Source organism: Podarcis gaigeae, assembly GCF_964106915.1.
Source record: "Podarcis gaigeae genome assembly, chromosome: 3".
Lineage (NCBI taxonomy): Eukaryota > Metazoa > Chordata > Lepidosauria > Squamata > Lacertidae > Podarcis > Podarcis gaigeae.
The window spans coordinates 60,829,872-60,974,050 of record NC_139680.1 but is presented as its reverse complement, the minus strand read 5'-3'; the positions used below and the strand labels follow the sequence as shown (position 1 = coordinate 60,974,050).

The window sequence follows — 144,179 nt, the reverse complement described above, 5'->3', positions numbered from 1 at the left end:
GGATGGAGGCAAATTGCGGTGCTGGGTGGGTGGAGGGTTCAGCACACGATGAGAACCTAGATACATTTTCAGGACACCAGCGTTAAATCACTCCCCCGCTTTGTGTGAGCTCTCTCTCCCCTTGACAGGAAGGTAACAAAATGCACAGAGGCAGCCCATGTTTCTTCACCCAGTTATGAAATGAGAACAACTATATGTGAAATCAACAAAGCGTGGATTTGACTGTCAGATCTCTATATTCAAATTTTGCTCAGTCAGGGATGGGTTGGGGGAGTGAGAAAGCCAGCTCTCCCCTCTAATTACAAGTGTGTGCATCAATTTATCAGCTTTAAATCATCACATAATGCATGTTTCTAGTCTATATTGAGTAATTTGGCTTGTGAGCACACTACCTGTGTCCCAGAGCCAGAGGTTAAGCTCTGTGAGCTAACATGCCTGTTGCATAGTCATGGTGTGGCTTTTAATTAGGCCTAAGCCAAAACTAGGCACAGTTTCCAGGAATACTCACCATTTTTGAGCAGGGCCATTTGAGTTAAGCTCAGAAACTGTATGACTCCTTTCCTTCCCCAAGTCAGGGCACCATAATTTATATATCTGGGTATCTTTCAGGTTGCAGACACAGACTCACTTTTATAGTTCCCAGTCTCTATCAAATGCTATTCATGAAAGAACACATTCACAGTAGCATCATAAAATGCTAGACACAATTTTAGCATAAAAGCCCTTCCACAGGCACACTTAAACATGAAAATAAATACTGGGCTGTATTCAACCAAGTCGTTACTCAGAGTTGACCCACTGAAATTTATGAACCTAAGTTGTCTCTATTAACTTCAATGGGTTTACTCTGAGCAGGACTAGCATTGAATACCACCCATTGGTTATCCTACACAGAATCACTGAATTGTAGAGTTGGACGGGACACCAAAGGCCATCTAGTCCAGCCCCGAGCAATGCAGGAATCCTGCCCACAGCAGTCCCTGGATGGGCTCGAACCACCTCTGAATTTGCAGACTGAGTTATTAGTCCTTTAAATTGCACACTACTTTTAAGCATTACACAACATGGAGCTAATATACCTAGCATGTCTCCAACTCTGTGTTAAATCAATACAACACCAATGCAATTATCACACAGACAAATTGTTCATTCACACTTCATATAAATATTCCATTTCATACATCACTCTGTGCTTTGGGGGGGCATTCATCTCCCTCTTGGCCATTTGGCTGGTGCAAGGAGTATGTGATAACTTTACAATCAATTTGCCTTTCAAAACAAGAAAGAATCGTTCCCAGTGAACATCTTTCTGCTTTTAATTTTGTTTCAGATTAGAATCTTTACCCTTTTCTGAGTCTTTTTCCCTAGTCAGGTGCAATCTAATCCACTACAAATTGATGTGATGCGTAGTAGTAGTAGTAGTAGTAGTAATAATAATAATAATAATAATTGCTAGAAATATTAGTCTACCTGATGCCTATTGCATTTTCTAATTAAGCCGCTTTAAAAACAGGAGAATTAAACATGCATGTCTGCATGTGCCATGCCTGGAAGAGGAGTGACCCTCAGTGGCAAGACAGCAGTAGTGTACTCATTTCATAACTTATCTCTCATCTTAATAGGGAAGACGGTCTGCTTTTCTACTTTGTCATAGAAGGGCAGACTGCAGGTGGATTGTCCTAACTGGATGCTGGGAGGATGGCGATTAACACCTGGTACAGTTATGGTGATGCAAATGAACTCAGACAGTAAAGTTTGTTGGGTGAAACAGATCCAGAGCATGAATCACACTGAGTCTGGCACTCAGGACTGCACACTTATATGTGCAGCACTGAAATGACAGGCTGCGTCCTTGAGTATGGCTAATTACCAGTCTGGGATGGAGTGGAGATTTAATCTACCCTGACCAGGGAGGGGACAGCCTGGGTTCAGGCTACCTGTTTTTCCAGGAAGGTATAGAATCAAACCAGATGACTACTTCTTCTCCTTTGTGGCAGACACACCCGAGCTAAAAGTAGTGAGATTACGTGAGCAATTTACTAGCAATTTTTTCACTATATTGCTCTGAATAAGGGCATCTGACAAAGAACATACAATCTGCCATTTTACTTCTGGTCATTTTACACAGTAGCCAATGCACTAAAAGGAATCCGTACTCTGTGCTGATGTGTTTGCTAATGTTTACATCAGGCATGATGGAAGCTGCAGTGCAACACCATCTGGAGGGCTACACCCTCCCCCCCATCTCTAGTCTAGACGGCCAGATAAAATAGATACATCAGATATTTGAAAGACATCAAAAGACCATCAGAATGTAATGGTTCTTTACAAATGGCAGGAAGAATGGGAAAATGCAGTGCATGCCTACAGCCATCCAGTATCTTTGACTTGATTTGGTTCTAGTATATCTCAGTGAGACTAATGAGTAAAGAATTGACTAAAGTCCTTTCCAACTCCGTGAGAAAACTGAGCATTCAAAAACCTATCAAAGAATGAAGAGTGGCATTAGAATAACAGAATCATGGAATTTTAGAGTCTGAAGGGACCCTGAGTATCATCTAATCCAGGCTTCCTCAACCTTGGCCCTCCAGATGTTTTGAGACTACAATTCCCATCATCCTTTACCACTGGTCCTGCTAGCTAGGGATCATGGGAGTTGTAGGCCAAAAACATCTGGAGGGCCGAGGTTGAGGAAGCCTGATCTAGTCCAACCCCCTAAAATGCAGGATATGCAACTGTCCCATATGGGGATCAAACCTGCAACCTTGGTATTATCAGCACCATGGTCTAACCGACTAAACTATCCAGTTGTGGATGCATTTCATGGAGTTTTATTTTACAGAAACATGTTAGGATTGTGCTGCCCAGGCATGGTCATATGCCCAGCAACTACAGAGTGAAGTCCCTTAAAAATAATGGGACTTAGATCTGAACAAACGTATTTAGGATTGCTTTGTTAGGCTCCTAAATGTATGCGATGTTGGTCAAATGACTTTTGCACTTTGAAAATGTTGTCCCTCTCTAGCCAATACTATGGACAACATGCTGTAAGAAGCAACTCTCACCCACGATCTGTAGATAAGATTGATCCAAAAGTCTGGTTTTTTCCTACACTGCAAACGTACGTCAACAGCTAATCCAGTTTAAATAAGAAAACAATGTCACTACCGTATAGATTCTATTACCACTTTATCTTGAAGATTACCTTCAGATATCCTTTCCACAATCACAGCCGAGTTGCATAATGACCCAATTAAAAGCATGGCAATAGGCATCAAAGCCAAATGTCTGCAAAGTATCCCAAATTAATCTCCTGTGCATGTCTATCACACTGATTTCAATCAGCCTACTTTGTTGGGGCAGGTGCTGAGTATCTGATTCCTAGGCCAGTGTGATGTTGTTGAAGAACATGAGGAGAAGAATCACACCATGTTGGTTTTCCACCAATATGTTGGTTTCATATTAACTACATCAGGTTAATAACTACAAGTGGTACATCAGGTTACAGACGCTTCAGGAGACTCTGCTAACCCAGGAGACTGACCCTGAAACTCCAGCAGCTGCAGAATCCTTATGGGGTCCTCACCATGGGATCACATTCACCCGGTGCTATACAGCTGCACTGGCACTGTGGAGTACAGGATCAGGTTTAAGGTGCTTGTTTTAACCTTTAAAGCCCTATACAGCCTAGGACCCTCATACCTACGGGACCACGTCTCCTGGTATGTCCCTTACGGTCTTCAAATAAAAACATCTTGGAGATCCCAGGCCACAGGAAGGTTAGGCTGGCCTCAACCAGAGCCAGGGCTTTTTTGGCTGTGGCCCCGATCTGGTGGAATGCTCTGTCACAAGAGACTAGGGCCCTGTGGGACTTGACATCCTTCCACAGGGCCTGCAAGACAGAGCTGTTCCACCAGAACTTTGGCCAAGGCACAGTCTGACCCCCTCCTTCGTTAATCCTCACAGAACTCTAACCCAATGGTTGCCATTAATTTGATTTTGAATTGATTTTAGAATGAATTGATTTTAGAATGCATTTCAATTAATTGATTGTGATTTTATGTAAACTGTCAAAACAAAAAAAAATTCCTTCCAGTAGCACCTTAAAGACCAATGACTTTTGGTCTTTAAGGTGCTACTAGAAGGAATTTTTTTTTGTTTTGACTATGGCAGACCAACACGGCTACCTATCTGTAACTGGAACTATGTAAACTGTGTTACTTTTATTGTTGTTAGCCACTCTGAGCCCGGCTTCGGCTGGGGAGGGCAGGATATAAATAAATTATTATTATTATTATTATTATTATTATTATTACAGACGCTTCAGGTTAGACTCTGCTAACCCAGAAATAGTACCTCAGGTTAAGAACTTTACCTCAGGATGAGAACAGAACCGCGGTGGCGGTGTGGCAGCAGCGGGGGGCCCCATTAGCTAAAGTGGTACCTCAGGTTAAGAACAGTTGCAGGTTAAGAATGGACCTCCAGAACAAATTAAGTTCTTAACCCGAGGTACCACTGTATGTTGCTCCAAATGTATACTTTATATTTGACTTTCTTCAGTAATGTTTTATTCTGGAGTGCTCTGTTTGGTGTTTTGATGTGTTGTAAACTGCTTTGAGATTTTTCTTCAAAAATATAAAGTGGTATAGAAATGAAATTAACAACATTCCTTAAGGGAGGGAGGCCTCTATTCCCACAAACATGGTGCAGCGGGAAAACCCTTCCATCCATAATCCTATGTTTCAATGGCAGCTTCCTATGAAGGCGTGAGTTGGAACCACCATTTTCCAATTCATATCACTAGTTACAAGCAGTGCTTTTTTTCCTGGGGTACTCAGAGGTATGTAGTACCAGCACATATTTTTTTCCTAGAAGAAAAGCACTGGTTCAAAGTGTGGCACTTACTATAGCAACTTCATGGTGAGTACCGGCACCTATTTTTTTCTAGAAGAAAAGCACAAGGTTACAAGGGATGGTGCTTCATACAGCTGGCAACTATACAGTCATCAGTGGTGCATATTTTGCTAGAACGGTCATGCATAATCCTATAATTATCTGGAAGATTATGGTTAGGAAATACTTTGACTTTCACTGATGTTCAGTGACAAAGCTCGTATTGCTGCCATGCACTGTGCAATTGTTATTCTGTGGTAGAGCACAAGGAAGCAACACGTAAGCCAGTTCTGAGTAATATATTGTTTCAGCTTCCTCTTTTGTAAAAAAGAACCCAGCCCTCAACCAAGCAGAAAAGATTGCAGGTATTCTCATATTTCTTTGTACAACTTGGGCTTCTGACAATTAAAGTCAATGGGACTGCAATTTCTGCAGATAAGCAGATGGTAAGGCAATGCACTAAGAATTATAATAATCAGGAAAGAATGTTGCTGAGGTATGAATTTATGTTTCCAAGTCATAAAGACTTGGATTTTTATGGAGATTAACTACGTTATGGGCTTGTGTTCATCAAAATAACTAGAACCAGGTTAGTTGAGCTGTGTCATTGGGCTTCCAATGACACATCTAGCTTTCTAGACCAAATCATTTTTAATTACTGATGCTTTGCTTTGTGGAAGAACCTCCCACCCCCAGGGTAGGTTATGCCATTCTAAAACATCTTCAAAAATCCATGTTTGGTGTTTGTACTATAAACGAACGGTATTTTTAAAAATTAACTGCAGTGAAGATGACCATGGAATTAAAGAAATGATCTGAGCCTCTCATCATGCTAAACTATAATCTCCTCTGTGGGAGTCATAAAGCCAAGGCAGAGGCTTGTAAATACTGCAGGGTGCCCCCTGACATTCCTCTGGGCAATGATTACCTTATATGGTAAAGGGGCAATAAAAGCTCGACCGGATGAGGTAACATGAGATAGGCAAACGGCCATGTGGCTGGTGAGAACAAAGGAGAATAAATCGGAGAAGGGCAGACAGAGGGGCTGCTCTCTCTTACTATGGAAATATAGCTAGCTTTCTGCGTCTTTATTTTACCCTAAAGAAGTGCCACTTGTGACGGCTGGCTCCAACACTCCTCAATAAACCAATGTTCTCCCCATACCCCCAAACTGCCATAAAGTTACAGTTCAACAATGCAATCCTTTTCATTGTCTACAGAGTAGTAAGTATAACTGAGTTAAATTGGATTACTTCCAGGTAAATTATGTATGGAATTGCAGCCTAAGTCTATCCCAAGTCAGGGAGGGGAACCCGCGAACCTCCAGATGCTGCTGGACTACATCCCCATCATCCCTTGATCATTGGCCATGCTGGCTGGGGCTAACATGAGTTGGAAGTCCAACAACATCTGGAAAGCCACAGGTTCCCTACCCATTCTCTAAAGCACCACATTATTACTCGGACCTCAATGTTGGTTTGTTACTTAGGCTGGCAATACTCCTGCCTCCATGAAACACTGATTTACTTCAGCATACACTCTTATACTGAAGGATTTAGGAGCTGAAACAGAGGTTACTTTTCAATTGAACAATAGATAATGAATAGATATTTTGACTACTATCTCTGGTTCACACATGTCCATCAAACAACCTCTGGAACATTAGGAAATTATTGCAGTTGTGAATAAACCATCATGGACAGAATTTCACTGTCACCATTAATAATTTATAAAATGCCTATATTTTACTTCATGTATTTATTTATTAAAAAAAAAATAAAGTTCATGAGTTCAGACTTGCATTCTAAAAAGTCTGACACCAACACACAACACCAAAGGAAAAGATAGGAAGGGGAAAAGAAAACAAGAAAACTCAGGCACTAGTTCTTAAGTGAACTAAGCTTTTATAATGACAGGTTTGAATGAAAACAGCACATATAACCTAATGCCAATTATTGATAATCTTTTCAATTTCAATTTTATATTTTTGTAGCATAATTTTATAGACATAAAACACACTTCAAGGCCAAAAAAACCCCATATCCTATTACTACAAGTGTAATAGTAATCACTTTTCAAATGGTTATATACAAAGTACATGCATAAAGCTAAAGGTAAAGGTACCCCTGCCCATACGGGCCAGTCTTGCCAGACTCTGGGGTTGTGCGCCCATCTCACTCAAGAGACCAGGGGCCAGCGCTGTCCAAAGACACTTTCGGGTCACGTGGCCAGCGTGACATCGCTGCTCTGGCGCGCCACGGAAACGCCGTTTACCTTCCCGCTAGTAAGCGGTCCCTATTTATCTACTTGCACCCGGGGGTGCTTTCGAACTGCTAGGTTGGCAGGCGCTGGGACCGAGCAACAGGAGCGCACCCCGCCGCGGGGATTCGAACCGCCGACCTTTCGATCGGCAAGCCCTAGGCGCTGAGGCTTTTACCCACAGCGCCACCCGGCCTAGGTTTCACCATCACCAAAAAAACCCCATATCCTATTACTATAAGTGTAATAGTAATCACTTTTCAAATGGTTATATACAAAGTACATGCATAAGATCGCATAAAGACAGACTTTTATAAAGGAAGACAAGTTTGAATGAAATGTATCTGTTGAAATCATTTCTGCCTCAGGAATATTAAATCAGGTGAGGAATTATCTACCTTATTCAAAAGATAACATTCAATCCATTTTATCAAATTCTGATTTCAAGTACATTAACGATTTCCAGAAGATTAATAGAAAATTGGGGGGTGGGGTGTAGGATAAGACCCTTTTTTAATGGATGTTTATGAAAGTCATGGCATGGCCAAACCATTCCTCTCATTCTTGTTTTGACTGCAAGATAAATTGAGTGGCAGCTGGGATCATTCTCTGGAGCTTCTGCTTGTTTAGTTGCCTGATTAATGGCGAGTGCTCTGCTTAGTTTAATTTATTCCATCCAAGCCTTTATGTTCCCTTCAGCGTCCAAAGTAAAGTTTATGTCCAGGTGCACCTGCAAAATAAAATGGCTCCATATTGAAAACGACTGCTGTTTAACTTCAGACTGAGTCCCCATGGAGTTTGTTGCACAGAGACATGGACGCTCAAACTGATAATGGTTTAAAAGCTCAGATTAAAGGTTGCTTGATAATGGCTGCCAACCTTGGCTCTGCCTTAGCAGACAGCCCTGTGGAATGTGTTCTACATGCTTTTTAATGATAAAACACCCCTTTTCCTTTGAACAAGAATTCTACAGGTTGCATGGAGATTTCTAGATAGAGGGTTCCTTCCTGCAGCTGTCCTGAAGACTTCTGCTAGTGCTATAGCTTCACTATGTATTTCCTATGTATTTATTTACAATCTACCTTTCCTTCAAGAAACTCAAGGCAACACACAACAACACTGTGAGCTTGGTTAGATAAAAAAAAAAGCAACTGGGTCATCCAATGACCTTGATGGCAGAGTGTGATTTGAACCAGGGTCTCCCCAGTTCTGCCCTGGCAAATCAGACCACATCACACAGGTTTTCAGTGCGTACTAGCCATCTGAAGAGATGCTTGTATCATCACCACAAAAGGAAATGGGGTTGTGATGCTAGCATTTCTGCTGCAAAAAAAATGTCGATTTTAATAAGTTCTTTAATAAGTTCAAATGGTGAAAGAACAACTTTTTAGAAAAACAACACAAAGCTTTCAAAATGCTGCTGATAGTTGCACTTTTTGCTATACCTTCCCACACATCCCTGATATTGTTTATCAGTGAACCAGAATGTTCTTTATAGTCAGCATATGGGGGCAACAGAGTCTGCTGACAGTGCTTATCAATAAGTCATTCTTATTCTCCCTCATACAGTGGTTTCCAAACTCATTGCTTGCTGTCTCACCTTAAGATGAGAAGACACTGTTACACATACTTGGATCTGTGTAGCTATATTATCAGATAGAATTCAAGAATACAATCCAACTTCAGGATATGAAGTTTGGGCCAGTGAGGGTTTTGGCCTGGGGAGATTTCAGAGGACCAGATACAGAGCCCTGGAGGGCTGCATTTAGCCCCCAGACCTGAGGTTCCCCACTGCTGATCTAATACATCTGGTCTAATACATCCTTTTGGTACAGAGCAGACCTGGAATCAGATGGGGAGTTCAAGTATCCCCCTTCAAAAAATCAACGTGTCTCATCACAAAGTATGCATTGACTTCATTTCTTTAACCCAGGGGACACCATCTTAGCATGCCTTGCTGTTTTGTCTCCACTACCCACAGCTGGAGAGGACAGCAAAATCAGACTCTGGCCTCATGACCGCTGGACAAATGTACTTCCACCATCCACTTGTGTATTTGAGTTAGTTCTGGTCTCTGGCAATTTAGCAATCTTCAACAGAAAATGGCACCAGCACCCTTGGGCAGCTGTCAGGGTCCCAGGAGCTTAGCAACACCATCCTGGAAATGAATGAGGAGCCAACATGATTAACTCAGGCTGCAATCATGCCCCCCACAGGGAAAAGAAAACAAGTTGAGGTCCCTCACAAATCAGGACTCTGTACATATGTGTGTGTGTGTGTGAGAGAGAGAGAGAGAGAGAGAGAGAGAGAGAGAGAGAGAGAGAGTTTGCACCTTCCTCCCATTGTTGATTGTGCTGGAAAATGGCTCCCATTATTGCTTTTCTATTTGGGATCTTTTCAGGCTGTGTCTGTCCTATTTCACTGCCAAACACTTTTTCCGTGTTTATAATAGATGACACAAGTGCCTTGTGGAGCTGCATGACAATGAAAGCATTCTTTTGGCAGCTTTGCTTTTTGAAATAAGATTGAATCACAAATGTTAAATAGTATCTAATAGTGTTTGATACCGAGCCTATAAATTCATGTCTAACAGAATCTGAGTCATCAATCAAATCTTTTGCCAAGTTGAAAAACAATTTTGTTTTGGCCCATTCAGCTTTTTCTGTCCCTGAAATCCCTTGGAAAATTCAGGTGGGTTGGTAAAACTGAATGATAAAGAATTTAAAGTCCTAGAGAAGATTTCCTCAATGTGAAAATCCATCATTAGGACAAGACCCATCAGCAGACATAATATGAAAGGATGGTTCCTAAGTGTATCTTTTACTGTTAATTAGTATCTCATTTTCTTCCTTTTTTCCCTTCTTATTTACTACTTATTTTCCCCTCTTCACATCTATTATCAAACATATCACAAATTTGCAATAAAGAAAACCATTTGTAATTAACAATATCCTCTTTTAATAAATATGCTGAATATTATGACTATATATCCAACAATAAACAACTCCTCAACCTTAATCTCATAATCCATTTCATGCCACTAGTTACAATTTAGATCAATTAAATCATTTGAGAACTCCTCTACTTATCTGTATCCATATTGTGTCTTTCTTGCATGAATGCTCTAAAAAGTGCCATAATGAGGTGTACTTTTAAAGGTAAAGGTAAAGGTACCCCTGCCCGTACGGGCCAGTCTTGACAGACTCTGGGGTTGTGCGCCCATCTCACTCAAGAGGCCAGGGGCCAGCGCTGTCCGGAGACACTTCCGGGTCACGTGGCCAGCGTGACATCGCTGCTCTGGCGAGCCAGAGCCGCACATGGAAACGCCATTTACCTTCCCGCTGGTAAGCGGTCCCTATTTATCTACTTGCACCCGGAGGTGCTTTCGAACTGCTAGGTTGGCAGGCGCTGGGACCGAGCAGCGGGAGCGCACCCCGTCGCAGGGATTCGAACCGCCGACCTTTCGATCGGCAAGTCCTAGGCGCTGAGGCTTTAACCCACAGCGCCACCTGCGTTTACTTTCCGTCAAATAGGCATGTTCTGTCCATTTAAGACACTTCTGTCATCTTTCAAACTCTCCCAATCCAGTACTACTACTCTGTTTACTTCTTTGATTCAGCATCATGTTAGGAACAAGCGCACAGCTGGACTTGCAACCGCAGTTGTGCAGGGCATGGCTTCTTCCAAGGCCCTGACTCCAGCAGAGTGAGCAGAAAGGAGGATGGTCAGCTACAGGTAGCAACAAGTGCATGTATACATGTGGAAAAGCACCAGGTGCAGAACCACACTAAAAGGGAAGCTTTTAATGTTTGATGTATTACAGTATTTTAATATTTTTTTTGGAAGCCACCCAGAGTGGCCCAGAGCCGCCCAGAGATGGGCGGGGTATAAATAATAATAATAATAATAATAATAATAATAATAATAATAATAATAATAATAATAAAAAATAATTATTATTATTATACCCCACCCATATTCCTAAACTTTCTCTGCTGGTCATGTGCAATCTCCTGCTGCAGCAATGCTGGTGGTGCTGCTTCAGCATCCCAGCTGGGAGGAGGAAATAGGGCTGTGATTCCTGCATGCATGGGATTGGACTAGATGACCCTTGGGTCCTTTCCAACTCTTCAATTCTATGATTCTATTTGTGCATGAAACCTACATTCCCAGTGCAACATTATGGTCGCATAGCCACAATTTACACAAAGATGTGAGTCAATGTTTCAGTATGGACCTACATTTGCTCTCCAATTCTGCCATCTCCTCAGCCCTGTCCTCTACCTCTGCTGTCCCCTCCGAGCTTGATGAAATGACAATAGAGAGCTCAACAGGTCTCATAGACTGATGTCCCCCAATCGTCCAGCTCCACCTCCTCTTCGGATGTTCCAAAGAGGGAACATCTCCAGCTGCTTCTGGAGATGGAGAGGGTCGAGATCCACCCTCAGGCAATGGGTACCATTCTGGTGGCACCGTGTGATATGAAAGTACAGTAATCACAACAATAATGTGGGTGCTTGCCTCTGAAGTTCCTTCTCTCCCTCACTCTGCATAGACAGTTGCCGTGCAATGCACTGATCAGTTGGGCAAGCAAGCCAAAGTGCCCTTCTCTGCACAGAATTGAAATGTTCCCAATTCTGCAGAAAAGTATAACTGGGAAGATATATTTCCTGTTCCACCACCTCTACACAGGTCAACCAGGGTGCTGACGAGGACCCAGAGGAAAATTCCCACGAGAGACAACAGGAATCCATCTGATTTCACACCCTCCTGGGGCCAACCATTTTACTAAATTCTGCTCCCCTGCAGAGAGCAGAGGCCATCACTAGCTTAATCCTATCTAGATAGTGATCTGTCCATGACATGGGCACTATCCTGGGAAGCTTCACCTGTGCATCACCTGTCCAGGAAAGAAAGCAAATTGAGATCATGAACTGCCACAAATGTTTCCCACCTAGCCCCAAGCATAGACCCTGATCACAACAGCACATTCCCATTCCTCAAACACACACACAATTCTGGATCTCCAGCTAATCTTATCCAAGCAGAGACAAAGGGCTGCTTAACCCAATCTTCCTCAGTATGAACAGCAGCAGAAGTTCTGCAAGAGTTCTGTATGCCACAAAAGTCCCCCTGCTCCTATACAACCCCATTGTTCATTCCTGTGCCAGCCAGCAACCTAGCAAGTGGGAATGAGCAACTGACACACCCAAGACGTATTTAAATTTATGCCAAATTAGTCAGTGAGAGAGATGCTGCTGGCCCTCCAGCAATTGGTAGAATATGCCTAACGGCACAATCCCATGCACATCTCTACTCAGAAGCAAGTTCTCCTGAGTTCACTGGAGCATGTTTCCCATAAGAAGGTGTACGTGACTGCGCTGATTACTCTGTGGGAACACAGGATCTGAGGGGGAGGAGTTACAGCTGAGAGGGAGCCCAGCTGAGGGAGGATTTGGCAACCAGCAGCAGTCAAACTTAGCTCAGTACAGATCCTGGGAGCTTGCAAACAGGGGCCTACAGCTATTGGTAGAATATGGCTAACGGCACAATCCCATGCACATGTCTACTCAGAAGCAAGTTCTCCTGAGTTCACTGGAGCTTGTTTCCAGTAAGAAGGTGTGTGTGGCTGATTACTCTGTGGGAACACAGGATCTGAGGGGGAGGAGTTACATCTGAGTGGTGAGTAAGCAACCAGCAGCAGTCAAACTTAGCTCAGTGCAGATCCTGGGAGCTTGCAAACAGGGGGGGGGGGGTTAGGCCTCCCCCTTAATCTCCCCTGCTAGAGTTCTGTCTCTTGGTGAGCATAGGACCAGAGGCATGGAAGGTGAGGGAGCTGCTACAGTGACCTGTAACAGCTGTGCCATATTTGTCATTCTGCCAGAGAACAAGCAACAGTACACTTTGTAGCAAGTGCAAGCTGGCTGTCTTGCTGCAAGAGAAGGTGCAGTAACTTGAGGCCCACCTAGCCACACCTCAAGCAGCAGGACAGCATGCAGAGTTACTTGATAGAGCTGAGTTGACTGAGACTGAGCACCAAGATAGAAGGGGTGGCCCCAGCATGGAGAAAGATTGCCCATTGAAAGAGTCTAACCCCTGGAGGAATGTAGGGTGGTTACTAATACATTTAGACCAGAGCAGACAATACATATATATTGCCCAGTCCTATTTTCTGGTTTAAAAATGCCTGAGTTGGGTACAGAGTTGAGTCTGGCCCACTGCTTTCCCTTTGCCAACTATAGCAACCCCACTCACAATTTCACATGTTAAAGGGAATGTCTGATTAGTTTGTCCTAAGCCTATATGGTCTAACTTGTCCATTTTCAAAGTTACCCTTCACAATGCGCTTGAGTCATTGGAGGCCACTAGCAGAGACTTCCCCCAAACAGCTCAGTGATCGGGCAGGAATCTAATGAATAAGCTATCCTGGACCCTTGCAAATCAATACAAAACCCTGTATACATGCACATATTGCGCAGACACAAACTGTTCAGCTGCAACCCATCGCAGGTTACCAGTAGTCATTCACACAGAAAGTTAGACATACCTGGGGAGGGTGTAACATGTGTTGCTATCTTACTATGCGACTCACCTACTTGGAAGCAACTTCTTTGCAGGAATTTCACCATCTGTAAATCAGGTGTTGACAAGTGGTGCGGGGATGGGGAGGGCAAGGAAAGAAAGGGGGCTGGGTTTTGTCTGTCTTCTCTCGTTTTGTTTGTTTGCCAGGGATTCCTAGAACCTGGGCCCTGAAAACCATCAGGTCACACAGGAAAGAGTACATCTAAGAAAACGCGGGCAGCAGGTACCCTGCCAGCTCCTAACAGCCGCCTCAGGCATCGGCCCACAGACAGACGCCTATTAAGGGTTAGGGCAGAGGAAAGTGACTCCCTCGTGAAAGGAGGCGCTCGACTCTTCCTCCAAAGCGTCCCGTCTGCTCCACCTTCTCCGTGGAGGAGGGAACCACCCCGTCGTCGTGTGAGAGAAAACCGCTCAGCTGCTGCGACCTGCTGCGGTCCCTCAGGCCGGCCTGCGGCTCTACTCGCGCCTGTTTCTGCCCGGTTTGGCGCGGCACGCGGCCCCCTTCGCCCGGCGGCCATGTGACCACGCACACAGGCGCACACGCCGCCCGCTCTCGATGTGCGGCGCCGAAGCCCTTCCATGGTTCTCGGCTCTGGGGCTGCTGCTGCTGCGCCTGGCCGTCGTTGCCGCCCCTGCTGAGTCGGTGGCGTCAGGTGAGTCCCGGCATCGCGCTTTGAGCTTCCTCGCCTGTATCTGCCATTCTGTTCGCGCTCTTTCAAGGCTTCGTCTGCAATCTCGGCGAAGGTTGCGAGGTCAGCTGGCAGAATAATAACCATGGCGAGGAAAGTGTAGCTTTCTTCTTCAGAATCCTGTCCTGTGGGCTCTTTGTGGTCCGATGTTAAGGACTGAGCTATGTGCTGTTGCCTGGGGGGAGGTTTGATTCTGGGGGGTAGTTTGATTCGGTTCTGGAAGCTGCTTAAATGCCGCTGTTCCAGTTTGGAGCGGATAAACAAGAGTGCTTCTGAGCACATGCGGAGTATCTTCGTCACCGCACGGGTTACAAGTGCTGTGCAAGCCTTCAAAGCACAGGAGAGTCCTGGCGGGACAAAGAGCTCTGAGAGGAGTATCTTCTCTTCCGCTCCCTGCCCCCTTCTATTCCTCAAGGTTTCCTACATTCATGGAAGCCAACTCTTAGAGGCGGAGATCCCTTCTGCCCACAGTAAAATATTTGAGGGAGCCCCCCCAGTTGATGGGCATTGCCATTCAAATGGTATGTGTGCACTGCATCTTGTAGTTGATTATGTGGGGTGGGGCTTACCTGTCTCTCCCAGCCCCCAGAATTTTATTCAAGTTGGCACCCTTGCCCAGATTGCTTGATATATAAAAATAAGTACTGCCTGTTCTTTTAAAGTTAACAAGTTATTTTTATGCATGCCTACATAGAAGTAAGTCCCACTCGCTGTGGGTTAAAGCCTCAGCGCCTAGGACTTGCCGATTGAAAGGTCGCGGTTCGAATCCCTGCGGCGGGGTGCACTCCCGCTGCTCGGTCCCAGCGCCTGCCAACCTAGCAGTTCAAAAGCACCTCCGGGTGCAAGTAGATAAATAGGGACCGCTTACCAGCGGGAAGGTAAACGGCGTTTCCGTGTGCAGCTCTGGCTCGCCAGATGCAGCTTTGTCACGCTGGCCACGTGACCCAGAAGTGTCTCCGGACAGCGCTGGCTCCTGGCCTCTTAAGTGAGATGGGCGCACAACCCCAGAGTCTGTCAAGACTGGCCCATACGGGCAGGGGTACCTTTACCTTTACCTAAGTGTCAGGGGTCCCTTTACCCTTTTAAGTGTAAGTCTATTGGTTTGCAACTGGAATAGGTTTAAGTCCCAAGTATGCATGCCAAAGGCACAAATGCAGTAAAGTTTCTGTAGTTATTTGGAGTTGTAAAAACTATTGTTTTTAGTGTGTGTGTGTGTGTTTTGAATCCTCTCTCCTTACTGAATACTCTTTGGCACTCCCGCTGTCCTCTCTTGAAACCTCTCTTAAAATCTGTAAGAAATGCATCTGGCACCTTAATAGAAAATGCTGGGAAATATGGTTCCTGCGTTACTACACAGCACAGTGTGTCTCAGTGAAATGAAAATTATACATCATCTTTGCTGCTTTGGCTGCTAAGAGTCTAAATATTCATATTTTGCTATTCATATTGCAGTACAATGCATGCCTATTTTGTTGAAAGTCAGATTTTGAGGAAGCAGGGTCCATGGTCTGGCCTGTGTTTTACACAGAAAAGTAGGAGAGTGAGAGTGAGAGCTTTTCCATCCCTGAGCAAGAGATAGCATCACTTTTGCAGCACGAAATCATATGTAGAGGTGGTGATGTCCTTTTAAGTTGAGTACAAATAGTAGCAACTGGTGTGTTGAGGCAGCTCATGTGAATGAATTTACTTTATTACGGTCACAGACCAACATAAGCGGCAGCTCATATAATTCACACTTTTTTTGTTCAGTAGATGCGAAGGATACTGAGGACACAAATGCCATCTATACCAAAGGAGGGGAAAGTCTGAGCTCCACTAAAGGAGCAGCTTACCTGGCCTTTGTTAAATGGACGCGGGTGGTGCTTTGGTCTAAACCACTGAGCTTCTTGGGCTTGCTGATCGGAAGGTTGGTGGCTGAATCTGTGCGACGGAGTGAGCTCCCATTGCTCTGTCCCAGTTTGAAAGCATGCCAGTGCAAGTAGATAAATAAGTACCACTGCAGCCGGAAGGTAAATGGCGTTTCCGTGCATTCTGGTTTCCATCATGGTGTCCCATTGTGCCAGAAGTGGTTTAGTCATGCTGGCCACATGACACGGAAAGCTGTCTGTGGACAAACGCCGGCTCCCTTAGCCTGAAAGTGAGATTAACACTGCAACCCCATAGTTGCCTTTGACTGGACTTAACTGTCTAGGGCAGTGTTTCCCAACCTTTTTTGGGCAAAGGCACACTTGTTTCATGAAAAAAATCTCGAGGCACAGCACCATTAGAAAATGTTTAAAAAATTAACTCTGTGCCTATATTGACTATATATAAAGTAACTCTCTTTAATAGGCATCAAATAAACACAAAGAAAGTATTTTATAATTACTTTATTATGAAATAGTAAGTACCGTATTTTTAGGACGCTCCGTCCCATAGGACGCACCTACTTTTTTTGGGGGGGAAATAAAGGAATTTTTTTTTCCTTTATTTCCCCCCCCCCCAAAAAAAAACCAGGTCGGGGAACAGTGGGATGGCGGTGCTGCGCCTCCCCGCTGTCCCCCGAGCTTGTGGGGCTGGCCCATGTCTGCCTGGCGCGAGGGGCGCTCTGCTTCAGGGCGCCCCGCGTGTCGGGCGGCAGGCTACAGTCCGCAGCATGGGGAACCCTCTGTTTCAGGGCGCCCCACGCGCCCCCCGGGTGCGCAAGGCTTGCCAACACGAGCGCGGAGCACGGGGCGTCCTCCGAAGGGCGCCCCGTGCTCCGCGCTGCCAGCTGCCGCCCGCAAGCCTTGCGCTCTCGGGGGGGGGGGAGATCCCCGGGGCGCGTAAGGCTTGCCAACACGAGCGCGGAGCACGGGGCGTCCTCCGAAGGGCGCCCCGTGCTCCGCGCTGCCAGCTGCCGCCCGCAAGCCTTGCGCTCTTGGGGGCAGATCCCCAGGGTGCGCAAGGCTGGCCAACACCAGCACCGAGCACGGGGCGTCCTCCAAAGGGCGCGCAAGGCTTGCCGACACCAGCGCGGAGCACAGGGCGGCCGGCCTAAGCGAGCGGCGATGGGATGTGGGAGGGAGCTCGCTTGCCGCCCCGCGTGTGCTCGCCGCCGCCGCCCCGCCTCTCGCCGCCCGACTCGCCCGCCTCCCTCCCACGGCACACCAGGCAACGTCTCGCGGCACACTAGTGTGCCGCGGAACACCGGTTGGGAAACACTGGTCTAGGGGTCCTTCACCTTTTACCTTACGTTTGTGAAGAGAGACCATCATTGCATATGAAGTGTGGGTGCTATGCTTCTTTCCTGAGCAAAGTGATAGCAAGAGTCATTACATCACAATGCCAGGGACACATAGATTAGTTTACATGCTACAACTAACACCAGTCTAACATGGTCATAAAACTGAGGCAGTTTTGGTTGCAATCAGAATCCTGAATTGCCATCAGCCAGAATCCTTGGCAGCTGGACTTCCGGAGGCGGCGCGAACGGTAATGGCTGCCCTTTCCTAACCGGGAGAGGGAAGCTACGCTGGAAAAGGGTCGTCCGCTACGGCGAAGCGGAGACCCATTCTGGAAAACCGCAGGCAGCGGAAGCCTGCGGTCTCGGGACCCGGCGGGCGCCAGGAGCTACCCCCGAAACGCTGAGGGAACCCCGTAAGGGGCTCCGGATCGCAGAGGGGGTAGCGGCGCTGTGGGTCTATGCGCATTCAGCGGAGCGAAGCCGCGCTGCCGTTGCCGGTGAGCGCCGACCTTTCTTCCTTCAACACAAGATTCTAAAACGCAACAACCCGTGAGTAATTGAGGACTTTATTAAATTTCGGGACTAAAAATATTGAAAATAAGCTGAAAGCGGAGAGACGAGGAAAAGGAAGTCCGTCCTCCGCAGCCATTGACTTTTAAAGCAAAGAGCAGGAGGAGTGGAGGCATAGAGAGAACTTTTGACAGCTCAGATTGAGCACCCGCAGAAATTATTTTTCCCTTTAAAGACTGTAAGCAATTGATTTTTGGACTTTTATTAGGACTTATATACTCTCTTCTTTGTGGATTACAATTCTGTTTAAGAAGCCCAGGTGTCAGAACTGCCTGAGCAGTAGAACTGTCAGACTGCAAATTTGGATACATTCTATTTAAACTTTGAGACAGTCTGAGGGAGTTCAGAATGGTTACGTTCTTGCATTTTGGAACTCCAGTAAGCACAACTTGAAATATTGTGGCAAACCTAAAACCAACTCTGCTAAAACTACTTTTGTGAAGATCCCTAAGTATTGGTTCAGATTTCGTATGTGGAATGGACTCTTCTTCCTAGGACATTTTATGCTCCCCCTAGAGGATTGAGGATTTACAACAAAAACATTGTTTTACTTTCTATTTCCCGGCCCTCTGTTTGATTGCTACCACCTGGGCCATAGCTTTCCCATGGGAACAACTCAGCTTGACCTTGACTGCTAGATAACTTTGGAATGAGTGGCGCAAAAAGAAAGGGATTAAGAACCAGACAAACAACTCTGACAACCGTAACTGCAGCCTCACAAGCACGCAGATCATCTGTGCCCACTTTGCCCTCGGAGGAAAAAGCTACCTCCCTGTCACAGGCAGGGGAGGAAGAAACTGAGGATTTACAACTAGAAGAGATGGCCTCAGGAGGATCTGGTTCTGTATTAGAGAGAATTCTTGAGAAATTGGAGTCTTTGGACAGGAAAGTTGACCAACAAACTGCGAAAATTGACCTTAATACAGAAACTTTAAACAAATTATCTGGGCAAGTTGCACAGAATGCACAAGCAATCGGACAACTGAAGGAGGCTGCAGGTGAAAATCAGAAACTGGCCGAAGAGACCAGCCAAAGAGTGGGAGAGTTGGAAAAAGAAGTAAGGCCGCTCAGTAAGCAGGTTGGGGAACACCAGACCTACCTCTCTATGTTGGAACTTCGGAACAGGGAGATTAATTTAAGGATAAGATCGATACCAGAAGTGGAAGAAGGTAATCTAGCTGAGTTTCTGACCAAAGAATTCTCCAAGTTCTGGGGTCTAGAGGAGGAAGACTTTAAAATTGTGTCAGCCTTCAGACTTGGAAGACTCACAAAGAGAGAAAAGCCCAGAGACTGTTTGATTACGTTGAGATCAAAGGAGGAAAGGGACAAGATTTTGGGCCTGCACTACGGAAGCTCCCTGAACATTTCGGACAAAAGAATTGAGATTTTTAAGGACATTCCTAAACAGCTGTTGGATCTTAGATCTGAATATTTGGACTTAGTAAAACTGTTGAGAAGCAACTCAATCATCTTTAGGTGGGACTTTCCCCAAGGATTATCTTTTACCTTTAGAGGGAAGAAGATTAAAATTAGAACTTTGGAAGATAGGGATAAGTTTTTGACTGCCTACGGAGAGGACCTTCATAAAGGACTTGAACTACCCTCAGGGCCTGAACCACCACAGGTGCCTGTACCTCAGAACCCTGAAGACTTACAGAACAAAATACCATCCCAAGGAAACTAAACAGATCTATCCAGGATGTCTCTGCAACTTTTAAGTTGGAATATAAATGGCTGCAACAGTCCGGAAAAAAGGAAGAAAATCTTTCACATATTAAAAAAGGAGCAACTAGACATTACTTGTTTACAAGAAACACATGTGACTAGGCTCCACAGAAAAATATTGGTAAATAAAAGGTTAGGCCAAGAATTTATATCTTCGGACTCAGTTAAGAAGAGAGGAGTGGTGATATATGCAAAGGAGAGCCTCTCACCAAAATTTCTATTTAAAGATGAACATGGAAGAATTTTGGCAATTGAAATACAGCACCAAGGAGAGAAAATTTTGATATTAGGAATTTACGCTCCAAATGAAGGGAAATCAGAATTTTACAAGAAGTTGCATGAGATTATGCTGGATTATCTGGACTATGATAACATCATCATGATGGGAGATATGAATGGGATCGTTTCAACGAACATGGATAGGTCACAAAGCCAAAAGGTTACTAAAGAAGGCAGACTACCAAAGACCTTTTTTGAAATGACAGACAACATGGACTGGATTGATATATGGAGGACAAAGAACCCCTTAGGGAAAGAAGGAACATTTTTCTCTGAAGCCCAACTGACTTGGACAAGAATTGACCAAATATGGATTTCTAGAGGTCTGGCTCCTAAGGTGAAGAAAGTGGAAATCTGCCCAAAGACCTGCTCCGATCATAACGCGTTGAAAATGGACATGACATTATTACCAACCGGCTCCTTTAGATGGAAGATGAATGACAACTTGTTTAGAGATCAGGAGATTATCAAGAAGGCCAAAAAAACAATAAAGGACTATTTTGAGATAAATTTGAACACTGCTGTGGAAAAAAGAACAATCTGGGACGCAAGCAAAGCTGTGATGAGAGGGTTCTTGATACAACAGAACGCCATAAAGAAAAGACTACAAAATGAGAAAAAGGACAAGATTTTGGGGAAAATTAAAGAGTTAGAGAAGAAACTAAGAGTAAACCCGAAGTCACAGCCGATTTTGAGAGAAATTAAACTTCATCAGGCACAATATTCTAAACTGATAAATCAGGAAATAGAATGGAAGATTAAATCAATGAAACAAAAAACATTTGAATCGGCTAATAAATGTGGGAAACTGCTGGCTTGGCAGTTGAAGAAGAGACAAAAGCTGAACATAGTAACAAATTTGGAAATAGAAGGAAGGAATATTCAGAACCCGGTGGAAATTAGAAAATGTTTCCAGAAATATTTTAAGAAATTATACACTCAAGGGCCACAAAATGAGGAAGAGATTGCAAAATTTTTGGAGAAAAATGGACTTAAAAAACTATCACAAGAAAATAGATCACTCCTGAATAGTAAAATAACACGATTAGAGATAGAACAGGCCATTCAGAATATGAAGTTGGGCAAGTCTCCAGGGCCAGATGGCTTGACCTCCAAGTACTATAAGACATTAAGTGACTATTTGATTCAACCACTGATGGAGGTCAGCAATGAAATTATGGAGGGAAAGAAGGCGCCTGAATCGTGGAAGGAAGCTTTCATCACATTGATACCAAAATCAGAAACTGAAAAGACACAACTTAAGAACTACCGTCCCATTTCCCTTTTAAATGTGGATTACAAAATATTCGCTGACGTTTTGGCAGGAAGACTCAAAAGAGTTTTAAATGAGATAATTCATAAAGACCAGGCAGGCTTTCTCCCAGGAAGACATTTATTTGCTAATACAAGGAACATTATTGACATTTTGGAACTTTTGCAAACAAATATTAACACTAAAGCAGTTCTAATTTTTATAGACGCGGAGAAGGCCTTCGATAACATTTCTTGGAAATTTATGAAGGGGAATTTAAAAGAAATGGGAGTGGGGCGGGGTTTTGAAAATGGGATTGACGCGATTTATTCAGAACAAAAGGCAAAACTGATAGTTAACAATGTGGTTACAGAAGAGTTTAAGATTGAAAAAGGGACACGACAAGGCTGCCCGATTTCCCCCTTGCTGTTTATTTCTGTCCTGGAGGTGCTCTTGAACTTGATTAGAGGGGACCGGTTGGTGCAAGGGATTCAGATCGGAGCGAAACAATATAAACTTAAAGCTTTTGCAGATGACCTTGTTTTGACATTGCAAGAGCCAGAATCTAGTACAAAAAGAGTGTTACAATTGATTCAGGACTTTGGTCGGGTAGCGGGCTTTAAACTAAACAAACAGAAAACTAAGGTGTTGGGAAAAAACTTGACAGATGCAGAGTCAGAACGGTTTCAGAGAGAAACAGAACTAACTGTGGTTAAAAAAGTAAAGTACCTAGGGGTAAACATAACAGCAAAAAATCTGAGTCTATTTAAGGATAATTATGAAAAATGTTGGTCTGAAATTAAGAGAGACTTGGACAGTTGGTCAAAACTGAAGCTTTCTTTGTTAGGCCGAATTGCTGCTATTAAGATGAATGTATTGCCTAAGATGTTGTTTTTGTTTCAAACATTGCAAATTGTGGATAAGACGGAGTGCTTCAGGAAGTGGCAGAGAGATATTTCTAAATTTGTCTGGCAGGGCAAAAAGCCCAGAATTAAGTTTAAGATATTAACTGATGCGAAAGAAAGAGGGGGCTTTGCCCTGCCAGACTTAAGGTTGTACTACGAAGCCGCAGCTTTCTGCTGGCTAAAAGACTGGCTACTTCTAGAGGACACTGATGTGTTAGATTTAGAAGGTTTTAACAATGCATTTGGCTGGCATGCATACTTATGGTATGACAAAGTTAAGATCAATAAGGCCTTTAAGAACCATATTGTCAGGAAAGCAGTGTTTAATGTCTGGACAAAATACAAAGACCTATTGGAAAATAAAACTCCAAGATGGCTATCACCTCTGGAGGCTAAGGCCCGAAAAAGACCCAATATGGAGGCCAAATGGCCGAAATATTGGGAAATAATAGAGAAAGAGGGCAACAATTGGAAATTGCAGAGTTTGGAAAAAATGAAAGACAAAGTGCGAGACTGGTTACATTACGCTCAGATTCAAGAAATTTTTAAAAAGGATAAAAAGTTAGGATTCCAGGTGGAGAAATCGAAGTTGGAAACAGAATTGTTAGAACCTAAGACTAAAGTACTCTCAAGAATGTATAACTTGCTGTTGAAATGGAATACACAAGATGAAATGGTTAAGTCGGCCATGATAAAGTGGGCACAGGATATTGGGCATAATATTATGTTTGAGGATTGGGAAAGGTTGTGGACCACGGGGATGAACTTCACGGCATGTAATGCTCTGAAGGAAAATGTAATGAAAATGATATATAGGTGGTACATGACCCCAGTTAAACTAGCCAAAATATGCCATGTGCCAGACAATAAATGTTGGAAATGCAAGGAAAATGAAGGAACATTCTTTCACCTCTGGTGGACTTGTCCCAGGGTGAAGGTCTTCTGGGAAATGATATATAATGAGCTGAAAAAGGTATTTAAGTATACCTTCCTTAAGAAACCAGAGGCCTTCCTCCTGGGCATTGTCGGCCAGATGGTGCCAAGGAAGGACCGAACATTCTTTTTGTACGCAACAGCAGCAGCAAGGATACTTATCGCCAAGAAGTGGAAAACTCAAGATCTACCCACTCTGGAAGAATGGCAGATGCAGCTGATGGACTATATGCAACTGGCTGAGATGACTGGCAGAATTCGAGACCTGGGAGAAGAGAGGGTTGAAGAAGATTGGAGGAAATTTAAGACTTATTTACAAAAATATTGTGATTTGGTGGAAAGTTAAGTAGGATGTTTGATCATAAATAATTGGCCACCACAAAATCGGATCGAAATGGGATGTAAAGTGAGATTAAGAGAAATTAATTTACAGAGGATTATATTTAAATAAGTGGTTATAAAATTTGCAAATTAGATGATAAATTGCTGGGAAAAATTTATGATGATGAAAATGGCAGCGGGAGATGTGAGGAAGTCCAAAGAAGTCATGAAACTCTGTTGAGATAAAAGAAAGGTTGTTTATCTTTGTACTTTATTTTGTAAAAACCCCTAATAAAAATTTATTAAAAAAAAAAACAGAATCCTTGGCAGCTGCCTTTGCAGACAGGGAAAACTGGCCAACGTTTAAAACTTGTTGGCCTGTCCATCCAGATGATCAGCTTTTCAAAATGCACATTGACAAATGGTGGCATCCTTATTGTCCACACATGTTAACTTGTTTGTTTTTCCCAACAGCATTGCGTTGTACTTTGCCCAGCCCTAGGAATGTTCATTTTGTCTCCAGAAACCTGAAGAATGTCTTACACTGGTTGCCTCCAGAAGGGATTCCTGAGGACAAATTAATTTATAGTGTGAAGTATTTAGTGTATGTTTTGCTGTTGATTTTTCTGTACTACCAATACTAGTTTGTGGGTTTGTTTTTTTAATGGTGCTTTAAATGTGCAACATGCTTCATCGTGCTTTCTTTTGCAGCAGTAACCTCAAGGTTGAAGTTGAAGCTGGCGTAGCTTCACTCAGTAGACCGGCTCCTTTAAAATATAAACAGATCTTGGATTCTGGCAAGACAGTGATCAACAGGAGTCCCTAGCATCTCTGTCTGTCTCCCCCACATGCCCTCTCCTTGCTAGCACCTAAAAGGGAAAAAATCACGAGTGGTTCTTGATATTACATGAATTATTGAACGTAAGCATAGCAGTAAGAGGCATGGGATACATTGCACATCTTCAGTATGATAATCCAAAATTAATCACTGGACATTGTAGGGAAACACCCAAGCAACTTTGGTCTGATATGTATGAGCAATTGAATCATAGATTCATAGAGTTGGAAGGGACAACAAGGGTCATCCAGTCCAACCCCCGGCAATGCAGGAATCTTTCACTCAACATGGTGCTCAAACACACGACCCTGAGATTAAGAGCCTCGTGCTCTACCGGCTGAGCTGCCTTACTTTGATTGTTAAACATTTTAACTTGCATTGATTAAATTATATATATATTGTTTCAATTCTTGCAAGCCACTGCAAGGGCACTGCTTGAAAGTGCCTTATAAATTGAATGAATAGTTCATACTGTCATAATCACTTCAGCACATAGTTAAACTACAGAATTCACTCCCACAAGAAGTAGCGATGGCCACGAACTCAGGTGGATGTTTTTAAAGATTAGACAAATTGCTATAGGATAAGGCTACCAATTGTTAGTAGCCATGATCATAGAATGAGTACTGACCTTTTCTCTTTCTATTGACTATTTAAAATTCAGATATGGCACAGCTAGATGGATTAAGGATGCAGAATGCAGAAATATCAGTCAGACCTGGTGTGATCTCTCACGTGGAACAAGTGACCATAAGGGGCTATATCATGCCAGAGTAAAAGCTTTTCTGAATGGAAGTTGTTCCAGCTGGACAGAATCTCCTCGGTTTAATCCATTAACAGACAGTAAGGAAACACCTAAGGAATGCTATGTGTTCATAATAGTATTGAAAGTTTCCAGAGGGCAGATTACCAGTCAGAACTCATGTTGTGCAACAGACTCCACTAAAATGCTTGCGATAAAATTTGATGTGATGGTTGCTTAAGCAGGCACTAGTTTAAACATGGCTTGAAAACTGCATTTATTATTCTTTCTATATAGCAAAGTGATTAGGGCTTTGATCACAGAGATCCTGTGTCAACACTGGATTTGAATCACATGATTCATTGAATCACATGTCATTTGCATGAACAGCCTGCTTGCCCAACTTCTTTGAGGTTCACACTGGACTTATTATTAATTGCATAAAAGCAGGGGCAAACTAGGCTTTATTTAATCCAGCTCAAAGACCCAATTTGGCACCCTCCTCACACGCATTTGCGTACACACACACACAGAGGCTGGGAGCCTAAGTGGTGCCCCTCTGGAGACTTCACCTGGGGCAACCTGTCCCCAGCTATGGCACTGCATGAAAGCAACTAGCACACACATTTTTGCTGTGTGAGTGGTGTAAAGTCTGGGGGGTGGGAGTTTAACTCTTTCTCTTCCATTACACTCCCAACAAAAATCACTTCGCCAAAGCTGTTATTTGCATTTCAGGGGAGCTGTCTTGCTCATGCTTTTTAGCTTATATTGAAGTTGGACTGATTGGCTGCTTTTAATATTATTGGGTGGAATGTGTTCCTAAAGCATAATTTGTATTGTGACTGTATTTTGGATTTTTCATGTTTGTAAACTAGCTTAAGGCTTTTGCCTTTAAAGGCAGCCTAAAAGTATTTTGTTTTTATTTATTTATTTTAAAAAGTTCAAGGGAGTTAATAAGAGTTTGTAATTCACCACAGCTCACCCTGCTATTATGAAAAGTGTGATACCCTGTTGGGCTGTTGATTCTGGGTGCCATGAAAGGGCAATAAATTAAACAATTTATCGTAAGGTTGAAGGGGAAAGAGGCGCTTATGGAGTTTTGTGCCTCGGTTGCTAAAATAACTTCACCAGCTTTTGAGTGTTACAAATCAAGGCTTGGGCAGGGATGGTGGAGCAGGGAGGGGCCCCATTCGCTGCTCTGCAACCACAATCAAAACAAAACAAAAGACTGATGAGGGAATATTATCACAGTTGGCTATAGTTGTTTTCTTGTCACTATGCACACTCTAATATATACTTGCTTTTCTTTTCCAGCTAAAATCGATCCACCCGCATTTGCCTTGTCTTCTGCTGAAAAATCTATTTCAGTGATTGTGGCTGCACCTAAGACATGGAGCAGAAACTCCAGAAATGAGCCTAATTATCTGCATGAAATATATCCCATCCTACAATATAACGTATCTGTATTCAACACTAAAAAAAAGACACAGGTAAAACTTGATTAGAAAGGGGTATTAAGCAATTTAAATTGGTCTGGATTAATTGGAGATGGTCATGTTATTAGGATGTTGAGAAGGGGCAGTTGTCTGCTTTGCAGATATGTATGTGGATGGAAGATGAAGGACAGTTCTTGGGAGCACAGCATAATGGGGAGTGTGAGCAATGAGGGTGAAAATAACATGGTGCTTAGTCATGTAAATGACTTCCCCCTGATAATGATGACAGAAAACCACTACACGCGCAAGACAGTTGTGGGAGGTTGCAAATCTGGAGCAGAAGATTATATGTGGGGAAGGGATATTTAATGCCCTCCACCTTTAAAACCTTCCCCTCACCCAAACTGCTTTTTGTCCCAACAAGAGGAAGAGCCAGGAACTAGCTGTGGCAAAGAAAGAAATGCCAACCTGGGAACCCAGGGCTTGGTGCCATGTCCAAACAAGTGTCTGTGATCTCATCTCAGTTACCTGAACTATGTGATGACTGTGGTGGCTGGGAAGAAAGTGAAGATGTGGGGTCAAAGAAAGCCAGCAGTAGAGACCAAAATTGAAAGCTAAGAAAGGAGAGAGATCCTGTTCTTTGGCTGTCATCTCTATCCTGATGGCACTGTGTTTTTTAGCTAGCTCACTTAATCTCAAAATATAGGCCTGCTTTCTCCTTATATGTAGGATTAAGGCAGGGGTTGGCAACCTAAGGCCCATGGGCCACAAACAGCCCATGGACCCCCATCGCCTGCTTGGGGACCCCTGCCGCCCGCTCAGTTGGCTCCCATGCACCGTGCTAAACCGGCATGGAGCAGAGCGGGGACTGCCTTCCGTGATGCTGGCTGGCTTCCCATTGTCTGCAGGAAGCTCCTGCAGCCAATGGGAAGCTGCGCACACCTCCTCTGCGCCAGAAGGAGCTCTGGAAATAGCGTTTGCACATGTGTATGCGCATGTGCAGTCCAGCCCACCACGGCGTCTGTGGAACCGTGAACTGGCCCAAGCCACAAAACTTTGCCGACCCCTGGATTAAGGTATAACACATGTGTATGTGCATGTGCAGTCCAGCCCACCACGGCGTCTATGGGACCATGAACTGGCCCAAGCCACAAAACTTTGCTGACCTCTGGATTAAGGTATAACAATTTGAACGGAGATGCACATTTTTCTCCACTCTCTGGTGGTTGGTTCATAGATGAAACCATAGGTAGAATGTTCCTGTGTTTCTGTGATTCTCCAATATATTGTTGTATAGTTAAGATCTGAAGTGTGACCATGCCTCCTTTTCCCCTAGTGGATGTTCTGTATTAAAAGCAACAGACTTGATGTGTTCCATTTAGAGTCGAATACAGTGTACTGTGTCACAGTGCAGGTATATATTACTCCACTCCTGTTCAGTGGACTCTCCAAAGATTGCATTGCTACGTTGAAAGGTAAGCAAAGAACTATAAAACACATCTCCAATACAGGATGCAAATTTGTTGCTTTAATATCAAATAGTTCTAAAAATAGATAAAAGTGGTTGAGAAATCCTTTTTTGTACAAGTCATGACAAGATCCTCTTGGCTTTACAAAGGTATATAACCTTGTTTCTTAGTGAAGCTTCTTTCTAAATCAGTGTTTCCCAACCTTGTGCCTCCAGATGTTTTTGGCCTACAACTCCCATCATCCCTGACCACTGGTCTTGCTAGCTAGGGATGATGGGAGTTGTAGGCCAAAAACATCTGGAGGCACAAGGTTGGGAAACACTGTTCTAAATAACAGTCAGCTGAGGACAAACCATATCTCCAGGCAACCTTAATTGCTGGATCTGTGCCTTAACAATAGGCTAAGAGCTATTACCTTCTCCCTTGAAATTCTAATAGATCATTAAAGAGTCCATGGATCTATAGAGACACCCAGCCACTCAAATGAGGCAAAGGATCATCCAAACCTGTCCAACTGGTGAACCACAGTGAACGATCACCTAGATTAGTGCAAAGCAAGTGTTGGAACTGCAGGAGTGGGCCTGATGTGGGGGAAGGGGGGGGAATCACTGCTCTGAAGCATAGATCATGCCCAGGTAGCAACTGCTGCCACCCCCATTGCAAGAATTTCCAAAGGAACAATACTGTATCATTCTCACTGAGCATTCTTTTACAAGAACGCTATAGGACTACCACAGGCCATCAAACCACTTCAGGTAGTGGCAATGTGTGTGGGATTCCTTTTTAAGAAAAACCATCCATAGCCATTTCTATAATGTAAGACACAAAAAAGTCATGGAATATCCCTCTCCCCCACATGCACAGTGGATAAATGAGCCTGCAAAAGTATGAAAGGGAGGATATTTGACCAGTTTTTTCCCCAAACCCCAGAAAGCCACTGCTAGTAAGCCTTGACAATACTGAGCTGGATGAGCCACTTGTCTGATTTGGTATAAGGCAGCTTCCTTGGTTCATATATGTTCCACGTTCATAGAGTTTTCCTTGGTTTATAAAAGTACTCTTTTCAATGTCAGAAGACCTGGAAGCACCTCTGCCATCTTTCTCTTTCTTATATGATGATAAGGGGGAAACCTGCAGGCAGTATCCTCATCCAGCCCCAACCCACCCCCAAAAAACTGCTAAGGCAGAGATCTTGCAGTGTTCTGTCCAATTACTGCAAAGGCGCCAGGAGGTCACATAATGGCTTGCTTTGAATTGTGTCACCCTGACTAGCTTGTCCTTTAGGTTTTGCTTTTCCCACCCTGATTTACAATGACTCTCCAATGTTCTGTCACCATCACCACAACATTTCTGGCTATTGGCCTGCTTAGGGGAAGCATCTTTGAGCCGTGTTCATTTCCCCATCCATTCCCTCTCAACCTGTAAATTACCCGCAATAGCCTAGTGCTCCATCCTCCAAAAAATTACTGGTCTCCACTTTCCACTCTTCAGTGAAGGAAAATCAAAAGTTATATATTGCCTGCTGCACCCATTTCAGGTTAGAGTTGCAGAAATAGGCCCTCTTTTTACTGCTTGCCATTTTCAGCACTGCCGTATTAAGTGGCTGCCTTTGGTTCCATTCGATTCTGAAGAGCATAATTTTGAATCTTTTATTAGAAACCAGCAAGTCAGCCCTTTTTAGTCCCTGTTAGCAATCTGTGTATCCCTAATAATTGGGGGAAATTAGGCAAAGAAGAATCTGCTGGCAAGGACCTCAATAACTTGCTAGGGAAGAACAGCCTAAATATAGAGTTTAAAAGAACCCAGCCCAGCTGCTCTACGAGTAAAAAGTTACAGAGTACATGTATTTTACCGCATACATACGACTTTTGAAAGGGATAATATTTCCAAATGCTGTATTATAAGTGAACAAATTGGGAGAAAGAATGGTGTCAAAGTGCTTTTATTGAAGTTACTGGAAACATTTCTTCCTTTCTGGCTGGCTTTCATAATTTTCACTGTTCAAAAATTTTACAATAATTTATAATACTAAAATTGTTGAAATCTCAACCACTTGTAAAATACTGTTGAGTTGTGGCATGTATTTTTTAATGTTTTGTATTAATAATTGATAACGTTTTTATTATTGTCTTCTTTTTTAATGGAGCCTATTTAGACTTCCATTTCCAATTACCAGTAATAAATGCTGATGACTGCTGTATATTTGGAAAAATGAACAGCATCTAATGCACATATTTCTCCACAGATTCGGCTTTCAAGGAGACTGCGACAATCTTACTCGGATATATTTTGCCTGTCCTTCTAACAGTCCTTATTATTTTGGCGTCATGCTGTTGTGTATATAGGTACATTCATATCACAAAGCAAAAGTACCCTACAAACTTGGTAAGGGTTCTTTATTATCCCTGTAGTATGTAATGTATCACATGGTTAAGGCCCAGTCCATACACTTGAAAACTCCCTGTGTGAAAATATTTATTAATCAATATTAATCAACCAAAGGCCTGGTTGAAGAGGAACATTTTAGCCTGGGGCTCGGTTACTTGGATTGGGGTCGAGAAACTGGGGCAAAGAGTTGGAACCCACCTCCCCCCATCATCTTGCCCCCAGTCCATATTGAGGGCGGGGGCTGCAACTGCTTTTTCCCAAAGCCCAAGACGTTCCCCATGTTATTGCTACATCATATTTAGTATGAAGCCATATTAATTAGTCTGGGTTCTTTTCCAAGACATAAAAGAAAAGGCAAATGCTGGCTACCCCCGATTGGTTGTGGCTCTCAGACATAGGGCTGCTGAGAGCCTTTTTAAGTGGAGATGTCAGAGCCTAAACTAGTACTTTGTATAAGCAAGGTAAGTGCTATGCTACTGAGCTGTGGCCCTTCCCCTATGACACTCTTGATCTCAGGGTCGTGGGTTCGAGCCCCACATTGGACAAAACGATTCCTGCATCGTAGAGGGTAGGACTAGATGACCTTTGGTGTACCTTCCAACTCTACAATTCTATTATATTATTATTCACCCACCCACCCAATGTGTGTGTGTGCTGCATTTTCTTATTTCACCTAATAGGCCAATGTTTAGTAGTCTTCCACAAACTTGCTGATAAGCATCAAACAGAAAATTATTCTGAAGAATCTTTGCCTTAAGCAAGGACTAAAGTATTCTCGGGCAAAAAGTACTGAGAAGCCAGCAGCAAGGCTATATGTGCACATAAAGATGCATTAAAAAAAGAAATCAATGACCACAAATTATGAATGGATGAATTAATTGCTGAGAAAAATAAGAAATTAAGAAATGTAGAAGCACTGAACTGGATCTCCGCTGTCCCCAGCTATTCCAGCCCTTGGAATTTGCAACACATTCATCCAGCAAACTACCTGGCTTTAGTGTCCGCCATTTAAAATGCACTACAATCTTCTTTACTTAAACATTTTTCCAACTTGCAGCCAAGCATAGGAACCAATCCGTTCAATTAAAAATCTACAAATGTAATTCCTTGCTTTTTGTCTACAAAAGAGGATAAAAGTAATGGGCCCTGACAATTGTTTTCCTTTTAATTGTTTTCCTTGTTGAACATAATTGGAAGACTACTGCCACTATTTATACATTATATTAGAAGGATGGCCCTGTGGGGAAGGGCTGCAACTTGGTGGCAGAGTATGTGCAAAGGGTCTCAGATTTGATCCCTGTTATCTCCAGGTAGCGATGGGAAAGGCTACCATCTGAAAACCTGGAGAGCAACTACTTGTCAGTATAAACAATACTGAGCTGATGGCATCAGTGGTCTGTCTCAGCAAAAGGCAGCTTCCTAACATTCCTAGCTATTGTTTGTGCAGCAAAATAATAATAATGATATAGATCAGTTCTTTTTTGGGGGGACACAGGGGTATGCATACCCCTAAACATTTTGTGAATCTAAGTTTGGCCTCATTGAGGGGCAGTATTTCAATAGGAGTAGGAAAATGAGAGTACCCCTAAACATTTTTTTAGAAAGAAAGCACTGATATAGTCTTGACTTGTTCCAGAAGTTGGTTGAAAGGAAAGGAAAGGCAGTATATGCAATACTCCCCAATCTGCAGAATAGTTGCAGTGCGAAAGTGCATAAATTTTATACATAGACCTAATCCAGCTAACATTCAGAACTAAATTCAAGTAAAAGCAGTGAGACATTGAGAGCAATCCAATGCACACACCCTTATGCCATGCTGAAGGGAGAACATAATATTAGCTGGAAGTGCCCTTCCACCCAGCTCTCCTGGCAGAGCCATTCACCACTGTTCTCCCCTTGCCACCTACCAAACAGTTGCCAGCAACAGGCCCAGAAATAGAGTGTTCCAGGTGTGGAGAGGCAGTGGGGCTGAACTAGGCCAGAATTCATTGATTCTGAGCTTGTCTGGATGGGAAGTATTCAGACGAGTTCAACTTGAAATGCTAATGTATAGACAAATGTAGAAGACTGCCCATGGGATAATCAGATCTCTACAACCCGCATGCACATTAACACAGTGGTGTGTGTACAGCCTTAATAAGTAATTAACTTTAGCTGGGTTGGGGTTTTAACTTAAAAGTAGAGACTGCAATTAACGGATCTCTCAGTTTTCTTTTTTAAATTATAACTTGCTTTTTTTTCCTCCCCAGGTTTTGAAGCATAGTGACAAATGTGAGAAAGGCAATTTGCTTCCTTCTGAAAAAACTGTGATTAACTTCATTACTATTAATATCACTGAAGAGCAGAAGACCTCTCTGGAGGACACTCGTTTACTAGGCAGTGCCCACAGCAGAGATGGATGTTGTGATGGAAACAGTGTTGAGGGAAAAGCTTCAGAAGTGCAACTAGCACAACAGGATTCTCAAGACGCTTGCCTAAATGAGGAAGTTATGTTTGAAAATGAGCAAGATGAGAACAAGCTACCCATGATGAAGCTTGTATCTCAAAGGGCTTCAGGTGAGAAGCATGAGGATGAAGTTGTGGTCTATGAATTTGACTTGAGGGCTGAAGATACAACTCTGGTTCAAGAGAAGCTGAGCTTAAAAGCTGGTATTTGCGCACTAGAGGGACTGCTTCACAAACTGCAAAAAGTACCTCCAGATTTAATAACTGATGGAACAGAACAGGCCTACTGTCCCCAGTTTGGTGTGGGAGCTCCAGGTACCCGTTCAGGAGAGCAACCAAGAGAGACCCTTTTGAATAAGATGGGCTCTGGACATAATGGCCTCCAAGCTTCTTCACAAAATTTGGTTCCCAATAAACCAGGCCAAACTTTTTGTCCTCAATGCAGTGTGGTGGCTGATACTTGTTTGGCACATAATCAAAAAGAGTCCTTCTTCAATGAGAAAAGAGCTACACTTGAAAAACCACAAACATTTGCAAACGTAGTGACGAGAAGTGCAACATCAAAGCATCAAACATGGGCCACCCAGGACCAGGAGGCAGCAAAGAAAGCAAAAGTGGAAGATGAGCAGAGCATAATAATAGATTGGGACCCCCATACTGGGATACTTAATATACCCTTGTCTAATTTAATAAGTGATGAAATACTTGAGAATGAAAAGTATGAAGATTCTCTGGAGGAGGGACTTCTGTCCAGAGTTTATGAGAGACGGTGCCCTGCTGAGCTGTTAGAGAGAGATGAAGAAAGGTATCTCCTGCACCTTAAAGAACAATGGGGACTGCATATACAAATGCAAACCTAACTTTCTTTCCCGTCATGATTTAATTGATTACTAAGTAGAATTATTTTAACAGTTAAGATTAATTGCTTGCAGTATGAAGCTGGTGACCATCAAACCATCAATGACTATCAAAGGCCATTGGTTTTAATTATAGCTGAACTCCAACAAAGTATTCTGCTTTTATTCATTCAGTAGTCGTGCACCAATGCATGTATTTGTTGAGAATTGCATTGATTCAAACAAAAATATCTTTAAACAAAAAACCAACACCATACGATAAGGGCATAGAGTACATGCTTGTCAATTTCAGTACTAACTTTAGATGGAAAACACTTGCTAGACTTTGAAAAGAAATTGATTTTCAGAAAACCAGTCAGCTTTGAGATGATCTGTTTGCCTCAAATATGACATTGTCCTAGGGTAGTGGGGTAGTAGCTAGAGGTGAACCAAGTGATAGTGTCAGTTAGATGTAAATCAGCAAATAAAAATATTGGGGGCAGGCATTACTTGGCAGAGAGCAACTAACAGCCCCTGGGAGATACAACATTGTAATGGATCTGCCTGTGACTACCAGACATGACTGCTATATGCCATCTCCAGGATCAAAAGCAGCATACTTCTAAATACTAGTTTCAGTGAAACAAATGGAGAGGGTGGCTTGTCCTGTTTGCGGTCTTCCATTGGCATCTGGTTGGCCCCACTGTCTCTGATCCTTTGGTCTGATCTAGCAGGATTCTTGTAGCTTGGCTCTCACTCTCCTCTGCTTTTTGGCTACTGCATTCGTGCAATACCACACATTGTGACTAGTGTATGCTGGGAATAGCACATATAGGAAATAAAGGGGGAAACCCCATAGGCCTGTTATGTCTCAAGTATGTGAAAATACACCTCCAGTCTTTGGAAACAGAAGTCTATTAAGCCTTTATAAGAAATGGGAGGTTAGCCGTGATCAGTTAATAGACAGAAAAAGCAGAGAACTTCAGCAAATGAAAATAGTATTTTGTCATTTTTGCCCCATGCCTTTTGCATGCAGTATAGCTCTGAAACAATTAATCGTGTAAAATATATCACTTTTCCATTTTTGCATCAACACAGTATGAGTAAATCAATGTTGACACTTTCAACATCCTGGAGGAAGTCACCTCTATTAGCCTAAAGCATTCTGATCACCTTAAAGTAATCAGGCCTGACACTTTCATCCAACCTGAGGAATTGGCAGCAGTTGGAACCTCTCCATAGGAAAGCATAGTTGCATCCAATATTTTGAACAATTTTGAATAATCAATTACATGGACAATTCAAGCTAATAGAAGAATTCACTAGCTTGAGTTTGAGAGTTTGGTTCCAGCATGTTGGTAAATTACATGTAATTGGCTGTGTGAACACAGTCAAATGCAATGTCACACATGTAAGAAGAATGAATGCATATTGTACATGCTGCTGGCTTTTGAAATTATATTGTTGGCATTTAGTGTTAGTGCCATAGCTTTACCTTTTCCTATTTGTGTTTTAAAGATAACAGCTGAACAGGAGCATCTTGTATGAACAAACAGATGTGTCTGAGGCACGTCTGGCAAAGCTACTTAAAACTTCTCCAAGCACTCAAACACTTCTCTACTCAGCTTTCGCAAATGTGAATTGTAAGGTTATGAAGGAAAAATAATGTGGGACCTAAGAAAGCCAGCTCATACATACATGTACACCACTTGCTTTCTTTGTCATTTGATGGCTCAAGTTAATCCATGAAAAGGTGTCTGATGTGACACAGCAGTTCTCATAGTGACTCGTTTCCACTAGTCACCTTTTGGTGCTGTATTCATCAAGTGATGGTTGTGTATGTGGTGCCAAGGTTTAGGGAAAGCTATCTAGAGGCATGAAGGTGAAATTATCTGTTAATATTCAGTATTAAATTCTGGAGATCTGGAACCTCATACCTAGGGCCAAATGCAGCTCCAGTGGCCTCTCTAGGCCTTGGGACTTTCTCCCGCCAACCCAGCTCTGCTTTGCACCCTCCTTGAGTGTTTTTGGCTGGCTGGCATGTTCCCATGGATTCTGATAATGCTTCTTGCTGGCCTTAATGGAGGATAGGGTGAGTGTGTTGGTAAAACCTTCAGAGGCCTACTGGACAAAGGGTGCTTATACTGTAAATCTAAAAACTGAAGAAAGTTACTGCTTCACAGTCTTATAAAGCAGAGACAGGGGCAGGGTAGACTTCAGTCCTCTCACCATCTACAGCCACCCCTCCCTCCTGCTAGCCTTGCACCTGCTGAGCCTCTTGCCATTAGGCAAGCCTTCCGCTAATTAACCTGTGGTCTTTTAAACTGTTAGGAGTATTGTTTTTATTATTATGGTATGCATTTTTGTGTTTTTATATTGTCAACCGCATCTTTGGATGAAGGTCTGTATAGAAGTTTAATAAATGATGATGATGATATAATAATAAGCACCAAGACATTCAAGAAATTTGTGGTAAAAAGGAAACGTTGTTTTGAAAATTGTTTACATCCATGGCTAGCTTTGATACCATTTAATTATAACAATTTTCTGATTAGTCATATGAGCATCTGCAAATGCCAACATTATTAAAGGAACACAGGAAAGGGAAGGAGTATTTGATATGGGAGCGTGGGAAAACGATATCTCTTTCAAATACTGTACTTCATCAGCTCCAGATAATGTGCCAAGAATTTTGAGCTGTGTTTCTTGATACACTCATGATTCAAAAGTCACATAATTTTTATGCTGCCAGATCCCCAGAGCTTTGTCTATTATTATGATACAATTCTTAGTAAGTTAGTAGTTTCTTTTAAAACTGCCCTTTTTCTTTTATTATGTTTGTGAGCTGCTTTGGGAGGTCTATATAGGGCTGTGTCTGTGTGTGTGTGCGCGCGTGCGCGTTAAGTACTGTATTGGGGTAAAAAAACACCTGTCAGCTCAGTTACTTAATGCTTAGTTCATAAGAAATACAGAAGACAGGGCTCAAAGATACTAGAACTGAATCAACTTGACTGTACTTCTCTGCATTGGATTACTCCCATAAGGTTTGCTGCATTATTCCCAAAGTTCAAACACAATGGTACATCGTCTCCAGTCTCCTTGTTCACAGAACCTATGAAAACATTGTAGCTAAAGTTTTATCCAGACCGTAAAAGCATGATCCAAGTGCATTTTGTTCTTTACCCAACATTCCAGATGGCACCAACCCAACACCATTTGCACTGTGTCCAGTTCTCACGTAGTGGAAGAGAGCATCTTACACAGGTTACAGATTCTTGCTAATGGGGAGATGGCACATTTGCTGCTTTATAAGAGGAGAGGTGTGCCATGAAATGGTGAGGCATTGGTTGGGACATACAAGCTGCTAGTTATGTTTTGCTTTGCAGGTCTATATGAACACTTCTGTGCTTCGCTTATTAAGGGGGAAAGGGCCCATCCAGCAAATTTAGAACAGAAGTATAATAACTATTTGGCAACAAGAAGTATAATAAGATGTCATTGTATTTTGTACAGGAGATTGTATTCACTTGTTCATCATTGGCATCTACAGGCAGTTTCCAGTAGGCACCTGAGACACTCAGGAAACCGCCACGCACACGACAACCTCTTTAGAGACAAACAGTGGTAGCCACAGAAATGGAATAACATGTCCTCAGCAAGCACATATTGTGGTTTCTTTGCTGGTAAAGTGAGATGCCTCTGTACTGCAGAAGTACTGCCTGGAGAGAATATGGCTGGAGGACTTCCTGAATGACCCTCACTAATGTTAGGAAGCAGGCAATTTGCATGCAAGCCTGCAACTCTCACATGCAATCCTGGCACTGTATTATTTGGGGATAATACAGACACCAGAGATAATAAGCACATTTATTATATCAAGAGTGGAATGAGCTTACTAAAGACATTCAACAGAATCTGCATACAGGACACCAATAACAGGCTAAATATTAAAAACCTTAAGATTTAATTCTTAAAGCATGCATGGGAACGCATAGGAAAACTAGAATGCAGTAAAAGTGGTGAGGGGAAAGGTGTGAGAAAGAGCTTGTTCACATTTGAGCATTATTTAGCTTTTAACCTGCTTTCCCCTCATTTGGATTAGAATGGAGTAGGCCATATCCATACATACTATTTGAATTTGTATTTGAGAGCCATTTCCATCTTTCCCATTCATACCACTAGACATCCCCTTTATTCCCCCCCCCCCCCGACTTCTAATTTGTTGGTTTTATTATGCCAGTTGTGTACTGGCAGGGCATGGGCACAGATAGCTGTGAAAATTTCCTGTCCAAGAAATTTGGACATTGCACTCAGGCAATTGTAAATTTGCTTGCGCAGTTTTCTGGTTTTGTGCAAATCTGAGAGATCAAAAGAAGAAAAATATTCCTCTGTTCAGGAGTGCAGCTGAAATAGTTACAAATACAAATGGAAAAGAAGTGGTACTTGGGGAAATAGGTAAGGTAAAGGTAAAGGACCCCTGGATGGTTAAGTCCAGTCAAAGGCAATTATGGGGTGCGGTGCTCATCTCACTTCAGGCTGAGGGAACTGGCATTTGTCAACAGACAGCTTTCCGGGTCATGTGGCCAGCAGGACTAAACCACTTCTGGTGCAACGGAACACTGTGATGGAAGCCAGAGCACACGGAAATGCCGTTTACCTTCCCACTGCAGTGGTACCTATTTATCTATTTGCACTGATGTGCTTTTCAACTGCTAGGTTGGCAGAAGCTGGGACAGAACAACGGGAGCTCACCCCGTCGCAAGGATTCAAACTGCCAGCCCAAAAGGCTCAGTGGTTTACACTACAGCACCACCCGCTCCCTACTTGGGGAAGTAGTGGGTATGGAAAGGAGAGTACAGTGGTACCTCTAGTTGTGAACTTAATTCGTTCCAGAGGTTCGTTCTTAACCTGAAATTGTTCTTAACTAGAGGCGTGCTTTCGCTAATAGGGCCTCTTGCTGCCACTGTGCCGCTGTCACACGATTTCGGTTCTCATCCTGGGGCAAAGTTCTCAACTTGAGGTAACTCTTCCAGGTTAGCAGTGTTTGTAACCTGAGGCATTTGTAACTCGGGGTACCACTGTAATTGCAGTAGACCACATATTTGGAAGAATTTGTTTTATGTAATGGACAAATGGAAAATGGGAAGACCTTTTAATTTTTCCTCTTCTCTTTTATCTTTTTTAGTTTATTTATTTATTTAGTTTCCCTTTGTTTTCTCTTTCTATGTTTTTGTTTTTATTTAGATTAGTTTATTTTATCTTATTGTATTATGAACATTTTTAAATAAAATCTTATTTAAAAAAAGAAAAGGAAAGAGAGTAGCAATAGATCACAGTAACAAATCATTTGCAACCCCAAGCAGAGCAGTTTGGAGCCCAATTTTTGAGATTTGAGAATGAGACAGCCACACATGGAAGAGCAAAGAGAAAACATGGAATAGGTCTTCAAAAAAAAAAAAAAAGGTACCTCATCAGGTTGATTGGGAAAGGGAAGAGAGAATGATAGTTTGGCTAGCTGATGGGCCTGAGCAAGAGTTTAATGTGTTTCCTTTTTCTGTGAGGCTGGGGCTTGGTAGAGCTGAAAGTACTTCAGCAGCAGAAATTAATACAGAGAGGAAAAGAAGAACAGGAAGGGGGGAGTCCACCAGATATGTTCTTGTGAGGAATGTGTATACCTGAAGGAGTGTCTCCACCCCCACCCCCACCCCCATCATTCAGCCCAGACATTGAGGTCCAGCTCTGAGAGCCTTCTGGTGGTTCCCTCACTGCAGGAAGTGAGGCTACAGGGAATCAGGCAGAGGGCCTTCTCAGTAGTGGGGCCAGCCCTGTGGAACACCCTCCCATCAGATGTCAAGGAAATAAACAGCTATCTGAGTTTTAGAAGACATCTGAAAGCAGCCCTGTTTAGGGAAGTTTTTTTAATGTTTGATGTTTTATTGTATTTTTAATATTGTGTTGGAAGCCGTGCAGAGTAGCTAGGGAAACCCAACCAGATGGGTGGGAAATAAATAAACAAACAGACAGACAGACAGACAGACAGACAGACAGACAGACAGATGATAGATGATAGATAGATAGATATAGATAGATGATAGATAGATAGATAGATAGATAGATAGATAGATAGATAGATAGATGATAGATAGATAGATAGATAGATAGATAGATAGATAGATAGATAGATAGATATAGATATAGATAGATGATAGATAGATAGATAGATAGATAGATAGATAGATAGATAGATAGATAGATAGATAGATAGATAGATGATAGATGATAGATAGATAGATGATAGATAGATAGATGATAGATAGATAGATAGATAGATAGATAGATAGATAGATAGATGATAGATAGATGATAGATAGATAGATAGATAGATAGATAGATAGATAGATAGATAGATGATAGATAGATAGATAGATAATAGATAGATATAGATAGATAGATAGATAGATAGATAGATAGATAGATAGATAGATAGATGATAGATAGATAGATAGATAGATAGATAGATAGATAGATAGATAGATAGATAGAGATAGATAGATGAGTGAGGCCTCTTTGTGGGGTTCCAAAGATTCCTAACAGCTAAGGTGAAAAAGATACTTTGTACGCTTAACTTGAGCTTGAAGATAAACAAAAGAAAGACAGAAAAATTTGTGTAGTGAATGGGTATTGCAAGTTTATAGAGCTATTGTAGAGTTGGGAGAATTGTAGAGTTGGGAGTAGCCGCCAAGGGTCATGTAATAGTGACATATTCATCACTGCTATCTTTTCCTTTCAGGGAAGAAACTGGAATGACCAGACCTGGGATCCTCAGAGTGAGTCGAATGCTATACATGCCATTTTTGCCAAGGAGAAGACATCCACCCCCCCCCCCGGGGCTCTGCTATGACCAGGGAAGCAGCAGACGCTTCTGCTGCCCCAAAGTGAGTTCCTGGGGGTTTGGAGGGGGAGGTTGGCATTTTGCAAACACCTTGTAAGCTTTTTGCAAGTGTTGAAATCAAGCATTAATCAATGCTAATCTGCAGCTTATGTGGGGGAGGGGAGAAAGTTCCTGATATGTCATTTCAGTCCTTTCCTTTCTAATAATGTGCTGCCTTCAAAGACAAAATTGGCAACTCATCCAATAAATATAATTAGGGACATAAATGGTTCTGTTTTAATTAAAGTAAGTGCAGTGGCAAATGATGCTACCCTATGGCAAATGCTGCCAGTTCCAGTACCAAGGAAAAAAGCTGATGTCATGTGCACAAACTATGTTAAATGTTCTTGTTGCAGCTCAGATCTTCGCTGCTTCGCTTCAAAAACTGGGAAAGCAGTTTTGATTTATTTTCAGCTCGGGGCAGAATATGTACTTTGGATTTTGGCCCAGGATCATTTATTATGGAAATAAATCCTGGCATTGATTGTTAACGCATGCTTAGGGGCAGGCAGGGGCAGCCTGAGGCATTTTGTAACCTGAGGTAATCCACAAAATGGCACACACACACACACACCATCATGGAAGAAGGCGTGAGTGAAGATCTGCATCAGGAACAGTGTGTGGTGATCAACATTGGGAATGGCTGAGGAGTCAAATCAACCTTACCCAACAGTTGGAGTGGGAATCAAAGGTCGTCACTGGCGGGAAAGCAGCCAACTCTAAATCATGCCAGGCAGGTGCAGAGCCCAGCAGATCTCAGAGGGTTTCCTCCCTAGGGATGGGAGTGCCTCCTATTTGCCAAGAGGTCACTGTAGAGGTGGCATGGGGGGGTCGCCTAGGAGGAGGCAGATCTGGCCTCCAAGGAACGTGCCACAGCTGACTTTGCCACTGTGGCAGAAGCAGAAGCAATGGGTGGTGCATTCCTTGGAGACCACATCTGCTGCCCCTGAGTATTGTGCCACCTGAGGTGGTCGCCTCACTTTGCCTCATGGGTGGGTCGGTCCTGGTTGCAGGACAGTTTTGCGTGGTAGTGTTGTGTGAAAGCCCTTCGGTGAGGTCAGCTGGAAGGTAGCAATACCTTCTCCCAGCCAGTGAACAGGAACTGAAACGGATGGCCAAGAGAGGCATCTGCAACAGATGTTTCTTTATTCCAAAATAGAAAGGTACAGGACCCCTGACGGTTAAGTCCAGTCACAGACAACTCTGGGGTTGCGGTGCTCCCTTTACAGGCCGAGGGAGCCAGCATTTGTCCACAGACAGTTTTTCCGGCTCATGTGGCCAGCATGACTGAGCCACTTCTGGTGAAACAAGAGCAGTGCACGGAAACACCGTTTACCTTCCCGCCGGACTGGTACCTATTAATCTACTTGCACTTTTTGGGGTGCTTTCGAACTGGTAGGCTCAGTGGTTTAGACCACAGCACAAATATATTCCATTATATTCCAATATAGCAGCCTATAAAGATGGTCATTAACAGCTATCCACTGTTAAACTAAGCAAGAGCCATAGCTCTGCAGCTGAGCATCTACTTTTCATCTGGAAGACGCTGGGTTCAATCCCAAATATCTCCAGATAGGGCTAGAATTATGTACTCTCTGAAATCCTGGAGAGCCACTGCCAATCAGTGTAAACATACTGAGCAAAATAGCCCTGTGGTCTGACTCAGTATACGGTAACCTGTTATGTTCCTATATGTGCATGGCATAACAGGAATGCGCTATTTTACCTTGGAACCCATGTGCTACTATCTTCTTCAAGCCATGTTTCTGTCCAAGAAAGAAACATGAATTAGATGGAGGCCAAGGATTGCAGTACTTTAAGGATGATAAAGAGTCTTATTGCACTGTAAAGATTGTTTCTTATGGAACAATCTTCCATGGACTAGAGTCCAAAAGTTTATGCTATGATGTATTTGTTTGTTTTGAGACTTGAATCACCTTGAGATGTTTTGTTGTTTTTGTTGCAAGAAACTAACACCTTATGAGGATGACTTTTGTTTAAGTCCCATGAGAAATCGCCCTGACTTATAGCTTGAGGGTTTGGTCAGTTGATGCAATGACTGGCCTCTTCAGAGTGACGTGGACTCCTCATTCTGGCCCTCAAGTGCTCTTTCCCAGCATTACAATGACATTTTGGATTGGAAGCCAAATATCCTTGTAAGCACAGCAAGGTTTCACAATCAAAATCAATTGATAAGATGGCATGGTAATGAGGAGCAGTTTTTCATTTTATTTTCACTTGGATTCCCACTACTGGGATTTTCGATATGGCAAAGCAAATGTGGTTTCTTAATGTGGTTAGCATGTATCTCCACATCATTGTTGCATTGAGACCAGCGTTCTGGAGAGATTTATTTAGGGAATCAAAGAAGCAGCCTCGTTAATGTTGCTTTTGTAAATTTAGCTTCTTCTCTAACTTCTGATCACTGCGATAATGCAGCAGATGGCTCTGTTGTGTTTGGCTTGATTTGATTACTTGGTACTTCTCTGCCTGCCCTCCAACAGTGTACGTGAGAAGCAGCGTAGAGCTGGGAGAAAGCTCACAACCCTCACAGGAGTCCACAGGAGTCTCTTGCGTTTGAGCACATCTTCAAGCTCCCTCCAGAGACTGGCACCAGTCCCAGAACAAAGTGTTGCTTCAACCCCTATCCAAATTTAGTTGCAATTGGACATAGGAAACTGCTTCATACTGAGCCACACCATTGGTCCATCTATCTCAGTACTCTCTGGCAGAGATTCCCTTGGGTTTCAGGCAGACTAGCATGGGATCCAGGTTGATGTCAATGCACTGAAAGCTGATGTTGGAGCTACATGCGAGCTATACCAAGAAACCATCAAAAATCCCAGGGGTGAGAACCAAGTGAAGGGAAAATCAACACTAGCTCCCAGCTGTGTTGTCTCTTGGACTGATTATAGGTTTACAACAGCTGGTGTTCATTGGGACTGGGTGGGCAGAATGCAGGGAGGTTAAGGGTAGGTGGAGCCAGGGTCAAAGACAGGTAGAACCAACTAATTCTAGTTTTGTCCCCATCCTCCTTGATGCTAAGTTCTACAGGAAAAGTTGAGACTAAGGAGAAGGATGCTGACTCCACCCACTGCAGTTGCTGTAGGTAAGTAGCTTGGTGAAGCTGGTGAAGCTGTGCCCCACTTGCCCTAATGGAGCAACTTCCGCAGGCTAACCATCAGAAATGTCCTTGTCATTCCAGAAAAGCACATTTCATCCCATCATTTGATTTGTAAGCCGCCTTTCCATAGTTAAAACCACACTCCCAGTGGCTTAGAACATGAAAAGATTTACGGGTAACAAATGTAGCCATAGACAATAAATAAAACACATCAAAAGGCACACAGATGTAACTGAACAATTTCCACATAAATCATTGTAAGAGATAAAGATAAAAAAAACAACAGCAACAACACCTCAACAAAAACTTCTAAACAATACTCCAGCCCAAGAGTCTGTTCAGCAGCCTTGGTTTTTGTAGCTGGAGTAAGTCAATCAGGGCCCAGCCCTCCCAGGCCAGGTGGGAAAAGGCCCACAAGGCAGGGAGCAGGTCTTTCAGGACTCATAGCCAATATGGTCCCATTTGATGGCCAAAAGGAAGACACAGATGTCACTTGTGTTGCAATCACATACCATTTGCCTAGGAACAAGCCCTATTAAATGTTGTGGTACCTACTGAATAGCTATGTTAGGAATGCACTGCTAATATTTTCCATTAAGTCCGGCTGAAAGTGAAAGCTTATCATACCCTAAGAAATTAACGAGTGGAATTATGAGGTGATGTATGCATTGGCTGCTGGTACTTTGCTCTTACAATTGTGTTGAAAAGAACTAAAAGGAGTGTGTGGTGCTTGCTGCCTCTCCAGAAATTATCAGCGTTATAGCTTTTACAGAGGGTGGATTTGAACAAAAGGGCTTTCCCCCCATCAACATGCACTTGCTTTTGTAGTGGCCATGTACTGGGAATTGCAGAATTTACTTATCTGTAAGGGCTGAGCACAAATTAGGCTCCACAGCCAATGCTCATTTGAGCCACTAACAACATAGCTCCCTGCCTTTTATTTTAACTTCTGCCGCTTCACCAGCTCCAATCCTCATTTCTGGACAGGGAACCCTGCATTTTCAAGAAGAGGGCATCATAGGATTGTTGCTGTTGGTTGGTTGGTTGGTTGTTTTTTTTAACTATCAAACCATTCCAAAGGCAGCAGGGAAGAAGAATTGAAATCTTAGACAGGCACGCTGGAAAGGTTTTGTCTTTTAGAGAATGGCTGACATTCAATTTGGACAGTGTGCTTTCTTCCTACAGAAAGTTTTCTAGCCTTATTGATTCTAAAACTTTTTTTTTTTTTAGCCTGCCATTTCTCAGAAAAGAGCCAAAGATGGCTTACACGCAATAAAGAAAACAACAATATTGTAGCAAATGGCAGTGAGTTTACTAAAAACAAGCAGCAAAACTAAGAACTGCAGGATTAAATAGCAATGGAAAGTGCAAGGTTGCAGGCTGGGCAGCTAGGAGACAGAGCTATGCCAGATTTCTGTTAGAATCCAAGGCTTTGGAAGAAGCAAGACCTTCTTGGAGTGTTAATGCTGTGGGGCCCTCCATTGTAGGCTCATGTTCTATATATGCACAGAATATATATACATATATACATATATATACATATATATATATATATATATATGCAGGTTTTGGTGTCCTCGGGTGTCTTCCCGTGTAAAAGTTGGGGTGTCTAGGCGACGTTTCGACGAGGTCTCACCCGTCATCTTCAGGCTGGTGCTTTCGGCTTCTTGTTACTGGAACAGAGCGGGATCTCAATGTTTGAGTTCCTATAAATACTGTAGAGGGGGTGTGGTGTCTAGCCTCCAATGTTCTGGGCAGAGAGGAAGTTCCCAGGCTAGTGTGCCTTTTCTTCTTTTGTTCCTTAATTACTTGAGAGATACCTTGAGTGATTTCTTGAGTGATATCCTGAGTACCACTTAGGTGGGTCATTAGGTGTGGATTAGTTGCTAAAGTCTTTGTGTCTTGACCTCTTGAACTTTGTGAAGAGTTTTCCTGAGAAGATGGCTGTATTGCACTTAGTTGTGCTTTGGCTTGGCTTCGTGTATAGGGGCGAGCTGTGGTTTTGTGGCTTGTGTCAGCCAGATCTGTGTAGGGATTGCAGGGGGGTGCAGCATCCGGAGGTGCCACCATGGATTGGCTACTGGATGGTGTCAGTAATTCATCTGTGGAGAGGGTCTGGGTTTGGGTCTGGTGTGGTTGATTGGTGTTGGCGTTCTGTGTGCCTCTGGATCTGGTGTCAGTTTTTGTGGAGAGGGCTAATTTCCAGATGTCTGGCAAGCGGGATGTGTCGTCACGCTTGTTCATGTTGTGAGGGTGTTTCTCTATCTCGATGGCTTCCATGATTATTCTCTTGTGGTGATGTTCCGTGTTAAAGAGCAATTTGGAATCTGCAAAATTAATTTCGTGTCCTGTTTCTTTCATGTGTTGGAAAAGAGAGGAAGTTTTTTCTTCTTTTTTGACGGCATTCTTGTGTTCTGCGATACGTGCATTTATTCGTCTGTTTGTTTGTCCAATGTACGTGGCTGGGCAGACTTTGCAGGGTATTTCATAGATCCCTTGGTTTTCCAACTGGATTTTATCCTTGGGGTTTCTGAGGATATTGGCTATTTTTTGGTTGGTGCAAAAGGCTGTTTTGATATTGTGTTTATGGAGGATTTTTGTGTTTATGGAGGATTTTTGGAAATTAGCCCTCTCCACAAAAACTGACACCAGATCCAGAGGCACACAGAACGCCAACACCAATCAACCACACCAGACCCAAACCCAGACCCTCTCCACAGATGAATTACTGACACCATCCAGTAGCCAATCCATGGTGGCACCTCCGGATGCTGCACCCCCCTGCAATCCCTACACAGATCTGGCTGACACAAGCCACAAAACCACAGCTCGCCCCTATACACGAAGCCAAGCCAAAGCACAACTAAGTGCAATACAGCCATCTTCTCAGGAAAACTCTTCACAAAGTTCAAGAGGTCAAGACACAAAGACTTTAGCAACTAATCCACACCTAATGACCCACCTAAGTGGTACTCAGGATATCACTCAAGAAATCACTCAAGGTATCTCTCAAGTAATTAAGGAACAAAAGAAGAAAAGGCACACTAGCCTGGGAACTTCCTCTCTGCCCAGAACATTGGAGGCTAGACACCACACCCCCTCTACAGTATTTATAGGAACTCAAACATTGAGATCCCGCTCTGTTCCAGTAACAAGAAGCCGAAAGCACCAGCCTGAAGATGACGAGTGAGACCTCGTCGAAACGTCGCCTAGACACCCCAACTTTTACACGGGAAGACACCCGAGGACACCAAAACCTGCATTCCTGTACCCGTGAAAATCTACGAAAGCATATATATATATATATATATTATATATAATATATATATATATATATATATATATTATTCATTTGCTTTCGTAGATTTCGTAGATTTTCACGAAAACCAAAACACCCCCCAAAAACCAAGACACAGAAGAAAACAATGGCATGGCCCTCCTTCCTTATATCAAGGGCACTACAGATAAAATTAGCAAAATCCTCCATAAACACAATATCAAAACAGCCTTTTGCACCAACCAAAAAATAGCCAATATCCTCAGAAACCCCAAGGATAAAATCCAGTTGGAAAACCAAGGGATCTATGAAATACCCTGCAAAGTCTGCCCAGCCACGTACATTGGACAAACAAACAGACGAATAAATGCACGTATCGCAGAACACAAGAATGCCGTCAAAAAAGAAGAAAAAACTTCCTCTCTTTTCCAACACATGAAAGAAACAGGACACGAAATTAATTTTGCAGATTCCAAATTGCTCTTTAACACGGAACATCACCACAAGAGAATAATCATGGAAGCCATCGAGATAGAGAAACACCCTCACAACATGAACAAGCGTGACGACACATCCCGCTTGCCAGACATCTGGAAATTAGCCCTCCCCACAAAAACTGACACCAGATCCAGAGGCACACAGAACGCCAACACCAATCAACCACACCAGACCCAAACCCAGACCCTCTCCACAGATGAATTACTGACACCATCCAGTAGCCAATCCATGGTGGCACCTCCGGATGCTGCACCCCCCTGCAATCCCTACACAGATCTGGCTGACACAAGCCACAAAACCACAGCTCGCCCCTATACACGAAGCCAAGCCAAAGCACAACTAAGTGCAATACAGCCATCTTCTCAGGAAAACTCTTCACAAAGTTCAAGAGGTCAAGACACAAAGACTTTAGCAACTAATCCACACCTAATGACCCACCTAAGTGGTACTCAGGATATCACTCAAGAAATCACTCAAGGTATCTCTCAAGTAATTAAGGAACAAAAGAAGAAAAGGCACACTAGCCTGGGAACTTCCTCTCTGCCCAGAACATTGGAGGCTAGACACCACACCCCCTCTACAGTATTTATAGGAACTCAAACATTGAGATCCCGCTCTGTTCCAGTAACAAGAAGCCGAAAGCACCAGCCTGAAGATGACGAGTGAGACCTCGTCGAAACGTCGCCTAGACACCCCAACTTTTACACGGGAAGACACCCGAGGACACCAAAACCTGCATATATTATTCATATATATATATATATATATGAAAAGCACCACAGTCTCTGCTGTCCCTCATTCTGAGGACACCAAATCCTGGGTAGAACCCTTGGAATTTCACACCACTCGGAGGGGTGGCACACAACATTATGTTTCTGGGGTCTACAGGGTTGAAGGCAGCACAGTCTGACCTCTGTCGTCAAACAGGGGACCCAGGGCCACTGGGGAGCTGCTTCCTCACTTCCTCCCAGGTAAAATATCATAGCAGGAAGGAAGTCAGTCAGGCCCCATCCATCAACCCAACTTCTTGGGCCAGGCTCCAGTCAGCTGCAGGGATTTTGCTTCCCCGCTCGCTGCTGGAGGAAATAATCAGCTCTGGCTGCCAGTTGCCCTGGAACTGCAGAAGCAAAGTCGAAAGGCTTCTTGGCCACATCCATCAGTCAAAGAAGCAAGAACCAACAGCAGCTATTCAAGGAAAATTGGCCTGGCCACAACTGGATACAAAGGCACACCGCTCACCTGTCTCTCCCTCCACCTTCCTTCCTGTTTGAAAGCCTGTAAGGATAGTGTCTGGCTCTGGCTGTCTGTTTCAAGCTCTCTCTCTTAAATTGGAGGGAGTTGCTTTGGTGGACAGTAATTGTCTGAAAAGCAACACAAAATATAGGAAATAAGGAAATAAAAATAATCCACCCTAATTACAAAAGTAAAAGTGTTGTGTGTGTTCTGTTCCAAATCTCACTGCTTCATGGGTTTTGTAGTCCAAATACTTCCCACTACATAATCATTCAGACCTGCTAATTTCCCAGTACATTTTGTGTTCTGTTTTCACAATCTATTTTCTGTGAGAACGCTATAGCAAAAGCTGGTCACAAGCCAACATGTAACCCACAGAGACAACAGAGTAACTTTTTATAGTTGTGTGTGTCAGCAATCAAATTAAGAGGTGGTGTTTCTTTTGCCAACACTCAGGTTGGTTTCTTCCAAGATGCAACCATGGGAACTGTGTTAATAAATTGCTGGAGCCAAGCCACAGAGGCTGGCTGCAGTACTGCCAGCTGCAGTACTAAACAATGTTTTTGCAAACTCTAAGAGCTCCACAGAAACTCAGTTGATAAGAGTGTAACACAGCATTACCACTTTGGAAAGGGAATGAAGTAAGATAAGGAGAGAGGACACTTCTCTTAAGTAGAACAAGCTGTTAGTATGGAAGCCTTTTCAGTTAATTTTGCATATGTGAAAGCAAATGAGTCTCATCTAGCCATGAGAAACTCCAGCAGCAGTCCTAATTTGACCCACAAGGGTGCTTTCCCCAAACTGCACCCATGTGCCCTACACCTGTTACATATAACTTCAGGTGTGGGACACATAAAGGCATTGTTTCCAGTCTAAAGAGGGTTTTGCAGACACCGCCAATCGGCCAATTGGTGGCACCTGCGAACCACGCTCCTTTGTAAACATTGACAATTAGCTGATCTTTGGCACTAGCCGAGTAATAGGGCTCTGCAGATGGCACAATGGCACTTGCAAAGCTTTGTTCATTTCCTGTGAGGTTTGATTGTGCAGAAGAAAATGCTTCACCTGGTGTCACTGTGATGCCAGCTGACTGCCAGGTGTCCAGCCCCACACACCTGTCAGAATGGGCTACAGGGGTTGGGGGAGGTCTGAATCCAAACCGCTGGCCACATCCACTTCCCCAACCTTATATAAAATGAAAACCACAGCCAATGCAATTCCCCAGCACATCATTGATAGCCACTGCTACGCTGCAGCTATGCTGCTATATCCTCACCCCACCCTCAATTCCCCAGTAATGTCAGAAACAAAATAACACCTGGAGATATATGAGAGTGTTTGCAGAGAAGGCACAAGAATGAAGGCTACTCTTACAAACACCCTGGCAACTCCCTTGCTATTATCCAGTTGCAACATTGTTTACTGCATGGAAGGAACCAGTTGCAAGAATGCTAGGATTAACTCACACAAGCCATTTGTGACACAAGTATGCTGGCAGGAGAAACCTACAGAGCCACTTTCAGCACAGCTCACATCATAGCCCACTGGGAGGAGCAGACAGCATGGAACCTCTTGATGCATCCTTTCTAGTCTCCCAACATTTAACTGTGATGAGACAAAGGTTCTTGAGAGCAGAAGCAGTAAGGCCAACAAGGCCTACACAATCATTCAAGCCTGCTAACTGCTAACTGTTAACAGCAAACTGCTAAGTCACTGTGACTCGTGACTCATCTTGAGTGATGACTCATTCGCCCTATAAAAGTAGCCAGCCTCTCTGTGGGCCTCAGAGTCAATGTATCTCGGTGTGTGTCTCAGCCTCTGTGTGTGTTGTTACAGAGTGGCTCCAGGACTCTAGTAAATCAGTAAATAAGACTGTGCATCTGTGAAGAGTCAGATACAGTCAGACCTCGGGTTGAGCGTGTTCGAGTTGCGCTCGGCGGCAACCTGGAAGTAACGGAGTGCGTTACTTCCGGATTTTGCCGCTTGCGCATGTGCAGATTCTCAAAATGATGTCACGCGCATGCACAGAAGCAGCGAAAAGCGACACGCGCATGCACAGATGTGCCGTTGCTAGTTACGTTTGCTTCTGGATGTGAACAGGGCTCCAGAACGGATCCCATTCGTATCCAGAGGTACCACTGTAGCTGCTATGAGCACTCTGTGTATGCTCTTTAACTATGCTGTTTGTGAACAACATTATTTTCTCAAGTAAAAGTTTTATTCTGTTTATGAACAAGACTCTGCATTGATAAATTTACCTTTGCACAACATTAGCACCCTCCATGAAAACAACCATCTTCTGTCCTTCTCCACCCTATGTGTAGGATTTCCCCAAACACACATATAGACTGATACCTCGTGGGGCTGTAGCTCAGTGGAACAGTTCAGGGTTAGCAGATGAGAGACTTCAGGTGTAATCCCAGGTTGCAGATTGCCATGACAAAACTCACACCCACACACCTCTGGTAATATACTGCCTCAGTATCCTGTGTCTCTCCCCCCCCCCCCCAATGCCTGCCCCATCCTGAAGAAAGCTGAGCTGAGTAAGAAATAGGTAGCCAGGCTCCTTACCTACTATTCCTCATTTAAAAAGTCAGTTCAAGCCATCAACATTTCCCTTAAAATGCATACATTGTGAGGTGAATTCTGAAAGCCACAAAGAGGAGTGGGGTTGGCCAAGCTTCTCTGCGTCCTTGCAAGACTCCTGCACTTTTGCAAGCTGCATGACTGACAGCAAAAGCAGCGAGTGCAGCTTTCCCCATCACCGCCTCAGTCTCTTTGCCCTTATGTGTGGCTGGTTTCTACCTGCCCCTTGCATGGAAGCACAGGTCTGAAATACATGTGCTCCAGCCCCTCTGATTTGAAAGCTGGATAATGTGGGCCTTGGTTTCAGCTTTCTCTTTTGGTCCTTCTGGCTTCCTGAGATTACTCATCCACCACAGAGTTACCCCCTTTTTTAGGACATATTCTTCCACAACTAGACCAGGGCTTCCAGTAACTGCTGACAGGGACTCCCGCTTTATTTCACTTTAACAAAAGGAGACTAACACATTGTACTTCTCAGTTCCCCTTTCTCTTGTGGTTGTTCAAAGTGCCCCTGCAGACTTCCTGTGGTCACCCGAACATTCAAGCTCTTTTTGCTTTAGGGTTGCAAAGGACACCAAAAAAGACTGGGTGGAAGGCATTGCATTGGCCAATTCTAGATGCCTATTTTATTTTAATTTTTATCCTGCTTTTCAGAAAAATATTGTCTCCCAAAGGACTCACATCAATGGAGCCAGCATGGTGTAGTGGTTAAGAACTGTAGACTCGTAATCTGGGGAACCGGGTTCGCGTCTCCGCTCCTCCACATGCAGCTGTTGGGTGACCTTGGGCTAGTCACACTTCTTTGAAGTCTCTCAGCCCCACTCACCTCACAGAGTGTTTGTTGTGGGGGAGGAAGGGAAAGGAGAATGTTAGCCGCTTTGAGACTCCTTCGGGTAGTGATAAAGTGGGATATCAAATCCAAATAACTCTAACTCTTCTTCTTCTTCTTCTTCTTCTTCTTCTTCTTCTTCTTCTTCTTCTTCTTCTTCTTCTTCTTCTTTAAAAAAAGATGACCGGTTCTGAAATTTTCAAGGTAAACAGACAAGACACATAAGGGGAAGGGGAAGGTAGTGGTGGAGAAAGAGCTTGACAATGCCAGAACAGCATGTTGAGTTGTGGACAGGCATGACATTCATATCCAGTTGTTGGCAGGCTGATCTGCTGGGGACGAAGACCTGCTGGATCAGACCAGAAGCACACCTAGGCTACAGCCTATTTTCACAGTGTCAAGCCAGCTGCCTATGGGAAGCCCCAAAGGAGAACCTGAGGGCATCAGCACTCTCTGTACTAGTGACTCCCAACAACTGGTATTCGGAGACATAACTTAGCCACCATGGACAGAGACACTGCAACCAACCCAACCAGCACCTTTTCTTAGGTGTGGTGGCTGAGGCCAGAGCCTGCTTCTCTTCAGCTGGGCAGCTGGGCGAGCCTGCTTTCTGGCAGAACCAAGTTCATTGGGATGGAGCCAGGCTAGTCTTTCCTTTGCCTTGATGTTCTTCCTAGGAGGCAGCAGCTGCTGCATCCCAGTGGTCCTTGGTGCCCTGGCTGAAGCCAAAGTGAGCACTCCTTCAGCTCTGCAGTCCCAGAGCATTTATTAAAAAAAATGTTTATTCATTGTTCATTGGTATTTTACTTATTATTAATTTTACAATAAAAGATTTGCTTCTTGGTGATGCGGTTGGTGATGCAGGATATGTAGCCCATAGGACTGTGCTGTAGAAGAGTCAGAACGAATTATTATATGTTGGGATATTACACAGTGTGATGTAGAAAAGGCCATGTTTAAACCGGCTATTAGGCTTCTAACCAAAATTGTTTTCTTAGAACACAGTCAAATTGTGAGCTGTAGCACACTTGTGAGCAAAAACTCCCTGGTGCTGTTTTTTTAGGAGGAATAAACAGAAACATAAAGCCACAGAATTAAATGCAAAGCCTAATAATTCAAAGCATGCCTCTGCTAGTCCATTTTCTCCACATTTCTACTCGGTCACATCAGGGCTGACACTGTACTTCAGGGGGGCCTAGCAGGGTGTGACCACTGCTCCACCTCTTCTCCACCCCTTTGCTTACTTCCTAAAACACATTGTTTACCTATGCAATAACTTCAGCACAAATGGCAGTTTCCCTGCCACTTGGACTCCAAGAAATGGCCAAGCTTGTCATTCTCCTCAGAGCCAGGCATTCTGCGCAAGGTGGCCATGGCAGCTGGAAAAACTTATTAAGCTTACAGATGGTGGTGGTGGTTGCTTAAAAAAACCACCTAAGTTTTAAATGCCTTTCTTGCCTCTGTGGCAAATCATGACAGTGGAGCAGGCAATGCCTGGCTACTTCACCCAGAATGCAAGGCCCATTATCAGAGCCCAGGCAAGCCGTGAGGTAGAGATAGAAGGTGAAAGGGAGCCTGTTGATGACCAAGTGAGGTTAAGATGGTGATGAGTCATGAGGCACTTTGGCCAGTGCCTGACCAGGCCAAACGCTGGCTTCAGGCCTGAGCCATAGGTCTGCCTAAAGCCATTGTTTCCCATAACTTTTGAACTTGCTCCCTCCCCCTTCTAAACTTTGTCTACCTAGTGTGACTGGCAAGCACAAAGAATCCTTGCAGAGAAGTGCATGTTTGCCGCCCACTGTTATATGTATAAGGACCTGTCAAGTGGGGTACTAATCTAACTCTAGTACTGCAGAAGTACTTGAACTGGAAATCTCAAGGAGGTGGTGAGAAGTCACTCTGCAGCCAAAAGCTCCCATAAGCCTTTCATATCGCTGTGCAATTTCCACGGTCAGCACAGGGTTTTTGATGACTACCATGCTAGGCCTCTTCAATGGCAGGGAAATGTCCCCTGGATTCTGTTTCTCTCTGGCATTTTCCCCTACACAAGCATGAGGAATCTATGCCCCTCCAGATGTTGTTGGACTCTAACCATTGTTATTCTTGGCCTCTGGTCACACTGGCTGAAGCTGATGGGAAACTGAGTTCAACAGCACCTAGAAGGCTACAAGTTCCGCAGTCCGACCCTATGGGGTCCTGCCTGGCTATTTGAGAGCTACTGGCCTAAGCCCATTTCTGTCCACAAGACTATTATTCTATTTTTTAAAAATCCCTTTCATTATCTAAATTGTGGTGAAAGCTGAAATAACAATGGTTTATGTTATGGTTTATTTATTTATTTATTTATTTATTTATTTATTTATTTATTTATTTATACCCCGCCCATCTGGCTGGGTTTCCCCAGCCACTCTGGGCAGCTTCCAACAAAGTTTTAAAAGTATTAAAATACAATTTATTAAATAGGTGCTATGCAAATGCCTTCAGTAAACTAAATAAGGCTGTAATTGTATACACTTCTACCACTGAATACACTGGCACTTACTTCTGAGTTAATATGCATTGGATTGGGTTGTAAATTAGACAGGGCACATGTGTTTAATATGCAAGCTGAGAGGCTATCGTCAAGTGTATTTTTGTTTTCCAGATTTTGATTACAAAAATAGCTTCCCACTTTCCTTCTCTTCCTCTGCCAGCCGCTAAAGGAAATATTTTAATCATGGCACTAACTCGGGGGGGGGGGGGAGAGAGGAGGATCAATGCCAGTTCAATTTTTCACTAACAAGATAACACTTAAGGCACACATAGTCCAATCTGTGGGGTCCTTTGGATTGCGGGTGCTCTGAAATAAAGGGACTTTATTAAAGGAGGTGGAATGAGAAATAAATTGCACCTGGGAACTCTTTCTTGCACCATGTTTTCCAAATTTCATTTCCATTTAAAGTGCAAAAAATATATATATTAATGGAGCCTTCGCTGTAGCCAGCTAGTGCTGTACTGGAGACTCACTAGCCCCCTGCAATGCCATGCCTGTATCAATGTCATGGACAGGTAGGCTATGATGGGATGAGGAGAGGAAGGAGCCTTACTGGTGGAAGATTACCAGACTGTTTTGTTTTTAATGTGTTGGGTGGGGAGAAATGCTGGAGCCCAACAGAAAGTAGCCCAGGGAGAAATGAAGAAACTCTAAATGACACAGCTAGGTCAAGAAGGCCTAGTGATGATGTGTGCAGGAATCACCCGAATGCTGAAGATACACCTTTTTACCTTGGCTTTTGACATCTGAGATGCATATTTTTAGGACACACACCTTATTTATTTATTTATTTATTTAAAGTTGTTTATATATATATATATATATATATATATATATGCAGGTTTTGGTGTCCTCGGGTGTCTTCCCGTGTAAAAGTTGGGGTGTCTAGGCGACGTTTCGACGAGGTCTCACTCGTCATCTTCAGGCTGGTGCTTTCGGCTTCTTGTTACTGGAACAGAGCGGGATCTCAATGTTTGAGTTCCTATAAATACTGTAGAGGGGGTGTGGTGTCTAGCCTCCAATGTTCTGGGCAGAGAGGAAGTTCCCAGGCTAGTGTGCCTTTTCTTCTTTTGTTCCTTAATTACTTGAGAGATACCTTGAGTGATTTCTTGAGTGATATCCTGAGTACCACTTAGGTGGGTCATTAGGTGTGGATTAGTTGCTAAAGTCTTTGTGTCTTGACCTCTTGAACTTTGTGAAGAGTTTTCCTGAGAAGATGGCTGTATTGCACTTAGTTGTGCTTTGGCTTGGCTTCGTGTATAGGGGCGAGCTGTGGTTTTGTGGCTTGTGTCAGCCAGATCTGTGTAGGGATTGCAGGGGGGTGCAGCATCCGGAGGTGCCACCATGGATTGGCTACTGGATGGTGTCAGTAATTCATCTGTGGAGAGGGTCTGGGTTTGGGTCTGGTGTGGTTGATTGGTGTTGGCGTTCTGTGTGCCTCTGGATCTGGTGTCAGTTTTTGTGGGGAGGGCTAATTTCCAGATGTCTGGCAAGCGGGATGTGTCGTCACGCTTGTTCATGTTGTGAGGGTGTTTCTCTATCTCGATGGCTTCCATGATTATTCTCTTGTGGTGATGTTCCGTGTTAAAGAGCAATTTGGAATCTGCAAAATTAATTTCGTGTCCTGTTTCTTTCATGTGTTGGAAAAGAGAGGAAGTTTTTTCTTCTTTTTTGACGGCATTCTTGTGTTCTGCGATACGTGCATTTATTCGTCTGTTTGTTTGTCCAATGTACGTGGCTGGGCAGACTTTGCAGGGTATTTCATAGATCCCTTGGTTTTCCAACTGGATTTTATCCTTGGGGTTTCTGAGGATATTGGCTATTTTTTGGTTGGTGCAAAAGGCTGTTTTGATATTGTGTTTATGGAGGATTTTGCTAATTTTATCTGTAGTGCCCTTGATATAAGGAAGGAGGGCCATGCCATTGTTTTCTTCTGTGTCTTGGTTTTTGGGGGGTGTTTCCTTTTGGATTAGCTTCGTAATCCTGTTTTGCTGGTATCCATTGGCAATTAACACATTTGAGAGATTCTGTAACTCAGTTGTCAAGTGGTCTTTGTCAGCCAGGCGTTTGGTTCTGGAGATGAGAGTCTTGGCTACGGAGTTTATTTGTGCAGGGTGGTGGTGTGATTGTGCATGTAAGTAGCGGTTGGTGTGTGTTTTTTTCTGGTAGATAGTGTGTCCTAGGGAGCCATCAGGTTTTTTGTAGATTAGGACGTCAAGGAAGGGAAGTTGGTTGTTGGCTTCTATTTCCATAGTGAATTGTATTTTGGGGTGTAAGTTGTTGAGATGTGTGAGGAAGCTATCCAGTTTTTCCTTCCCGTGTGGCCAAATTACAAAGGTGTCGTCAACATATCTGAGCCAAAGTTTGGGTTTGTGTTCTGACTTGTCTAAAGCATTGGTTTCAAAGTGTTCCATGTACAGGTTTGCGATGACCGGTGAGAGGGGTGATCCCATAGGTGCTCCTTCTATCTGTTTGTATCTTTGTCCATTGTGGATGAAGTACGTGTTGGTTAGGCAGTGGTTGGTCAGGTCCAAGATGTATTCGGGGGGATTGTATTTGTTTTGAATAGCTGTCAAGGCTTCATTAATGGGCACTTGTGTGAAGAGAGATACAACATCGAAGCTCACAAGTAGGTCATTAGGATGTAGGTTTTGCTTCTTTATTGTTTCTATGAACTGGAAGGAGTTTGGTACGTGTGAAGAGATGGATTCTGCATAGGGCTGAAGTTGCTTGGCGAGAAATTTAGCGAGATTTTGTAGAGGTGAGCCTATGGAGCTGACTATTGGTCTGAGTGGTGTTCCTTCTTTGTGTATCTTGGGGAGGCCGTAGAGTTTGGGGCATCTGGATGATTTTTCTCTGGGGATGATTCTTAGCTGGATTTCTTCACTGATAGGAGAGGCTTTTATTTTGGATTTGGTGGTTTTTTCCAGATAGGTGGTGGGATCTGTTTTTATAGGTTTGTAGGCAGGATCTTGGAGTAGCTTTGATAGTTTTGCTTGGTAGTCCGATGTGTTCATCACCACTGTGGCATTACCTTTGTCTGCTGGGAGAATGATTATGTTGTTGTCTTTCCTCAGGTTGGTGAGTGCTTTCTGTTCTTCTTTGTGTAAATTGCTTCTGGGTGGTTTGCTGGAGCAGAGGATGTTGGTGACTTCAAGTCTGATTTTATTGGCTTCATCTGGGTTGAATTTGGTTAGGCTAGCTTCGACTCCGCATATGATGTTTTCCGTGGGGATGCGTCTCGGGGCGACTGCAAAGTTGAAACCTTTGGAGAGTACTTTGGTTTCAGTTGTGGTGAGGATCCTGTCTGATATGTTATGTACTGTTTGTTTCATGGGTTGCTGTGGAGGGTGGCCGGGCTTCTGGCGTTTCTCTAGTTTGTGGAGTTTGTTGGTGTGTGTGTCTGTCTTATGTGAGGTCTCCGTTTCAGCTCTCCAGACGGCTAGTTGTTTGCATTTGTCCCAGAGTGCAGGGTGGATTTTGTTACAGAGTTTGAGGTGAAGAGTGAGTAGATCTTTGTTGGTTTGGTCTAGTAGGTATCTTTTCTTGTGTAGTTCGTTTCTGATTAGGGATAGTTCAGTTCGTTTCAGGATCCTTTCGGTGGCTGGGGTTTTAGAATGGAATTTAAGTTGGAAGCATGTGGGAATTAATTTGTTGTCTCGGCAGTTGCGTAGGAACAAGAGATCACATAAAATTAGCAAAATCCTCCATAAACACAATATCAAAACAGCCTTTTGCACCAACCAAAAAATAGCCAATATCCTCAGAAACCCCAAGGATAAAATCCAGTTGGAAAACCAAGGGATCTATGAAATACCCTGCAAAGTCTGCCCAGCCACGTACATTGGACAAACAAACAGACGAATAAATGCACGTATCGCAGAACACAAGAATGCCGTCAAAAAAGAAGAAAAAACTTCCTCTCTTTTCCAACACATGAAAGAAACAGGACACGAAATTAATTTTGCAGATTCCAAATTGCTCTTTAACACGGAACATCACCACAAGAGAATAATCATGGAAGCCATCGAGATAGAGAAACACCCTCACAACATGAACAAGCGTGACGACACATCCCGCTTGCCAGACATCTGGAAATTAGCCCTCCCCACAAAAACTGACACCAGATCCAGAGGCACACAGAACGCCAACACCAATCAACCACACCAGACCCAAACCCAGACCCTCTCCACAGATGAATTACTGACACCATCCAGTAGCCAATCCATGGTGGCACCTCCGGATGCTGCACCCCCCTGCAATCCCTACACAGATCTGGCTGACACAAGCCACAAAACCACAGCTCGCCCCTATACACGAAGCCAAGCCAAAGCACAACTAAGTGCAATACAGCCATCTTCTCAGGAAAACTCTTCACAAAGTTCAAGAGGTCAAGACACAAAGACTTTAGCAACTAATCCACACCTAATGACCCACCTAAGTGGTACTCAGGATATCACTCAAGAAATCACTCAAGGTATCTCTCAAGTAATTAAGGAACAAAAGAAGAAAAGGCACACTAGCCTGGGAACTTCCTCTCTGCCCAGAACATTGGAGGCTAGACACCACACCCCCTCTACAGTATTTATAGGAACTCAAACATTGAGATCCCGCTCTGTTCCAGTAACAAGAAGCCGAAAGCACCAGCCTGAAGATGACGAGTGAGACCTCGTCGAAACGTCGCCTAGACACCCCAACTTTTACACGGGAAGACACCCGAGGACACCAAAACCTGCATATATATATATATATATGTTTTCTATTGTTGTAACCTGCCCTGGGACCTTAGGGTGAATGGCAGGTAATAAATGATGAAAAAATAATAACCAGTGTGACACCCACACAGGGTTGCCAACTGGCTAGGCAAGAAAAACAAATAATAGACAACCCACTAGCAAGGCCTGTTTCTGTTACACAAGTGATGAAATCAGGGGTGAAGGTTTTCATAACGTAATCCTTACAATTAGGTAATCGCAAGTGTTTGTTTTTAATAAGATAGTAAGACCCAGCCTGGTCCAAAAATTATCGATCCTAAATTCACACAACCCCAGTCACGCAAAGCAACCGAAATGTGTTACTGCCACTGCTAGCTTCATGTTTCCCTCTTGTTTGGGACTACGTTATGTGGGTGGAAGGTTGTGCAGTCCTTTTTGAGCTTACTTGACAAACGAATTTTGTCAGTGGGGGAATAACAAAACAAAAAACAAAACAAAAAAACCAGCCTATACTAATGGTGCCCCCTAGTGGATCTCAATAGAAGGATGATAAAAGAGTCTGGGGAATGTAGAGGAAAATCAAAGAAGTTTTGGAATACTGTACTTTGATGAGCAGAGACATAAAGCTCAACTGCATGACATATTAAAGTGAATTTTAAAATACTTCCATTCTTGTGATAAATTATGTTTGATATGTTTTATACGCTTCTTGGATTACAATATATATCCCTGATCTTTTCATTATATTCAAGCATCACTTTTTAGTTGAGAAACAGACGCCTCGACCCAGTTAAACAGAGGGCAGCAAGGGTGGATAGACAGGTGTCAATCAACCACGCACACAAAATGAACATTGTTACACACAACCCAGTTCTCCAATAACTCCTGTGCTGCAGCATGTTTCTGTTTTCTTGGAATTAGGTCACTGGAAACTTATGGTATTTTTGTGGTACATGGTTTTATACACACACACACACACACACACACACACACACACACACTGAACATAGGAAGAGATGGATGTAATTCTGACAGATGCCCCAAAGTCAACTGCTTCCCCATCTGCTTTTATGAGAGGTAGCTTCCAGAGTCTAAAACTCAGCCTCTGTCTCTGACTTTGTGTCACTCCCAAAACAGTGGGTCTTTTCTCTTTCACACATACACCTGGATGACATCACCTCCAACTAGGAGGAGGGGTTGCAGAGAAAACTATATATCCCTTTTGCTGTATTGGTATCACCTTCTTGAAGTGTCTCCAGCTGTTTTAATAATAATAATAATAATAATAATAATAATAATAATAATAATAATAATAATAATAATAATAAAGCGATAAAACATCAAACTTTAAAAAAACGCCTTCATATGTCTTTTAAAAGTCAGATAGTTGTTTATTTCCTTAACATCTGATGAGAGGACATTCCACAGGCCGGGCGCCACTACCGAGAAGGCCCTCTGCCTGGTTCCCTGTAGCTTCACTTCTCACAGTGAGGGAACCTCCAGAAGGCCCTCAGAGCTGGACCTCAGTTTAGTTTCTGTTGCAACATATTGCCCCCAACGTACATGACAAAGGAGATACTAAACAGACCTGGCCCTACCTAGCAAAATAAATTGGCTTGACTATTTCCCCAATCTTCCTCTGCTCCAGGCCCGTCTTACAGCTATAGGATTGCAGAGTTGGAGGAGAACCCATGAGTCATTTACTCCAACATCAATTCCCATTACTATATTACAAACTCCACAAGCACTTCTGTGTACAACTACATGAACATACCTCTCCTATCCTGCCACAAAATGTTGCAGTGTAGGGTACTCCTGTTCAGGACAGTCCATTTCATCCCCACCTCCCTCCCAGTTCTCCCCTGAACTCCCCTGTTAACTTGTGCACATTGAGCATGCTCAGACTTCAGACCTTGAAACATTTTCAAGCCTTCTTCTGTGTGAAAGGTACCATTTTGGCTACATAAACATCAGCACTCAGATATGTGAAATATATTTGTTTGTTTATTTGTTTTTACTATCACTATCATTATTATTTAGATTTCTTTTCCACCTTATACCAGAGCTACAACAATATAAAACAAAAACGATTAAAATTAGCTTAAACAATTTTAACTGATTAAATATATGGCAGAGCTAGAGGAGAAGAGGCTTTCCGCCTGAAACACATGTTGTTTTGGTACATGTTTGTACACTTCACTCTCCCAAGCCTATCCTCTCAGCAGATGAAAGGTGCCATTAAATTTCAAAACCACTCAAAAGGCTTCCATGAGAGCAGGAAAGCCAACTTCAATCACTCCTATCTAATGCAACGTTGAACTTATCATCTTGGTAGAGCAATTTTATGATGTGGAAGAGATCAGATCACAGCAGCATATCCTCACCCTACAGTTTCTGGTCTTCAAAGGAAAGGAAAGCTTTGGAGAAACCAATTCCAGTTGCAGTACAGAAATGCCATATTGTTGTGGATTCGGTATTTTCCCTCTCTAGATTATTATTTTCAAACTCACCTTAGTACTGTATTCAGAACTGTCTTTTTTTAGTATTTCTCAAAAGAATGGCAATATATTCGGAAAAAATACCTCTTGCACTTTCTCTTTCAAAGGCTGCATTAAGTTCCATGCCTTGTTTCTACACTTGATATAATCTACTAATTTAATTTACATGGGGAGCATTGTGACTTTTGAATAACTTAAGAACACTCCTTGTACCACATAGTTTTTCTGAGGCTGTAGGCCTTGGGGCCTCCCAAGTGTGTTAAAAAGCATTTCAGAGACAAATCTTTAAAAGAGCAACCCTGCAAAAGATTAGAGATTGGACGATTGTGTCCCTATTAAGCAGTTGGGGAGACATAGGAAACTGTGCCATTTTTGTTCATATTTTCTGTATATGAGAATATGATTTTTCCATCGGATGAGTTGGGCAGGGGCAGATTGGTTCAATGGGGTAGTTTACATAAATCCATTTGGTTGTGGTACACATTCCAGGACCTCTAACCCCATGTGAGAGTCACTGTAAACATCACAAAACAGATTTAAAAAGCATTCGCTTTACAATTTAAAGAGCTTCTGAGCACTGCTTTATTCTCTATAGAACTTTGTAAGGTTGTTTGTTTATCTCACTGATACAGCTGTTAGCTTTTCCATTAGCTTTATTTCTATATCTTGGGTAAGTGGTGATTTGAAATCGGTATCTTAATGTTGCTGAAGATACTGAAAGGATGAAATATTGCAAATGCTAGAATACAATTGGAGAGGAAGTGTATGTGACTTGGTAATACCTGTGGGCTTCTTCTTCTGGACTCCTTGCATTGCACTTTGTAATTCAACTGCATTTATAGAAGCAGTTGAAACACAGCAGTTGGTACCTAAGAAGAACCCTTGCTGGAGGAAACAAAAGACCTATCTAGCCTGGCATCCTCTTCTCAGTGTGGCCAACCAAGTACCTACAATCAGAGTTCAAGATCACACTCCAGTCAGGCAAAAACGCTTAAGGTGAGAGCAAAGCTGGTAAGGGTTGTGGCTCAGGAAGGTGGGAAGAGTCCTGAAGGTCAGATAGCAAGGCCCCTGAGCTTCAGGTTCTCCACCCCTGCTCTAAATGCCTGTCCTTCTCACCTTTAAAAAGCCACTGTTACAAACCACCTGCAAAAGGTTTCTATATTTCAGCTGCTTTTAGGCTAAGGATGGGGAAGCAGGGACCCTTTGAGTGTTATTATACTCCAACTCCCATCATCCCTGACCCCTAGCCGTGCTGGGTGGGCCAAGTGGGAGTTGGTGCCAACGACATCTGGAAGCCATAGGTCCACCATCCCTGTTTTACATCATCTGTTGCTTACATCCCATTGCATTTCCCCTTCCTTTATTTTCCTAATGTTTTAACATTTTTATGAGTTTATTGAATTTTGCTGCATTTTATGAAGTGCTCCAGGCACAAATTTGCAAGGGGCGTATGTTGGCTTGTGTTTGTTGCTACATTATTGTTACGAGTAGGGCAGCCCTATCAGAAGTAAATCCTGGCAATTTCTTTTAGATTTACTGCCAAGCATAGGAAAAGAAACAGCTTTGGGAAGATAAACAGTTACTACTGTCCTCTGTAATAATGTCTCCAGTCTTCGGTCTAGAAGGATTCCATCAGACCAGGGACTGAGCCAAATTCTTTTTGTCAGCCATATATCAAGCCCTACTTCCCACATGCAATCAATTCTGCAATAGCCAACTCCTTCTGACCATATTTCAGGTATCTCATTTGTCTCTGACTATCTTTACGATGACTGCCACCATCTTGGATGGCATTAGAAAAATTTATGAAGGAAAAGGTTATCAGTGGTTATCATTATTAATGGCTATGTATTATCTCCAATGTTAGAGGCATTTTCCTCTCTGTATTCTAGTTACTTGAGATAATAAGCAAGAGATTGCTGTTGCACTCATGTCTTTTCATAGACATCTGGTCAGCAACTGTGAAAACAGAATATTGGACTAGATAGACCTTTGGTCTAGTCCAGCAGGGATCTTATGTTTTTTATGATTAGATGACCGTATAAAGTATCCATATCAAGAGTTTCTTCTTTGCCCTAAAGCAGAGATGGGAACATCTGGCCGTTCAGATGATGCTGGGATCCAAGTCTAATCAGCCCCAGCAAGGCCAATGGCTGGGGTGTTGGGAGTTGTAGTCTATCAAATACCTGGTGAGCCACAGATTCCCCATCCCTGCACTAAAATGTGCAACCCTGATATATATGAAATATTTTAGTTTGGTAAGAAAAGATGAGATCGTTGGTGTAGATTGAGCTCATATAATTTATCTGCTGTCTTGCCGAGTTATAATGGCATCATTATCATGCTGCCTTTCCATAGTAAACCATGCTCATGGCTGCTCACAACATCAAAACATTTTGCATCGTTCACTAACAGCTACAAGACATAACAAAATCCAATAGCAATATAAACAACAAACGAATGAAAACCTATTATGTTAATAAATGTAGAATAAAAAAATTGATAATTCAGAATACGGTCAAACAAATAATAATAATAATAATAATAATAATAATAATAATAAATCATAAGCTATGTAAACAGCAAAAATAATGCATTTCCAATACTAAATATTGACCACAGCAAATACCCCTAAACAATTCTCCACCCTGATGGTCTCCAGGCATCCTGAACAGCAGAAGCAACCTTTGCTGCTGGTGGCAGTCAAGGAGGCCCCACCCTCTCAGGCCAGTTGGACATGGACCAAATAAGGAGAGATCAGGTCTTGCAGGACTCACAGTGAGATGAGTTTTTTTTCCCCTTTTCAAAAACAGTTTTCTAGGTGAATATATAGAATTGATTGCATATGGATCTGCTGGCAATTACCCACAGACATCCTGCGGATGCCAAGTCGCTGCAAATGCACTCACCCAAATTAGATATCCCTCATCCTAGCAGACTGCTCCAGTATTGCATGAATACCAGTCTTCCCTCCACTGGGCTTAGCTGGTTATTGCTTATCCAGTAAAAAGATTCAATTTATGGCATTTTATATTCAGAAGGCTGCGCATTGTAAAGAAGCCAAATTAAATTGTCAAGTCAGCTGAAAAGCAATATATTCCTTAAGCCGAGTTCCCAAATGGCTTTTAACGTTAAGTGTGGTCAAGTAGGGTCACTGAGCGCCTGCTTTATTACACTGCTTGCCATTAGATCTTCATTTGCCCAACCAGCCTCTTGAAGCTGATGTTTAAAAGATTCGCAGATCAGCTCTCCTAGTAGAAACCAGGCATGGCAATACCTTTAAAAATGGCCCCTAATGTTATTTAACTTGTGAGAATTGGGTTAAGTTCTCAAGTTCCTACACCCCAGAAACTCACTATCAGATGCAATAAGGAGGGAAAGCAAAAACACGTGCAAACAAACCAATGGATTGTCAGTATCTTCTGCATCAAACCGATACACTTTATGAGCCTACTGACATCACCCTGGCTTAACTCTGGACTCTGCCACTATTACATCAACTTCAGCCATTGCCACAATAACTGGTGTAGCAGCGTTGCACAAAGCTTTTGCGTAGTACATATTTGGGTGAGAATGGTGGCGTAGGAAGATCAGTGCCATGGGCACATACCTTGGTAGTACAGAAGATGGAGGGAACTGGGGTAGGAATCCCAAATAGGGTGTGTCCTAGAATTACTTCTGGGGCAGGAACCCCAGAACCCGCACTACCAGTATCTACCTCTCTGGAAGTAGTAGCTCTTCCTTCTTCTCTGACTATGAGGATAATTTCTCCTTGGAACTCTCCACAGTCAGTAAACCCACTACTACTGCCCAACAACCAAACAGGAAAATCCCCAGTGCTTGACAAATCGGGACATGGAGCCTTTAAGTTCCAACACCTTTCTTCAGAGACAGCAAAGCAAGAGGCACCTCTTTGCCTGCAAGCCCACAGAACCTCCCTGTTCTGTTCACCTTAGACTGTTTCCTCACCTTGCTCCTGGATCATGTTTGGACTTACCGTAGGCTGATTCCCTGTGCTTGAACCCCATTTGTGTCCAGCTGGCAGAGCCTCGGATTTCAACTACTGCACCAGCTTCAGTTTTGAATGAAGATTTTTTAAAACAAGTAGTTGACTTTTGCTGTTCAGGTGCTTAAGGCAGTGGTTTGGAGTGCTGCATGTCAGGATTAGAACCAGCAGTACCAACACAACCTTTACAAGCATGAAGTCAGCTCTTCCATTCAAGTGAATGGAAAAGCCCAGAAGCACTGAACAGATGTGTTTGTAGGAAAGTGGTGATGGCCACTTGTGTAGATGGCTTTAATAGGGATTATACAGACTAATGGAAGATGGGTGAATGAATGGCTGTATCCATGATAGCTGTAATGGAGCTTCTGTCCTCTAAGCCAATATACCTCAGTGTGCTTGATGCTGAAAAATCAAGAAGGGATGGCCATCACCTTGAGGCTACTGGCTGAAAGCCTAGCCAAGTAAGTACAAGGGAAATAATTGGTCCTTACTCCCAGATAGGTGGGGTTAGAATTGCAGACTTGTTTGTGATCATCTAAGTGTCTTTATGACTGCTATCAGAAGCTTAACTCTGGACTCTGCCACTTTGGTCTCATCCATCAAGGCCATTCTTAAGTCCTGATGTGATGGGTTGCTAATGCAGCACTGTGCCCGCTGAGGCCTTTCATAGCACCTGACGTGTCCCTTCCCACTAATCGCTGCTGAAATTAAATGAAAAAAAGCCTTGTTTTATACTCTCTAGCGGGATTTTATCAAGTCTGTTGGCTGGCAGGGAGAATGAGTGTGCAGACATGTGCTTGTGGCGTGTAAGGTTGCCATGCATATATGTGCGTCTGGTTGTAGTGTGTGCCCGCATGGCTGTGCTTTTGTGATATTGCATGGTGATCAAGACAATTTCTTCAGTTCGCATATGTGCCCACGGACCCTCAAAAAGGTGTCAACCTCATGTTATTATTGAACCCTCAATTTTATGACTGCAGTCCAGAAGATGCATCCAGTACAAGGCAATGTGCACATTTCCCCAATTTTATTATGTGCACAAGTTTATGAACAGATGCCTCTTTGGTATCGGTTGTTCATGAAGAAAGAACCATGTCAATGTATTGCACCATTTCCCCCTTCCTGATAACAGCTTTGCATTCAGACTTATGAAGCAATTGATCCGTACAGAGAACATTCTTTTCCCGTGGAGATTATGATGCTTATCTTCCTTGTGATAAATTGCATTGACACACTTGCTTTCTTATGGTTGTGGCTTTATTTCCACAGGGAGCTTATTAGGTATTGTAATTTTTGCATGAGAGACTAAAAGGAGCTAGATAATGAACAGCCACAGTATTTAGAGGTGATTATTTTATAATAGGTTTCAAATTTTGTGAAATATATATATTATTTTTCTATTCGTTTAGCTGAATGCATAAACAATTGCATAAAAGATGCATTAGAACTATGCTGTGGCGTCATTTTGTGGTTTCAGCTCAAGCCATTGATTGATATAATTCCTATTCTATATTTAATATATTATGTTGTAAGTATTTTTTTAATGGACATTACTCAATTTCACTTTCAAATTTCATATTCAAATCTCAGACCTAAAACCATATTAATTAAATTGTAAGTGCTGCAATATCTAAGACTCAGCTTTTTCATTTCTTTTAATTAATTCACTAGACAGGTGCTCTGGGGGGGGGGGTTCACTCCTGGAAAAAAAATCTCTACTTGATTGGAGTTTCAGGGTCAGGCAGTTGCACAATTCATTTACAACACTGCTTGTTGTCATGTTCCACAGTAGGAGGAGTACCTCCTTTGCAAACTTTTGTGTGGGTCTGGTGCCTTTTATCAGTAAGCATTGAATCTCTGCCCTTGACCTTTGTCCAATCCTGATTTGGCCCTTTCTACATGATATGTGAGAGGAGGTAGTATTATGACATAATCACTTAGTTTCCTTTCAAATTATACGATCACAATAGACAGACATATCATCTAAATGTAAGATACAGAAGGAGGTAGCCTTGCAGTGAAGAACAGCAAAGCTGCGCCCTCCTTTTCCCCAAAGTGTACTGGCATTTATTTATTTATTATTCCACCAGACATTCCTTCAAAGATGGTATCTCATATTCAATACAGGACTGTCATTGATTGGAGCAGGTGTTTCTGATTTCAGCACACATGTATCAAGTAATCTGAGTTAAAATTATCAGGTGCTATTTAGTAAAAAGCTAAACCCTTAAAACATTTTATATCACTGTGGTGTTGTTGTTTTTTTAAACCTGAACCAAGTTTAATCCATTTTGTAAGTTATCTTCTGAATATGGAACAGCACAAGAAACAGAGCTGGCCTGCCCATGGGGTGGGGTGAAGTTCCCGCTTCAGGTGGCAAAAGTGCAAGAGGTGGCACTCCTTCTGCCCCACTGCTGCCGCCGCCACCAGAACACCCTCCTCTCACTGCCAAGAGGGAGGCGTTCTGGCATGCTGGCTTGACTCAAGGATGAGGAACCTGTCCAGATGTTGTTGCCCTCCATCTCCCATCATCCCTGACCTTTGGCCATGCTGGCTGGAGCTGATGGGAGCTGGAATTCAACAAGATTTGGAGGACCAGAAGTTCCCCATCCCTGACTTAAATCTTCATAATCTATTGGCTCCATTAGCCCAGCAATATGAACTATGTTTGCATGGGTGAGTACCACACTCCTTCACCCCACTCTCTGCTGAGAGATGTCTCTCCTGACATCCTTCCAGAGGGTGAAAGGGAAACAAGACGGCACGCGTTGATTACAACAATGACTGCTCTGAATGAACAGCTTTGAGATGACCTCCAGCAAACTCATCAAGCATGAACACAGAACTAATTGATGGGCAGAGTTGATTGCTTCCTCCTCTTCTGCACTTGAACAGGCCTATGGTTAAAAACCAGAGGCAGCAATGGGGAAAGCAGAACTAAGTAGACAAGCTGCATTCAAGAGTATTACAACTGCTCGGAATATTTAATATGATAGATTCTACATTATAAAAAAACAAATAATCCAGAGGTTATACCAGCAAAATGTTTTTTCTTCTTAATTTACTTGCGCACTTTACTTGTTATAGCTAGGTACATAAAGAGACTAGATGGTGCTGTAGTGTGTCTAGGATACACTCTCCTCAGCCCCACTCTTATGCCTGTCCCCAGCTTTCCAGGACTGAGAGATGCAACGAAAATGGCATTAGTGCATTATGAAAGGTGTTATCTCCCTTCCTTATGATTTTAAAGCTACTTTAAATTGGTAGTGGAAGATACTAAGGGCAAAATAAAGGAGCAAGGAGGAGAAGGCAAGGCAAGGGATGTGGATGCTAGACCGATGACCATAAAAAAGACCCAAGAAAATTAACACGGCTACCTACCTGTAACCAAGAAAATTACGCCATAATTGTAGGTTTGTTAATGCATATTAAAGTCAGTTCCTTTATTTCTGGTAGATTTTTTTCTAAACGAAATTAGGCAGATGCCACAGTCCAACCAAAACTTTATTTCAATGGGTTTAAGCATGTTTAATTCTGTGTTGGATTGTGATAACTGAAGCTTTCACTCCCAAACTGTTTTTTGTTCCAAAGTCATTTGGTGACACTGTTTCTCTCTCCCTACCCTCTTCTCTCTCTCCAAAATCTTACAATGATTGCTAGGGACTAAACCAGATACATGGACATCGCAGCCAAAAGCACACGGACATCTGTATGCCTTTTGTAAAATGTCTTTTCCAAAACAAAAACAAAAAAACCCCAAAGCAATAGCTAGGCTGGTTTCCTTGCCTGAGTTCTTATAGTGCCCCGCTTTGTAGAGCTACAGCAGGTGCTGCTCAATAGCATATTCAATATGCCATATTGACACAAAAATTAATGTTTATTTTGGAGAATGCCATTGTGCACCACAACCACTCATTTATTATGGCAGCAAAATGAGAATTTGTCTTTCTTTCTTCAGTTTCTCTCTGACGTGCCTACTTCTGTTAACAATAAGTGTTTCCCTCAATTCTCAATCACCTATTATAACTGCCAGACCAAATGTTGTGCGCCCTTCAAAATATTCTCATGTTAAATTGCTCACCCATGTCTTTAGTCTGAAGAATGGCAACTGCTGTTCCCAGAGGAGAGTGCTGACTCTTTGATACATATTAAACAGTACTAAGCAGTGTGGGTCTGCAGGCACTGTTATTAATAGAAATGAATGTCTCAATGGCCAATGATTGACAGTTCTTTTGCCAAACAGCACCAAGTAAAATCATTCCAAGTAAGCAATGCCTACAGTACAGCGCAGTATGTTTTCACATGACTGAGATTAGCTGACTTTGAGGCCAATTTCATGCCAAGAGCTTTCAGTAATCATACAGGAAATGCAGATAGTGACCAATTAATGGGAGATAGATGTAGGAAGTTGCACCTATATTTTACAAAGTGATCATTTACTCCTAGCCACCCTCCTGACTGGCATCCTGCCTTATGTTTACCATATGACTGAACGCCATGCGGCATGAATTGGTCTCAGCAGGGCAACAGTCCCATGCCAAACCAATCTGGGCTTGATTTTCAACCTATGACTATCCTCTTGATTCCATCAGTTCTGGAATTGTAGTACAGTACTTTCCCTCTGTCAGGGACGCAGCGAGAGCGCAGGGAGGGGAGGAGATGGAGAGCGAGGGGGAGCAATCCGAGGGGAGCGTAGGAGAAGATGACAGTAGCCCGAGAGATTCCATGAGCCTCTCCAGCGAATCGGAAGATTCACAGAAGGGGGCGCCGGTGGCCAGGGCAAGGGGGGCCCCAAGGGGGACACCCCAGAAGCAAGGGGCCAGCGGGGACTCCCAGAGCAGCAGTTGGAAATCAGGACCAGCTTCCCCACCAGAGCGTAGTGGGGGGGAGGAGTCCCAGGTATCAGGGCCAGTGTATTCACCACCAGCGAGAGAAGATGAGTCAGGGTTGGCCACGCCTCCATCGGAGAGCGAGGGAACGGTCAAGAGGAAGGTTGCCGACTGGGCGCGCGTGCCAAGTTCAAATGTACAGGCGAGCGGCACAGCAGGTAGCCCGGATAGGGAACCAGGTCCTAAAGCCCGCCGGAAGGAGGGGAAAGAATCAGGGGGGTCAGCGTCAGAAGAGTCCAGAAAGGATGAAACCCCAGCGGGCAGGAGGGCCTAGAGGAGGAAGGAGCTAAGGAAGAGGTGGAGCAAGGCTAGAGTCTTAAACTGGTGTGGAAGGGGAGGAGAGTCAGACGGAACTTCGCCGGTCTAGGCTTTAAGACGTAGAGTTGCACGCTGCGGCTTTGAAATGGAAACTGAACTTCAATAAAGACTTTTGTACATAACTACAGCCGGGCGTTGGTCCTCTGTGAGCTGGGACCTAGGGGCGGTTCTGACACCCCCCCATTAACTAATTGCTTCACCATTGATTATGTCAGCAATTCCTATGCTTTCTTCCTCCTACAGGCCACTTGAAAATTACGGAGGATCTTGGTGGGCCATTTAATGATTTTGCAGCCTGTGCCATGCTAGATGTTGTATGATTTTTCATTGTATTTTAATTGCTTCTTTTATTTCTTACATTTTGCATTCTATTGCATTACAATTTGAATTCTATAGAATTCAGCAACACAATAAAATACAATGTAAGAAATGAAAATTAAAAATCAATGAGAATATTTAATGCGATGGATGTGCCATTTTCAACTATAAATCCACAAACACACCATGAATCACCTGAATGAAGCTCAGCCGTACATGGACCACAGTTTGAGAAGCCCTAGATTATGCAGGGACACGAGTGGCACTGTAGTTTAAACCACAGGGCCTAGGGCTTGCCAATCAGAAGGTTGGCGGTTCGAATCCCCGCGATGGGGTGAGCTCCTGTTGCTCGGTCCCTGCTCCTGCCAACCAAGCAGTTCGAAAGCACATCAAAGTGCAAGCAGATAAATAGGTACCGCTCTGGCAGGAAGGTAAACAGCATTTCCATGTGCTGCTCTGGTTTGCCAGAAGCGGTTTAGTCATGCTGGCCACATGACCCGGAAGCTGTACGCTGGCTCCCTTGGCCTATAAAGCGAGATGAGCGCTGCAACCCCAGAGTCATCCACGACTGGACCTAACGGTCAGGGGTCCCTTTTCCTTTACCTAGATTATGCTATATATAGATGTGGGAGCCCATCCAGCATCAAGTCACATGCAATTAGTTGTACACAAAATGCATACCATGGTACCTCTGGTAAAGAACTTAATTCGTTCTAGAGGTCCGTTCTCTGATTTTCCCAGGAGAAAGATTTTATGAACCAATCCAAACTCACCCTCCCTCACACCTTCAGAAATCCTTTTCCTTATACAGTGGTACCTCGGGTTAAGTACTTACCTAATTTGTTCTGGAGGTCCGTTCTTAACCTGAAACTGTTCTTAACCTAAGCTACCACTTCAGCTAATGGGGCCTCCTGCTGCCACTGTGCCGCCGCCAAGCAATTTCTGTTCTCATCCTGATGCAAAGTTCTTAACCAAGGTACTATTTCTGGGTTAGCAGAGTCTGTAACCTGAACCTGAACCTGTAACCTGAGGTACCACTGTATATATAAACTGTGGTTTAACCCACAGCACCACCCACAAGCAGTGGTGTATAATGCCCTAAAACATACACCTAAATCTACGAAAGGCATGTCATGCGCTCTGTCTTGTTCTTACACACACACAGGATCACAAATACTTCAGATAAGTAAATTTAAAGTTTAAGTCCACTTACTCGTCTCCTCATCACCCCAACAAGAATAAAAACTTCTTAAGGCATCTGTAAAGCAATGCATTTTATTACCATGTCTCATTCTCCAGATTAATTGAAGTCTTCTATTTATGCAATTAAAATGCCTCAGCACGAGGCAATAGTTATATCATTTTACATTACGACAGTCTCTTTCATTGACAAAAAAAACCTCCTCTGGGCTGCATTTACCAAATCCCCATTTTTTAAAAGCTGGGAATTCTTAAACACCCATGTTAAGCTATGAACAGAGATAGAGCATAACCACGCATTCTCCTCTGTCTCTCTTTTTTACACTGTACAAGTTTCACCAGCACACTTTAAAAGTGTCCAATACTGTTGGTATTTTCAGATATTTCTACTAGCACTTTTAAAAGCAGCAAACCAGGACTTTCCCACAAAGCATGTGGAAAAGGCACCATATTTGGTGGTAAGTCAGCACTTCATAGCCTCCAGGTACCAAAAGAGTTGTGTGGTCAAAAATCAAGTTATTCTCCATGGCTTGTTGAACATATTTAAAAAGGGATCTGGAATCACTATTCTGTGCCTTGGCCAACTAATTTACAAAGTAATTAAGCCTTCTAATTTACTGAACCACACCTGCCTGCATATAATAGAATGAACCTATTTTAATATTCAAGGGTAGACAATGTTATTAAATAACTACATGTTTAAATGAATGATAAAGCAATGAATTTCCTAGAAGGAAAACATATGAATATATGAAACTAAAGTATGTCAAATCAGGCCATAAATTCATATGTGTGTGTGTGCGCACAAGCGACACCAGTGATTCATACTTCCTCATTTCCAAGAATCCTTGTTATCTGGGGAGCTTCTTTCCCATGGAACCCTTGTATGTTGAAGGGAATTCTGGGGGATTGTCTTGGAGAAAATACTGGGTTCATGTGCACTGGTTAGGTCTTCTGGGCTTCATTGTCATTTCACCAGCACAGTCAATGCTCTCTTGTGTTTGGACATGGCTGGTTATGGAAGATTGGTGGGCAATCGAACTTTCAGTGAAATTAGACCACCAATGCAGTGGTACCTCAGGTTAAGAACTTAATTCATTCCAGAGGTCCGTTCTTAACCTGAAACTGTTCTTAACCTGAAGCACCACTTTAGCTAATGGGGCCTCTCGCTACTGCTGCTGCGCGATTTCTGTTCTCATCCTGAAGCAAAGTTCTTAACCCGAGGTACTATTTCTGGGTTAGCAGAGTCTGTAACCTGAAGCGTCTGTAACCTGAAGTGTATGTAACCCGAGGTAGCACTGCACTGGTCTTCTCATTGCAGGATACCTGGGACACCTAAGCAGAGGAACTACAAGGTTCTCTGGATTAGGATTTGAAAGCCACTTGTTACTCTGACTGCTGTCAGCTCTCCAAAGTCTCTGGTGAGTATTCCTCAATCCTGCAATCTGAGATCTTTCAATGGGAGGATGCCCAGAATTGAAACTGGGACCTTCTGCACACAAAGTATGTGATCAGTTTGGATCATTTAAATCACAGCCAAGTACTCTATTGATGTCAGTCAAATTTTAAATGCAGCCACAGTGTGGTCCAGTCTGAAGCCATTTAACAATTATGGGCTAAAGCCCACCAAGCACAGATATGACCTAACCTCCACTTGCTTCAACAAGGCTTTAGTGAGCATAAAAGCCCAGTGAAAGAAATAGGCATGGTGGGAGTTGACTGAATTATGCCTATATAGGACTGAAAATTGTGCCTGCAGTGAAAAAGCATGGTTAACTGGTGAATTTTGCCTATAGTCTCTGTCTTTGTCCTTTTGATTGTTCTCAGTAGCATCTCAAGGAAAAAGGGTTTCATTGGGGAATGTTGGATGGAAGGCCAATTTCCCTACTTCAGCACCTTGCTTTCTCATTCTTCCCTTCTTCACAATACCCAAATCATGAGAAGTAGTCTGCAAATGAAATTGGGAGTGGGGCATGGGGAACACAGCAGCAGGAGTGGAAGAGGCTTTCATGTAGAGGTCAGGCCTATCATCTTTGAAATAAAAAGGGCATACATGTGCTTGCCTTTTGCCATCTACGATTTGTGGCATGCTCCTAGTTTGTAGCAGGAGTGGCATTGCGTGGGCAAGCTTTGGGTTCACAGACATTGTTTGTAACAAACTTCAGGATATGGAAGCACAGTTTACTGCTTCAGATATTGGCTGATTTGCATAGTCAAGCCAAACTATGATTTACTGGGACCATGTCAATATGTGGGGGCTCAGAGAAGAGCTTGCAGCCACTTTGTTCCTCCTTAGTCTTTTTTACCCCCACCCCATGCTGAACTAGAGTAAACCAAAGTTTAGCTTACTGTGTTGTCCAAACACAGGGTTGTGGTTAAGCTCTCTCACTAACTATGAGCTGCAGCCAAGGTTCATTCGTGCTACAGAATGTGATTAGAGCTTAACCATGAAGCAACCCCGTTTAGGGAAGTTTTTAATGTTTGATGTTTTATCGTGTTTTTAATATTCTGTTGGAAGCTGCCCAGAGTGGCTGGGGAAACCCAGACAGGTGGGCAGGGTATAAATAATAAATAATAGATGATGATGATGATGATGATGATGATGATGATGATAAACCTTGGCTTAGCTTAGTGCAGGAGTAAAGAAATAATAATAATTGAGGAGCAAAGTGGACTTGTGAGCTCTTTTGCAGGAGCCTACATGTTCACACAGCCCCAATAAGCCATCGTTTGGCTTACCATGTTGTGCAAACCAGGCCAATGCCAGAAGCAGTAAAATGTGCTTCCAGATACTTCAGTTTCCTGCAGCCACTGTCCATGAACTCAAGGCTTACACATGCAACCCCGGCCCTGCTATGAGTTAGAAACACATTTTGTTTAGTGCAAACAAGGCTGATGTGTTGAGGCAAGTGTGTGTGTGTGTGTGTAAATAATTTCTAGTAGATACATATGTTAAGAGGACCCAGACCATATCAATATTTTCTTGTTACCCATTCAGCTCTTGAGTAGCATTCAGGTGGATAAGAGGAACTCAATCCAGCTTAAGCCTGCTGGGACTTGGACGTGTGAGACGATTGCCTCGATTTATAACTTGCTGCTTGGGGAAGGTTGAGGGAAGCTCTGGGTTTGTGGTGGTGGTGGTCTCACTGCCGCTGCCTCACCCCACCTCATCCCTGCCCCTCACACCTGACCTCATCAACTCCTTTCTACAAACTTTCCTTTTGAATGCAGCCCCAAGTCACCTTATAATGCTTCTGTTATAAGACAAAAGAAAGTACTTTTTCATACCACACACCATTAAAGTATAACATTCACTATCACAACGTTTGTTGATGGCTGCTAGCACAGAGGGCTTTGAAAGGGGAATTCAGCAGATTAATGGAGGATTGTTTTGCCAATGGCTGTACAACAGCCTCAATTTTCAGCAACAGTGTGCTGTTGAATATCACCTGACAGCAACTGTGGAAGAGGCTGTTCCCTTCAAGACCTTCTTGTACACTTCCTGAATGCATCTGGTTGGATGATGTACTAGGTGGACTTTTTATGTCCACATTCCCTCAACCTGGTGTCCTCCATATATTTTGGTCTACATTTCCCATCATCCCTGTTCATTGGCCATGCTAATGGGAATTGATGGGAATTAGAGTCCAACTACATGGGCACCAGTTTGGGGACAGATGGCTTACATTTATTCATTTATTTCATAAAATTTATATACCTGTAGATCGTAAGGAGGGGGAAACCCTCAGAGTGGTTTATTCTTTCAATAATCCTGCATTGGAAATACATTTTAAAATAATACATGACTTCCGAACTTTCCAGTGCACAAAGTATTTTTGAACACACTGAGTTTGCCTGTTGCCATGAATATTAACTAAAAATAGACTAGTTGAGAAAGTTGAGGCCAGCTGGGATACAGAAGCCTCAGTCCACCTCCCACACCTCTCTCATCTTGTCAGCAAAGGCAGAATAGGCAGAGAGAAAGTGGGATGGTGCCCAATTATCAGGAAGATCTTATTATCTTACTTCCATTCATTCACTGCAAGGGCTGTCCACATAGGGGTGGGACTTGCAGTATATCTGGAAGATGGCAAGTGGGATCAGTGAGATGACTCATGGTTTTTGCACTTCCCATTCATTTAGCTTTCAAACCACAGAGAATCCAGTGATACTTCCTTTTGAATTACCTTTTGGACAAATCTTTTTAGCTTTTGCTTTTGGGTCTCATGCTTTTAACTGCTGAGAGTAATTCCATTAGTACTTCAGGGAGTACTTACAGAGGGACACACTATTAATTCAATCAAGTTGACTTATGTGACTATAAAAGCAAGCTGTGGTGTGTGGTGGGGGCACCTGCTTGGTGGTCCAGGCCTGGTTTTGATCTCAGAGATTTTGATTTCAGTGAAAGTCCACAAAAAATGGGATTTCACTGAATCGAAGCATGACCATGGTGCCTTTGTTCCTTGAGAATGAGGTAAAATCTTGCTAATAAACAATTAAGATTTGTCTGTGAACATATGAAAGTCCTTCTGTACTCCCACCACAAGGAAAACAATGCACATATCCTTGATTATTTGATAATAAATTATTCTTCAAGGACTTGGTAGCTCCTCATTCTCTACTAGGTAATCTTTTTTCATATAATTAGCCCCCCTAACCAACCTCCATACTCCAAGGTAGGCATCCTTTAATGAGCTGTTGGTAACTGCTTCAGAGTTGCCACCATCAGTGACAATGGGCGCATTTCCTTGTCCCACTATGCTGTCCTTCTCCTCTGTGCTTTGCAGGTCGCTTCCATTTGCTGACTCCTCCATTGGTGTCTCCCCATGCTCTGTGTCCTTGGAGATCTCCTCCATTACAAAAGGTGGCTGCTCTCCATCACATTCTTTCTTCTCCTCTTCCCTCATTTCCTTCTCCAAGTCTTCGTAATGACTCTGCTTTCTCGTTTCCATGTACTTGGCCACACAATAAATGATGGAGCCTATGGTATTTACCACCACACCAGCTATAAACAGCTTTGTAGGCTCCACGTCGCTAAAAGCCACCATCCCGACCGTGATGGTTGCGATGCTCTTCACGACCCCAACGAAACTGGTGGTTACAGCCGAGTTGATGTAGGTGCAGTGGAGAGTGGTAAAATTCATGGCACAGCCAATCACGACACACACAATAAAGGTGCAGGTCATGGCAGGATCTTTCCATCCTGGGAAGGACCAGACATTGATGGCATCCATGCTGGCAAAGGAGAGGATGATGAGAAAAGGTGTGGCAGAAACAGCAATGGCATACTGGGCCGTAAGGGGCCCATAGTCACTATCTGCACTCGTCTTTTGAATGAGTACCAAATAGGCTGCGTGCACCAGCACAGCCAGCACTCCAGTCAGATACCCAATAGGATCACCAGTCAGGTCACCCGCACCTGCCGATTTTGAAAGAAAGAGAAAGAAACATGCATTTACATGCCAGGATGTAGGGACTCTGCCTATAGCAACATTTCAGAGAGATCACGAGTCTAGTTCTGCAGGATCATCCCTCTTTTCCTACAGCAGACGATAAGGTCAGTGCCAGAGCAATTGCAGCAGTAGCAATGAGTAAGACTTTGAATCTCAGGCCGTTTGCCTTGAGCACAAATGCAAGATTTCACAGGGGTCTCTAATGTTCATATTCAGCCCTCATTTAAATTAATTTTTAGTAAGTAACTATCCACAAATACATGCAGAAGCCCACTTGTTACGTTCATTCCTATAATGCTTTGAATAGAAAGAGCTTGAATTTACTCAGCTGGATATGTAATATTGTAGAGCCAATATCTGCTTGCATTCCCTTTGAGGGAAACAAAAGGATTGACGGTGCGGTGTTTGACAATAGCTTAGTTTGAGGCACCATGACAGAGCAGTCATTGCTTGTTTTTACACGTGCTTAGGGTTTTTGTTCTGAGTTTCACCAGTCAAAACAGTTTTGCATATTTGTGTAGCCCAGAAAAGCCAAGGGTAGCAGGTGATTTGGCTACCGCTGCAAAAGATATACGCACCTCTTTTTTTAAGATTATAGGGTACACCTGCTGGATATGGTCTCGGATGAATACACTGCACCCCTTCCAACTCCCAAAGCACCCTTAAAGCTGTTTTTAAATATTATAAATAGATTGTGATGGTAACCTATTCACAAATACACTCCTGTAGATTTGTTTTTAAAATTATCCTTTGAAGTTAAACCAAATCACCTGTCACCTGTGCCAGAAGATGCTTGGCATCTCCTCTGGTAAATTTTAACACTCCCTCAATTTGTATGAACTTGAGCAAAGAAGTGTGGCAAAGAAGTAAGAAAACATAGTGAACAAGCTTCTTCCTCTCCCTGCAACAAGGTTTCTCTCTCCCCATCTCCTTCCCCTGTGATTGTACAGTGATCTAGGTACTTATGCCATAAGAGAGGAAGCTGTTCCTTTTCCTCCACAGATAAGAGCACCTGAACACACTCTGGGTCATCCAATTAATACAGAATATAGCCCAGCAGCCCATGTTAGTTAGCTGTCTGTGACTGAATCCTTCTCGAAGTGAGTGGGGAGGAAGTCCAGCGCCTGGTCTAGCAGAATGAGCAGGAGGGTACTCAGATGCAGCAGGGCTGCATTTCCAGATTGTGAGGTGAATAAAGGTCCACATTACCATCTAAAGAGCGCTGCCCCCTTAAAAGCACTAAGTCCAGAATCCAACTTTGGCCAACTGCACTACTGCCTTCTATGGAAAGCAGACACAACTTGAGCAATCTGTCTCTAGATAACACCCTCTCATGAACAAACAATTAGGGGAAAATGGCACAAATATTTATATAGGGGAAAAATATAGAAGTTAAGTTACTGACTGTCATTGTCTCATAGTGATTTTATGTAATCTGCTTACAGGGCTTGATGATTAAGTGGTACATAAATGCTCTTAACTAATAAATGAAATAAAATAATATCCAGATCTCTTTGTAGGGCAAATATTTCTTCATTTGTGTGCTTCATTCTTTCACATCCTTTTAAACTAAGCAAGAGTTTATTTCCAAGGTGAGGGAAAATATGACACCCCACTTTGTTTAATAACCAGATAAAAAGACATTGGGAATTGCTGGTTAATTATTCTATCTGCACAGTTCTTGCAATAGCTAAAGCATTATTTTTTTTAACTCAGTCATATTCATCCCAGCTTAACTATCCTTGAGGATTCAGAACTAGTTCTCACTTCTGAACATGCATACATGTATACATGAATTCTGGCAATCCAGTTATTCCTAAATAGAATTTACCCCTGTCTATTAATGGCACTGGTAATAGACTTTAATTATAGACTGTAGAGACAGTGGCACTGCCTGACGGATCCATAATGTGGATTTTCTCGAGAGTTTTTCCTCATCCTTAACAACAGCTGCCATGTGACAGACAAGCCAGGCAGCTGCAAATAAAATGGGGCTAGCGGAAGAAGAGGGCTTGGGGGAAATCAGCTGGGCCACTTCAGACATGACATTTCTCCTGCATGGAGATACGGTAATCCCCATAAAGGAAAAATCACGTCCATGGGTCATGCATAGAAAACACAGGAGTGCAAATTTGACTGACGACAGATGTACTGCAGGTGTACTGAAGTGTACATATTTTGCTTCTTACATGGAGGTGATCTACCTGTGTGTTTTTAGTTAGAAAGAGCCTTCACTGAACTCTTTATTATAGAGAAAATGAGTATTTAAAAAAATTAGAAAACCCATGACATAGGGGAAGGGGGTGGTAAATTGTGATGGAAGGGGGGGCAAGTTTGGGTTAGAACCTTGGCAGCTTCGGACATAGTTTGCATTTATGCAAACAGTGCACATACATGTGAGAATGGCAGACAGATGTGTACCCTGACATAAAACTAGCCATGTCAGGGAGCTCATACTGTGTGAAGCAGCCCTGAGGCAGCCTCTGCTAATGAGCAGAACTGTATGCTTGAGTGTAGAAGAGGAAGGATGAGACAAGACCCTGTCACTGGGAGGATGATGGGACAAGGAGTCATGGGAGAAGGAGCAGTGGTAAGAGTGTGGAGCTATGAACTTTGGCGAGGTACTACTAATCTTCATATAATATTGGCTGAGAAGATACTGATGACTTTACTGGGGTGTTTTAAGGGGTGGAGATGGAATGGGAATTGGTTGAGGCTTGTAAGTGTGGAATAAAGTATTTGAGGGGATGGGAAGAAACTACATTACATGTTTTTACATCTCTATCTTTTCACCCACCTTCCAACCTTTATAGTCACTTTATTAAGGACAGGACAGTGATATTAGGCTGAAAATATATTATCATAAAAATATATTTAAGGGGTGGGAAAACTGCTGTGTTGAAGGTTGGTGTGGAAACATGATGTAGGTTGAGGCGAGCTCTAGAGATGATCAGAGATGTAATAATAAAAGCTAAGGAAGCGTGGAAGGAGGTAAGATAGAGGTGGCATGAGGGTCGCAGCAGGAGTCAGTGGGAATCCAAGCGAAAGACCAGAGTGGAGAGAGAAAAGGGACGTGGTGGGTGATGGGCCTGATGAGTCGGGAAGTGATGGGGTGAGGAAAGGACAGTGGGAGGTGATGTGGCTGCGCTGGGCATGCCAAGGAGCTGGATATGAAGGGGGAGGGGGCGATGAGAGGGGACTAATCAAAGGAACGAGGCAGGACAGGGTAGAACCCGCAGGATCCTGGTGAAATGAGCCGTGCGGACCTAGGAGGAGCTGTGGCGAGGCTTCCCTCTCTCTCCGTCACTCACCTGCCAGAGCCGCCCCGCAGGTGGTGATGAGGACGGCCACCAAGACCCCGACGGAGGGGATGCCGTTCTTGAGCACCAGGACGCCGATGAGGAGGGTGACGAGGGGCAGGCAGCGCTTGAAGACCACGTACATGGGCAGGCTGAGGCCGCGCAGGGACCAGAGGGTGAGGCTGGACTGGAGCGTGGAGAGCAGCGTGACCCCGGCGAAGAGGCGCGCCAGGCTGAAGCCGAAGGGCGGCATGTCCAGGGCGCCCCGTCGCCGCAGCACCTCCAGGCTGAGCGCCGCCGTGGAGCTGGTCAGGCACTGCAGCAGCGTCAGGAAGGCGAAGTGGTAGCGGGTGATGAGAAACTTCAGCAGGATGTTGAGCGAGCCCGAGAACACCCCGTGCGCCACCGCCACCGAGATGCCCAACGCGCGGCCCCGGCACAGCTGCATGGTGCGTCCTGCGTCCTCCTTCCCTCCCGCCGGAGCCGGTGCTACCTTCCCGGCTGCTGCTGCTGCTGCTGCTGAGGACGCCGCGATCGCCCGCCCGCCCCTCGCCTGGCGCTGCTGGAGGGCTCCGCGCCGAAGCAGCTGCGAGGCTGGAAAGGGCAACTTTGCTGTGCGCCAAGAGCGCGCGCGGAGGACGGACTGGACGGGGACAGTGATCAATAGGGGCGGGCGGGAGGGGGGACGGGATCCGCGGGGAAATGCCTCTGCAGGCTCGGGAACCTGCTGCCTACACCATCGCCCAGCAGCTCCTCTTGCTGACGCAGAGGGGGGCTGGCTGCCCGGGCGCTTCCCATTACCTTAATTAAATGGGAACAATTGGAGTGCATTGGCCGCGCTTCCTTCTTGACCCGCGTGAATCATGGATTCGCTTTGTTCCTGGAAGAAAAAGGGAGGAGGAGGAGCGGGGCTGAATCAAAAGATCGAGGGGTAGGTGGAATCCCCCCTCCACACCCTTCCAACTGCCACCCCCCCAACCTTTATCTTTAAAAAGGAGAGAGAGGAATCCTCATTAAGTTTTGTCTCTCCTTCCAAGCGAAAACAAACAAACCAGTCTTGGCGTGCCTCGTCGAATATGTCAAGCAACCCACACACAAAGCCCAAAACACAACTTCCAATTTATAGGTTAGGCTTTTCCGTGCAGTTCACTTACGCTAATGGAATAGGCATCCATCCTTATTGAATGAATGTGGGTAGGATCCTTTATAAGGCAGTACAAATATTGATCCAGTCTTGTGCCTGGTCGCTTTTCTGCAATCGACAGAAAGAAACAGGTGCCTCGAAAGCAGCAGCAAAAAGTTAACCCTTCACGCGGAGGTGCGCGCGTGTTTGGAGTCTCAGTGCTTCGGCAAATTATCAATGAATGCGCCACAAAGCTTAAGGTAATTAAATAATGCGGCGATTTCTGAATAGCATATTATCTCTGTTTTAAAAAAATCACGCTTTGAAATTTCACCACAAAAGAAAACCAATTGCCAATGTATGAGCAGGGAGAAGGGAAAGTGCCCAATGGGAACTTTGGGGTTGGGAAGGATCTTAAAGGAAGCAGCCGACTGGAGATGCCCTGAGCTGCAACTACTACATACACCGCCTCCAGGATGATCCCGGCAAACCCTACGTGGAACTCCCAGCCCAAACATCCACAAGCGCGCAGCCATAACAACTCAGCAAGCCACCTAAGCGCGTCTGGGAAATGACTCCACCTGACACCTGCCATCACCCAAAGGACTGCAAGAAGAAGAAGAAGAAGAAGAAGAAGAAGAAGAAGAAGAAGAAGAAGAAGAAGAAGAAGAAGAAGAAGAAGAAGAAGAAGAGGAAGAAGAACTGGAGGAGGATGTGGAAAACTTATCGCGATCTCTCTACTCTCTTCCCCGCTTTTTTTCTTTTTTGTTTGCAAAGGACTTTGAAACGGAAACAAGAAGCGAGAAGATTACGCACGGATATTAAAAGATCCATTTTCCAAGCGCATGGGGTAAGACCAAGAGGTTAATTTTGAGCTACTTCTACGCGATTACTTGAACAAACAACCCCCTGCACAGATTTGTATATTTTCTAATTATGCGAATACGGTGGACAGTCAGCGTCTAGGACTTTCTTCGGTGATGTTCTGCCCAATCATGTGCATCTTTTCTCGCTTTGTTCCGTGGGCTTTACTTAGATAAGAAGGTGAAACTGAATATCCTCCTAGATCCAGGATCCTGTGTCTAGTTTTAGTCCCCTAGCAACTGATACTGAGGGCTCCGTTGGGTCTGCGCATGGCTAACAGCCTCAGATAGACCTGGGTTCTATTAGACCTTTTCCAAGCGGTCTAAGCCTTAGTCGCTAATAAAGCATTGGGCAGGAACGCCGGTCATTCCCCCAACCCTCTTCGTCAGTCAGGATAGGGCCACACCTTGAGCGGGGAGAGGAGCAGCCTCTACACTGAACTCCCCTCCTCTTGCTTGTTGCACGCTAGTTGTGGGTGAATCACAAACCCTGGCCTGAGAAAAATGTGGTAGACACCACCAGGGCAAAAATATGAAAATACAAATAATTGAATTACTGTATTGATGCATTACTACATTTATTAATATCATTGTGCTGTTTTCTGTGAAGAACACAAGAGCAGTTCTGACTTCTAATCTGGTCCAGCAGCCTGTTCTTCGCAGCTGCCAGCTAGCTAGCTAGATGCCTGTTGGGATCTTGTACCTATTTTGTATGCTGCCTGGATAATTTTACTGATGGGCAGTTACATAAATTTAAAATAAAACAACTACTCTAAGCATGTTAAACAAATTGCTTTTAAATTTCACTAATTTACTATTTCATCCTTAGGACTTACAAGTCTAGCTACAGGCCTGACAGCAGAGCTGGGGACATCCTTAATGACCAGCTACAAAATTCCATTAACTCATGCCCAAAACCTAGTACAGTTTTAAAAAGTTGTGATGATAATGTTTAAATTTATAAGGTAGAATGTTTCCTAGCAATACCACCCATCCCCTTTAAACAAATGATGCAGCAAACATATAATAGTTTGCAGCCCCCATTGATTCAGCAAGAGCTGCTAGTCACCATGAGATATGGGGGAGGGGTTTTTTTCCTTTGTGACCCAGGGACCAAATACAGCCCTCCAGGCTTGCCTGTCTCTCAAGACTCTCCCTGGGCCAAGGATGGGGAACCGGTGGCCCTGCAGATGCTGTTGGACTCCAACTCCAGCCAGCATTACCAATGATCAAGGATGATGGGAGTTGTAGTCTAGCAACATCTGGACGCCTGTAGGTTCCCTATCCCAACCATTATCTTTCCTCCCCAAGTCGTATCCCTTACCAGCCTTACTCCATGTCCTCCATTATTTTATTTTCCTGACCAGAATATGTCCTTGTGAATGCCCCTTGCTTGCCCAGATGGAGACTTGTGTCCATGTGTATAGAAAATTATTATTTTTCCATGGCTGGAATTTAGCCAACTGTACTGAGGCAAGAGTCACACCCACTACTTCTGCCTCTGGTCCCACACATCACTGGCCTCTGGGGAATTCTGAGCTTCTGGCTGAAAAGAGGTCCCGTCGCCCCCACTCTAAGAGATAGCAACTTGGTTCAGAGTCACCTTGTGGTTCTCATGGCTAAATGGAGATTTGAATTCATTTCCCTTTCTCCAAATCCAACATTCTGTCTGCTACATCATGCCTCTCTTGATATGATTTGTTTTAAATATTGTTAGCATAACCTTAATGCACGTTCTGAATGTCCTCACTATGATTTCACGCTTTTGTGACCATGCTGGGGATTATGGGATGGACAAGCGTGTTAAATGTAGAACAGAATGAAGAGCACCAGCACACCAATTCTAGATAAGATCTTGAATGAAAACAGGACACACTGCTGCCAGTTACCATTAAATTGCATTAAGGGACCCAGTGGAGGGGCTGATAATCTCTTTTCCTCTGAAATCTCAATTTCATGGTGATGCTGGTGGAAGAAGACCCAGGCATACGCATGGACACGCACACACGCAGCAAGGAGGCCAAAAAAGGGCTCTATTTCTACACTTCTTTATAATGTAATCATTGACATTAATCACCCTTATTTGATCAATCCGTTTGCAGGAAAATAAAAGTTTGCTGAGCTTCCAACAACAAATATAATGTAACAGAAAGTAACATGAAACACACACACACACACATAACAACAACAACAACAACAACAACAACAACAACAACAACAACAACTGAAGATTGGGGACACACACACACACACACACACACACACACACAGGTTTGGCCCTGACATTTCCCACAAATTTTGCTTTGTGATGGATTTTGATGGTGCTGGGTTGCTTTAACAGTTTATTATTTTATGAGCCCCTGCCCCATCCCATGAAGTAAATAATGTACATTCAAATTGGGACCTGTAGTTTGCTGGTGCATGGAGTCATACAATTTCCCAGGATATTCCATTCTTTCCTCCCTTTCCTTTGGTTTCCATTCCCCTTCAACCCATCAGTCAGCATTCCATGGTCATTGAGCATGCTAAATCTTCAATGGCCTGTTTTGGGGATTTTCTACCACCAACCTTATGCAGGAGGGGTTGTTCCTTTCCCCTCCACCACCACAAACCTCCAAGCCTGCTGCTGTCTCCCTCTTGTGCCTGGATGATGCCATTTTGGCTACTTAAGGACCAGCACTTCGGAGAAAACGTTTGCTATTAGCTGTGGAATTTGGCACAGTAAATGAGACCGTTTGGGATGTTTATTCTTGTCCCCAGACAAGGACAGATACAATAAAACCTGTGCCACTGAAGATTCCTGAGCAAAAACTGGCCAAAATTTCTGAGAGGAAAAAAATTAAGTGGCGGTGGCTGCAACACTGGCTCACCATGTCTCACTTCCAAGCAGATCTCCAGGAAAATTAGCTACTGCTTAGGGACATATGCTGCATAAATTGAAGGAATCAAGGCACAAGGATATTGTTAGAGTGTGGTCTGAGCCCCAAGTCTTTCACACTGGGCCCTGGATACCCCCCTCAGCGCCTTTAAAAAACTTTTAATATTTCAAAGTTTTGCTTACAGGTCAGTTTCCCCTCTGGAAGTTGGCCTAAGGTGGCATCCATACATATAAATTAGCATATGTAGATTTTAAGCATGTGTGTCATAGGCCTGTTGTCAGTCTTTTAAGGACCTACCCCACAGGTCATACACATGACAAAGAATCTTTTGGAATGGAAGTTTCACAAGGGGGAAAGTGTGAAGGCATCACATTCCTTCAGGTTCATGTTCACAGGTATTTCCTGCCAAAACTTCACCAAATTTTCTGTTCCTGTGGCAAGATTTTTTTCATCCACATTCACACAGATCCTTCAATCACATTCCACTGCGAGATTTTCTTGCTGTTATTGCATGAACCAGTCAAGAAAGAGTGGGTGGTGGTTTAGACTGAAGGACTTCAGAGCAGTTTCCTAAGGAGTGGGGTACAACAATACTACGTACATATTCCAAATTTTGCACTAAGAAAATGTGACTTTTGTATCATTCATTCACATTTTATAGGACTGCTGGGTACCACTCTCCAGGTTAACCTTTGCTTCTAAAAGCTGGCTAAGCATTACCCCCCCAGCCAGTCTTCTCAAGTTTAAGAACTACAGAGATAGGGAACCTCCAGCCATCAAGATTTGGATGGACAATTCCCACCATGCCTGACTATTGGCTATGCTGCTTGAGGCTGATGGGAACTGGAGACCCACATCATCGGGTGGGCCAAAGGTTTCATAGACCTGGCCTAGTCTGTGCTTTGCTTTTGTTTGCACCAAGTTCTGAGCTGGTACAATCTGATAACACTATTGCAGAATATACAGAGTCCTTTCTGTAGGGATGGCAAGATAAACACAATATCTATGTTCTCTACCAGCCTAACAACCGCATGACAAGCTAGCATCTGCTAGCCAGCTGGATTGAATGTTAGTCCTCCTCAGAGTATGCCTATTGAAATAAATGTACTCGAGTCATTATTTTTAATGGGTTTACTCTGAAGAGAACCAATGTTTGATTCAGTCCATTGCCTATATACTCAGGTACAGATACCCCAGAGGAATCTACATCAATATGAACAATAGATTTTACCCACAAAGCATTGAGTAAATGTATCTCAGTGGGCAACCAAGCACTCTGCACTTCCTAAGGGGCCTCCCAGAACTAGTTTGGCCATTTTTACTAGTAATCCGCTTTGATTGCCCCCCCCAACCAATGAAAACACACACACACACACACACGTGTGTGTTTGTGTGTGTGTTAAATAAACAAATAAATAATTCACTATTTGCTGGAACAGCAAAATGGCAAATGGAAACATCTCTTAAATCTTTCCTAGAGGTGATTCACTTAACATTTACATAGGCAAAATCTCATTTGTCTCAAAGGGTCTACTCCAGCTAAGTACAGACTGTGAATTAGTCTACTAATTTTAATGTGGAATTACAATAATTTAAAAAGCTTACTGTGATAAAACATTCAGAGCAGTTTCACAGGAATCTCGCATTTTCACGGCATGTGCAAAGCCATGCAAAGGGATAAATATGAAAGAACTTTAATGTGCCCTTTAAAATAAGGATTAAATACTAATGACATTTCTACTTAAAAGGCCACTTGTGAATATAGCTACTGGAGAACCCAAAGATACTGCTGTGAACCTTAAAAGCCACTGCTTTTAAAAATGATTATGTTTGAAAAATTAAAAGTTGGCTTTCAATTACTGCTGATGAAACATTTTTCACTGTTCTGCAGGATGTTTATATCCTTCCAGGTTTAGAAATTAGTTGTTAAAGGTTAAAAGCCAAACTACATTTATTTAATGTACATATTCAGGGCTATATATACTCAGTATTTAAAAAGGATATCTAGACTTAGAAACTTGTGACAGAAACATTAGCAAATGGCATGGCTGACAGAAGAGTTTGATTTATCCATTGGACGTAGAGATCAGGCAGCAGAACCCCTCTCATCAAAGTGAGAAATTTGCATATAAAAGCCCGATATTTCTGGCCTCATACTTGACTATTGTCTAGTTTTAAGTCTAGCTTGTTGAGGTTTTCCCCCCTGGTATCTCTCAATCATGCACACCTAGTTTGCAAAATATTCCATTACCTCAATTTTCACTACTACATTGCTTGCATAGTGACCAGGAAGATGAGATAAAAGGAATAACTGCTAAGGCTTGAAATGATCAGTTTTATTGCAAAGGACTAGCATTTATTACCTTGAATATTACGAAAAGCTATATGCAGTCATTTTATGGTTCTCTGCAATTTCTCGGTTGATAAATTTGCAAGTGTTTGTGACACTTCAGTCTCCTGCAAGATCCAATGAATAAAAACAGAAAATGGAACTTTTGCTTTTAATACAGTGAAGAAAGACTTGTTAAATAGTAAACAAATTCTGAAATTTGTTCCAGTTCAGCAAATGTAAAATTTGCATGAAGCTCTTCTCAATAGACATATCCATTCATTGCCATGGAGGGGGAAAGATTAATTGGCACAGGTACGCATAAAAGGTATACACAGATCCCTATTTCATTTGACAACAGTGGTGCCTCCTGCACACCCAGACACAGTATTCAGCTTGTAGGCATAGCTAAAATAGCAAAAATGAAAAAGCAACAGCTATTATGGATTTCATCTGTTCCACTGCCTCCTGGTGAGAGAATTAAAATACAGCAATCTCTGCTCTTCCCAAAATAATAGACCTCTATATAGTAATAATAATCACCATCACAAAATACCAGATATTTCTGGGAATAAAAAATGAGCCAGGAGGCAACCCTAACATACCTAAATGGAAAACCTTATTTTTTCTCTCCCTTGTTGGAAACCAAGTTGAATCATTGTTTCAGAATTTCTGCTGAAACCAAACAGAATCAGAAAATATTTAAGTGTCAAAGGTTGCATGTACATACATACAGATACATATTTTAAAGTATACATAAAAAAGCCCAGAAGCACCATTACAGAAAAGCTGCTATTATGTTACTGGATTGCACGATACCACTTAGTATACAGCTTACCAGTGTTCAAGCCACATCTCAAGAAAGTAGAGAATTCATTTTTGGTGGAGTTGTCCAAAGGTCCAGGATTTTCAGCAAATGATCTTTGGGATTATATTGGCTATTACATTGCAGGTGGTCACTTTGGCGTTCTGGCCTGTGATTGCTTTGCCCAGCCACCTGAAAATATTTCTGGACTGGTCTGTGTCCACAACTGAAAGAAGGTAGTCCGTCCCATAGTCAATACTGTTGTATAACGTAAGATGATTTTAGGTATGAAGACACTGTACTCCATACGATATTTTTTTTTAAAAAACCCAAAACTATGGTTTGCTAAAGTTTTTACAGTTTAAAATGCAATTAACAGATTAAAAACTATATATAGCAGATGTCTGGCAGCAAAAGGATAACAGCTGTGTGTCTGACCTATAAGTGTTATTATTAAAAGTTTTAATAAATATTCTTTTCCTATAATATCATCACATTTATTGATCTTCTCCCAATTACATGGAGACTTCCTGTATCTTAGCTGTTCCCTATCTAGTACATTAATCTAAAACTAGGATTAGGACACAGTAACACAGAGCTATTCGTCAGTGATCACTGATATGTAATGTGACAGATTACCATGGCCAAGACACAAACAAAATTGTTCCAGTGTTTCAGTCCAGTTTGCAAACCTTTATTGCAGTGGAAGCCAAGGCCTCTCTTGGAGTGTTTGCGGTACTGTATTTGAAAGGGTGCAAAGTTCCAACAGCCCAAATGTGAGTAGGCTGAATGCCTCTGGCAGAGAACCAATTCATCTTTGTGGGTATGGATTTTTCAAAGTGATCATAGAAAAAGCTACTGCTTTAACCTTGTACATGTTGTAGGAGGAAGGCATACTCATTTTCATATTTTGTCGGTATTGGGATTAGCACCAAAAAACATAAATATTTATATGCATCAGGAGGTTGCCTACACATACCTGCACGGAAGACCCTCTGCATGCTTCCCTGAGAAACACCTGGCTGGTGTTGGAAAGGGAGCAATAGGTATTTTATCTTTCTGGTGTTGGCAACCCTATTTCAGGCACAACTGTCTCTGAACCTCGAACCCAAATTTATTGACTCAGGAAAATGACTGTAGCACAACCCTCATAGAACCCACAAACAAAGTGAAACAAATTATTTTCAGATTAAATAATAGTTAGTTGAAAATGACAAAAGTTCAACAAAGCCGAGTTAGATAATGTAATTTACTGTACATCAACATTGTAGAATATTATAATGCAACATCAATTGTAAAATGTATCTCTAACAAAATTAATTGAATGCTATAGGCATCAGGTAGATGCTACATTGTTGTACAATAAATTCTAATTTGAACACCAATGATTTGCATTTCCCCCCTCAGTAGAGATAAAGATACAGTTCCGATCACCCAGTCTTTACATGAATGCTTGCAAGATGCTCTACACATATCTAGGAGTTCTCTCTGTTTTTGGTCTGTCCAGCTAATTTATTATTATTTTACTGGTCCAACACAGTTTTTGTGAAAGAAGTCATATGTTAGCTGTATATCTCAATCAACTTGTCCCTGGTCATTGGCCTGCTGGATTACAGGAGTTAGAATCATACAACATCTGGAGATTTCTTTCCCCTGATTTAAAACATCAAAGGACATATTTTAAAATAAGGTTGTAACAATGCATTCCATGAAAGTTCTGCCTTGCCCTGAGAAAGGAGAAGCAATTTCTTCCAAATCAGCTGTCCTCCATGGAGAATCTCTTTCTATGATGGAATTATCAATGAAGATGGACTATAGACTTTCACCGTTTCATCCCAAGCACAATCTGCCACCTATGGAGAGAAAACACAGTCCATTTTAGATAGGAGTTACTAGTTGGCACACAGATTTTTAATGGTTGCAGCAGCAATTCTCCTTGCCAACTTGAATGCAGCGTCCCTACAATGCTAGCCAACAGACACTGAAATAGATAAAAAATAAATTTTAAAAAGATAATTTCAGATACATCCAAAACAATTGTTTCAACATACAGCCAAGGCAAATGTTCTCTCAATGGAATGATTTTTACTTGCACAATAGAATATTCTTCCTCTGCACCCCAAAATCTGTTTTTGGCTTCTCCCAACCCTCTGGAGCTAGAATAGGGATAGTGTGAGTTTCATGCAAGGGGAGAAATTTGTGTTTCATTGCACTAACCCTTCTGAGCACAATTATTTAGTTGAATACCATCATATGCTTTTTTTTTTTATAAAAAAGTCACCTTTAGTTATCTACCCATCATTTCAACATAATAGCTGACCCTTGCTCCTCAAAGCAATGTAAAATGTGCATTAAAATGTACAATGTAAAATGGCATTAAAACACTTTAAAACACAGAAATATTTTTATTTACTTCATCAGATTTATACACTGCTTGCTTGTTAAAACAACAACCCTCAAAATAGTTTACAATCTATAATGTACTGCAGACAGCAGTTTGAACCACAAAAGCTGTAGCCATAAATTATGTTGCTATATGTCCCAATTGTGAAAGAAAGAATTGATTATTTAGGAAGCATAGTTTTGATGAAAAAGATTATCTGTATATGAAACAAATGTATTGTGTAATTAACAACCCACCCTCCCCATCATTCATGATTTTTCTTCTCCATTTAAAATGACAGCTTTGTCAATCACTGACAACTCCCCCCCTCCCCCGGTTTCATAAGCATCATATTCAGATACGAGAAAGCAAATAAGTCTCTTCTGGCATGTTCAATTGCCAAGAGGAAACAATACATAAAACACCATCTGCAAAATCATTGGGGAATTCCCACCTGTGATCAACTTAATTAGCATCATGCAGTAGCTCCTGAACGCAAATACAGTGACAATAATTTCATCAAAACATAGGGAGAGCAAACAGGATTTCTGCAAAATTTTGACTTCAGAGAAGCAAATTGTACAATTCAGTCCAGCTCTTGTTTCTGACTCTACAAGGGAAAACTTAAGGGTAGCTAAGCAATGAGAGCAAACAGAACGTCAATAGCAAATCATTCTGATAAATAATTGTGTGCTCTTGGAAGGCTGACAAACAGAAACCAGTCCTCCAGAGGTAGCACAGTTTTATGTCATTAAAAATCTTTATGCTATAAAAGGAGCAACACATGGGATTGAGAAGAGAAAGCTTGTTGCTTGGCGCTGCATCACTTAAGAAGGCACAAAGGGGAAATTACAATTAACGGCTCATGAATGTTTGATCAGTATTTGCATTTTAGGATTTGAAACCCACTGAACTCCTAAAGCTCAGGACTAGCAATCATAAACATATCATCCATTTGCACAAGTTTTGGTGATAGCTCATCCCCATTGTTATGGTTGTAACTTGCTGAAGGTAACCCAGTATGAGCACAGATGTGCTGAAGTGCAAACCATGGTTTCTCAGGTAGTGTCCAACCTGCACACGAGTGATTTAGGAGCTGGTACCACCCAAGCTAAAGCAACACGTGACACCCAATATGATGCAGAAGAGGCAGAAACCTTTTATACAAGTGGCAGAATCGAAGTGTGCAGCCACACAATGGGCCAAGAGCCAAAGAATGGAAGACACGGCTGAAGGCAGAATGAGTGTGGATTGTTATGAAACCCCCACTTGTATATGAATTAATGTGGGCTTATGTTCCTAACTGGCTAGTTTTGCCAATCACAGGGAACCTTTCGTTGCATCATCCTTCCTGGAGGTGATCTTTCATTGGGAACGGATCTTGCTCATGACTAACTTTAGCTGGACTACAGAGAAGACCTTTAAATAATTTTTACCTGAGAGCAAGGGTTGCTATAGCTCTTTAGCCCTTCATGAAAGGAGAATGAAATTGATTAAACAGAGCAGTCGGAATGAAGAGGATGATTAGGGAAACGGTTGTGTGAATTAATTACGATAAATTCTGAATTGCAGTATTAAGAGTTTATCCGTAATACCGAGTATTAAAGGTAAGAACTGAATAAGGATTAGAGCTAATTGACTCAGAAAATTAACGGTTCTTCATTTGCTCAATGATTTATCATAAATTAACTAAGTACAGACTCATTAAGGAAAATTATAATATTATAAACAAACAGAATTGTAGTAAATTATTTTCCCTGTGATTAATTATTCTGGGGATTTTAAAAAATCAATATTGCTAAAATGAGTTAGACTTTTTAGAGACTCTCCCCACTCCTAAGGAATCTTCTGTTGTGCCGTAATCCCACGTAGTTCTACTAATTACTATTCCTTTGAGAAATACACAAGGGACAGCTGCCTTATGTCGTTTGTTTTGTCTCAGGAGTACTTCTTCGCAATACTTTTTGGAGGTAGATATCAATACCAGAGTACAAAATACTTGTTTCTTATTTCAGTTGTGAATGGCATGCTAAAATTGCCACTGTCTGCAATAAAACATGCAGAATTGCACGCCCTTAGTAGTTGCTTCTACGTATCTTTCAGAAGGAGTGGCAATTTAAATGTACCAGCAACATAACGTTGCAATGTGTAGCATTCATGGCTCTGTCCGGCCAGATGCCATCTCCTAGGCCCACTGAGTATGCTCAGTATTCACTAGACTACTTTGGGGTTGTTTTACTCCTTTATTTGCTTTTTCTTTGTACTTCTGCAAACCTTGGGGGTTTCCAAAGTCTGCTGCTCTTTGTGGCTGCATTTTGGCTATATAAGTACTACTAGTAATCTGAGTCAAGGATCTGCGGAGAGTATTTCAACTTGGATTGAGGTGGAAGGATTAACACTTACTTCCAAACATCCCCAGTGGAGGGGATGATAAAAGTGGAAGCAAGAAAGGAAAAGAACACATGGATGATAGGTGTGCTGTTATCTCTTGCATTTCCTTCACGTGACAATCATAAGTGCAGCAGCCAGAAAGCTCTACAGTATTGCAGACTGTAGCAGAAAGGACAAATATATATTTTCAGGGCCACCCCTCTCTTTTCTCTTTTTCCTTCCCCTGAGTTCTGTATAAAACAGGAATAGTTATGCTGGCCTCGGTCCAGTATATCTGAAGGAGCGTCTCCTCCCCCATCGTTCTGCCCGGACACTGAGGTCCAGCTCCGAGGGCCTTCTGGTAGTTCCCTCACTGTGAGAAGTGAGGTTACAGGGAACCAGGCAGAGGGCCTTCTCGGTAGTGGCGCCCGCCCTGTGGAACACCCTCCCATCAGATGTCAAAGCGATAAACATCTACTTGACATTCAGAAGACATCTGAAGGCAGCCCTGTTCAGGGAAGTTTTTAATATGTGACATTTTAGTGTATCTTTCATCTTTGTTGGAAGCCGCCCAGAGTGGCTGGGGAAACCAAACCAGATGGGCGGGGTACAAATAATAAATTATTATTATTATTATTATTATTATTATTATTATTATTATTATACTAAATAAGTAACATCCTCCTACTTAAACAAAGAACAACCCCCTTTGGAATTGTGTTTTCCCCCCTTCCCACACCTGGCAATAAATACTGTAGAATCTAACCAGTAATTTGTGCCTGACATTCCCATTTAAAGTGAGGGGCTATTTGCTAGTGCTAGCAAATAGCTAAAGGAACACTGGCTTACTAGCATGGTGCAGTGTTCCTACTCTCATGCCAACCATACTGCTGGTAGGGAATTTGGAATTATGCAGCACATAAATCAAGCCTTTCCTTCCCTCCAAAGCCAAAGAATACGAATTCTGAATAAATGTAGGCTGACAAACTTCAAAATTCAATTTACTGAAGTGAAAGGCATCCCATTTTTTAAAATTCTCTCTTTGCCACACCATTTCCTACCAACAGTGTAGAATCCAGTTGCCATTCATTAATTAGCACTAGTTTTCACTGACCCGCCAGCTGATTTACTTCTCTGACAGGTCCCCAATTAGCCATTTATCATTACAGTCTTATTTTGCTGCTCAGTTCTTTTCTGGTACCTAAGGTAATCTGTCCAGCCTTTTGAAATTACCTGAATGACACACTGTCTTCTCAGTGCTTAAGGAAAAAGGAAATATATCCCTCAAGAATAGCTGATACACTTGGGCCAATAACTGGAGACTGTGGCCCAGGAAACACACTCACAGTGCAACCCAAATCCAAGCTCCAGCAGGATAAGCAAGTTTGGATTAGTCAGACCTTGGGCTGGCTGGCTGAACCAGGGCTATGCTGTCATAGTGGCATAACCTCAATGCAGCTCAACTGGGGCAATGATGGTTCAGTTGGAGCTCAGCTGGTGGAACTTAAGATGGCAGAACATACATCAGCATAAGTCACCATTCTGGGGGCATGGTGGAGCAAGGAGAGAAACTATTCCAAACCTCTTCCAGCTCAGTCATGTGACTGGGCAATCTGGTGGAACTCACACTAGCAAAAAGGGTGGTATAAGTCAAACTTTGTTTTAAAGGATTGTTTTCCTTCTACCAGGCTCATCCAGCAGTAGTCTTGCAACAAAATAGAGTGTGGAATAGGCATAGCTTGTGCTGGCTTTAATTTAAGACTGTGTACATTCCACTGGCTTCCTAAACTTAGGAGACTGCTCTTCCTAGCTGCAACCCTATTCTCATTTAACTGGGTGTTAAGTCCCTTTCAACTCAATGGAGCTTCATTCTGAGTAGACATGTTTAGGACTGCACTTATTCGTGAACAAACAGACTTGAGCAACGGGGAAAATTAAGATGAACAATTTTTAATGACATAAAACTTAGCGTTATTATCCCGAAGAGAAATAAATCCTTGGAAAGAATGTTGTAGGCCAATATCAACATTATTATTATTAGAAGATCTGGCAGGAATCATTCAGAATTTTTGAAAGCTTCAATTACCAGTTCACAAAAATAGCATGATGGCTGTTTTACTGACAAAGGCCCATCTAAGTGTATATATGCTTCCTTGTCTCTCTATCAGCACGTTGCAGCCCAGGCTTGCATATTTTGCATTCATGTCTCCAATTCTAAATATATCAGACTTCATGGTTGCAACTGTCAGTGGTTCAGCAGAATCATTCATGTACGAAAAGGTGCTGTGCAACACACAATAAATTAATGGTGAAGTAAATGAATACTATAGAATGACTGGGGGTACTTGGTACAGGCAACAAAGAAAACTCCTGCACATTTAAATTATGGCATATTTAATACCCACGTAGAAATAACTCTTGCTTCAGTTTAACAGCTCTGTTCAACATCTAGAGCTACTAACACGGCAACAGAAGTGTGCGGGTGGTTTCCTCATAAGATGCAGAAAGAGCAGCAGCTGTGGTAATTGTCTTGCCAGTAAAGAAGGTCTTGCCAGTAAAGTAGGGCTACTTTACTTACTTACTTTACTATCTATCTATCTATCTATCTATCTATCTATCTATCTATCTATCTATCTATCTATCATCTATCTATCTATCTATCTATCTATCTAGATAGATAGATAGATTTATATACCACTTAACATTAACTTTTTAAAAATATTAGTGGTTCCTCACAAAGTGAGCCTCTAGGAAAGCCAGTAGCTGTTTTTGGTCCTGAAAACCTGCACTATTAAAATCAATGTAGGTTTTGCCACTGATTTATGTAGGGATAAATTTATTACTCTAGGGGGTCCAAACCTGGAATTTAATTTTAATCTCAGAGATGCTCTGAACAATTTATTTTGCAGAATGTAACACTTGCGTATTTGCATGTGTCTTGTTCTTCAGTGCAAAGATAGAATATATGTATATTCTTTTTTACTACAGCTGCTTTTGAAATAAATTTAAAAACTGCAATTTAGAAAACCGAATCATGGTTCATACTTCACAGAACTTTTACAAGAGAATATTCCTTTAAACCGCGAGTCCTGCTTTCAGACAGACAACAGCTATAGAAAAAAACCTTGCTCAACAGAAAGCATTCATTTAGGTATGGTAGCCAATTATCTCAGTAGCATAAGAGAAGGCCTGATGAAAACTAGGTGCAGAATTAAAGAAAGAGTTCCCAGGCCTTACATTTATTTCCCTTACGTTGGGGTTGAATGTTATTCAGGCTTATTACATTAGAAGTCTTAAAATACCATCTTCTCAACCCCTTTATGATAAGCGAAGAAACATTCCCTCATTTCATTGTATCTTCAAAGTAACATATTCAGCCGAGAAAAGATGAATTTGGCCGCTGAAGCAAGAGCAGGGGAGTTCATCCGTTTTATTTAAATGGGTACTATTTATGCTATACAAATGTTAAAGTGATGTCTCCACAAAAAAATTGAGGGGGAAATGCAATTTCTCAAAGGGTGGCAAGGATTCCAGGACAGAGAGGGACACAGGTGAAGACCACCTCAGGGCCTGCTGTAGCTGGACACACACACACTGGCTCAAGCAGGGTCATCTACCATTAACAGCTCTGTTGAAAGGGTTCCAGGAGAGAGGCCAGAAATGTTACTTCAGGGCCTGCTCCAGGTGAACCGTTGCATTTCTCCCCAGAGCATGATGTACCATAAACTGCCTTGTGGGAAGGATCCTGATGCATTTTAAAAATGTATAACTCAATGTTACTTATAAGCTGCCATGGAAGGATTTATATCCTGACAGGTGAGATATATACAAAATGTGGTTTAATAAAATAAACTGCTTTTACAGTCGTACCTTGGATCCCGAACACCTTGAAACTCAAATGTTTTGGCTTCCAAACGCCGCTCAAAGGTGAGTGTTCCGGTTTGCGAACGTTCTTTGGTACCCGAACGTCCGACAGGGCTTACATGGCTTCCAATTGTGTGCAGGAAGCTCCTGCAGTCAATCGGAAGCCGTGCGTCAGTTGTCGAACGTTTTCGGAAGTCGAATGTACTTCCGGAATGGATTCTGTTCGACAACCAAGGTACGACTGTACTTGGTTTGTTACTTTTTTTTCTACTAAGAGTCACAGTAACTGCTAGTGATGAATTGCTGCAGTGCAAGATGGGATAACTGGATTCTCTTATGGACCCTTCCAAAAGGGACTGCTTCTATTTTTATTTTTAATTTTAATTTTAATTTTAAACCACTATTTCCCCAAAGACCATGGGTTCAAGCTGATTCTGCTTGGGGAGACTGGGATAAATTTGATGAGTGTGGCTTTTGATTAGGTGCCAGAAAAATAATACAGTGGTACCTCAGGTTACATACGCTTCTGGTTACATACTCTTCAGGTTACAGACTCCACTAACCCAGAAATAGTGCTTCAGGTTAAGAACTTTGCTTCAGGATGAGAACAGAAATCGTGCTCTGGCGGCGCGGCAGCAGCAGGAGGCCCCATTAGCTTCAGGTTAAGAACAGTTTCAGGTTTCAGGTTAAGAACGGGCCTTCAGAACGAATTAAGTACTTAACCCGAGGTACCACTGTAATCCCTTCCAACCTTCCCAGCTGTTAGAGAAAATAAATAATTAACTCTACACTATCCATATACTAATATTGGATTTGTTCGGATGCCGTTCTCGCCAAGGAAATGCTATGCATATACAAGCAGGTCCCACTATTTGCCTGCTTGTTATTTTAAAACTTATCTTTACCCGAACCTTGCTACGTGCACAGTTGATACAGATAACCGAACAGCCAGAGTCTGCCCACTTCCTTACTTGTTTGCGCTTCACTGTCTGTCTGCAGCCATTTTAGGAAGAAACCATGGAAGAGAGATCACAAATCAGAAATGTTCCCATAGGAAATCATGGAAACCATCAGCTCACCTAATGGACGATTTCCTGGGAAAGCACTGTGTTTGGTAACTGGGACTTGTGTGTATTCCATGTGTAAGCATAATGCCTGCAAGTTGCATGACCTGGGGCCGATACACATGTTCACACATTCTGAGGGTCCAGAGGTAGAACAGGTGCACCCAGTGCTTAGGGCAGAAAGCTGTGATTTTGATAACCTACCACTCAGACTCTAGTCAGAGAGAGTAATTTCTATTGCCATTATAAGTGAGGATTAATTTATATAAACTACAGTTGATGCTTGCATCCACATAAGGAAAAAGGAGAAGACACTCTCTTTTCTCTTACCTGACTCGGGTGGTGCAAGCTTAAATCCAGGCCACAAGTAAACTCTGTATGATGCTCCACAGTTTCAAGCAGTGGATCAGGCTTGGAGAAATCCCAGAATCTATAGATGGAAACAATATTGTAATTATGGTAATTGAAAGGCCATTTTAAAAAAATGTAATGCTGGACTGCTGATGTGCTTGAAGCTGCCAAATGCTTTTAAAAAACAAACTCATCCACTTTAGAAATGCAATTAATCCTATTGCACAAGTCTTTTGACTCATCTGCATAAATAAGTACTTCATTAAGGCTACATCTCCTTCAGCCCAGTATGGAGATTTAGATCCAGAGCTGGCATAATGATCTCCCATTGGGATAAACTGCAAAACAGTAAACTGAAGTATCTTTATTAAACAGTAAGTAAAGCTTTATAACATATGAACCTATAAAGTCTGTCTTCTACTGTCAGATAACTGGGACATCTAGACTGGAACTATTTACTTCTACAGACTATGGGGCAATAAACCTTTCACAGTTTCACACCTCATTTTTCTTTTTTTAAAATGAAGATATCAAGGATGCAACTGGAGACTTTCTACATCAGAAATATTTGATTCATCGTTTAGCTATATTTTATCAATGGTCTGAAACTTGATGCTCTGCAGAATTCACACAAGAATACCAGGCAAATGTGTTATTTTCAGATGTGCCCTAGGTGCTTACGGCGTCCCTAATATCTTAAACCTGTTTAGACAGGCAGCAGACAGCAGAGCAGAGAATAGTCTTTACTATGCTAAGTAAGGCTGTTGGGAGAGACTACAAACTGTCACATACTCCACCCTACCTTCCATTTGCTGTTTCCTGACATGAAAACTTCAAGGACTAAACTTGCCTTCCTGTTAACCAGGATCTTCAGTGATTGGATGGTTAACTGTATTTCTATACTGCTTTCCATTCAAATGAATCTCAAAGTAATAAATAACAATAACAGAACATAATATCACAACTACAGCAGAAATAATATATTAATGAACCATCAGTAAAATAATTACAATCTATAAATACTATTAGCAAAAAAATAAGCTAAACATCACAATTACAGCATGTCGCATTATGTGATTAACAAACATTAATAAATTTATAATCTAGAGGATATTAACAAAATAGTAACTAAAAATAAGCTATTATGTTCACATGCACACACAGACACACAAACGTGGGACAGCCAGTGCTTAAAATATATTTATAGGCAACAATAAAATTGAAACAACTAATTTCTTTTCTAATTTTGTTTAACAGTCATGCCTGTATGTGTATAAGGTAAAGTAGATACTACTCAAAAGATCAATAATTCTCAGTTATGTGACAATTCAACTGCTTAAACATTTCTCATTTACATTCTGGAATGTGTACTCAAAATTCAGGCCTCTTTTAGATTACTTAAGATTTTGTTACCTGCTTTGAGCCGTTAGGTAAATTAAATGTAGGCCAAATCATTCCTTTAAGTTAGGGGCCCTTCCTGAGCCTGGTACCCTCCAAATGTTTTGGACTACAACTCCTATCAGTTCTGGCTAGCATGGTCAATTGTCAGACATAATGGGAGTTGTAGTTCAACAAAATCTGGAGACCACCAGGTTGGGAAAATCTGCTTCAGATCTTGTTGGACCACAGCTCCCATCAGCCAGCATGGCCAATGATCAGGGATCAGCAGTCATCCAGGGCCTTGAGGTTACCTACCCCGGCTTTATGTACTGAGCTGTTGGTATATCCTTGCGCTTAAAAAATTAAGATGTAGAGTGACAATTCCAATTCCATAAATGAACGATGGTATAAAAATCAGACATCTTTGTTCACACTTTGGTCCTCATTTTAACTATACTGTAGATTTTTCTGTTCTTGTAGGCAGGACAAGGAATTAGGAAGGGCACTGAAGTCCAACCTCTTCTAGTTACTGACCTTTGATTCAGCAACCCATCTGTGGCACAGATTCTGAGATCTTACCAGGCATTACTCACATCCTTCCAATTATTTCTTTGCATCCATAAGGGCTTTTGTTTAAAGTGAAACCTCCACCTAGTATCACATTCTGCATTGTTTACTTACCGCATGCAGTTGCAACACATAGACACACACACACACACGGCCGTCTACATTGCCTAATAACTAAAGGTAAAGGTAAAGGTACCCCTGCCCGTACGGGCCAGTCTTGACAGACTCTGGGGTTGTGCGCCCATCTCACTTAAGAGGCCAGGGGCCAGCGCTGTCCGGAGACACTTCCGGGTCACGTGGCCAGCGTGACATCGCTTCTCTGGCGAGCCAGAGCCGCACACGGAAACGCCGTTTACCTTCCCGCTGGTAAGCGGTCCCTATTTATCTACTTGCACCCGGAGGTGCTTTCGAACTGCTAGGTTGGCAGGCGCTGGGACCGAGCAGCGGGAGCGCACCCCGCTGCAGGGATTCAAACCGCCGACCTTTCGAACGGCAAGTCCTAGGTGCTGAGGCTTTAACCCACAGCGCCACCTGCGTCCCGCCTAATAACTAGTGTGCACTAAATATAATTCTTCGCTATTTCCATTGAGATACAATGTTTGCCCTTACTTTGCCCACTACAGTCAATAGATTTCTACTACAACCAATTTTGTCTCTTCTTCTTTTCTCTCCCAAGCACCCCTTCTCTCTCAACATATATGCATGCTATGCTTACAAAAGAAGAACAATATGCAATTCATAATGTACACAGCTGGTTTTGCCACTAGAGTGGTTACCAAGAAAGGAGGAAAAAACCAAATTATGGAAAATGCAATTCATGGGTGGTTTAGGGACACTGCAAACACTAGAGGCAACTGAATTAGTTTGCTTAATCTATCTTCATTTAATTTCTTTGCAAATCACCTGACCAGAATGGTGGCTACACAATGGATGCACTATGGCAACAGCTCTCTTTCGCTTCTCCTAGTACTAGAGGAACAGGAGAACGAGAGGTTATTTTCCAACATGCTCATTTCCAAAGAGCAAACACATATGCAGATCAACATCCTTACATTTACCCATGATGTCACACATTTATATTATTGGATAACTGGAAAAGATTAATTTAAAATAGAAAAAAACCCCAACACATTTAAAACCTATTTAAACATATTAATAAAGCAGTCAAAAATAAAACTGCCAGTATCAGCAAGCCTTTACACTAATACACACACACATACACATATATATTCTGGCCACCAGTTCTAACAAGATATCGCAAGGGTAGAAAAGCTGCAGAAAAATGTGAACAAAGCAACCTAAGAGCAGGAAATGCTCCAGTGATGAAAGGTATAACACTTGGGGCTCTTTAGTGCGCTGCTCTGGTTCACCAGAAGAGGCTTTGTCATGATGGCCACATAACCTGGAAGCTGTACGCCAGCTCCCTCGGCCAATAAAGCGAGATGAGCGCCGCAACCCCAGAGTCGTCCGCGACTGGACTTAACTGTCAGGGGTCCTTTACCTTTTTAAGGAGATAGAACAACAAAGTGCCATGACAGCTGATAATCAATCTGAGGGGATTTCTTTGGTGCTATGCTACCAAAACTATACTGTACGGATGGTCCTTACATTTGTACAGACCTACATTTTCTTGAGACAGAGGCACATTGTGACACTACAGGCAACCCCTGATTTGTGACGGGGTCACATTCCAGGTCATTGTACATGACAGAGGAGTGTGTACAAGCCCCACCCCCTTTCCCTGCCACTTCCGGGTTCACGGTAATGTGCACGTGCACAATTGCACACGCTTTGAACACACGCAACGTGGTCATTGTCTGTATCTGACTATTCCCATGTGAAGGAAATATATATCTACAGCAAATTATTCTCCCTCCACAAAAACAAATGTGCATACTATATTTGAAAATATCCCAACTTGAGAAAGCAGAGTCAAAACTACTAGACAACTGGGATGGTTAATTAGGTTCCTGAATACTCAAAAGAATGCATTCTTGTTCAATATAATCTTCCATGGACTACTATGGAATTACTGTAATATTCATGGTGCTGCAGTATCTACATGTCCCAAATAAGAATCTGTTTGAATGTGTTACCAGCTGCCTATTTACACTTCATAACTTGTATAAAGAACTTTCATCCACTTTTCTGAAGAAAGGTTATTTCAGGTGTTACTGAAACTTCAGAACTAGCCCCATTTATATAACACTCTCCCCCCGTCAAACTTTAATGGAATATCAAAGAACAGGACTTAAGGAAGAAGCATTTCCCCCCTTGATAAGTGCAGTCAGTATGAAGAATGTTCTGGGCTGTACTGTTCTATAGTATATTAGTGGCCATTCACTGTAACTGTTATTTCATTTCCACAGATGACTAGATATTCTATATATACAAAAGTGGAGAGCCAATTCCTCATGAAAACAGTTCAGTAACTCCTACAGTTTCCCAAATCTGAGCTACACATAATCTTTATCTTCGAAGTATAGAAAGAAATGTTGCCAGTCAACTACATATGGAATTCCTAAAACCACTATACAAAGTCAAAATGTTAACTGTGAATGATTCTTGCACAGGTAATATCATAAAAATAAATATTAGAAATCAATGCTGCCTGCTGCAAATGATTGCTTGTCTTACTAAGAAACAATCACATTCTTTCTACCAATGTGGATCAAAGTGAGTTGGGGGGGGGGGGGAATGCATCAAAATGCAGTATTTCTTAAGATACTACATACAGGATTGATATTTCCAAACCAGTGGTGGGAGACCACTGAATGCAGAGGATATGGGAGTTTGTACATAGTCGGAAACTATAGCTTTAACTGGAAACTGGTTTTTTTGTATGTGTTTTTTTCTTTTTGGTTCATTCAAAAAAGGAGGAGGATTTGGGTGTAATTAGCACACATAGGAAGCCTAAGATGTGTAAACAAATAAATCAGAAGAAAGCTATTATGCTGGTATTGGGCCAGAAATAAGAATGCATTTATTGATGCATGCCTGTGTCACATACATATCAATCAATCAATCAATCAATCAATCAATCAATCAATCGTACTGCCAAATGCTTTTTGTAGTATTCATTGTTCCATCAAAATAAACCAGTACTTCTAGTTTGTGAAATGACCTGTAAGTTCAAGTTGTTTTAATCACTATATTCCAAACTCTGCTTACCTAAAGTTTCAACAGAAGATAACTGAATTACCTCTCCTGGTTTCTTAAAATACATCCAAAATGCTTGAGCAGGGGGCTCTTGACACATTTGCCATGGCCTAGAGTTGTTATTAATATAATTCCTTCACATGCAGCTGCTGGGTGACCTTGGGCCCGTCACACTTCTTTGAAGTCTCTCAGCCCCACTCACCTCACAGAGTGTTTGTTGTGGGGGACGAAGGGAAAGGAGAATGTTAGCCGCTTTGAGACTCCTTAGGGTAGTGATAAAGCGGGATATCAAATCCAAACTCTTCTTAATGATGAACTCAAGTGGTTGGATGCTTATTGGACTGGAGTAAAACAAAGCCACTGAGAAACAACGGGGATAGGTATCTGCATACCTTGGTGAACCTTCAGGTATATAGAATTACAAAACAATGCCTGCCTACCCCCAACCCAACAAACTAAAATTCCAGAAACCACAAAATGTTGAATACTATATGTGGGGGAATATATTGGCCTACTTCAGCACCTGACAGTTTTAGCATCCTGGAGGAAGGCATGGTTAGCTGGAACCCTGAACAGGAGCCCTTAATGTTAGAGGATGAGGATATACTGCAACATTTTGTACTTTATATAGTGCAGACATGTTACTTATATATGGCCATCAGGATTTCTGGTTGTCTACAGGTAACCTACAAAAAGTCAGATATTTATGCTGAATTTACTCTAGTGAAGGAGCAGGAACCAAGGGATGGATATGACTATGTATCTAAAGGAGAATCTCAACCTCCATCTTTCAGTCTGTACACTGAGGTCCAGTTCCCAGGACCTTCTGGTGGCTGCCTCACTGCGAGAAGTGAAGTTACAAGGATCAGACAGAGGGCTTTCTTGGAAGCAGAGGCTGTTCTGTGGAATGCCCTCCCATCAGCTGTCAATGAGATAAATAATTATACAAATTTTAGAAGACACCTCAAGGCAGCCTTGTATAGGGACGTTTTTGATGTTTTATTATGTTTTCATATCTGTTGGAAGCCACCCGGAGTGGCTGGAGTAACCCAGTCAGATGGATGGAGTACAAATACAACAACAACAACCTTCACATGCATTTAGGTGTCATTTCAGTAAGGTTGGAGAATTGTGTGGTTACACCAAATTCAAGCCCCCCTGGAAGAGGTGGACTTTAAAGGAACAGAGGAAGGTGACATTACTTGAGTATTCTGGAAGGGACCTCCAAGCATACATGCTTGCAAAGCTTCCAAGCCTTGCGCATGGAATTTTTATTTATATATACAGTCAAACCTTGGTTTTTGAACGTCTTGGCTGCCAAACGATTCGGAATGCTTCCGAGGTGTGTTTCTCAATTTTCCCCACTGAACTTGCTGGCAGCCCTTTGACCCTCGGTTTTTGAACATTTCGGAAATCGAATGGATTTCTGGAATGGAGGTTCTACTGTATATATCTATATTTATGGAATTTTTATACAATTAAACTGGGGAAGACCCAAATATATGTATGTTCAGATCATTTATATAAATTCAAATAAAAGTTATTGTGGGCTGAATTTGACCATTTATAAAGGGTCTCTGAATATAGTAGCTTGCCTGTGAATTAGATCTATTTAGAAGTGTTTGAAATCAGCCAGATTTTCTTCTCAAATGTCTATATGAGGGGAAGTGAATCACACATAATACTTTAATGCCACCAATATTTCTTTGGTCACAATTTAGAAAGCCATTTATTACTTTCAAGAGATTACAATAAAACTAGGATTCACCCCTTCAATCCTGATCTTTTAGCCCCTAATAAGACTGAGGAATATATTTTGACGTGAAGAAGTGCTTATGGCAAAATACGGCATTTCATGCAAAGGTCTATGCTTCTCATTTCCAGGTATGTGGCATATAAACTAAATATTGCTTCTTTAACAGCAGGAGAAGTTCAGCAATAAAATGTCAAGCGGCAAATACTCAAGAGTATCTGGGAAGCAAAATACATTAAGATAAACCCAGATTGCAAGTCTACTCTATATGAAAACAGGAACCATAAGATTATCTTTTTCACAACTAAAACAAAGATATTGCTTTATCTTCATGTTCTGTTGATACTACATATTTGACTAGGTCTGTTGTATTCTCCAAGGGCTGTAGCCTGCAGCCAAAAGAAGGCATGTAGGGTTCCTCTCTCAGTACTCAACTTTTGTTTAAATAAAGTAAGATTGAAATCCTATATGCATGCACCTGGGAGCAGAGGTGGCTTGCCTGATGAGGCAGGGCAACAATGCTGGCTTGCCAGCATTGGGATCACTGCCACACACCACTTGTAAGTGCGGGGCGGCAGCAGGGAGGTCAGCATAGTGCAAGTGCACCAGTGGGAGAGCCTGAACCCTGCTGATATTCGCATTCCTTTCCCCTCTGCCTCCCAGTAAGCAGCAGTGGCTCCACCCACAAGGTGATCCACTTCTGCCTGCAAGTAAGTCCCACTGAACTCAATGGGGTTTACTTCTGAGTAGGCATGAATAAGACTGCAATGCAAGTCTCTCTCACTTTGATACAGTGGTACCTTGGTTTACGAACTTAATCTGTTCCGGAAGTCCATTCTTAAACCAAAACCGTTCTTAAACCGAGGTGCGCTTTCCCTAATGAGGCCTCCCGCTGCCAGTGCCCTTCCACCGTTTGGATTCCGTTCTTAGACCGAGGTAGAGTTCTCAAACTGGGACACTACTTCCAGTTTTGCGGGGTTCATATACTGAATAGTTCGTAAACAGGGCTGTTCTTAAACCGAGGTACCACTGTATAGGGAAAAACATGAAGGCAGTATTTGATAGAAATTATGAGAAAAAACTAGGCGTTTATTATTATTATTATTATTATTATTATTATTATTGGCGAGAGGGGTCGGTGCGCACCGACCCCTCTCGCTCTCCAGGCTTCAGCGAAAGCCTGCATTCGCCCCATAGGACGCACACACATTTCCCCTTCATTTTTGGAGGGGAAAAAGTGCGTCCTATAGGGTGAAAAATACGGTAATCAACATGCTAGGTTACCCTCGTTTATGTTGTGGCTGTTCGGCAATGATTCTCCATCCCCTAAAGGCCCCTCCTCACCAGCGTTTCCTAATACAGGTCTGCATTCCCATTGATTTTGTAGCAGACAAAGCAAGCAAAGCTCTGGTTATTATTAAGTGGCATTGTACTCTAAAACAAAATCACATAAAAACATCACTTATGTTTTGTGCAGTATTATGCAAGATACATATTTTAGCTATAAATAAAATTAAGTAATTGATATGAGGCAGACCGCTTGACTCAGCAGACTGGAAGAGTAATGCTGCTGGTTTTACTATGCACTCAGATTATTGGCACACATAACTAGGGGGTGAGAGGGAAGAGAGATTGCTGGCAAAGCTTTACCCCTTTAGCTGCATCCAGTAAAGAAATTTCAGGTATGGGGAATGAACAAAAGGCTAAGCATTTCAAGAGTTAACAGTGTTGGTTCATTACATACATTATAGATGGGAAGTCTTCTACATATACTTTTGTGCTTATCTGTGTGGCTGAACTGAATAAACTGAGGCAGCAATAGATAGGTAAACATGAATCAGCTTGAAGTCTGTGCTAACAAGCTACACAGATAAAAGTCAATAATCTTGCTCCTGAATTAGAACTGTCTATTGTAGAGGTTCTCAAACTATGGTCTGTGGGCTTCATTCAGGTAGAAGATAGACTGGGGAACAGCTGAGAATATCTGTACTTGGCTCTGACAATGGAGACAGAGGTGTTTTGATTAGGACCAGATATGTCAAACAGGCTAACAACTGGCCTAGGCTGGGATTTATGGATCAATCAAAATAGCTCAATTGGTAGAGCATGAGACTCACTCAGGGTTGTGGGTTTAAGCCCCATGTTGAGCAAAAATATTCCTGCATTACAGGAATATGGACTAAATGACCCTCATGGTCTCTTCCAGCTCTACAAGCCTGTGGTTCTATTGTTCATGTGTTCTTTCATAAAGCCATTCTACCCCATTTCCACATTAATCTGCAACCTTAAAAAAAAAACCCTCACAAAACTGTATTAAAATATATCTTTTATCTAAATGCATGTATTTCCAAATGTATTGCTGACATATATTTTAAAATATGCATTTTAACACACCAGTACATTTTTTTCAGTCAAGAATTCTACTGCAAAAATTGGAAAGGTGAATTATTTTGGGAGGTGCAGATCACAACTAGCCTAGGGACCATGATTTTCATTGTTTTGATGATGGTAATGATGGCACTGAATAACAAAAAGTTTATAAAGAGATCTCCTGAGATCTCCAGCAATGATCATGTGGTCCATGAAAAATGGTTGAGAGCTGCTACTGAATTTAAATTATAAAAAATAAACCAGCAAAAAAATTAAAATTAAATCAAAGTACTTTGCAAGAAAAATACATTTCCTAGCATTCCCAATCCCAGTGAATGTGAGGCACTTCATTGCACAGATGTTAACAAAATCATTTTTCTAGAAGTCATGACCTGAAAAATGTAGTGTATGAGCACTATCAGCAATACAAGCTTTCAATCATAGATGAACCATCATACAATTATAGATCACACCAGGGCAGTTCTCTCTGGTGTAGAAATCTTACAAGTTTTATCACAGCATCATAAATAATGCTATCTTATTTTGGCTCCTAATTAAATATCTATAGTCAATTTTAATTAACTGATTGCAATCAATTATCCTTGCCTCTAGATGTTGGATTAAATTACTAATACAAAAAAAAATCACATCAAAGACTATGCAAAGTTATATGCACACTGAAGTATTTACCTGAAAATGGTACTAAGGCTAAAGAACAAATGTTCTTAAGAATTAGAAGAAACCAGAATATACTGAAAGGTATTGTTAAGATAAGAGATAAAGTACCTGTCCCCAAAGTTTGATTTTAAAGTCCCTTCCCCATTTATGTGCAAGACATGTGTCCCAAATCTATAAACATTTGCCAAAACCATGAAACTTAATTCCACTACAAAATTATCTTGAACAAAAGTGACTTCCTGAGCTAAACACCATCAGAATGTAAAAGCCACTTTACTCCAGCTCATGGTTACTTCCTATGAAATCCATGCACATCTTGCTTTCCCTGCTATTGTTTTGTACACAGTCTTCACTAGGTAGTATTTCTATAGAAGAAAAGTCCCCTTTAAAGTCAACTCTTTATGTGAATTTTGGGATCAAATCCACAACATTGTCTTGCTGTACAAGCAAGTCCCCAGCCACCGCAAATTCCAGGGTGGTGGTCAAGAAATTACATGGACTTCCTGCTTCCTGTAGCTAAGAGGAGCTGCTCAAAAGTTCCCATTGGGGAGCAGGAAACCAGGATACCCCACACCATGGATGGGTGCTATTGGCTGGGCTAAAGGGTGTACTGATTAAGTGTTCTGTAGTGATGAGGCACTGTTGTAAACTGGACCTAATAAAATACTAATCTGAGGTCCAAAAGTCTTTATTTAGAAAGATATACAGTCTTCTTAATCACCAAACTCTAAATATAGATAATTAAATTATATGTCTGGGTAAGCTTGCAGAAATAAAACTGTGTTCAGCCTGTTTCTACCTAGAACAGTATAGTATGTCTATAGGCAATGAGTTCCAAAACATGAACCACTAAAAGATTTGCAGAATGAACATTACATGGCCCTTGTATAATGATGCATGGGACTACACATATTAATGTTAGAGTGTTTTGAAAAGTAACTATTCTCTATGCAGTTCTGGAACCTAAGTGGTTAGCATACCTCAGGAAATACTTTTTATTTATTCAATTTATATTCCAACCTTCCTTCCAAAGGAGCCAAGGGAGGTACTTCCCTTTCCTCACCAGGGGTTATGCCAAGGCGGGAGTTGGGATCAAGTCAGCAATAATTTACAAGGTGTCAGTGAAGTTCACTCTTTATTCAAAGAAACAAAACAGCTCAGGCCTAGTGATCACAACAACTCTTCCCAGCATGCCTTGCCTCAATGAGACAGTTCTCACTGCTCTCTAAGTTCCCTCCTCCCCCAGCAACCTTTGGCTCCTTTGTTCTGTCTTTCTTTGCTCTGCCTTCTTCATGTCTTCAGCCCTCGTTGGTTGCAGCAGGATGGGGAGATTCCCTGACGTCTTCAGCAGCCTGACTCATCTCTGTCTCCTGTCTCTCCATCCTCCTCCTGTCTCTGATTCTGGATTTATCTCTGCCACAGTCCCTTCCTGCTCTTCTTACCTCTTCAGCTTCCAACACCTCCTCCTCCCAGTCTGCCCCCTCTTCTCCCTATGACCACTCATTGTTGTCCTGCCATCAGTCCCCTGGCTCTGAGCCTTCTTCCCTTGGGGGCTCCCCAGCTGGTGCCTCCCATTCCTCCTCTGCATCCAGCCAAGTCCATGACAGGTTATTCAGTAATTAAACCAGCCAGAGAGCTATTTTCCCATAGTGGCACCAATACTTTGGAATGCCCTCCCTAATGTGACCCACTAAATTACCACTTTAAGCTATAAATCAAAACTTTTATTTATTGCAAAGCCTTTTAGGGCCATGGAATTTATTGATTTTAATTACTTTAATGAAGTCTAACATTTCAAGAGTTTAAAAATTGTATTATTAGAAATAGATGTATTGGTTTTGTTATTTTATTTTTTGATTTTGTATGTTTACATTTTACTGGAAGCTGCTCAGAGCGCCTTTGGTGCAAAAACAAGGGGGAAAATGTAAATCTTAATAATACATGCAATCATCTACTTCAGAAGAACTATGTACACGAAGGATGTTACAAACGTTGTTTTATCACTGAAGTATCAGTGCCTTATTTTTATCTTTAATCATGTGTCAACTGGAAATGTTGACATGCTCCATCAATACAAATACCTATAAGATTTTAGGCAACAGCACCTCAAAAGGGTTAGAATTGTGAGCACAGGCTATGCTGCTTTAAGAGCTGTGAAAACTTGCTGCATTATATCTTCCAAGAAAACATATTGGTGGAATGATAGTCTATGGAAAACTTCTATATTAATGCCTTTAAAGGAAGATTGCCTTTTCATAATTTTCCATTTGTGGATTTATGGTTTTTATTTTTTTTATCACCGCAGTTTAAATGGCATCTTCCATTATCTTCTAGAGGCACCAGACTTCTTCAGAATCCCTCACCTAGCAATTACGTTATTGCAGATCTTGCCATCTGCCAGATCCTACAAGCTGCTGCAGTTTGGCATTTCCCTTCCATTGCATAACATTCATAGTTTGTTTGTTTTTTAATTGCATGCATTACAGACTCTATCTGGGATGTTCATAGGGTATTTTTTATTTGCAGAACAATACCAGGTAAAACTGCAAACCGTAATAGCCATTACGATAGAAAGCATCTGCGTACAACTGCAGAGAATTAATAACCTTATATTGTCATTGTAATGGCAATGTAATTCTATTTGGAACAGAGGAGAATATGGTACTTTGGGGGAGGGGAGGGGGAAACTAGTAAAATGGAATTGCAGTCAAAGTATGACACTGCACCAAACCTCCTGGTGACAGCACTGTTTCTTTTAAAGAGCTCACCATCTGTTTAGGGGGAAAGTTTTTACAAAATGGAGTGTTTAAACTGCTGGATATCAGATACTCAATACCGGTGACTGTTGCATCCCTGTCCTGTTTGTGGGCTTCCCATAAGCATCTGGTTGGCCACTGTGAGAACAGGATGGTGGAACTACATGCAGGACTCTTCTTCCATTCTTAGTCATGTCACCTGTTCTCAACTGTGAAATGTGCAGGTACCCAATATGCAGGCAAACACCACCAACTAGCTTCAGTCAGTGGTCTAACTCACGTGCAAGGTGAGAAAGAAAGGGCGGCTTACTGCGAATGAGCGGCATAGCTGGTGCACACTGCTCAGCTGGGTCTACTTTGCTGCTCCCTTTCTGGAGCTGGGAAGCGAATCGCAGAGCAGCTGCAAGCCAGTGTTTACGCTTTCTTTATTCTAAGCACGCCACATACGGTAAGCCAAGAACAAACATTTCTTTCAGAACATGGCTTGCCATTATGTGCAAACTGGGAGAGGGGCATTAACAATCCAGTTTTAGACTTACTCCTGATGCCTAGTGTGTCCAACTAGAAGTTCGTTCCTGATGAGCTTGCAGGGAAATGCTGCTTGAATGAGCTGGCAAATGCCGGACTTAGCTGGACATATGTCAGTGACCTGGGAAGGAGAATGTTCCCTCCTGTGCAGTAGTCCCTTCCTAGCTTGGCAAGTCGCACCAGGTAAAGCATTTATGCTAAGGCAAGTATATGTTCCACAGAATGAATTTACAGTTTTCCTATCTACATTAACACACACACACGATTTTTTTTCTTGGCTATAATGTATGCCAATTCATTATAGAAAGATACTGTCTTCAAGTCCCCAAGAGCTTACCTCTCTTTTTGAATTATAGATATTTAAATGGATTTAGAGAACATTTGTTCTTTAGCTTTAGTACCATTTTCGGGTAAATACTCCCGTGTGCATATAACTTTGCATGGTATCTGAGTCTTTGGTGTGATTTAGAGAATCAAATGCTGCTCTTTACATATGGATGTCTATGGCAGTCCTAAATGGTATTTTCTGATTGCCAACTTTGGTATGGATTCTGCCTCTGGATCATTAATAACTTGACATGTAGAAATTCAAGTGATGGGGAAAGCCTCATTTGCCCATCATTCCATGAAAATCCTCCCCTACTTTATACATATCAAACTTCTGTTCAAAGCACAAGAGCAGGCATAGTAAAGGCATTGGGGGGGGTCACCATGCCTTCATTATTGGTGGAGCTAAAAGACATACTTTATTTTATTTTTAAAGTACTATGGGTCGGTTTCTTAGTATCCTTACAGCTAATTCACTACTCATCAAATTGTAAAACACTGATATGCTCAGTTCTGAAACAGGTTCTAAACAAGCTACAAAGAAATCCAACAGTATCAACAACACAATGCTGGTATTAGTACCAAAAAGGGGTGGGCGTGGAGAGACAGAAGGTTATCTTCCAAAATGAGAAGAAACAGATCAAGTTATCTCTCACAAACCATTTAATAATAACAAATGGTATGTTGCTATTCGAAGAGTTCGAACCAAGTTATTTCTGGTATGTTCCATGTATGAAAAAAGCCACCGCATTGTCCAGGATACTGGTTAGCTGAAACAGCTATTTCATCAAGAGCATCTGTCATGGCAGATGGCCAATTCCCCCCCACCCCCACCTCGCCAAATCAGTCTTTAAACAGCAAGAAGCCACACATTTTTAGCTAGCACTTGAAAATATAAATTTGCAAGTCTAAACCTATAAACAAGTACTTGTGTTCCCCAATTAGAAAACACTGTCTACAAGTGTAACAAATGCATTTTTCCTCTTAAACCTACTCTTCAAAAAATAACTGATGAGATGGTAAACCTGTGTCTAAGTGGTACTGCTTCAGGCTACATGTGCTGGCTCCCCTGCAAAATATATACATTCATATGCTTAGAAAGCCAGAAGATCAGGGAGGAGACTAGTTTGGAACCCTCTGCACTAATGTTATGAAGTCCCAGTCCTACCTTGTAGATGTAAAGGACAGGCCATTTCCAAACAAAGCATGCACTCTATCATGCTCTATTTGGGTGTTGTGTGGAAGACAATATGAAGAAGTGAAATAAACTAAAGTGATACAGAGGAGACACGTGCCTCCCACTGCATTTGCTGGTGAAAACTGGGCCTGAGAAGCTTCAAGGTGGAAAAAGAGCATTATAAACATTAAGAACAGGGGAAAGAAATACTTCAGTACCAGCTACTACAGTGTTGGTGGCTGGGTTTGTTACCCATGCTGATTTAGCAGCAATTGCTATAGGCACTGGCAAAGTCCCTGCGTGAATTATAAGCGGCAGGTGCACTGATTGAACATGACAGTCAGTCACAAAAGCCTCCACATAGAAGCGCCTTTCATATTACTCATAAGAGCAGGATTCATGTCATACCCTGCAGACTTTCTCTGTACATATGTATAATGACTGCAAACAATATCTGTATCTGTTTTGTCTTTCCATTATTTGAGTATGACATATGCAGTTTACAGATCCAAATATAAAGGCATAAAGATGCCAGGATACAGAGAGGGCAAATTATAAAACCATCTGTCAAACTCAAAAGGTATCAAGCTGATTAAAGTGGATTAAGAAAGAAACTGTAATGCTGCCAGTATATAACTGGATGGCAAGGTAACATCTCCAGTTTCTGCAACAGAAGTATAAAGCCTTATCCTGGAACCCAATCTTCTCTCATTGCCATAGTTATAACCAAATTATCTCCCACAACACCTTTTCAAGGCCAAAGACACAGAATATAGCACCTTCCCCTGGAAATTCTGTTTCCCCAGACTAGAAGCAAAAATTAGCACATGATTCATAAAGTGCAAGACATTTTGCGTATATGACAACAACAACAATAATAAAAATAATTTAAAAATTACAGTACCTCACAGTAAAATCATAGGAACAGGAAGCTAATACAGTAGCATGAAATGGTGAAAACTACAAAGAGATAAAGATACATATATTAACAGCACAAATATAGGAGAGTGAGATATAAGTTAACTAAGAAGAGAATTTTGTAAAGGGTCATTATAAAGTATATTACTCAGTACAAAGGCTGCTTTAAAGTTACCAGCTTCTATTTTATTATACAGTAGAAGCACCCAACAGCTCTACCATAAATTAAGTTCTCAACTCCATTTAAAATCCCTTACATGACAGTCACCCAAGGTGGCTATTACATTTTCCCTTGGGCTGCAGAATGAGCATGAGTTCTCAACCTATGAATGGTCAAAGTGTTTAAATGCTCATCCCAATTCAGCAGCAGTATCCTTTTCTCTTCTGTATCATTTCACAGAACATTTAAGAGAGAGATATACTCTATACTGCTACTCTATACAAGGCCATATTTTCTTCCAATACCCTCTTTTAATTTAATTACTATTATTAAGAAAACTGGATTCAAGCTTGAAATCTGGCAACAGCACAAGAGTCTCATAATTTCACCCATAAGGGAGAGTAGATATATTATTATAGTCCTTGGCAGACACAGTGGGGATGAAACAAAGGCTGCGGCAAAGATAGGAGCCAAGAGCCAAACTCTGTCAACCTCATTTCTGGCTCTTACACAATTAAAACTGTAACTCATCATTTTCAAGCACTTCAATGGTGAAAAATAATAATTTTCATTCTCCTCACCCAGCAAAGTTTATAGTCCTAATATCCTTTCATCTCTCTCTCTTGTTTTAAACAAGTAGCAAGAACTTCCAAAAGATATCTGAAATAAGTTCTATATTTCATCATAGCAACCACTTCAGCATACTATCTGAAAGTATCAACAAAAAAGAGCACTTTATCCACAAGATGGAAGCAAGGTACTTGCACAGGGACTTCTTTGCACAATCATCCACTGAAGTGGCTGTGGTCCAAAGAGTTACTTAGGAATACCCAAAGGGTAGGCAAGCCCAATGGGAGTGGTGTGGTTTTTCTTCTGAAGAGCAGATTCAGAGGGGACCTCCTGGGCTAAGGTGCCCTGTCTATGGAATGTGCTCCCCAGTGCAGAACTAGGCACAAAAATGGAGCCAGGTTACTGCCAGACTTTAATCATAAAAGTGATTCCAAAACAAATGTTTAACGGGTGTCTGTGCATTCATTAACTCCATTACACAGACTGCCTATGTTAGTGACATATGTACAGCAAACTAGAAATCTAATAATATATTTAAAAAAAAACTTACTTTGAGTCTTCTTATAGCATATGTATGCCCAAAGAGCTTGAATACTGGCTGTCGGATGTTCCTCAAATCCCAGCCTTTCAAACTGCAGTCAACAGCACCTGATACCAGCAAGTTCTGGTAATTTAATAAAATGTAGAATGGGTTAAAGTAAATATATGTGTAGCTTTCAAATGCTAAACTTAAAGAACAGTTGTTAACAGTACAATCCTATAATGTCTCCTCAGAAGTAAGCCCTATTGAGTTCATTTTTTTTATATACTGCATAATTCTTAGAGGCTTACAATTTACTACACCAAGGTGTTGTACAAAAATGGGAAAATAGATCAAATAAAAGCAATATAATGTCACAGAACAATATAAACCAAGATTCACTCAGGCACAATGTTAGCTGGGACAGAAATTAACAATACTAATCCTAATCAGTGGGACTTCCAGGAAAATGTGTATAGGAGTACAGCCTCAGACAAATACTGGTATCAATCTAGAGTTGACAGACAGTATACGTGATTGAGAGAAATGCTTTAAATACTAGAGCAGTGTTCTTCAACCAGGCGTACACACCAAGGGGGTGTGTTTGTCAGTGTTTCCAAAAATATGTGTAAGATAAGTAAAAAATTAAAAGATCAATCCACAGCTAAAGTTGAAGTCAGTTAGTTTAAATCAATATCCATATTCTGTTTTCCTTGCCTTTATTCATTCTGCCTCTATATCCCCATTACTTTTAATGTAAATGTGCAATTCTATTTGTGGACTCCCTTCATGGAATATGTGTCTATTTTGTCATTACTAACAGCTAACACTGCTGAAAAATTTGAGAAGGTTTATGAACTTTATATAGCATTACAAATAGGTAGGCAACAGGTAATGTTTAGTCTATTGTCTAAGTAACACTGAACGTATATATGATTAAAATAAGACTTATGCATCCAGGTAGAATTTTTCTAAATAGTAGCCTATTGGATGCTACTTGGATGCACATGTTCAGACAATGAACAACAACCAACAGGAATGCCAATGAAACCAAGATGTCAATCGCACAACCTCTTAATTCTAGAATCAATACAAGGACACCTCTTTGGAAGGGCAATGATCAACACTTATGCATAAGGAGTTCAATCTCCTCCTACCATAATGATGTCATTACAACATCATATGATTGACAGGTTGTCAAAGTTGCGCAGTTGTCAAAGTTGGCCTGCAGTGTGGGGCAGATATAGATCTGGCCCACTAGGCCAAAAAAGGTTCCTCACCCTGACAATGGTGTTCTTCTGGTTCTCTCATAGGGGTATTAATTAAACAAGTAGCAAATTAAGGATAACAATAGAGAAGTTAAATATTCATTTTTTGTAAACTAATATTGATAGTGGCATTTTAAAAGGGGAGAGCAATTTTAAAGTAAGAGTTAAGCAAAAGTGCTTATGTCTCTCCCAGTGAAATCTGTCCAAAGTACTTAACTTTAGCAAGTTCCTTGTCTATACATTACCAAGCCAGCCAGAAACATGACCACTGAAAGTTTAGAAATATATTGTTTCCAGCTATCATACCTGATCATACTTGCACCAATCACAACTTAAAATTTCTGCCTGGTGAGCAGGAATGATCACTGGGGGTCTTGGCGATTTTGCATCCCAAATTCTTAAAGTCTGGTCACCTGAAATAGAAGCACTAAAAAGTAATGCTTTTCCTGTTTCCAATACATATACACTCAATTCTTCATATAATCACAATGGCGAAGCTTTTAAGCTCGCACTTAGGAAAGCTTACAAATCAAACACCACATGCAAAATAAAAATGAATAAGAAAGCTACAAGATGGAATTAACAACAGTAATTCTACATTTAAAAAACAACCAGTGCAAGATTCAGCCTCGTTTCTCATTGTTTGCGTTTATTCCTTGTTTTGGTGCGCATTTTTTGTTTGTAAGGATATATGATTTGGTCAATATCAACAACCTGTGCAACATTTTTAAAATCCACTAAGTAATTATAATTTTGTTAAAAATAAAAGCCATACCAACTACTATTGGCCCAACAGACACCCTCAAAATGGTTCACAGTATAGACAGTAAATGCACAACTGCAACATCAAAACATACAGTAGGGAATCCAAATTCAGTTAGAACTCAGTTATATCAACCACTTGCTTAAACATTAGACTACTCCAATTGCTCTACAAATATTTATAAAATTTCCTTGCCCAGCACCATTTATCCTTGCCCGCTGCCCAGCTCTAGAACCAATCTAATCTATAACACACAGAGATGTGTATGCAATGAGTGCCTCCCTGTTCAATAAAAGGAAAAAGGAAACTGGGCACAGGCCTGCTTTGCTGCAACAGTATCAAAGAATGGTTTTCCCTTAAAATAGCATAAATGACAATAGGAACTCAATTCAACTAAAACTTCTTACCAGTGATAAGCATAAGTGTTATGTAGTGCTAAAGAATGGTCAAGGGCTTATTAAAACAAGCTGGTGATCTGCCTTCATCTATAGAACTGTACCCCTACTACTTTGGACTCCATGGCTCAAAACCCCTGTTGCTGCTTCAAAACCTATTTGTTCTGCCTTGTATTTTCATCTTTATCCCAGTGATATAACCTAAGTAGCTGCTGTGTATCAACTCAGACCATTGGTCCATCTAACTCACTATTGCTGACACAGCCTGGCAGCTGCTCTCCTGGGTTTCAGGCAAGGATCTCTCCCATACTTACCTGGAGATGCCAAGGATTGAATCTGGGACCTTTTTGCATACAAAGCACATGCTCCTCCAGTGAGCTACAGCCCTTTCCCAGCTGCAATGCAAGCATTTCCAAATATTGGTACTGAACATGTTCACCGATCCCGTTGCACCACAATGCTGCTATTAAGATTTCATTTTGTGTGATAAATGACATGACTCTGGGCAATATCTATGTTATAAATCCTGATTTTAAAAAGTAACAAGGATTAAAAATTAAAAATGGGAAAAATATATGAGAGGATAAAGTAGTGACTGGTTAACCAATGGCAAAAATTAGAAAAAAGTAAAGTTCAGAAATGATTCTGTAGATGAGGGTTCAGAAAAGTCTGAAGAAGTGAGACTGCCAGATGGAAGTGGGAGGTTGTTTCTGCCACTGGGAACAAAGAAAATTCCTTCCAGTAGCACCTTAAAGACCAACTAAGTCAGTTCTTGGTATGAGCTTTCGTATGCATGCACACTTCTTCAGATACACACTTCTTCAGTGTATCTGAAGAAGTGTGCATGCACACGAAAGCTCATACCAAGAACTGACTTAGTTGGTCTTTAAGGTGCTACTGGAAGGATTTTTTTTTGTTTTGACTATGGCAGACCAACACGGCTACCTATCTGCCACTGGGAACAATTCAAGATGAGATACAATTAAAAGAAAATCTGTTTTATGTCAGCATTATACTTGGTGGAAAATTGTCATAAGGCAACAGTTTTTGATGATAACCCACATTTTGCTGCCCAGAATACTTGACAGTCTGCCTTTAACTGATTAATACACACACAAACACAAACACTTGGATGTAGTACAGAAGCGAAGGAGTATGAGTATTTTTGGATATTTGTGACACAAAGACACCTGGAGAACAAGCAACCGTAAGCAAAAACTAAACATCTTGCAATCCTGTCAAAGCCCTAGTCTAGATGAGACAGGCGGTTGACACAATTGTCCCTGATTATTCTCTCTAGCATTGTAGGGCCAGGGTGGCTCTTTTGTACTTCAGAATACTATGGGCTTTGAATGAAACCAGATGAAGACAACAGAACACAGATCTCTCCTGGCCTTTGGTAGTTAGTGCAGAATGCTGCAGTACAATTAATGACAGAAGCAATACCTTGTAAGCATAAAATACTGTACCCTCACTCAGAGATACAAACTGGCTGTCGATTGATTACTGGGCCATATTCAAGTTGATACTCTTAATGTATATAAAGTCCTCAACAGCTTGGGACCAGTTAATGTGAAGGACTGCCACACTCCACATGCGCCCAAAGCTACTATGTTCAAGTAATAATATACTAAAGATTGTTAAATAAATAAATAAAGTTTCCTGGTATTGATGACTCAGAAGACTGAGATAAGGCATAAGCCCAAAGCCCACGTGGGAACAAATTCCTAGAAGATGAGGTGAATTCTGGTCCAACAGTTTCCCACCACTTACCAAAATGCATGTCTGCACAAGGGCAGACAGCTATGTGTTCTCGCCTAAGGGCACAGGTGTTCTTTGCAGCCTCTCTTTCCCAAGGGTGGGAATGAATGGTAGCAGTCTGGAGGGAGCCACTGCTTGTCCTGTATTCCCGAATCACTAATCACAGTTTACTGAAATGGATAGTGGTTTTTTAACAACAACCCTGACAAGGCAGCCTGTACCTGCTGCCAAGAAATGTCTATTGACTATAGGATGTAGCAGTAGCATGTAATCTTGCTGGTGGCAAAGAATCAGAATCAGGTTTTTTTAAAGTCAGAAAAATAAAATCCGAGAAGATCACAGCAGGTTATTTTTATTGGCCTATATCCAAATAACTGCAATTAGTTTAGCACACTGAATGAAGATTTGAACTTGTTTTTTCTCACAGAAACCCCCACCCTTAGGACTGGCAGAAGTTTAAAGCATCCTCGGGGAAAGTGGCCTAGTGGACTCTCCCCACCATGACTGCCCCAGCACTACCCTAGCAATTGCTACAGCAATGGAAGGTAAAGGTAAAGGTACCCCTGCCCGTACGGGCCAGTCTTGACAGACCCTGGGGTTGTGCGCCCATCTCACTTAAGAGGCCAGGGGCCAGCGCTGTCCAGAGACACTTCCGGGTCACGTGGCCAGCGTGACATCGCTGCTCTGGCGAGCCAGAGCCGCACACGGAAACGCCGTTTACCTTCCCGCTGGTAAGCGGTCCCTATTTATCTACTTGCACCTGGAGGTGCTTTCGAACTGCTAGGTTGGCAGGCGCTGGGACCGAGCAGCGGGAGCGCACCCCGCCGCAGGGATTCGAACCGCCGACCTTTCGATCGGCAAGTCCTAGGCGCTGAGGCTTTAACCCACAGCGCCACCTGCGTCCCTACAGCAATGGAAAGCAGTGTTTAAAACAACACTAGTACTTATGGCCCAGCACGGTTAGAAAAATGGCTTAGCTGGGTGTACGCAGCTGCCAGCATCTTTATTTTCCCACAATTCCTCTGGTCCTGCTGTTGTGTTTCTATGTTGAGGGCTGGGCTCAGAGGCACTGTGGGAAACTTAAAAAATGGCTGTGGATGCAGGCACCCAGTTGATCACCTCTATCAGTGCTGGGCAGTAAAACTAAAAGGGCAAACTTAAAAAACAACCACCACCCATGCAGATATACATGAAAGGCATGCCCGCAAGAGTCTGCTTGGCCCTGCTGATCTACATGGTCTTTCACGCCACCATGCTAAGTTCCAACACTGGGCCTGACCTCGCAGGTTGCAAACTGAGCTAAGTTTCATAAGCAGTTTGTGAAATGGGATGGTAAAGTAAAAAGATTCCACTGGACATGCCCCAGCAATACTGCGCTCATTCATTCTATTTCTCTCCTGAAACAAAAGTCTGGCCCATTATCTACTCTGATGCTTAAGCAAAGGCTTAGCAGGTGATGAGCTGGGCCTAAGATGTATCTGGGCAGGGCCGTCTTCACCCAATGGTGTAAGGGGTGTGGGGCACCCAGGACCGAATTCTGGGGGTGCCAAGTGCCTAATGCTGAAGCTGCCTAAGTGTATTGTATTGAGCTGCTATGTGGCAGCGGGGTCAGTGGCACCTTTGACACGACTGATCTCGTGCCGCTTGCAGGGAGAGCTCTCTGGAAAGTCTCACTCACCAAAGCCAAGAGGGGGAGTGACAGGAAAGAGGGAGAGACAGACAGAAAGAGAACACACCTATCTAGCAACAGGAGCGCGCACTCTAGCAACAGGAGCGCGCACAGGCTCTGGAAGAAAAACTTGTATATGCGCGCTCGCAAGGGCCCTCCCAGCTCCTCTGGAAATAAGGTTGCTCCCACAATGAAAGGCTGCCCGAGATGGCTCTCCCACGCATGCGCACAATGCCCGCCCGTCTCATCTTTCAGACACCGCCCTATGACTGTAAGTGTATGCGTGGAGTCTTTACACCGACTCCCAATGTGTTCATTGTCTTCTTTAGAAAAGCTGGTTCTAAACAAAAAATGCATTAGTGGGCAGTAGGTATTAAAAGGTTGACTACTGTACAGTCAAACCTCAACTCCTGGACGCCTCTGTTTTGGAATGTTTCAGCTCCTGAACGCTGAAAATCCGAAAGTAAATGCTTTGGTTTTCAAATGTTTTTCAGAAGCCGAACGTCCGAAGCGGCTTCCGCTTGAGTGAAGGAAGCTCTTGCAACCAATCAGAAGCCGCGCCTCAGTTGTCAAACATTTCGGAAGCTGAATGGGCTTCTGGAATGGACTACATTCGACAACCAAGGTTTGACTGTAGAACCGCCTCCTCCTGACATAAATTCATTCTCATTTACATTCTTTTCATTAATTTCTCACCTTCATATTTCTATAAAAAAACCCCCAAGCAAAAACATATTAAAGATACTCAGCTCTTCATTCAAGCTCCTCAACATGCCTCTTATGCACAAGATTCACTTTCACACAGTGTATATTTTTTTTGTTTTTGTATTTGTGAGTTTCTGGCTAGTGAAAGTGTATTTTCATGGTCAACATTTAAGTAACATTTTACAAATAAATGTTGACAAATAAATAAAAAAATACTACACAAAGTGCTGTGTCACATTCCTTTCTGTAGCAAACAACTGCCAGAAAGGGGGAAGCTAGTTTATTGCATAATATTCATGATAGGTTATAAATAAAGGCTCATTTATTCAGGCCTAATTATAGCAGCCCGCAGATCGAATTTACTACTAGGGTGCCATGATCGGGGATGCTGCATTCCAAAATGGAGTATTCGCCTCATTTCCCCATATAATAGATCTGACTAACATTAAACTCATGAAGTACGTGGCAGCTGAAAATGGCTACTAGTGCCAAGGCAAGAGGTCTTCATCCATACTGCAGATAGGATTTTTTTGTATTTTAATAATGGGTCTCACTTGTCTGGAAAAAAAAATACTAGGTTGTTCTTTTTTAAAACAACAACTGTGAACATCATCCTTTAAGGCTTGGACATTGATTTAATAAATCAATAAATAATTTAAGGATTTCTGACCCATTGTTAAATAGCCCGCTGTGTGTTCAACATCTCTCATAAAGATCACATCACACAGCAAACTTGTTTACAGATGCATATCCCTCAACACCCATGTATACTTCTCAGAGAATAGCATACAAATCAGGTCTCCCAGCTGGGTACACACAAGTTTTTAAGTACATATATGTCTCTTGTTCACACTTCACATATCTGCTGTGGCCAAAACAAGGTCCCCACAGTAAAGTCTTAAAAGGCTACTGGTCTTTATGCTGCCAAGTGGCTTTATAGGAGCTAGAAGGTAGTCTGAGATGCTGAACAGCTTCAGGTCTCAAGGAACAACAGAGAAACCAGTTTTTCTAGGCTCAGAAATGACCGAGAATGTAAAATTGTCAAAGTCCCCATATTTCTTCTAAATTTTATTTATTTATTGTATTTAGTCATCACTTTTCATACACAAATGGGTGTCTCAAAGTGGAATTAAAACCATATATAAATCAATTGTAAAGCACCATACCTGAACTTGCTAATCCAAGAATATTTGTAAAAGGACAAATCCCAGCCACCCAGCTAGAATACGAGCACTAAAACTGGCCAACTCCTCACCACCCACAACTCGCCTCCCTCCAAGTCAAAGACCAGAGTAAACAAACATTTTAGCTTAGCACCTAAATGCAGGCAATGATGGTGCCAGGCATACTAATAGATGAACTTCTGGCAGCAACAAATGTAGACTATTTTAGCACCTGTACATTAAAATGCCTCCCCATGGTCCAAATCTAAAGGATAATGCACTACCCTAGTTCAGACTCAGTCCCCATGACAGTTAGTTACTAACACTGCTGTTAAAGTATCTGCCATAATAATGTATACTAGGAATATACAGACCTAAGCAAAATGGAAACAACTTTATTATTTTTAGCAACAGCTTAAAGAACAAAATATAAACATACCAAGTAATTTTTGATAATCAATAAATTAATGTACTGTGCAAACATGTACCAATACATGATGAAATCCCAAACTACTATGTTGGAATGTGAAATCCAACTTTGCATATTTATATTGAGTTGCACCTACCAACTCATCCAGTCTTACAAGTGGAACCAGTATAATGTAAATTTGCTTTGCTTTCTGGGTAGCTTATTATGAAGTCAAACAAAAGCTCATTGGACTATTATTATCAATTATCAATTAAACTTTTTATTGCACTAGCCATAGGCCATGGCATCATTCAGAAGGAGAACAACAACAAAAATCCAATAACTATAAAAATCATCGGGCACCCTATTATTATCATTGTTGTTAATAACAGCAGCAGCAGCAGCAGCAACAATTGTATACCACCCTATACCTGCAGGTCTCAGGGTGGTACAGGATAAAATCACGATATAAAAACACAGAATAAATAATAATTAAAATAAAAATAAGAATAACCCCATTTTTTAAAAAAAAAAAATAGCAGTCAAACACAGAAATTACTGTATTTTTCCTTCTACAAGACACATGTTTTTGGGACAACAACCAATTACCAGTCCACCCTTGGCACTATCTGTGTATAAGACGTCCACTGATTTTTGACATTATTTTTTGGGGGGGAAACCTAGTCTTATACATGGAAAAATACGGTATGTTACTTTTCAATCAGTTCTAATATCCAAGGATGCTGCATGCTGATTTACATGGAAACCGAAACAGCCAGTTCTAAATGAACATGCTGCTGCGTCTGCCTAAAATTCTGAACTAACCTACCTGCAATGCTGGAATAATGCCATGTTTTGTGATGTGGTGGCAGTATAGCCAGCATGCCTCAACTCAAGCGTTTTCGTCAGCTCTGCATGCCTTAGAAGGAGGCCACTAGATACACTGAAGAATCTGCAGCTTCTTAGCCTCGGAAGTCCTCTTATGTAAAAAGAGAAAACAATTTTCTACTGATCTACAGGGACTCAAAACATAGCCCTTTTGTACTTAGTGCAAGTATTCAGATCATCCTAAAACTGACTCATGGGTAGCCCATCAAAACCATTCTTCTTAGAGAAGGTCAAGGAAAAGTCTGTTAACACTTCCCTAACAATTTGATGTTCTGAAGTTGCTTGTGGGAGACTGCCAATGTCTCATATTATCTGCAGCTCCAGATTCCTCATGTGTAAATTATTTTCCCATAATGCACTATGGTCATTAACACTGCTGTCGAACTCTTAAACATAAAATGTTAGAGCTGAATGAGAAATAGGAATTTAATTAATTCGAGAGCTACGTAGCTTGCTACTTCTCTGTGTGTACTGATACTTTGGTGTGCAAACTGAAAAGAAAAACAAGTCCACTGCAGCTGGGGGAAACCTCTAGAAAATTGCCCTACTACAAGAAGCCAGGCTTAATTATGATGAATGGAAAACTTCAGTGTGACTAAATTCTACTAAGATGCAAGTCCACATTTTCTTTTCTGGATGCTTGAAAATGCTGGAGTAAAACCAGTTTGCATTTACTATAATAAATAAATGTAATAGCCACATTAAAGTTCTAAATGAATGCAACATTAAAACTGAAGTCCTAGCAGTTAAGATAATAGCTGGCTGTTATGCCAAGCTTCACAGATTTCTTCCCGCTGCCGAAGCAGCTCTCATTTATAAGTGTCAAAGTGCTTTCCTCTTACAAGTAAGCATCTGATTTGTAAGCAGCTTCTTAGTGGCAAATTTATGACCAATATCCTGGTGGCCACAGGCGACCAGCAATTCTACACAGGCAACTGTGTAGGCAGACAGAGGGAAGAAAGATCACTCCCTCCCTCCCTCCTCCAGCCGTCTACATGGCCACAACCGGCATGGAAACAGAGCAGGCACAAGTATCTGGCCACAACTTCACCAGGCTGTATCGTTAAAGGCAATTTGTGATTCAAGGACCCGATCCCCGCTTGGGGAATAAAGACACGTGGACACAGAATGTAAGGTTAATGGGTAAGGTAAAGGCCACAACTTTATTGATTACGGCATGTGAGAAGGTATTGGCTTAGGCATTGGACCACGGAACATTGGACTCCACCCACACGAAGAGGGGTGAGTCTAAGGAGGGGTTAACCACCAGGAGGGGGAGCCTGTTGATGCTAATACAACTATAGGCTCTCTCCTGATGTCAACGAGGGTCGCCCCCCGCCACACGGGCATTGGACAGGATCCACGACCGTCGGATTCCTTTAGCGGAATACCCAAAATTGTCGGGGAAGGCGATGGCCACACCTTGCCCCCCGAAACACCAACAACACATTCCAATGCTTAACCGCAAAATACCACGAAGGTTGTGATGGTTGCTACGAAGTAGGCAAAAAAAACCAAGAGGCCGCGCCAATTTAGCCGACTGGAAAAAACTCCTACCAGGCCCCCTGGTTAAACAGGGCGACCAACCAGAGGTCCACAGCAAAGTCTCAGGAGCAGCTAATCTAAAGGGAGTGGAGGGTGGATGACTCGAAGAAAATGTGTGTGCAATGGTGGGGATGGCTGGCGCGGCTGCGTTTGAGCAGCAAGCCACGCCCCCGCCGAGCTTCCCTATTGGGTGGCCAACCGGGGAGGGGCGTGGTGCCAGCCCTGGAGTTGAAGCAGGGGGCGGAGCGCCCCCTGCATGACGCGGGAATCGTCTCGCACTCACAACCCCTCCCCTCCTGGGAGGAGGAAAGGCTTTTGCTTACTAGCCTATTAAGAGGCTAGCAAGCCTGCATTTTCAAGCTGGTCCTAGAGGAGGTAGTAAAAATATTTGCAGGCTTATCACTTTTGTGGTTTCACAATTCTGCCATAAACAGTATTTGAATATAAAAATGATGTTTTTCATGATAAAATGGAAGAATGGATCTCAACCTCTAGCCCTGAAGACTGAATGGCAAAAGAAAGATCACACAGGAGTGCCGAATGCGAGTATCAGATGCATTTGGGCCTTCTTTACATGATACTCGGTTTTGTTTTCCAGGTAGGAAGAAGGGACCTTCTGGGCAAATGGCACAATGACTCATTAAACCCTTTTAAGCACCAGGCGGTTTTGTTATTTATGTCATTTCTTTAATCACATTTTCCACATGGCTAGCCTTTTGTTGTCAGCCAGACATTTATCAGGCCCATGAGCCAGAGCAGCCTCTTCCACCCGATCTCCCACCCGGCTTTATCAGTCCAGAAACTGGTACTGACATCATGACAGGATAAAATAGAATAGACAACATCGATTTCACAACTCATGGTTGCTATCTTGATCTCGGGCTCTAAACAAGAGCTGAAGCAACTGGGTAAGTTCCCACAGAAGTGCAGATGATTGAATACAGTATTAACAGCTCTGCAAAGTGCTTTGCACCTTTCCAAATGGAAAATGTATTTAATGCTGAATACACATTAATTGAAATGCCATTCAGGCAGGGCCACCCCCCATCACCCCCAATAATCTACTCTTGTTCAAATAAGTGCTCATGGGTGTAATTTGCACAACTCCAGACCCTTAAGTATTTAATCACTTTTTTCTATTTCTACTTCTTAGACAATAAATACAGTGATTTTTCTGTTTGCTTTTCTCCTATAATATTCTCCCCTTCTCCCAAACAAGGAACTCAAGTAGAGTTTAGAGATTTACATACTGTCATACATACTGTAATATATCTATATATTGACAATCTGATTAAGTGTCTGCTGCATTAATGGGAGGAATTCCATAAAAAGCCTGAAGCTGTTAATGCATTTTTTCCATAAAACAACCATTTGCAGCTTCAATTCCATTCACGTGTATAGGATGAGATGTGTGTGCAACACAGAGAAACACACACCAGCAGTTAGGCCTTTGGAGAACAGAAGATAGAAAAATCTAATTTAACAGTAAGTTATTTGCTAGCTTTCTATTTAACTCTTTTCACAGAATTGTAGAGCTGGAAGGGACCCAGAGGGTCATCTAGGTCCACCCCCTGCAATGCAGGAATCACAGCTAAGAAAAGAATGCCATTTTGAATTCTTCCATGAACTAGTATCCTTGTTATCGAGGTAGCAAGCAAAGCTCCTCACTTAGAGCAGCCTTGAATAACTTCAAAGGATGTTTCATTTTCAGGCTAGTGGCTCAGGGTTCATTCACATGACCAGCTGTGTGCAGTTACTGCTGGGAAAACTTGTGAATGGCAGGGCGCTCCTGTTTGTTGGCACCCACCACATGCGCCATTTTGTTATCAGCTTGTGTAGAAGTAAGTGGGTGTCATTCAAAAAGGACCCCTACCCATTTTGATGCTGAACACAAATGCCTCTCAAGTGACATTTCAAGCCAACTTAAAATGAAACAGATTTCTGCAGTTAATCTCTTGCAGTGACTTGACCGGTAACCCATACAAAAATCTCATAGGTAAGAAAGTTGTTTATATGTTCACAGCTCATGAAAGATCTTGGTCATCCCTGTAGGTCAGTCTTCCCCAAACTGATGTCTAAGGCACCAGGAGGTAACAGCTCACATCCGCCCCAGCCAATATGCCTGTGCTGACTGGGGCCGTAATCCAAAACAACTGGAGGTCACTAGGATGAGGAAGGCTGCTTTTTGTCATTCCTTGAAAATGTCATCTCAAAGTGCTACATTGACCAACATGGTAAAAAGGGATGTTAGGGGGAAAGATGGACAATCAGCACTGATTGCATGTAAGGTTATGCGGAATAAACAACCAAAGATATAAATCCAGTTCAGACAATCCTCTCTCAACTTAATAAGCCAGTATATGAATAAGCCTTTTGCCTGTTCATGAATGCAGTCTCTAAATAACCCTAATTAATCAGGCCGTCTCAAAGTAGCCATAGTTTCCTGTTTTATCAAAAGCTGGTAACCATGGTTTCCTGGTCCAGATAAAATGGGAAACTATGGTTAATTTGAGACTTCCTTGCTTGATCGTTCATGTCACGAAGGAATGAAGGGGCTATGTATATGTGCAAAAGGCTAATTCATATTTTGCCTTAATATAAGATCACCACCCTGTGATCTTCAGATGAAGGGTGGTATAAATATTTAAATAATAACAGCATTATAAAGCCAAGTGTTTGACAGCAGCCATGTGTTTCTGTATTGCATAGTACAGAATAATCCAGAGAACGAAATAGCTTCTACATCACATCCATAAGCGGCAAATCATCATTTGTGGCTTCCCATCATACGTCTCTTAAAGCTATCCAGATAAATTTCTCTTAACCATTGTATCTTGAGATCCATCTGATGTGGAAATCCAAAGCAGCAAAACCAAACAAAAACGGACTAACATTTTCTCCTAGTAAAATGATTTATCAGCACTCATCTTAACCAAGCAGATCAAACAAGGTATCACTGGAAAGGTCACAGTGTAAGGGCAATACTGAGTAAGTGGCTCTTTAGATCCCAGCCACTGTCAACACTAATAACTAAATACAGAACTAGCCAGATGTCCCAACGTACTGACCTAGAACAGTTCTTAAAAGGAAAGCCCAGAGAACGAAGAATACATTTTGTGCTTTTCCAGTACCCAATGTAGTCAACTGCATTGCTTTCTGGTCTGGTCCATTAACCCAGAAATCAGTCAAAACTGATGGGAAACATAAGCAGGTAAAATGATCATTCATTATTTGGAACTTTTCTTGCTATTGCACAGCAATAAATGTCTTTTTCTCTTAAGACCTGTGTATGGCATCTTCTTCAAAACAAGGTCTATAATGGTCACAGCTGCTTTGTTGGCCTGGCTCGACTTCTGTACCATACAGAATAACAAAAACTAGGAGTCTGTAGTCTGCCAGAGCATAAAATATTTTCCCTGCAAAAGCTGCAGCAGCTGCAGCAGAAAAAGCAAGTCTGGAACACTAAGGTCAGAAAAGGACGACATCTTTAGAAGTACAGCCAGTGAGATGCCCGTGTTCTACCTCCATGTGCTGGATCTTGTTCTTTCTATAATGTGTTTCATTAATCAAAAAGATTGAGAAAATGGCTCATTAAATAGTCCTTAAAGGGCCTGTCAAAAGAAATGGAAGGTACAGTTCAGCATGCCCATTTCACTACAGTATGTGTCCAATTTTGGGTCTAAAAATTTCAGTCCAGCACAACTGTTTAGTGAAAGGGCATTTATTTATCTGCTTTTTTACATGTGAAGGAGCTTGGCTCAGAAGACTCTTGCCTGCCCTTACTAATGGTGGGTAGGTGGGGAAACTAACTGAAGAATAGAAGCCAGTGAATTGCAATAAATGTACAAAACCTTGCAGTTCAAGCATCCTTTAGGCATGCAACAAGTGAAGGAGCTGCATGTGGCTGAGGGCTAGAGCCAGCTTTTCTTACTGATTTCAATTGAAACAAATTAGATTTGGTTTCAAATAATTCTGGTTCAGGAGCGGAAAGGAAGATGCATCACTCTGAAGTGTTAAATGGCATTACACTTGAAAGAAAAATCTGGCTGACCTATCCATTTGGTACACAGAAGAGAAATGGTCATGCTGCTACTAATCAAACAGATTAATTATGCTGCTTCAGTAGGCAAAGAAGCTCCACAACATGCTGAGCTTTAAAAATAACACCCACACACACGGGGTACATCTTTCCTTAAACACAATCCTAATTTTTAGTTAATGTTTATTGCTGTAAAGGTAAAAATATGTAATATGTGAGTCCTATGGCTTACAACTACCACCTGTTTGCAAATACTGCTTTCTTGGGTAAGGTGGTGGCAAAGGAGTTGCAGGAGTTCCTGGAGAATATGAATTACTTGGATCCATTTCACTTTGGGTTCAGGCACAGTTTGGGGACTGAATCAGCCTTGGTCGCCCTGATGGATGACCTGTATCAAGAGCAGGATGCAAGGAGTGCACCTCTGTTACTGCTTCTTCCATCTCTCAGCAGCTTTTGATACATTTGCCATGGGATCCACTTGGACTGGTTCCATGGGATGCGTAATGGAATCACTTCTTTCACAGTGACTTCACTCCTACCTAAAAGGTTATTCCCAGAGTGTAGCATTGGAAACTGTTTTGGCTCCCTGGTCCTCGTACTCAGGTGTACTGCAAGGTACAATCTTGTCCCCAATGTTGTTTGATATCTATATGAAGCCACTGGGTATGGTCATTCAGAGCTTTGGGGCAAAATGTCGTCACTATGCTGATGACGCACAGCTCTACTTCCCTGTAACATCTGAGTCAAAAGAGACTGTGCATTATCTGGACTGTTATCTGGCTGCAGTGATTGAATGGATGGTAAACTGAGCATCGACTCTGGGAAACAGGAGGCACTGTGGGTGTCCGAAAGATTGATCGGTTGCCTGTTCTGGGCAAGATAGCATTCCCTCTGAAAGAACAGGTTTGGAGCTTGGGAGTGCTCCTGAATCCATCTTTCTCACTGGAAGCTCACGTAGCTTAGTGGCTATGAAATCATTTTACCAGATATGGTTGGTATGCCAACTGCAGCCATTCTTAGACCTGGACAGTCAGGCCACAGTAATTCATGCATTAGTAACCTCAAGAAATCATTACTGAAAGCAACAATTCCATGCTATGTACCCAGAGAACTAACAAAATGCAGTTGGGGAGAAAAACACAACCCTAGAATAAAACTGTGGTTTGATATCTTACTTTGCAAACTGACTGGTTATAGGATGCCACTATTGCTCATGTTTGCCTTCAACCTCCCCACCTATATATATATATATATATATATATATATATATATATATGATTTGTTGCAAAAACAGCAGTAAGGTAATGTGAACAAAGCACTCTGAACACTCAAAAGCATGATACAAACATTAAGTCTTAATGCCGCCACTACAATAATCCTAGAAAACCATAGGAAGTAAATTGGTGCAACAGTATGATGGTGTTAGCCTAAAGAATATTCTGGAAATCATTTTTTTAAAAAAAATATTTACTGCAGTGACCCTTTTCATTATACTCCCAAATCCCTTTTCAAATCATTGTGAGGAATTCAGCTTGCCCCAAGAGATACTAATCATTTTGATAAAAAGTAAGCCAAATACACAAGAAATAAGCATGAGCTGAAGTTACACAATGGTTGGTTTTCGATTCTTATGAACCACAGGCTTCAAAATTTAATCAACACACTACCTAAAGCCTTGCTGAGGTGCATTTTTCAGGGAACGCCTTGATCTCATGGACACAGAAATATCAGGTAAAAGATGTGAAGCCTGATTGTATAGCAAAGCACTACACTGCCACAGAGGCAAACAGGCAAGGGGAAAAAAACTTTTTCAAGAGAAGCGGGGGGAGGGGGGAAATGCCAGTGTGAAAAATTGCCACTAGCTCACTCAAGTGAGACAATTGCTGATCCATGTAGAGAGACCAAGTCAGTGGATTTAAAAGATAACTACTGAACCTCCACTTCAATTATAGCTATACATTTATCATTTCTTCTGCCACTTCTATAAATTTATACCACCACCTGCTGGACAGGATTTGAAAGCAATCAAAAATAATGTTCCCCTTTTGAGTATGACTGCACAGTTAAATATTTACCTGAGGCAGATGCAAAGCAGCCTGGGATGTGCGGAGACCATATTGTGCTGTAAATGACACCTTCGTGGCCTTTAAAAGTACATAAAGACTGTCCCACTGCAGGATCCCACTAGATATAATGTAAACAAATAAACAGCTGTTTGTGCAGTGTAATAACTGAAGGCAATATACTGAATTTTATTTGCTCACATTAAAAACATAGGCTTGTTTTGCTAAATATGTGCACTACAGCATACATTATTGTCCTATTATAAGATGTTCATAAACAGGGCAGCATTTTCTACTTTTGAGTAGTACTGAGTACTGAGGGACGCTGGTGGCGCTGTGGGTAAAACCTCAGCGCCTAGGACTTGCCGATCGCATGGTCGGCGGTTCGAATCCCCGCGGCGGGGTGCGCTCCTGTCGTTCGGTCCCAGCGCCTGCCAACCTAGCAGTTCGAAAGCACCCCCGGGGTGCAAGTAGATAAATAGGGACCGCTTACCAGCGGGAAGGTAAATGGCGTTCTGTGTGCTGCTCTGGCTCGCCAGATGCAGCTTCGTCACGCTGGCCACGTGACCTGGAAGTGTCTGCGGACAGCGCTGGCTCCCGGTCTATAGAGTGAGATGAGCGCACAACCCTAGAGTCTGTCAAGACTGGCCCATACGGGCAGGGGTACCTTTACCTTTACCTTTACCTGAGTACTGGGCAGAAGAAAATTACTACACAAATTAACTTTGTTTTTTATTATGTTTATTATGTTTTCATTTTAAATTCAGTCATGTCACCCCTTGACTTTTTAAAAACTTAAGTTATAACTATAGGTACACTTACCTGGTAGCAACTGTCATTGGAATCACTATGATTTATGCTTGCATAAACATGCACAGGATGAACTTCGTTATTTTTAAATAGCCCCAGATAGTTTTAAAAACAGAGCCAATTCAAATACAGAAAAATGCTTCCTTTTGGCATTGAAAAAAAAGAAAAAAGAAAAAAAGAAAAAATAACTACAGTTGTTGTCATGTTTGTCCCTGAAAATAATACAAAATAAAAAGGTGTCATCTTCCACTAGAACAACTTCTCTGTGTAGGAGTGTGAATCTAAGATCTGTTAGAAATGTGCACCTATGAAGCAGCTTTGCTTTATATATCTGAAAATTAGCTTCATCCTCCTGCATGAATAATTCTATACAACCTGAGTGCTTGAATACTCCTACATTGTCCTACAGCAATCTCGTTACCATCTTATCTTGTTTGTGTTGCAAAAAATCTCTCCCCAGCACTTATGACAGCAAACTTTAAACTTCTGGTTTTGTTATTCATGAAACTTTTTTAATTGGTGCAAATGACAACATGCTATGAGAACCTATTCAAGAAGAAATAGAACAGTGATAGACTTTTTGGAGGTAGGCAATTTCAGATGGAATAAAAAATGGCGCCTTCACCTACATCTGAAGGGGAACAATCTTCAGAATTCTACTATCTCATTCAACTGCATGCTCAGACCTGGCCTAATATCCTTTCTATATCAGTGGCAGTACTATTTTTCTGTTTGCATCTTATTCACTTCTTACTGCAGGACATGTAGGTCCAAAAGCAATACTTCAGCACCTGTAGTTTTGCTCGTTTCCCAGGAATTCTGCTTCACATAATATTATGTTCAAAATTATTTTCATCATCAGTGAGTCGGTGGCAATTTTTTCTTAAATCTCTCACACAGGTTTGAACAGTTGGTCTTCTGATATGTGGAGACCCACATCCTGTGATGACTCCAGATGCTGAATTCATTCACTGCCTATGGCATTTGCACAAAATAAAGCAGGGATGGCCCTCCAGTTGCTATTGGACTGCAGTTCCTACCAGCATGGTTAATGGTCAAGGATTATGAGAGTTAGAATTTCGAGATTCCCCATTCTTGACCTAAACCATCTTTATTTTTATTAAGCCAGTATAATTTCAGCAGAGAGAGCAAGGTAGCATCTGTTCAAACAAAGAGTCAACAGAATGGCACAGGTTAAGAGAGGATTCTCTTCCTGCATGTTGAATTAATACAAAATTTAAATAGCCAGAAGTACAAACATACCAATTTTGCTGTTTGATCCCACGACCCAGATACTACTAGTTGTTCTCCTCTGGCCTGGCTCCAATCAACACTGTAAACCTGCAAATATTGGATTAATTTCAGTTTACAAGTTCACAAAGCATCCAAGTTAGACAAACTATAGTTAGAGTGGGTTTTTTTCTGTCCTGCCACCAGTGAGAATATTTGTTATGAAATCAATTAAAGCATAAACCTTCTGAAATGTTTACATATCTAGCAAAACAAAGCCCCGCAATGAAAGCTTTCTCTTGTTAACACCAGGAATTAAACTATTTGCTATATAAGGCTTAATGATACCTGAAGTCTCAGTAACACGTTCATAAAGATGCAAGCTTATTTAGCCACATGATATGACATATGAAATGAGAAATAAATGAGTAGGTAGATGCATCGTATTATTTGTGGAAATGCACTACTGCAGTCTTTAGAACCGAGGCTCCCCTTCCTAAAACAAAAAGCTGAAACCTTTCCATTACTTATTATTTATTTCATAAAATTCATATACCACTTGATTGTTAAAAAGTAACCTCAAAGCAATTTACAATGTGCTCTCCAACACGGTCCCTAAGGTCCACATGATTAGAGCCATTTCTGTTGCTCACTATGACTATCTCCTAAACCTCTGCCCAGATATTAGTCACCCCTGTTCTGGTAGCTCAGTTGGTAGAGCATGAGACTCTTAATCTCAGGGTTGTGGATTTTAGCCCTATGTTGGGCAAAAGATTCCTACATTGTAGGGGGTTACACTAAATGACCCTTGTGATCCCTTCCAGCTCTACAGTTCTATGATTCTATCAGGCTATCCTCAGGCTGACACATTTTCCCCCTCATCTTTCCTCCACTCCCTTTATTGTGTACAGAAGGCAATGTCCAAACCAGGAAACCCCCTAGGTTTTTGAACACTGTATCTCTTTCACAATTCAAAGTACCAGTGGATCCCCCTATACAGAGATTCACAATGGAGGAATACCACATCCAGACAGTTCTGATTCCAGCATGTCAGAACTGCCAGCCTCATTTGTCCACTCTGCTAAAAAATCTGAAAGTATATCTCAACAATTGTACTTCACAAAGTATAATCTGAGGCAACTCATGAAGGATTGCAAGACTATTTTCCTCTCATGACTAACAATAGCTATTTTGTGAGTTAACTAGGCTGCAAAACACAAATAATTTGGCAGCACAACCACTATATTGAGGTTTCCGTGATAAGCCTCTTGGGGCATTAATTCACAAAGTCATCACTGCTTGTGGAACACCATTCCCATAATTGTCGAATGCTAATCCTGATGCAGTATACAAAAATAGACCTGCTGGGCCTGTGACACCTGCTTTGCACAAATGGAACCCACCAACATGCAAAAAAACTTTAAATGAGAAACATTTTACTTTTATCTGTACCAGCTGATTTTCTTTTGATAAGCCTTGTAAGCAAACTAAGAGATGCTATTAGCGTGAAACTTTTTACTAGCCTAACAAATAAAAATATTGCTTAGAGACAATTATTACCCTTCAACCAGGCAAGTGACTACTTTTAAGTTTGGCTTTGATGGTAATGTGTGTGTGTGTGTGTGTGTGTGTGTGTGGTTATACAAGATCAAACACAAGGGCAAGGTAAAAGAAAATTATAATCAAATGTGATGTTTATAGCATTATTCTCTGAAACAAGTAGTTGTATCACTCAGAGAATTTTTAAGTGCCAAGTCTGTCAATGGTAGCATGAAAAGCAACAGTTTCTCTGATAATAAAGATCTATATAATATTTATATTATTTATTCTCTTGATGTTGGGAGGATTAGGATTTATTCTCAACAATAACGAAAAGCTCTCAGGCTTATTTCTGAAATATTATTAACATTAATGAGAGTATTCATAAGAAATGGATTAAGCATTAAGATATTCTTCAAAAGCAATGGCAGCCAGATATCTGTATCCATATTCCAGTCTGGAATCTTGCTACATGTTTAGATGACCTGCAAGAGTCTTTTCTTTATCTCACAGTACACATTTTGCTACAAATGTCTCTAATCCATGGCTGATGCCTTCAGTTCTCTTGCTTCCTAAGCAATATACAGTCTAGATTATCCCCAAACTATGTTTAAAATAATGTAATATTTTAGTAAAATATTATCATTTTTAGGGCAAAGAATATGTCTTACATATTTATAGACAAGCTGCCACAAACTCTGATATGTGACACCCAAAAGTAAGGAGAAGGCAGATTTCCTCTTGCTCTGAGTATCTGATGTGCAAGACTTAATCCTTGCTCTGAAAATAATGTATGAGTTTTATATAATGTTGATTTGTCACCCACAGCACCAATCCGGCACTTCTGCTTGTATGCTGTGTGGCCCTGACATTCATTTTGGAATGGGGAGACAGACAGACAGAAGCCTGGCTTATGCATGATCCCTAGTGCTCTGTCCTATTGGCCTTCGATCCCATCTCTGTACTGCTCATTCAAGTGCCCCTCCCCAATGATGAGACACTGGACATCAAGTCTCTTCTTGTGCTGTATTCTACAAATATAATTTTAGCATTGAGAAGTAGTTACAAACTACTTGTAACTACTTCTTAATGCTAAGAACTGAGAGCCTGTGCCACCATTTTAACAACTAATACAACAACCCAAGGGGCATCCAATCTTTGCCAAGGCCTCTGTCTCACTTGCCTCAAATGGTGACCCCAGTTCCCTTACTGACAGAAACTTGCTGGGGAAACACTCTGCTTGTGCTAGAAGGTGAAGCCCAAGGTGATGCCAGCAAGTCCATCTCACTGCAACATGCCCCTTTCCTTGACACATCAGTGGTGCTGGCTCAAACACCAGCGCAAATGGAATGATTGTGTGTCTCCTCTGTACTGATGTGATGACCCTGGAGTCAAACATCATGGGTCGCTTTCACTTCACAGGGTGGGGAATTTGCATCAGACAGTAAAAAGCATGTCCAAGTAGTTTCTTGAGCAACCACTTTTCCTTTTTCAATAAACAATATACCTTCAAAGTTTCAAGGCTAGGCCCAGAGACTAGATTTGGCTCAGACTTGTAGTCTTCATATTCTTCTCAAATTGTCTCCAGAAATCACCAGATTCAGATACTTATAAGTGGAGGAGGCAAGCCCTATGTCAAAGAAATAGCTTAAAACAGGTCTTCCCAAAACAGTGAATTTCTTTCTAACCTCTGATACTTAGGAGGAAGTTTATTCTTTTTCACTGGGCAAATAAATTATATGATCAATACAATCCTCAGCAGATATGAACCACAGCAAAATTAGCTATAATTCTTGAAGGATTTTTCAGATATTAGAAGGCTAGCAGAACATTATGAGTCAGCATGCTTCTGTGAAACCCGTATAGCTGCAATGTCTGCAAAAAAATAGAGGTTAGGCATCTTTATGAGAGCCAATAAGTAATAACTCATTTCAGAAGGCAGAAGTTCATATGATATAGGAGAATACAAGCTAATGATTTCTGTAGCCCAGAAAAAAATCTTTTGAGTTCAGTTTATAGAATGTGAAAACTTTTATGTTTGCTATTAATGCTATGGATGATGAAATGATTATGGTTTTTCCCCGAGTGGATCAGAAAAGCTATATGCTATGCACTGCTCTGCTTAAATAGACGGTCACATTTACATGAACAGCTTAACTCAATATGTGTGGCAACTCTGAAAAAGATAAATGAAATATAACTTTAGGATAGATCACTACAATTTCTAGAGGATGTAATTTAATTCTCCTACTTTTTAGTAAGGAATTATAACATCTGCAGTGCTTCTCTTAAAATTTTTAATATGATTTTCCTGTGTTCAAAAATAAGTTAACCTTTATAAAAGTACTCTTTAAATTTTAAGATGATCTTCCTTTTTTCAAAAACAACACAAGAAAGTGGAGCAAGACCAATGGCAAGAAACCAATGGAGAGATTAGGAGAAGAGCCAATTCCAAGCTATTACCCCCAAAAAGGATGGAAAATGAAATCTAAGAGTAAAGTCAATACTGCACTTATCATTGTACCAACTTAGTAGGTATTTAGTAGGCCTAAGTGTTAAGGTCCCTATTTATGAATGAAAAGAAATGCAACAACATCATGTATTATACCTCTTGACTGTGTTCTTTATAGACTTGAAGTGGACCTGTGGGCTTTTCAGTGTCCCAGATTTGTAATGATCCATCTCCACTGGATGTGATAAGCACATGCTCATTGTTCTCACTCCATGTCACATCAAACAGGCCATCGTTCCAGTCAAAACTAAAGAAATAGCAACCAACACATTAGTTCATGAGAAATGGTACATAACTTAAATAAATTCATATGCTAAGATAGCAGATTTAAGTCTTATTATTATTATTATTATTATTATTATTATTATTATTATTATTTTACTTCTCAGGCGTCAGTATAGTTTCATAGAAAGAGTGATAGTTCTGGACTGGGGAACAACCAGGAATAAAATCTTGGATGAGCCATGAAGCTTCACTGAGCACTCTATAGCCAAACACATTCTGTCTTAGCCTAACTTAACTCGTAGAGATTGTGTAGGGATAAGATGGGAACCACTAATGCTACTTTGAACTCCTTAGGAGGAGGGCAGGATTTTTAAAAACTAATAGATAACTTGTCTGATTCACAAAGTTAGCCTTCCCTAGCTTGGTGCCTCTCCTATGTTTTGAACTAGAATGATGGGAGTTGGTGTGCAACAACACTGGAGAGTCAACAGGTTCCTCACCACTGCTTTAAGCTTTGCTTTCCTGCATCTCCATAAGGGGCAGCAAAACTTGTGTGTGCCCTCCCCACCTGCGCTGGCTGTAAAACCTATAAGCTGACGTTTTGGTCAGGAATCTCAAGAGTGTTGTTGCCCACCTCCTCAGTTGCTTCCCCTGGCCTTGTTTTCAAGGCCCTAAAACTTTATGTAAGGGTTGGGGTCTGATAGGCCTCAGTCTGCCAAATGGTAGGCCTCAGCCACTTACCCATTATTGGTTTTTAAATCCCTTCTCAGCTTAAAGGGTTTATGTTCTAAACAGCATTCAAGTAGCATTGTAGCTAAAATTCCACGGTCTCAGTCAAGAGATGTAGTCACACACAAGGTACTGGACACAACTTAGGCACCAAGACTGCAGATAGAAGCACTCATTGGCACCTAAATGGGTGTATACAGGTATACCCATCCACACATTCCCTTCTGAATGCAAATCATTTTGCAGAAACAAACCTGCAAGGATCCATAATTCTAATTGTCATGCTTGCCATTGTGTTTCTCACGGCATTCTGTTGAGTGTGACAAGCCCCAGTAGTTGAATCTAGTGAGGAGAAAGGGTATCATATCCCTTCAGCTTGACTACTCTGGAGACCCTCTCAGCATCCCTGAAGTAGAAAGTCTCCCTTCTCCCTTAAGTTTAGAGTGTAGAGGTGGTGAGGGGAACAGGGTACTACCTTGTGGCTCACCAAGACACTCCAAAGCTTGTGCACTTCTATATATTTGGACCTGTGAATAAACCTACTTTGCCCTTGAAGGATCAGAGCACATGAATGATCCTCGCTACAGCCTAGCTAAAGTAGTTAAAGATTATCCCTCAAGAATAATCAGAAATTAATTTTGGAAATATATCCCAGGCAGCCAAGGACCCCATTTTTGTTCCATTAAATCCAAGTTTTGGCTTGGATTCAGAAGCAAAATGAAGTTTCTAAAATAACATTGAAGTCCAAAAGTTGATCGCAACTTCCTTTATTTGACTGTTCCGATTTTGATGGTTAGAGACAATTCCTACACATCAAGGTTATATGATTATATTTTTATTAATAAATTATAGAACAATAGTACCTTCTAAAGAGATGAACTCCAGCTTCATTTTGTTCTAATACTACCAGAGTTCCACAACCTGAAAAAGGAAAATATTACCCTTTGAAAATAAGGAAATACCTTATAGTAGAATATAGTATTTATTTTCTTTATTTTATTTCTTTAATTTATAGTCATTATTCCACCATAGAACCCAATGTGGCATAATTGTGGTTCCCTGGAAATATCAGGAATAGACTAGCTTCAATCTGGTTTAATGTAGCAAACAGTGGTCTTATCTATCTTTAGACTATACTTTAGGATAATTAGATTAAAGTGAAGTACTTGAATTATTAGGATGATAGCTGTCTATACCATGCCAGGCTATTTATCTGTCTAGCACTGCATTGACCACTTGGCCTGGCAGCAGTTCAAAAAAATAGAGTCCAAATGCCAAAGTGTATAAATATGCACTTAATTGTTGTCAATTGCAGTATATTTACCTGTTAAGTAAGCACCACTTAATACAGCAAACCTTACATATTTTATGTAAACATACTGTGTAGAATTCTGTTGTTTTATATATTAAGTCATGCAAGCACATAATTCACCAGGACATTATTTTGCACAAATCCAATGAAATTAATACTATTGGTGCAAGACCAGAACCATGTTCTTCATTGGTATGGGATTGGTAAGAAGTGACAGGACACTCAACAGTAGTCTTAATACAAAGCATTTTAAAACCTCAGCTGAACATTACTAGATATCTTAAGTAAGCTTGAATGTCAGGTCCAATGCCACCAAATGGTGATTTAAGAAGACTGACTTACAGGAGTTGCTTTCAGGAAAGCATGCATAGGATTGCAAAACAATTCTATAAAATACCTGGTGTTCAAGTTGTTTTTTCCACTTACACAATCAAACCTTAACAGACGGTCAAGTGTTACAGTTTGGAATCAACCATTTTCTAAAACAAAGAAGATACTACGGTGGCATATACAGTATATGAAGTTGTCCTTTAGTGCGTAGAAGAGGTGATATGCCTGTAAATAACAGTCGCTGGGGAGCACAAGTGGAGAGTGTCCTGCATATGGGTTTTCCATGGGCATATTGTTGGCCACTGGGTTTTTGGTCTGATCCAGCAGGACTGTTCTTAGGCCCTTATGTTTAAACACTGTTAAGGTTGGTCTTTATACCTAAGTATCAGCCACAAGTACCTCAAAAAAGCACATCCTATGTCAGATCATCAGCAGAGACAACCATGGAAACGATTGGGATTAGGTATGTGTGCTTTAGTAAACAGTTTTGACACTGCACATAACAGGAGAGCTATTTTAACACTCTTTCCTCCAGCTCAGAATCTTACAAGAAATCCTAGAGCACGCTTCTTCCATTCGGATGCCTTCTATAAACACGTTTTTCCAGTGCTTTTCTTCTGGGGGTACACATACCCCTAAACATTTGCAAATCTTCGTACTTTTATCCATTTACTGTATTTATTTTTCCCGATTTGAATTATAAAATGGTGGTTTTCTTGAGTCCAAATGAGAGCACCCCTAAACATTTTTAAAGAAAAACAGCACTGCCTTTTTCTACTATGCACTGTGGGAACCTTTCAACGTCGCAGCACGAGCCCGACCACAAGCGTGCTTGCTCCCAAAGCAAGCCCCACTGAGCGCATACTCATCTAAAGGCTGTAGCCCTCAAGCCTAGGCGGCAGCAACTAACAAGCCCCACCGAAATCCGTGGGGCTTTGCTGTCAAGTCAACAAGGCTGGGATCACGCTTGCATGGAAGGTAATCCTAAATAAGCGGGGCTTGAGCAAACATGCAAACGGGATGCCGTTCGATTTCTTTTTAGATTACTCTTTTTAAAAGAACTGCTTGCCCGGCAAACCGGCAGCCTGGAAAACACAACACGGCTTTGCCCCTCTACGCATGCGCACTCTGCTTGCCGCTTCACCTGCAATCCCGTAGTACTGCGAGGCAGCACAGGCCAAGCGCCCGGGCAGGTAAGGCGAGAACTCGATCGCGTAGCCGTGGCGGCCGGGCAGGCGGAAGGCCTGCGCCCTCGGGGGCTTCGCCGGCGCGCCAACACCACCTCCGCCGCCGCGGCTCATAGCCTCAACCGCGTCGCTCGAGCTATCCCGGGCCGGCTGCGGGAGAGGCGCTGCCGCCTCTCCTTCTCTGTGGGGAGGTCCCGCTCCCGTCGCCGTCGCCCCGCCCAGCTCCGGCCGCCGGAACTGTGGGCAGAAGTCGCCAACGCCGCCATCAAAAGTTTGGGCAAAGAGCAGCGCCGCCGCCGCTCCAGTTTCTGGGGCGGGGCGGCAATGGAGAAGCGCCCTAGGGCTTGCAATAGCGTATCCTGCTCGGTGTTTCTTCAACGAGGCTTCCGGTTCCTCGTCGCAGCTCAAGGGACGTTTCCCCCCACGTGGGGGGGGGGAAGAAACGTGAAACACGATAGCAAGCAGAGGTGGGCGCGCTTCATTTCCTTGCCGTGGTTCGAAGCGCCGTTAATCGTGTTCTCTAACCCAATGCAAAGGAGTGGCCCAATACATTGAGGCAACTGAGGCGAGCCACAAAATGGCGGCCTCCCCCTCCCCACCAGGGATGAAGGGGTGCCTGAAGATCTACATCAGGCAACAAGGAGGGGGACTGAAGACTTACGTCTGGATCTGCCGCTCCTGTGGATTCTGCTGCCCGAGGCAGTTGCCTCACCTTGCCTCATGGAGGGGCTGGCCCTGCCCCTTATGTAAAGGAAGACTACACAAGGCTTAAAAGTATGAGGGTTGGGCAGGGCTTCGGGGCCATTAAAGACAGTACAAAGGCATAATACTTCCACAGGGGATGCAGCCCTCACCATAGGAGATGCAGCAGTTGAGAAGGCTGTGTAGCTCTTGAATTTTAAAATTTATTTCAGTTAAAACTATGTTGATCTTCTAGATATAGGTAGGTAGCCGTGCTGGTCTGCACGGTCAAAACAAAATAAAAAAAATTCCTTCCAGCAGCACCTTAGAGACCAACTACGTTTTTTATTAGTATGAGCTTTCGTGTGCATGCACGTGCATGGTATCTGAAGAAGTGTGCATGCGCATGAAAGCTTAGTTGGTCTCTAAGGTGCTGCTGGAAGGAATTTTTTTATGTTGATCTTCATGAGCATTGATTCCAGGGTAAGAATGGACAAATGCATAAAACCGAAGATACTATTGTAATTAGGCCTCTAAAAAGCACAGGAGCACGTGGCATGGTGCATTTAGCAAGTTTGTTTTCCAAAG

At 42.1% G+C, this 144,179-nt stretch overlaps 3 protein-coding genes and 2 long non-coding RNA genes across 5 annotated transcripts; 1 reads left to right on the top strand and 4 right to left on the bottom strand.

Annotated features, from left to right (window-relative positions):
• The first annotated feature begins 12,642 nt into the window (after nucleotides 1–12,642).
• LOC310841110 (interleukin-20 receptor subunit alpha-like) lies at nucleotides 12,643–36,213 on the top strand. The gene is made up of 7 exons (XM_083731673.1): nucleotides 12,643–14,387; nucleotides 24,088–24,217; nucleotides 25,116–25,294; nucleotides 26,508–26,683; nucleotides 27,966–28,104; nucleotides 30,344–30,483; nucleotides 32,736–36,213. Exons 1-7 carry the CDS (start codon nucleotides 14,291–14,293, stop codon nucleotides 33,789–33,791), a joined length of 1,917 nt encoding a protein of 638 aa, XP_083587799.1. The 5' UTR covers nucleotides 12,643–14,290; the 3' UTR covers nucleotides 33,792–36,213.
• LOC310841139 lies at nucleotides 15,119–17,749 on the bottom strand. The gene is made up of 3 exons (XR_014562373.1): nucleotides 17,607–17,749; nucleotides 15,467–16,606; nucleotides 15,119–15,133 (listed from the first exon to the last, which is right to left on the bottom strand). It is a non-coding gene; the product is annotated as an uncharacterized lncRNA (long non-coding RNA).
• A 36,570-nt stretch (nucleotides 36,214–72,783) lies between the features above and the next one.
• Nucleotides 72,784–82,073, bottom strand: SLC35D3 (solute carrier family 35 member D3). The gene is made up of 2 exons (XM_083733988.1): nucleotides 81,487–82,073; nucleotides 72,784–78,141 (listed from the first exon to the last, which is right to left on the bottom strand). Exons 1-2 carry the CDS (start codon nucleotides 81,920–81,922, stop codon nucleotides 77,315–77,317), a joined length of 1,263 nt encoding a protein of 420 aa, XP_083590114.1. The 5' UTR covers nucleotides 81,923–82,073; the 3' UTR covers nucleotides 72,784–77,314.
• A 6,587-nt stretch (nucleotides 82,074–88,660) lies between these two features.
• On the bottom strand, nucleotides 88,661–89,646 carry LOC310841147. The gene is made up of 2 exons (XR_014562383.1): nucleotides 89,500–89,646; nucleotides 88,661–89,273 (listed from the first exon to the last, which is right to left on the bottom strand). It is a non-coding gene; the product is annotated as an uncharacterized lncRNA (long non-coding RNA).
• Nucleotides 89,647–90,708: 1,062 nt separating this feature from the next.
• PEX7 (peroxisomal biogenesis factor 7) lies at nucleotides 90,709–143,148 on the bottom strand. Its single transcript, XM_083731701.1, has 10 exons — nucleotides 142,868–143,148; nucleotides 140,945–141,002; nucleotides 139,224–139,374; nucleotides 135,110–135,187; nucleotides 133,049–133,157; nucleotides 117,943–118,049; nucleotides 116,399–116,512; nucleotides 115,105–115,160; nucleotides 99,485–99,584; nucleotides 90,709–91,326 (listed from the first exon to the last, which is right to left on the bottom strand). Exons 1-10 carry the CDS (start codon nucleotides 143,022–143,024, stop codon nucleotides 91,258–91,260), a joined length of 999 nt encoding a protein of 332 aa, XP_083587827.1. The 5' UTR covers nucleotides 143,025–143,148; the 3' UTR covers nucleotides 90,709–91,257.
• Nucleotides 143,149–144,179: the final 1,031 nt, after the last annotated feature.

Excerpts from the sequence above, each read along its gene's own strand:
- SLC35D3 (XM_083733988.1), bottom strand. The coding sequence starts at position 81,922 with ATGCAGCTGTGCCGGGGCCGCGCGTTGGGCATCTCGGTGGCGGTGGCG. Across the intron at positions 78,142-81,486 it reads CTGCGGGGCGGCTCTGGCAG|GTGCGGGTGACCTGACTGGT; the intron begins GTGAGTGACGGA and ends CAAAATCGGCAG.
- PEX7 (XM_083731701.1), bottom strand. The coding sequence starts at position 143,024 with ATGAGCCGCGGCGGCGGAGGTGGTGTTGGCGCGCCGGCGAAGCCCCCG. Across the intron at positions 141,003-142,867 it reads GCAGTACTACGGGATTGCAG|GTTGTGGAACTCTGGTAGTA; the intron begins GTGAAGCGGCAA and ends TTCCTTTTTCAG. Across the intron at positions 91,327-99,484 it reads GCTTGCACCACCCGAGTCAG|GTGGCAGATTGTGCTTGGGA; the intron begins GTAAGAGAAAAG and ends TTCTCTCCATAG.
- LOC310841110 (XM_083731673.1), top strand. The coding sequence starts at position 14,291 with ATGTGCGGCGCCGAAGCCCTTCCATGGTTCTCGGCTCTGGGGCTGCTG. Across the intron at positions 26,684-27,965 it reads ACACTAAAAAAAAGACACAG|TGGATGTTCTGTATTAAAAG; the intron begins GTAAAACTTGAT and ends CTTTTCCCCTAG. Across the intron at positions 30,484-32,735 it reads AAAAGTACCCTACAAACTTG|GTTTTGAAGCATAGTGACAA; the intron begins GTAAGGGTTCTT and ends TTTCCTCCCCAG.